Genomic DNA, 144,179 nt, shown 5'->3' with positions numbered 1-144,179 from the left:
TTCTTCACAGAGTCTTTAGAAAATTCTTCGCTTTTTTATACAGCCCTTTCAGAAGGGGTGGACGGCAGGGTCTGGATAGAAACAGGTTTGTAACTGGCCAGGATTTGTCAGGACATGCCCCGGGCATGCCCGTTCAAGGAGAGGGGCTGCTCTTAACAGTTTGTTTAATTAAGCAGGTGGCTGTGGGATGAGTTCAAACAGGGGTCAGACATCCATCAAAAGGCCCTTGACAGTTTCCTGAACCAATCAGGTGCCAGAGGGCGGGGCTAGGTCATGTGGGGGGACTGGCGCGATGTCAGCAGGGACGGGACTTCTGGTATTGCGTCATATGGGTGGGACTTCCGGTCTTGCGTCATAGGGGTGGGGCTTCAGGGTCATAAATCATTTTGACATAAACCCCATGTATAACTACTCAATACTGTTCAGATCTGGCTCCTGCCTTGCACAAAGCAATGTCAAAATATATGTTGGCGCCTCATAATCCTCTAAAGGAAAATAATTGTTCATAAAACGTATGCTATGTTTTAAAATATTCAGGTTTTTAAATCCTCATTATTTAATTTTTTTTACATTTTTTAGATTTATTAAAAGCAAGTAACATTCCATACAAGCAAATCAAACTTGAAAAAACTAAGTTCAAATCAACCCCCACCCATTTGAAAGACAGCAAGGCCAACAACCAGAGTAAAGCTTTAAGAGTAGAAAAAAGAGTCAGAAAATCCTTTTCCTAAATATAAATGCTAATTCTAAAATGTTATGGGTGGCGCAGTGGTAGCGCTGCTGCCTCACAGTAAGGAAAACTGGGTTCGCTTCCCGGGTCCTCCCTGCGTGGAGTTTGCATGTTCTCCCTGTGTCTGCATGGGTGTTCCGGTTTCCTCCCACAGTCCAAAGACATGCAGGTTAGGTGGACTGGCGATTCTAAATTGGCCCTAGTCTGAGCTTGGTTTGTGGGTGTGTGTGTCCTGAAGTGGGATGGTGCCCTGCCCAGGATTGGTTTCTACCTTGTGCCCTGGGATTGGCTCCAGGTGACCCCCGTAACCCTGTGTTAGGATTCAGCAGGTTGGAAAATGGATGGATAAAATGTTATTGATTAGATCCTGCCATGTTCTGAACAGATCCAGTAAGTATTTTTTTCCAATTTCAAATAGTATATAATATCAGTTTCCCACTAACTTTTAATAGGTGGGTTAGGATTCTTCCAGTTGAGCAAGATAATTATATGTGCCAATAGTAAAGTAAAGGCAAGTACAGTTTGTTTGTCATTTTTCCCTTTAAGCCCATCTGAGAGTACACCAAACAATGATGTTAATGGATTAGGAGAGACTAACTCCAGAGATGTCTGAAAGACATTTAAAGATTTTGGTCCAGAATTAGATTAATTTGGTACACGCCCAAAACATATGCCCAAATGAGGCTGGAGTTCGATTGAAACATTCATAGTTTTGATCTTGCCATGGAAACATTGTGGACAATTTTAAACAAGACCGATGTGCTCAATAAAAGAGTTTAAGTTGAATAATTGTATGCTTTGCACATATGGAACTAGAGTGAATTCTGTGAATGGCTGCCTTCGACTCCTTTTCTCAAATGTTGAGTGAGAGATCCTTTTCACGCTGTACTCTGGGATCTTTGAAAGTAAGTGACTTTAAAATGTTTTTGTAAATTACAGAAATGCTATTTGAGTCCTCAAGACTGATCAATATTTGTACCGGAATGGAAGTAGGTAGGTGGTGAGGAAAACTGGGCAGATATTGTTTAGAAAAGTTTCTAATTTGGAGGTAGTAGAAAAATTGTGTTGATGGAAAGTTAAATTTGGAGTTTAATTGTTTGTAGGATGCAAAGACATTATCTATGTACAGATCTCTAACTGATTTAATCCTGTATGTTTTCTAAACATTAAAAAGCCAGGGACAATAAAATTCTATCCCAATTTTTTTGCCAAGCATTAATTAACATCTTTCCTAATAATAAGGAATTAATACAATATGCATTATACAGACCAATGTCACTTCTGAATAATGATAAGATACTCTCCAAAGTTCTAGCTTGAAGAATTGAGAATGTGCTTCCTTTCGGTAATACCACAATTCCAAACTGGATTTATTAAAGTGAGACACTTAGCTTCCAATCTTCGATACCTGTTTAATGTAATGTATTCACTCATAAAGTCTAACACCCCAGAGATATTATTATCGTTGGATGCAGAAAAAGCATTTGATATGGTTGAATGGAACTACCTTTTCACTACATTGAAGAAATTTGGGATTGGTCTGATCTGTGCATGAATCAGACTACTGTATACCAGTCCAGAAGCTTCAGTTTGTATTAATAACATTATTTCAGACTACTTCAAACTAGAACATGGTACTAGACAAGGATGCCCCCGGTCACCACTGATATTTGCAATCATCATTGAGCCACTGGCAGTTCAAGGGGATTATCAGAGAAGGACTTGAACAGAACATATGCAGATGATATGGTACTATATATATCAGATCCACAAAATAATATGTCTGCAGTCCTAACAGCACTAGCAGAATTTTATAAGATTTCTGGACTCAAGATTAATTTGAATAAAAGTGTACTGTTTCCCGTTGTTGTGCTATGCAAAAATTGTACATTTTGGTCTATATTCTCATAATATTTTGCTCAAGACAAAACAACTTAAATACAGGTCACTTGCATGAATAGTTAACATCAAAAGCAATCTGTTTTTCCTGAATCTTCATTTATACCATTTGTTTGATCTGGGCAGGAATTCAGGAGATGCCTCAAGCTGTATTGATGATTTTATCACCTGTGAATGGAAGGGCACCAGAACTAAACTGGTCTACAGCTTGAGACAGGAGATTGTTAAAACATAAAAAACTCAATTGTTTGGGAAAACAGAGTCTGAGAAAATTCATTATTTATATTAACAGTCAGCCTATCAGGTAAATGTAGAAATCACATGTAGCATTTTAAAATAAATATGACGGACTAAAGGAATAGAACAGAGCAACATCGGAGGAGGGTGAGAGCAATGTCAGAAAAGGGTGCTAGCAACATGCAGGCATTTCTATCTGATCGTCAGCAAAGCATCTCATGGACAACTTTGAGTGCTAGATCAATGCTGCCCTGTGACATTCATCCTTGACATCTTCATTTTTTATAAGCTTTTTCTAAAGACTATATATTGTCAATAAACTGACACTTGAGGGTGCTGTTGCCCCGTGAAACCCAACAGACAGATGCAGTCACAGGTTTAAAAACACACAGAGGTATTTTAATTTTCTTCCTTAAAGTGTCCCAAAACATCTCCACCACCTTATACACAATCAATGAACACAATAGCCAATACAATTATTTCTTCACTCCTCCCAGCAGCTCCATCACATTCCCTCCCAACTCCGGCTCAACTTGCTGGGTCTCTACCAGTCCTTTATATAGTCCTTGACCCGGAAGTGCTCCTGTCCTTCTGTCCATGTGATTCATTAGCACTTCTGGGTCAGATGGAGACTTGTATTTTTCTTCAGCCCAGAAGTACTTCTGTTCTTCCGTTCCTGTGACTTGGGAGTACTTCCGAGCTATGTGGAAACAAAAATCCCCTTGTTTACCTGCAACATCATACGGTGGCACCCACGGTACCCAGCAGGGTTGTGAAGCCAAACTATATCTTCTATGATGCCCTGCGGGAATCTGGGGCACCTCTAGGCTGCAGGGAAGACACCATCTAGCGTCCTGGGTGTGTCAGCCGGGATGAGCTGCCAGCCATCCATCACAATATATATCCAGACTTTACTATCAGTCCTATTTTCTATTATTCTTTGTTCTATTTGTTATTATTATTCATGTAATAAATACCACTGTGTTTTTAACTGTCTATGCTTTGTCTTCATATCTACTGTAGAGTGATAGAAGTAATAAGGTAGATTTCTTTGAGCACCTGGAGGTTTGCTATACACTCCATGCTGCAAGGTTTATTAAGGGCTGAGGGTGTGAGCTCCACCCAATAGCAGGGAACAGTACGTAAAACAAGGCATTCTTGGTTAATAAATGGCCTATAGCCAAAGATGTTGAGCCTTTGAATGTTTGAATATATTCCTGGAGACTAAAGTAATATTTACATCTGAGATATATTTAAAACATCATTTGTTGTTAATGCCGACAATAAGTATGTCTCTTGAAGTGCCAGAATAATGGCAAGTTGCATTATTCATAAGGCACTTGTGTGATTTAAAGTGCTAGAGATTAACCAGCTGTGTGTGTTATTCATAGGGCGCTGTTGAGTTTCTGTGTGTATGCGTATATCTATATATGCGTTTTGTTAATCTTAAGGTGCGACAGTAGATCAAACCTGATAACGAACCTCATGAGTAAACTTATCCCTAGGTAAAGGATAAGTAGAAGTAAATAACACAATAATACACCAGTGAACTCGCTAGCACACGGTATTAGATTGGATACCTTCCCTTTTATAATCGCAGATCAGTTTAAATACCTAGGAGTAAACATCAAAAGTAAACATAAAGCTCTTTATTAACAACATTGTGCTGTCTGCATGGAAAAACTTAAGCAAGACTTGAATAGATTTTCTACCCTCCATCTCACTTTAGCTGGAAGAATTAACATTGTCAAGATGAAAATCCTTCCTGAGCTTCTTTTTCTATTTTGAAGAATCCCCATATGCACTAACAAATATTTTTTTTAAGAAGTTAGATTCAATCATAACCTCATTTATTTGGAACATCTACGCATTCCAAAGGGAAACCCTATAAAGACTGAAGGCAGAAGGTAGCATGGCTCTACATAACTTTCAATTATTTAATATTTTCATATGTTTCTATATTTATCAAAATAATATGTTTATGTTGTTTCTCTATCCACATATTCTGTGAATTTATTGTGCATGTATTTTTTCAAATGTAGCAGAGGTGCATGAAAATAAATATCATTGTGTTAATTATCCCATGCAGCATATATTAAAGTTGTCAAGAATAAATTGTCTAAAGAATACTAATTCTAAAAAGAAGACACTTCACTGGTTTATAAAAGATATTGTTCTAGTGACAATTTATTATTTCAGTTAATGCTGCTATACTAGGCAATGGACATATACCAGCTTGCTGCAAGAGCTTGTCCATCATTACGAAATGCGACCTGTGGCAAAATCTACAGTTCAGTCGTTCTTAATGTAGCACTTTATATTATCTTTGCCATAGCCGTGTTCTTGTCAGTGTTTGGCAATTTGCATCTGATCACCTCCATCTGTCATTTCAAGCAGCTTCTTTCAGTAACAAACCTTCTTATCGCTTCCATGGCTATGTCAGACTTCTTGATTGGAATATTTACCATGCCACTTGGTGCAATAAAAACAGTGGAAATATGTTGGTATTCTGACAGTATGCTCTGTTTATTTGAAATGGTTATTTCTGCAATCCTGACCGCTGTTTTTGAAGTTCATCTCTTGTTTCTTGCAGTTGATCGTTATTGTGCTATTTGTTTTCCTTTGCTTTATTCCATAAAGGTTATGTTAAAAGTAGGTTGGATATTTGTTAAAATAAGCTGGGTGTCCTCCATATTATATTATTTTTTAGTTATTCATTTTCACTTGTTTAAAAAACAATTGTACTGGCTACTGTGTCATATTAAATCTATTTATTGTCATAGTTTTTGATTATCTATTATCATGTATCTTTCCTTTTTCAGTTATGATTGGCCTGTATACTACAATTTTATTGGTTGCAAAAATACACAGAAACAAAATTAATTTTGGAGAACAAAATGATTTGTCCTTAAAACAGAAGGCAGATAAATCATCATTTAAAAGGCAATGTAAAGCTATGAAAACTGTAGGTATTGTGATTTTAGTATTCTTGGTATGTTGGACACCTTATTACCTGTTTCATTTTGCCGTAAATTTTATTGATTTTTCCCAGGGACTATTGTATGTAGTACAATGGACAGCTTTGTTTTAACTCTTCATTCAATGTACTAATTTATGGCTTTTTTAGAAAAGCTTTTAAAATTTTTATGGCATGCAAACTATTTAAGAAAGATTCCTCGTTAATAAATTTATATTCCAAATCTTGATTTGCCATAATATTGTTTACCTTCATGTTTTAATTGTACATAAAAGACTTTGATTAACAATTACTGTAAATGAAATCTGTTTCTGATTATGTGAAAATACATTTTAAGCCTTTGTTTTTGTGCAAAAAAAAATGCAGATTCTATGAATTTTGTTTAAAAATTTGATTAACAGAAAAGTCGTTGTTTGGTTGTGTTTGCAAATTTTTGCTAATGTTTAACTTTCATAAATAAATGTTAAAATAAGAAGACTAGTGTGGTATAGCGGGTCCACGGCTTCTGAAAAAAGTCAGGTTTTTTAAATCCGTATAGCCGTGTCGTTCTCCGTGGGCGTGATTGCACAACCGCGGGGAGTTAATGGGGTGATTAGAGCGAGTCGCACCTGCACGTGAGGGTGCGGTCACTCTTGTTTGCCTCATTGGCTTCCTGCGGTGTTTAATTAAGACGCTGTGCCCACGGAGGTAGAGAGAGAGGATATAAATCAGGAATCGTGGAAAAAAAAGGGATAAATCGGGGAAAGAAATGGAAGGAGGTAGAACGATGTGAGAAGGAGGTTAAAGTACGGCAATGGCAGTCTAGGCTGGATAATCTGGCCACCTTGAGAGAGAGAACGAGCGGGGGCCCCGCGAAGGAGCGTTAGATGGAGACGCTCTAGGGGGCTAGTTCGCCCCACTGACAACTAGCGAGTGGGGTGAGCAGGAGAGGTGTCATCTCGCTGGATCTGAGGAGCGACTACGGGTGCGCGAAAGATCACGGGAGGAGAGCCAGCCTCGTCGATCTGGCAGTGACGTCCGTTTGGAGGCCAAGACGGAGGTTGACAGAAGGAGCGCATGACTGTTGGGTCTCCGCGGCTTCAAGTAATGGTGAGCCGGGGAGAGAGTGATGGAGGTGGGCCAGAGAACAAGAAGGGTGTGAGAGACTGCGTTTTTAACTTCTACATTTTTACCTCCGATTTTAAAGGATTTGTTTATTGTTGATAGTTTTAACCCCACCGGACAAACGATTTTTATGGATTTATTTATTGAACTTTGACGCTGCACTTTTTGTTTTTGAATAAAGCACTTTATGGAATATCCCCTGGCCTTGAGAGATTTGTCCCTATGTGTCAGCTCATCTCGGTGACATTATCGACGGTGTTGGGGTTCAAGGGCTCCTGAACAGCTATAGGGGGATGGTGTCGAACCCGCATCGTCACAACTAGTATCTGTTTAATGTTAGTTAAGACCCTTTCATTTTGTTGAGGCACACGTTTAAAAGACATTTCACATCAGTAAACAGATGTTTGTTTTTACAGACGAGTTATGCATGTGAATTGTCTATTCATACTTTGTTTATATTTAGTAGAATTTTGGTTGAATAAGTGATATAAAATTAGCATAGCGTCATGTTGGTATTATGATTGTCGGTGTGCAGTCAGAATTGAATGATGCTATCCAGGTTTTTCAAATTTTTCCATTACATCAAGAGCAGGAACATTACAGCTAAATGCATGTTCAGTGTAAGGTAAGACTAGGAGATTTTGTTTAACTGTAAATTTAAAAGGTATGTTTCACTGGGTGGCATGGTGGTGCAGTGGTAGTGCTGCTAACATTGTGGTTCTTGTCTCGGGTGCTCTGTACATGGAGTTTACATGTTATCCCTGTGCCAAAGTGTGGGTTTCCTTTGGTTGCTCTGGTTCCAAACCCCCCAAGGTTAGGTGACTTGCTGTGGCTAAAGTGGCACGTGTGTGTGTGTGTGTGTGTGTGTGTGTGTGTGTGTGTTGAGCCTGCCACCCTGTCCAGGGATTGTTCCTACCTTGTGCCCTGTGCTTGCTGGGATAGGCTCCAGCTCTTTTGTGACCCTACTCAGGGTGAATTGTATTTACAATATAAATGAAATTGATGGATGGATGGATGTTGCAGTTCATATATTACTAGGTAATTTTTTTGTTTTAACAGAACAAAATGTTTACTAAAGGTTAATGTAGCAGCAGTTTTGAGATGTAACTTTCAATCTTAAATTAACACTTTGCTGAGTGGAACATTTGCAGGGAAGAACTATTACATTATCCACAAAAAGACTTCAAGATGTAATAAGTTAGAGGTACTCATTCTTTGTAACCATGCAACATACAGTCATTGTACCTACAAATATCCAAGCTTGTTTCTTTTTATTACAAATTAAGCTTGAAAAAGGTGAATAGATTAAATCGGCTGAAATCAAATAAATCACCAGGACCAGATAACATTTATCCTTGAGTTCTTGAGGTTAGTGAGTACAGCACATCTATTAATCGTTGATGCATATTTGTAGGAAGTCGCTGCGCAGTGGGGAAATTCCAAAAGACTTATATTAAAAATATAATCCATAAATTTCTAAAAAAGGAATTTGGGCAGATCCAAGCATAGGCCAGTAAGTTTAACATACATTACCAGAAAATTAATGCAAGGAATTTTTAAGGGAATGATTTAGCAGCACAGGACAAGAACAGGAGTTTTACTGAACAGTCAGCATGGGTTCAGATGAGGGAGGTTGTGTTTTACTAACATGCTGGATTTCTATGAGGAAGCAACAAAAGTGTATGATCAAAGTAGTGCATTTAATATTTGTCTTTCAGAAAGCTTTTGATAAGGTACCATATGAGAGTATGGAGATCAGTTGGAGTTCAGGATGTATTATGTAGATGGGTGCAAAATTGGCTCAGACATAGGACGCAGAAGGTGATGGTGCAAAGATCTTTATCAGAATTGGCTGATGTTCACAATGGTGTTTCTCAGGGGTCAGTGCCATGGCCACTACTATTTTTAATATATATATATATATATATATGAGATTTGGATAGGATAAAGCTGGTTAAGTCTGCAAATGATACCAAGCTATGTGGATTGGAAAATAATCTTGAATCTGCTAAATCGTTACATAAGGGCTTGGACAGCATGGAGGCTTGGACAGATTTGTTTCTCATGAAATTTAATGTCAGTAAATGTAAAGTATTACATATAGTAAGTAAAAATATTAGGTTTGAAGACACAATGGAAGGTCTAAAAATCTAAAGTATGCCATGAAGAAAGCTCACAGAATATTAGGTTATATATCGCATGATGTGTGGAGTACAAGTCCAAGGAGGTTATGCTCAACCTTTATAATGCACTGGTTGAGGCCTCATCTGTAATGTGCAGTTTTGGTCTCCAGTCTACAAAAAGGACATAGCAGCACTAGAAGAAGTCCAGGGAAGAGCGAGTGAACTTATTCCAGGGATACAGGGGATGAATTATGAGGAAAGATTAAAAAAGTTGAGCCTTTTCAGTTTAAGTAAAGGAAGATTAAAAGTAGATATATGAGTTTAAAATTATGAAGGGAATTAGTACAGTGGATTGAGACTGAAATGTTAACATTATTTCATGAAGAACATTGAGACATACCACAGACATATATAATAAGCTACCAGGTAGTATGGTAGATAGTAGGACCTTATGGACTTTTAAAATAGACTTGATGTTATTTTAGAAGATGTCAGTGGATAGAACTGATCAGCTTTTTTGAGTTGAATAACCTGTTCTTAACTATTTTTTTCTAATGTTGTAATGTTCTAAAGTTTTACCTGGTGAAAGATTATTGTAGAAATAAGTCTGTTTACCAGCTGAGCATGGGTCTATGGCTTACTTTCTCCTGGATTCCTGTACCCATAGGCAAGATAGCTGCCACTCATCGAATGGCAAGAATGACACCCGCTTCAGAGATGTCCCCTTGGTTAAAGCCAGTTACAGGGAAGAAATATGAGGCCCCATGGAAAAGCAAAATGGCAACTCAGAATTGGAATCACAAATCCCAAAGCATCATCCATGGAAACGGAAGCCAGAGAAGACTCAGTGAATGATTCAGCTCCTTTTCTGTCCCTTAATCGATCAAAGTTTGGATTTGTGTTTGGAATCTGGCACCAAACTTTTGCTGTCGCAACTGACTGGTCATCATAGAAAGAGATGAACTATACCTCCCACCTCGGTACATGACGGAGCATGCACAGAAAGAGAGTGTGCCCTCCAAGTTCGTGAGAGCTGCCAAAGAGCCCCAAAGTCCTCGTCAGTACCAGAAGGGAAAGTACAAATGGCAAATTCATTTAGAGAAGGTCATATTTTGAAAGTAATAGGAACCCTTTATACATAGGTGAAGGGTTAGAAGATACTGCAAAGACACCCATCATAATGCTTGATAATTATTTAAGCACACTGGGAATCAGACTGCTGCAGACAATAGATTCAGCTGTACAGGTGAGTGTACCCTGTATAATACAGCATAGTGGAACATAGAGCGAAGGGGGTCCCAGTTGTGTATAAAATAAACTGAGTAGACAGAGGTGCTATAGTTACAAATGGTGAGCTGATTACCTGTCCGATGCTCTGGCCAGGTAGAGGTATCTAAGTAGCACTGACTCCTACAAAAAAGATGACACAGCAGCAGTATTACTCCAAGGCTATTCAGACAGTAAGGGGCTCCTTTTCAATCAACAAAGTTATGCAGGAGAACCTTAAGGGTAACATGCCCAAGGAAATTTCTCCATTTCAACCCTTATGGCAAACTGTAGAGAAACAGAGGACATCGATGCAAAATGTTTAAAGCCTGTCTGCAGGACTCCTACCAAATTCCCACCTGCTTTGGGAGACACAGGATGAAAGATTTGGCAGAGGACCGAAGGGGTTTCAAATGTCAGGAATGAGGAAGCATTGCCCTTATCAGCTGCAATAGAGTACCTGGGGCCAACAGTGGAATATGCAGTGTGCATTAAATTATAACAGTGGTATTTCTGTTTTGAACAGGAATCATGAACATGGTGACTCCCAGAGATGCACTGAATCCACTTACCCCTTCACTGGACTGGATGATGCAGCCCTCAAGACTCAGCTGAGGAAGGGGCCATTTAAGTGCCCTAAGGGATAGACTGGCACCCCATCTGGGATGAAATGTGATTCCAGGCCCATATGGGAGACCAGTATACACTGTGTGCACAATTATTAGGCAAGTGAGTATTTTGACCATATCATTTTTAATGCGTATATTCCAACTCCAAGCTGTATTAACTTGAATGCTTATTGGATTTAAGCACGTGGCCTAAGGAGATCAACACCTTATATCAAGGTGTGCAGAATTATTAGGCAGTTAGTTTTCCTCAGGCAAAATGGGCCAAAAAAGAGATTTAACTGACTCTGAAAAGTCAAAAATTGTAAAAAGTCTTTCAGAGGGATGCAGCACTTTTGGAATTGCTAAGATATTGGTGTGTGATCACAGAACCATCAAACATTTTGTTGCAAATAGTCAACAGGGTCGCAAGAAACGTGTTGAGAACAAAAGACGCAAATTAGCTGCCAAAGATTTGAGAAGAATCAAATGTGAAGCTACCAGGAACCCATTATCCTCCAGTACTTTCATATTCCAGAGCTGCAACCTACCTGGAGTGCCCAGAAGTGCAAGGTGTTCAGTGCTCAAAGACATGGCCAAGGTAAGGAGGGCTGAAACCCAACCACCACTGAACAAGAAACATAAGTTGAAACGTCAAAACTGGGCCAAGAAATATCCGAAGACAGATTTTTTCAAAGGTTTTATGGACCGATGAGATGAGAGTGACTCTTGATGGACCAGATGGATGGACCTGTGGATCAGTAATGGGCACAGAGCTCCACTCCAACGTGGAGGTGGGGTACTGGTATGAGCTGGTATTTTTAAAGATGAGCTAGTTGGACCTTTTGCATTGAAGATGAACTCAAAATCAACTCCCAAACCTACTGCCAGTTTTTCGAAGACACTTTCTTCAAACAGTGATACAGGAAAAAGACCATGATTTTTATGCAGGCCAATGCTCCATCATTGCATCGAAGTTCTCCACTGCGTGGCCAGCCAGTAAAGGCCTTAAAGATGAAGGAATAATGACATGGCCCCCCTTCCTCATCTGACCTAAACCCTATCGAGAACTTGTGGGCACTTCTTAAACGCTAGATTTACGGGGGAGAAAAACAATACACCTCTCTGAAGAGTGTCTGGAAGGCTGTCGTCACTGCTCCACAAAAAGCTGATCGTCAACAGATCAAGAAACTGAGACTCCATGAATGGAAAGGCTTATGACTGTTATTGGAAAGAAGGGTGGCTATATTGGTCATTGATTGATTGATTTATTTTTTTTTTGAAATGTCAGATGTTTGTTTGCAAATTTTGAGGTGTTTGTTTATTCTCACTATAACAGATGAAAATAAACAAGTGAGATGGGAAAATTTTCATTTTTCCTTTAGTTGCATAATAAATCTGCACGCTAATAGTTGCCTAATAATTGTGCGCACATATGTATTCCCCTGATGATGTTCACACTCACATTTCCGTTGTGAAACATTCAGGTTTCAGGTTTATTAACATTTTTGGATTGACTGATAGCACTGTGTTTGTTCCATATTAAAATTAATCCTCAAAAAAACAACTTGCCTAATTGTGCACACAGTGTAGTGGAAGGACAGGAGGAAAAAACATGGCCAGAGTACATGCTACCCCTGACTCCCACAAGGCACACTGGAAATTGTAGTCTCATTGGAGCCTTGTTGAGTTCCAGGGGTACTGCAGAGACCCATCATCCCCACTTTGTAGGACATAAATTTGACCTAGAAGTACTTTCTTGTGCAACATAAAAAAGCCGCACAATCTTGTCCAGGCAAGGTGGTATGGTAAAGCCACCTGATGAGTTGGAGGAGAGAGAAAAAGAGGAGGAGAATTGCCTTGCATTGTATTTGTGTTTATTTAAAAAAGCTTTTTTGCAAGATATTTGTAAAAATAAGCTTTTTATTGTACAGGTGCTTGTCGTGGTGGTTGTGTCTTAGGTTTGGGGTGCTGCAATACACAGTGCTGGAAAAAATCCAGAGAAGAGCGACTAAGCTAATTTCAGGGATACCGGGGATGAGTTATGTGGAAAGATTACAGAGGTGAGCCTTTTCAGTTTAAACAAAAAGATTAAGAGGAGACAAGTCTGAAGTGTTTAAAATGATGAAAGGAATTAATACAGTGGATTTAGACTTTTCACCTAAAAATAAGTTCATCAAGAACATGGGGACACATTTGGGAACTTGTTAAGGGGAAATTTAGCAAAAATGTTAGAAAGTCATTCATTATACTGAGAACCACTTAACATATGATGGCTCACAATGGGCATTGATAAAGATGGAAAGGAGGGGGTATGTGCCCCCTCCGGTAAATCAATTTATATTTTTTTCAGTATTACTGATGGATTTGAACTTAAATTACCATGAAAGATTTATTACTAATATCACATTTTCAACTTTCCTGCTATTTTAACATTTTGATCTCTATGTATTTACAGTATACACCAGTTGTATTGTTGGCTTTTACGAAATAATGAAATAACATTACAAAATAATATTACACAAGTCCTTCACTGTCACATCAATGTCCAAAATTTCACTATTACAGCTTTTGAAAAAGTGTTTATTCAAAATTAATTATCCACTTTGAAAATCCTATACTCTAAACCTGCATCTGGAAAAAATGCAAATGTGCACCAGAAAAGCCGTAAAAGTTGCCCATCTGTCTAGGGATAGGATGAAAATTATGACACAGTCATGTCTGAGCTGTTCACAGGATTGCATTTCATGTTCTCGCTGTTTAAACATATTGAACATTTGCAGTTTTGTTATAATTTTTGCCTCATTGTTAAATGAAAATGTCTACAAAGCTGTGGAGAAGAACACTGCAAAAGTCTTTCTACCATCCTCTCCTTTTGCTGCCCAAGCACAGTTCAACTTTTCGGTCAAAGTAACCATTCTTGTAGCCCTGTCTTGTTTGTTTTATTTATCTAAATGTTTTATGCATTCATTGTGTTTTGAGTTTCAATATAGTAGGACTGTGACAGTTACTAATCAACACAAAAATTGGTCTAGTCACATTTTTTAATCAACTAAAATGCCACAATGCTCTGAACAGTAATTGAGTAGCTAATCATTGTGGCAACTGCAGCACATTCTCCTCTCTGCGTGCAAGTGTTATTTCTAGCAACTGAAAAATTGTTTGTTTTTTCATTATGTCCAACATACATGTATTTTACAGCAGTAGTTCCAGACGTGAACACCTGAATAGAAAATGTCCTGCCAATGTAGCACAGGGCAAGACAAAAGTACTGCATGTGACTCACTTACCTTCAGTTTCCAATGTGGCAGTTCTTCTTTAAATGATATAAAGCCGATTAACTTGAGAAAGGAATGCTAGTGACTAATGTAGAGACAAACTGAGCTACAGGTATTTAGTTTTCTGTATGAGGGATTGGGAAAGCCGGTTCTCATCGCAATTCATCTCTTGAATGATTTTGTATTGATGCACAAAACTCCAGAATTGGACTTATATATTGGCTTATGAATGAACTGAAAAATATTCACAGTACAAAATATTTCAGATAAAAAATATGTGACATGACTAAAATGATAAGTTAAACAAATAATACAGTGCATTTTCAGTGTAACGGACTTTAGGAACAATGGACAAAACTAAACAAGACTATTTTTCTACATGCGACTCTACATATATAACTTGATACTAGTTCGTGGACCATTACCATCTCTGAACTGGTTTACCCACTTTACCTTGCAGTGACAGGTTGCCAGAGACTGTGACAAACAAATGGTTTATTGTGACTTTCCCAACACTGCTTAGCATTGTGCCTCATTTCATCAACTATTTTCTTCGCCAGACTATCATTGATAAATAGTCCACATAATCATGATAAAAAGTCATCTTTAGACCCGTACATTGTCAGTGAGGGGTTGCAGGATTGTCAGCTGTAGTATGAAGCCAACATCAAACACAAACATCATGGAAACTTGCCAGGTCAGAATCAACTGAACAGGTAGACTGGCCATGTCGATGCCTGATGACCAGTTCACATCATTATCACTACCACTTGATTCAAGAAAAAAGAATGCTATGGTTTGGATTCAGTTAGTTCTAAAACTGGATTTATGAACTTGAGCCAAATACTATGGAGTTCTGTCTCGCAGTTGATATCCGTCCAAATTGATTACACCCTCCTGGCAATCTTCCTTATTATGTACATCAACTCACAGAAGTGGTGAGGTTTCTTTCAGGAGCCAGGGTGAGATAGACATGTTCAGGGGAGTGTGTCTCACAGCTAAGGGTGAAAAAGAAGAAACTATTAGCAGTTTGGTCTTTTTGTGGGTAGAAAGCCATTACAGAAGGGTGTGGTTGATCACCTGGGTAAGCTCCCATCCGCAAAAGTAATACTGGAGTTGGGTGATTGCCAACTTAATGGTAAGAGTCTCTTGCTCAATTGCTACTTATCGCGTCTCCCAGTTAAACAGTTTACAGATGAGGTACATAAGGGGCTCTGTCGATGACTTGACACAACACAGCAGCAAGTTGCAAGAGGCATCAGTTTAGTGGAGGAAAGGTAAAAGAAGCTAAAACTAATCAACCAAAATAAGGAACATTTTCAGGACCCTAAATTTTCTTTTTGCTTTATGATCCCACACCACAGTGTTGAGGCATGCTTCATAGTCAAGTCAGTCAAAGGCATCACCCTTTCTGGGAATTAGGATACAAGCAGTCAATAATAACCCATGATTCCCAGAAAAACCTGAACATTCCTTTGGTTTGTGGCTGGGGCCAGTCCTGAATGGCTGCAGTCGTTGAGTACTGTGGTCTGATGTCTTTCTGTCCCACCACACAGCATAGATATTTTACTTTTGTCAGTCCAAAGCAATATTTCTTCAGGTTGATCCATAGCCACTCTGCGTGGATGGAATGTTGGATGGCCAGAACACGGCGTATATTCTTCAGCCAGGTGCTGAAGCAGATGAATATGTCATTAATTTAGACAGAACTATAGGCATTGTGGGAGTGCAATAATCTGCCCAACAGACATTGAAATATCATTGGAGAATCATGCAGCACAATGGGTAGGATTTAGCACTGCCAGTGCCCATTAGCAGTGCTAAACATAGTCTTTTATCTCACTTAGTCGATCAGGAAAATCTGCCTAATAGGTTAAAAGGTCGTAGGAAAAGTTATTAAAATACAGAGGTCAATCTAAGAAATGGTTTCATACTGTACATAAAGCGTCTGTTGTTCACAATCAGCCCCTTATCTGCTGAAGCTTGTACCTGACATTCTCTTCGATCTCTCTGTCAAACAAAGAAAGTCAAAATAAAACGAGGACTTTATCCTACTGACAAATCGACCCCCACCCTGAAAGAGATCACTGTTCAGACTGCCTAGATTTTAAACCCAGCCACAGGGAACACACAAACCAGTGTGTTTCTTCATGCCGGTCCCAAGCCCGGATAAATGGGGAGGGTTACGTCAGGAAGGGCATCCAGTGTAAAATTTTGCCAAATCAACATGATGACATCAATACAAATTTCCACAATGGATCGGTCGAGCCCCGGGTTAACAATGACAGCAACCAGTACTGTTAGCCAACAGGGTGCTGGCAGAAATTGGGCTACTGTTGGCCAAAGAAGAAGAAGTAGAAGAAGAAGGGGGAGACGTGTCTGGAGATAGGAAGAGAGGAGGAAGGTAAAAAGAGTGGAACTGAGGGTAGGAACTTTGAAAGTTGGCAGCAAGACTGTTAAGGGGAGAGAGTTAGCATATATGATGGAGAGAAGGAAGGTTGATATATTGTGCATGCAAGAGACTAAATGGAAGGGGAGTAAGGCCAGGTGGATCAGAGGTGGATTCAAATTGTTCTATCACGGTGTGGATGGGAGGAGAAATGGGGTAGGGGTTATTCTGAAGGAACAGTATGTCAAGAGTGTTTTGGAGGTGAAAAGAGTGTCAGACAGAGTGATGATTATGAAGCTGGAAATTGGAGGTGTGATGATGAATGTTATTAGTGTATATGCCCTGCAAGTTGGGTGTGCGATGGAGGAGAAAGAAGATTTTTGGAGTGAGTTGGATGAAGAGATAAACAGTGTACCCAAGGGACAGAAAGTGGTGATTGAAGTGGACTTCAATGGACATGTTGGTGAAGGGAACAGAGGAGACAAGGAGGTGATGGGTAGGTATGGTGTCAAGGAGAGGAATGAAGAAGGTCAGATGATATGGATTTTGCTGAAAGGATGGACATGGCTGTGGTAATTACACATTTTAAGAAGAGAGAGGAACATAGGGTTTCATACAAGAATGTATGAAGATGCACACAGGTAGATAACATCCTATGCAGAAGAGTCAATCTGAAGGTGACTGAAGACTGCAAAATGGTGGCAAGGGAAAGGGTAGTTAAGCATCATAGGATGGAGGTCTATAGGATGATGTTGGAGATCAAGAAGAGGAAGAGAGTGAGGACAGAGCCAAGGATCAAATGGTGGAATTTGAAAAAGGAAGACTGCAAGGTTGAGTTTAGGGAGAAGGTGAGACAGGCACTGGGTGGTAATGAACAGTTACCAGACAGTTGGGAAACTACAGCAGAAGTAGTAAGGAGTGACAGCAAGAAGCGTGCTTGGTGTGACATCTTGACAGAGGAAGGAGGAACAGGAAACCTGGTGGTGGATAGGGAAAGTACAGGAGTGTATACAGAAGAAGAAGATGGCAAAGAAGAAGTGGGATAGTCAGAGAGATGCAGAAAGTAGACAAGAGTACAAGGAGATAAGGCACAAGGTGAAGAGAGAGGTGGCAAAGGCTAAAGAAAAGGTGTATGATGAGTTGTATGAAAGGTTGGACACTAAGGAGGGAGAAAAGAACCTGTACTGATTGATTAGACAGAGAGAACAAGGTAGGAAAGATGTGCAGCAGGTTAGGGTGATAAAGGATAAAGATGGAAATATACACACAAGTAAGGAGAGTGTGTTGAGCAGATGGAAAGAGTACTTTGAGAGGCTGATGAATGAAGAGAACGAGAGAGAGAAGTGGTTGGATGATGTGGAGATAGTGAATCAGGAAGTGCAACGGATTAGCAAGGAGGACGTAAGGACAGCTATGAAGAGGATAAAAAATGGAAAGGCCGTTGGTCCAGATGACATACCTATGGAAGCATGAAGGTGTTTAGGAGAGATGACAGTGAAGTTTTTAACCAGATTGTTTAATGGAATCTTGGAAAGTGAGAGGATGCCTGAGGAGTGGAAAAGAAGTGTAGTGGTGCCGATATTTAATAACAAGGGGGATGTGCAGGACAGTAATAACTACAGGAGGATAAAATGAATGAGTCACAGCATGAGGTTATAGGAAAGAGTACAGGGAAATCAGTATGGTTTCATGCCAAGAAAGAGCACCACAGATGCGATGTTTGCTCTGAGGATATTGATGGAGAAGTATAGGGAAGGCCAGAAGGTGTTGCATTGCGTCTTTGTGGACCTAGAGAAAGGATATGACAGGGTGCCTCGAGAGGAGCTGTTGTATTGTATGAGGAAGTCGGGAGTGGCAGAGAAGTATGTAAGAGTTATACAGAATATGTACATAGGAAGCTTGACAGTGGTGAGGACTGCAGTAGGAGTGACGGGTGCATTCAACGTAGAGGTGGGATTACATCATGGATCGGCTCTGAGCCCTATCTTATTTGCAATGGTGATGGAGATGTTGACAGACGAGATTAGACAGGAGTCCCCGTGGACTATGATGTTTGCTGATGCAATTTTGATCTGTAGCGATAGTAGACAGCAGGTTGAGGGGACCCTGGAAAGGTGGAAATATGCTCTAGGGAGGAAAGAAATGAAGGTCAGTAGGAACAAGACAGAATACAGTGATCCCTCACTATATCGTGCTTCAACTTTCGCGGCTTCACTCTATCGCGGATTTTAAATGTAAGCATATCTAAATATATATCACAGATTTTTCGCTGGTTCGCGGATTTCTGCGGACAATGGGTCTTTTAAATTATGGTACATGCTTCCTCAGTTTGTTTGCCCAGTTGATTTCATACAAGGGATGCTATTGGCGGATGGCTTAGAAGCTACCCAATCAGAGCATGTGTTACATATTTAATAAAACTCCTCAATGATATGCGATGTGCTTCCCGAGCGGTGCTTGATTGTTTGCTTTTCTCGGTCTCTCTCACTCTCTCTGACATTCTCTGCTCCTGATGGAGGGGGTGTGAGCAGAGGGGCTGTTTGCACAGAGGCTGTTTGCCTAGAAGATATGGACGCTACTCTAAAAAATGCTGAAAGACTACCTTCACATTGCTCCCTTCTGTTGCGGCTGCTTTATCGCGGTGCGCATACTTAAAAGCCCAACAGCACGTATTGATTTTTTGATTGTTTGCTTTTCTGTCACGCTTTCTCTCTCTCTCTCTCTGACATTCTCTGCTCCTGACGGCGCTCCTTTGAAGAGAAGATATGTTTGCATTCTTTTAATTGTGAGAAAGAACTGTCATCTCTGTCTTGTCATGGAGCACAGTTTAAACTTTTGACTAAAGGGTGTTATTTCATGTCTAGAAGGCTCTAATAATGTTAACAGTGTGGGAGAGTTTATAAGGGCTTAAAATATATAAAAATAACCATACAAACATATGGTTTCTACTTCGCAGATTTTCACCTATCGCGGGGGGTTCTGGAACGCAATCCCAGCGATCGAGGAGGGATTACTGTACATGTGTGTAAATGAAAGGGAGGTCAGTGGAATGGTGAGGATGCAAGGAGTAGAGTTGGCGAAGATGGATGAGTTTAAAAACCTAAAATGAACAGTACAGAGTAATGGGTATTGCGAAAGAGAGGTGAAAAGAGTGCAGGCAAGGTGGAATTGGTGGAGAAGAGTATTAGGAGTAATTTATGACACACGGGTATCAGCAAGAGTGAATTGAAGATCTCCAGTATGGTAGTGAGACCAGCTATGTTATATGGGTTGGAGACGGTGGCACTGACCAGAAAGCAGGAGACAGAGCTGGAGGTAGCAGAGTTAAAGATGTTAAGGTTTGCACTGGGTGTGACGAGGATGGATATGATTAGAAATGAGTACATTAAAGGGTCAGCCCACATTCTTCCACTACATAAATCCCGGTCAGCGTGAAAATTAACGCACGTGCATGTGCCTGTTGCCCTACCCCAACTCCTCCCAGAATTACGCCTCATTGAATATGCAAATCAATATAAATAGCCCTTAAGCTCAGCATTCTGTGAAAAGGCATTGGCAAAAGCATGAGGGAAAATAGAATTTCAGTGAATACCAAGTGGAGGCAAGGAAAAACGTACTATTTGTTGGTATAAACAATAAAAGGAAGCTGATCGAGTGACATGTGTCGGAGAAACTCGAAAGCTCAAGTTCACAAAGTCACAAAGCGCCCGAAATAAAAAAGAAGTTGTCACATATCAAAGTCACCGTGAAAAGGCGAGTCGTAGCCCAGCGTCTGAGTGTCATATGAAAGCTTATTAGGGTACAGAGTACAAAAAAAGGCACACAGCGGGAAAAAGCACGAAATGTCAACTTTAATCTCAAAATTTCCACTTTAATCACATAGTTTATTTTGTCATTAAAGTAGAACTTCATAAACTTCATGTTAAAATTGTTTAATTTACTAGTTTCTCAAATCCCATTGTAGCTAAAGTAGCACGTTAAATGTTTTGTATTTGATCTTCTATGAGCTCTACGTGTGTGCATGACTAAGTGCTTCCGGTCTTTCTCTTCCTCCGACAGGACACAGAATCCATTACATTCGTGATATTAATTCTTTGAATAATTTAAATACTGAGATGTATATGTGATATGATTTTCATGATGATAGGAGTTAAAGCATGTTTTTAAACATGGGAACACGGTGGCACAGTGATTGTTCATGTCTCACGCAAGATGCTTGCTGTGCCATGCGCGACCTTCGATGAAATACTTTATTGTAGCAGTACTGTCTCTTTCAAACGTACTAACCTCCAATTCCTGTCCTTACTTTTCTTTCTCCAAATACTCAATCGCCATACAATCAGCTCTGTAATAGGCGTTAAGCCTCTGTAAGCTTAGAACGCCGATTCTTCAAAATGTTTAAGGAACATTGAAATATCGTCTTAGTACGTGTTTAGTTATTCTATCCATCTATCCTTCCAGTGTCGCATCAGCACCTGCAAGAATACAGCGCGAGGCAGGAACAATCTGTGAATGGGAGCGCTAGTGGCTCGCTAGCGCTACGGCACCGTGTCCTCATATGTTTAATTATTAACAACTAGCAAAATACCTGCACTTCACAGCAGCGAAGTACTGCCTTAAAATTTTCATTAAGAAGAAAAGTAAACCTTTTTAAACTGAGGGAAAATATACCAATAATTATTTGTTAAGGATCTCTTTGTATACCACGTTGTCAGTTCGGCCCTCCGGTTGTAATATGACCAAGCTGTGCGCTGAGCTTACTCTTGAGTATGCAACGTACAGTTGGCCATGTGAACAGTAATCTTGTTTCAGATCTCACAGCTTGGATTGCTGCTGTCATAATAGGTTTGAGTTTCATGGTTTGTTTCAATTACGACAGTATTTGCAGGACTTGTGTTGAAGTGACATTCGGCATCTGTCAAGCGTTGTAAGCATACAAACGGTTTCATTGATAACTTCGCATCCAGCTTTTGAGAGTTTAAACATTTATAAACATCAAAGTGTCCACTACTGATATCGTCACCTGTGAATCTAAGATGTTTAAGAGGCATTGGCGGTTGTCCAAAGCTGTAAAATATTTGGCCATTTCGGTACACTTGAAAGCGACAACCGAAGAATTCAGTGGCAGCCATCAACTCACATGCAGAACCATAGGTGAAGGGCTTAAGCATTTCACTCTTATAGTGCTCCTGTGTAGCATAATTATCTCCTGTACCATCATCAGTCCACACCTTGAACCTGTGCCAGTCATTCAATACATAAGACACAATGTTCCTCCGGATATCAAGAGTGAGCCTGATATGGCCATGCAATATGTAACACAGAGAATGGAAAAGGCAGGTGCCATCTCTGGGCATGGAAAACACTCGGTAAGTGACAGTTCTTTGATCGATGGTGATCACCTCGATAGACATGTTAATGGGGGTACGGTTGGAACGATAAAGGAAATGGGTACCTGAACAATGTAAAGTAAGTCTAAAATACCTACACAATAACTATAATCATAATAAACGAACAATAAAACAGCGGAGAAGCTGTGGATTAAATAAAAAGGCTGCAGTTATCAGCAGGGAGACGTGAATCCCGTGGTGAAGCAAGGAAGGGAATGAAGAGACCAGAGCGACTAAAGGCTTTATATAGGCAGGCAGCCAACAACGTGGGAAGCGTGGGGATGGGGGACCCAACACCGCCTCACATGGCGACCGAGCAGCAGGCAATTGACGTATATATGTACGTAAGTAGGATTCAGTTAGCGTTGGGAACCCGCGTACCAAATTTCTTGCAGATGGGCCCATAAGTAACAAAGACTGTTGTGAAGTTCAATATGGCGGCCGACAGTGGTGTCATACCACCGAAATAAGTATGTACATCAGTTTCGGTTAGCGCAGGGAAGCCGCCTACCAAATTTCGTGAAGATGGGGCCATAAATAAGAAAGTTCAACATGGCAGATGTTGTCAACCGTTATGACCGTTACTCGTAGAATTTCCAAATGGAACCTGCTTAACTTTTGTAAGTAAGCTGTAAAGAATGAACCTGCCAAATTTCAGCCTTCTACCTACATGGGAAGTTGGAGAATTAGTGATGAGTGAGTGAGTGAGTGAGTGAGTCAGTGAGGGCTTTGCCTTTTATTAGTTGTCACACACGTGCGACTAGGAGCAAGCTGAAGGGACCAAGTGAAGGTAATTACCCACCAGGCCAGGGGGTGGCGGGGTGCTCTAAACCTTTGTCTGTTATTTCTGCAGATCAAATATGAGAAAACCTACCTGACCTGACGTCACTTCCTGTACCGGCACCTAGACGGACGTCACTTCCTGTTCCTGTACCCAGACTGACGTCACTCCCTGTCCCAGTACCCAGACTGACATCACTTCCGGGTTACAAGACATAAAACCTCTATCTTGGCTAACTCAAACAGTTCAGTGTGGAACTCGAATAAGCAACATCGCTGTACCCAAGATAATCCTTTCCAGCTAGGAACAATATACGGGTGGCTGCCCCAAACATTTTTGAAAGTGTTGAGACTCGTTCTTTTACATAGTATAGATAGATTATTTAAATGAAGTTAATGTTTTATCTGTATAATATAATAAACATCTTTTGCTGTATTTCATCTTAAAAATTATATCGTCATCATATATAAATATGCGCTTTATATAGTGGCTCAGGTTGTGCAATATTATAACTGTATTGCAAGTTTACAGTGAGGTAATTGTACTTAAAAGTACAAACAGTTCTACAAGGTGCACTTGTTTGACTGATTGTGTTTATAGAGTTCTTGGGATGAAACTGTTTTTGAACCGTGAGGTAAGGCTCTGAAGCGTTTGCCTTATGAGAGCAGTTCAATAGACAGCATTGTTGAGGTAGCGTGTGCTTGATGCTGTATACCGATAATTCTCTTTCTGATCAGCTGCTGTACAGCTGTGATTCACATTCAGATACAGTGATATATATACTCTAAATGGTGCAGTGAGAGTAATATAGAAAAAGATGATCTGATGTGGCAACCTCTAACGGGATCAGCTGAAAGAAGAAGAATGTGAAGTGAGTGTAACAACACTAAAGCAGTTATGGTATTTGGAGTAGTTTGACCATTCTGTGGATCATTATATTGTTACAGGTTAATTACAATCAGATAGATTAAACTAATAAATAATATGCTATTAATTTCAGTGTATTTATAAAGCCACGTTAGGGATGTGAATCTAAAAAAGAAATGGTAACCACACTGGAACAGTAGCACTGCTTTGACGCTGGGTGCCGCGAGTCTGCAAAACCGAGTGCAGAACTTGCGTACGACAGGGTATGAGCTACTGTGGAAATGTGCGTGGCTTTACGCCAAGTTTAGGTTTTATACATCGAGATTTGAACGTGGAAACGCTCTTACGCAACATTTTTGTGCGTACACACCGTTTATACATGAGGCCCCTGCTGTTTTGGAAGTGCTCTGACCTAATTGTCTAGTAATAACAGTTTGGCCCTTGTCAGACTTGATCAGATCCTTGCGCTTGCCCATTTTTCCTTTTCCAAAACATCACCATTAAGAAGTGACTGTTCAATTGCTGCCTAATATATTGCACCCCTTGACAGGTCCCAGTGGAACGAGACAATTAATGTTATTCACTTTTCCTGTCTGTGTTTTGTTTTTTGGCTGATCGGTGTATATAAGAAAAATAAATAGAAAAAAATCCTCACAGGTTCATCTGTGCTTTGAATTCCCTTCACTTAAACAAATTCTAAATACTTGTGTCCACCCATGTCTCTTAAATGTATCACTGTATCATGTTCCATGTACTGTGGAATTTTCATAGGAATGCAGATCACAGTTAGAAGACCCGGGTTCGCTTCCCAGGTCCTCCTTGCGTGGAGTTTGCATGTTTTCATCATGTCTGCGTGGGTTTCCTCAGGGTACTCCGGTTTCCTCCCACAGTCCAAAGACATGCAGGTTAGGTGCATTGGCGATTCTAAATTGTCCCTAGTGTGTGCTAGGTGTGTGGATGTGTGTGTGCGCGTCTTGCCCAGGGTTTGTTTCCTGCCTTGCGCCTTGTGTTGGCTGGGATTGGCTCCAGCAGACGCCCGTGCCCCTGTAGTTAGGATATAGCGGGTTGGATAATGGATGCAGATAACAGCTAGGTATATTACTTATATATTATTTATATATTACCATGTGTATTTCTGGTTGTTGGTGTTACTTAAGTTGAAAATGATTCCCCCTTGTGTCAAATAAATCTCTTCTCTATAGTTTTTTTCTATCCAAAGTTAATAAAAAAACTGAACTTGTGAGAGCAATAACATGTTGTATTTGAACTTGCAACTGCCAGCATCAAGCTGCAAAACAGTTTTGAATTGTATGTGAGGCACACAAAAACACGCTCATACACTTCCTCACAGATCAGCCGTAGAAGAAAGAAGAACTACCAGCTGCATTCATAGTACACAGATACTGAGAATCTTCTAAACCAAAGATGTGTCCATTTGGCCATTAAATACGCCAGACATCTTCCAAAAGCTTTTGAAAGCCAGTGCCTGAAATTTTCCTTTAGAAATGCTTTGAATGTGAATATAAGAAATATTCATAAGGTGAAATCCTATTTATAAGAGAAACAGAGAAAAAACAAGTCAGTTTAGATTCATATTTTGTGTTTTTATTGTTCTGCATCTGTCTGCACATGGAAATGTCAGTCTTCTATAATTGTTGTTATGAATAAATTGTATGATTTTCTTTGTTAATGTGCCCACGTTTGGGTTATTTTTTGAAAAACAGTCATTTTCGTAAAGTGAAAAAATTATGGTGTTTATGTTCAGCTATGTTTCCGATTGACAGGGTGCATTTTATGTTGGAGGAGTGGAGAGAGAGTCCTGACTCCTGGTCCTGGCAACAGCTAACTCCCAAAGTTGAAGCGGCTCTGTTTCACCGTCATGCATTTGACACACAGGTAGTGAGGATGTCTCACGAGGCGCTTGGCACGTTGCCTGCACTAGCATATGCAACAGCACACAGATTGCGCAGTGCATAGTTCAGACAGTGCAGTCTGGTCTGGACACATTTTTCTGAACAAAATAAAGATAGGAATCTCTACAGTGGGCTACAGTAGTGTGCCCTTACTACTAGAGGGCATACTAGGCCCATGCCTGGACAGCCTATGCCCAGAAATGACACTTAGATTAGATCCTTTATTTGCCATATGCATGCATTCAAGATCATTGGAACTTGTATATGGTTCTCTCCATTAAAAAAAAAAAAAAAAAACTTAAAAAGAGCAATTAACACGAGTCAAATCAAGTTGGGGAGCATGCACTGGTACAGTGTGTTGCTGCACCCACTACATGAAGAAACAACTCCGGATCCCAGTTGGCAACCACCCAGGCAGACACGTGGAGCAGTCCCTTCAGGAAATGACCCTCTATCTACCACAGGCAGGTGTTATGTGGACGACACCTTGGCCTGGTCCCTATTATTTAGGGAGAAAAAAAATCCAAACCTACATGGCACTGTGTGAAAAAGTAATTGCCCCCTTGTTAAAAAAATAACCTAACTGTGGTATATCACACCTGAGTTCAATTTCCGTAGCCACCCCATGGCCTGATTACTGCCACACCTGTTTCAATCAAGAAATCACTTAAATAGGAGCTGCCTGACACAGAGAAGTAGACCAAAAGCACCTCAAAAGCTTGACATCATGCCAAAATCCAAAGAAATTCAGGAACAAATGAGAACAGAAGTAATTGAGATCTATCAGTCTGGTAAAGGTTATAAAGCCATTTCTAAAGCTGTGGGACTCCAGCGAACCACAGTGAGAGCCATTATCCACAAATGGCAAAAACATGAACAGTGGTGAACCTTCCCAGGAGTGGCCGGCCGACCAAAATTACACCAAGAGCGCAGAGACGACTCATCCGAGAGGTCACAAAAGACCCCAGGACAACGTCTAAAGAACTGCAGGCCTCACTTGCCTCAATTAAGGTCAGTGTTCACGACTCCACCATAAGAAAGAGACTGGGCAAAAACGGTCTGCATGGCAGATTTCCAAGACGCAAACCACTGTTAAGCAAAAAGAACATTAGGGCTCATCTCAATTTTGCTAAGAAACATCTCAATGATTGCCAAGACTTTTGGGAAAATACCTTGTGGACTGATGAGACAAAAGTTGAACTTTTGGAAGGCAAATGTCCCGTTACATCTGGCGTAAAAGGAACAAAGCATTTCAGAAAAAGAACATCATACCAACAGTAAAATATGGTGGTGGTAGTGTGATGGTCTGGGGTTGTTTTGCTGCTTCAGGACCTGGAAGGCTTGCTGTGATAGATGGAACCATGAATTCTACTGTCTACCAAAAAATCCTGAAGGAGAATGTCCGGCCATCTGTTCGTCACTCAAGCTGAAGCGATCTTGGGTGCTGCAACAGGACAATGACCCAAAACACACCAGCAAATCCACCTCTGAATGGCTGAAGAAAAACAAAATGAAGACTTTGGAGTGGCCTAGTCAAAGTCCTGACCTGAATCCAATTGAGATGCTATGGCATGACCTTAAAAAGGCGGTTCATGCTAGAAAACCCTCAAATAAAGCTGAATTACAACAATTTTGCAAAGATGAGTGGGCCAAAATTCCTCCAGAGCGCTGTAAAAGACTCATTGCAAGTTATCGCAAACGCTTGATTGCAGTTATTGCTGCTAAGGGTGGCCCAACCAGTTATTAGGTTCAGGGGGCAATTACTTTTTCACACAGGGCCATGTAGGTTTGGATTATTTTTCTCCCTAAATAATAAAAACCATCATTTAAAAACTGCATTTTGTGTTTACTTGTGTTATATTTGACTAATGGTTAAATGTGTTTGATGATCAGAAACATTTTGTGTGACAAACATGCAAAAGAATAAGAAATCAGGAAGGGGGCAAATAGTTTTTCACACCACTGTATATATATACACACACACACACACAAAAAAGAAATTGGACTTAGAACTTGAGCTTGTAAATAACTGAAGAAATATGATGGTGGAATGAATATCTTTCTAAACCCTGTAGTACTAAGGTGTTGTACCATGTTAGCCATTATGAACGTAGAGAAAAGCCAAGAAAAATGACACCTTTTATTGGCTAACTAAAAAGATTACAATATGCAAGATTTCGAGGCACCTCAGGCCCCTTCTTCAGGTCTTGAAAGGAGCCAACCAGCACTGTCAAAAGGACACAGTACGAAGATCATTTAAACAGGTTACCTCTGGGTTTTTACAATGGCTGAATACTTAAAATACATGTGGAACAAAAGCCTGGGCCAGAGATATGTTATAGATAAGATATCCATATAAACACCTGCCAAAGAAGACTAAACTTTCAATGTTCTTAGTGACAAAAACCTGTGTATGCATTACATGGAGGGTCCAATCCATTACATCGTATGGTGATCTAGGAGCAAAATATTTAGTCAGGTCATCAAAGTGAGCATAAAAAATATTAAGTATGTTCGAAAGAGCATTATCCATATATACACAGTACCCTCCACTATTATTGGCACCCTTGTAAAAATTAGTAAGAAGGGTTAGAAAAAAAATCACTCCTGAAGAACCATTATTTTGCACTGAAAAAAATAAACATCTGACTTTTAATTGAAACAAGTTCTTTCCAAGAAAAACAAAGCTCTCATCAAGAAACAAATATTTTAAGAAAGACACACGTGTAACAATTGCTGGCACCTTTTGAAATCAATGTGAAACTATGTAACTGAAGCATCACGCTTTTTGATAGTAGTCTCCTTCAAATATTGTAAAATTGTGAGTGCCCAGCCGATACTAAAAGAACCTAAGTATATTATTTCTTTATAACTTAAAATGGTGAAATGTTTAGGTTAGCAGAATCTGGAAAAAAAGCAAATTTAGGCATATTACAAATGTACTTTTTCAGGGGAAAACTAATAGGTTACATCCTACAGATGTTCAGCAGCAATTTAAGTAATGTGAGCCTTGCAAGTTGAATTAAACAATTTGTACAGGTTTCCCAACTTATGCCGATTACTTTAAAAACTCTCTCTCTCTCTCTCTGTCTTAAACAGATGGAATGGACACGGTTGCTACACACAATCCTTGCAATACCCTGTCAGACACCATCTCCAATATCCCACACAAACAGATTACCCATTCTTTGCATATTGAAATGAGTGCAATTCTTTTCCAATTTTCTGAAATCTACCCTTCACACACCATTATGATGCACATGACAGTCAACAATCAAAATCCAGAACTTTCTCACACCATTCCACTTCAGTCTCCTGCTTTATCTGTACATGTTTTCTAGCAGGAAACAGTTATGATAGGGCTGGGATTGGTATACAGGCAGTCCCCAGGTTACGTACAAGATAGGGACTGTAGGTTTTTACTTAAGTTGAATTTGTATGTAAGTCGGAACAGGTACATACATTTAATAAATGCTATTGTTGACCGACTGTAACCAAGGGCTCTGCCAGTGAATGATGGAGTTTCACCTCTCTCTGACCTTTTTATTATTTCTACTTTATTTTCAATTGTGATGGTTTTTCTCTTGTTTACTGTATCACGAGCACTTGCATCAGATTTGTGTTTCAGAGACATTGTTGAAGGGTGAAGATAAAAAATTAAGATGAGCTCTTCTACACAGCACTGTACACATTATCACAGCAGGAGGGCACCCGTCATCAGCACATCTGATGTACTGAACGATAGATAACTTCCTGCTATGTACGTAACAGTACAAACAGGCTTGCTATTGAGAATGAATGGGGGCATCAACAAGCAGTTCATCACCAGCCCAACTCACAGTCACCTCCACTACAGTATGCTGCCTGCAGCATTTGCCCACCGAGAACGAACACGGTGCGGCCAAAAGCGGATAGTGAATCACCCCCATTCAGTAGACAGCCACCCGATGCACACTACAATGCTACCCCTCTGCTTCCCCGTTCACCCACAACCGGGTCACCGCTTGCAGCATTACCAGCTGTCCACCAAGAACGAACAAGGCAGCTGTGTGTGGTCTGCGGGCAGTAAAACCGCTTTCCGCCGGGAGCCCCCTGAGGGACACTACACTGCGTGGGCAACAAAACTGCCCCATCCAGCCACCGCTTTCAGCGTCTCCAGGCCGAAGATGATGGAGCGGCAGTTACTGAGGCACATGCGTCGCAGCTGCAGCCCCGTTCGTAAGTCGGATGTCTGTAACCTGGGGACTACCTGCATTTGATTCAACGAAATGGGCAGACAAAGTGGTAAAGGTAAAGAGTACAATTGAGCATGTTGTAATTGTTAAGATGATGTTGATAAGTAATAGATGACTATAGTGTTGGCAAAAAAAAAAAAACACAGGTTGGGATAAATAAAGAAAGAAAAATCTCTGGAAAGACTGATGGAGGTGTTGTCTGGGTTGCCTCAGGAGTAGGTGATCATACTGGATATCCTAAATGAGTATGCTCGAATCAGTACATAATCTATTAAAAGCTTTAGCTTAGAAAACTGAGAGCAAGAGCATTCTGATGCAAAGTCGCTGTTTAAAAAGGGCGGGGGTGGGGGGAGACAAAGTTAGTGACATTTAACTACTGTTGTGTAAGGAGATGGTTATACTGCTAATTGGTGAGAAAAGACATAGAGTAAAGATACAAAGTGATACCTTGAGATTTTTTTTGTCACAACATTGCTTTGTTGTGGGAAATCTTTCTATGAAACCTATAAAGAAAATTCAGAGGAAGTACCAAATGTACTAAAGCTGAAGGATGATTACAGTGACAGCTGAGTTTTTAGCAAGAGTAACTGAGATATGAAGAAGGAAATCTGTTTAAAAACAACGGTACAACAAAGAGACTGTAAATAAATATGTGGAAGTAGACAGGGCAAATAAGGAAAAGAGGAGATAATATAAGATGCAGCATAAAACAAATCTGACACAGTTATCAATACAGAAACAAAAGCAAAATGCCACAAAAACAGTTATGAAAATGGAAGACACCAAGAGGTGAGTTTGAGAGCGATCTGCAGGAAAGAAAAAAAAAAGCTGAAGGGAACATAATGATAAAAAAATGAGATTAAGAATACCTGCAAAAAGCTGAAAAAAAAGTTTATGAATCTATACTAATAAAAAGCAAAGCCCTCACTCACTCACTGACTGACTGACTCACTCATGACTAATTCTCCAACTTCCCGTGTAGGTAGAAGGCTGAAATTTGGCAGGCTCATTCCTTACAGCTTACTTACAAAAGCTGGGCAGGTTTCATTTTGAAATTCTACGCGTAATGGTTATAACTGGAATCTATTTTTCTCCATATACTGTAATGGAGTTGAGCTCGCTGGCCGTGGGGGGGCGGAGTTTCGTGTGACATCATCACGCCTCCCACGTAATCACATGAACTGACTGTCAACGCAGTACGTAGAAAACAAGGAAGAGCTCCAAAAAGCGCTGAAGAAAACATGCATTATATAATTGAGAAGGCAGCGAAACAATAAGAAGCGAGCGAGTGACACATACGAGCATATTCATGAGTGCAGCTACTTCGGAAACAAAGCATGGTGTAAACCTAAAGTTTAAATTAAGTTCATAGACAGGCTGCCGCTGGCGTTTGTCATGCCCACAGCTAATGCGGGATACAAGTTTAATGAGAGGACGCAGGGTATAAACGAGAGTTTTGATTGCTTTGTAACTAAGTTAAAATTGCTGGTGAAGGGCTGTGCTTATGCAAATTCTGAGAGACTGTGTTTATGGGGGGATTGACAGTTAAGGCGGGTGGGGGAGTGACGTCATCATCTCCCCTCCCATTCACCTCATTTCGCTCTGAGCTTTACGCATTACACAATTGACAAGGTGATGGCTTTATATGACGTTCGTTTATAAAAGAGCGGAGAAGCTGTGTAAAGGCTGTTTCACAAAAAACCTGCGGAGCGTCTTATATGAGCAGGCAGTCAGCTAAAGAAGGGAATCAATAAATATCTATATAATCGTAATAAACGAGCAAAAAATAACGTACAAGCCGTGGATTAAATAAAGGAAATGGGTACCTGAACAGTAAAGGAAGTCTCGAATAGCTGCACAATAACTATAAGAATCATAATAAACGAACAATAAAACAGTACAGAACCGCGAAGCAAGGAGAAACGATGGCCTTATATGGCGTTTGTTTATAAAGCAGCGGAGAAGCTGTGTGAAGGCAGCTACACAAAAGAACAGCAGAGCGCCACACTCTGAATGTATTCCTGGCATCACCATTATACCATCTGATCTCCCATTGCAATTGAAATGCCTCAAATATCCAGTAAGGCTGGAACACACCCCGATCTACATACTGTCAAATAAACGAACCACACATCCTGGCGCTGACGTCCGAGGTTCGATTCCCGAGAGGAGGTGCAGTGAGTGTGTACAGCCTGATGAGCCCAGAATTAGGGCGAAACACGTGCCACGTACTGTTTGCATTATTTGACAATAAAACTATTTCAATATATCAGCACTTCCTGATTCATTTTACCCTCGCACCCCCTTGGTTTGAGAAGAAGTATGAAAAAATCTGAGGTTAACGCAGAAAAACAGATCACCAATTGAAGCTTTATGAATAATGGATACTTTATTCGCCATCAATAATTGTTTTGGTAAAGCCATACTCCGTGTAATCCTCCTTCCATGTTATAATTTTTCCGTGACTAGCCATGATTAAATGAACGGTAAAAAAGTAAGAGCGAAGCGAGGGTGACTTATTCAGGCAGGCAGGCGACAGCTTAATAGCTCGAATTTGGATATAAGTAGGTTCTATTTAGTCACCAGAAATATCTTTGGTAGGAATGAAAGTTGAATTTAGTCTTTAAATTTCTATGATGAGGAAAAATTTATGCAATGATGACTAAATTTAACTTACATTTCTACTAAACATATTTCTGTCGACCAAATAAAAATTACTTATATTTAAAATTTAAATAGAACTTGAACAGATACGATAGTTCATAATACCCACGCAGCACTAAGTGCATGTAAGAGCAGGAGTCATCCGTTTTAACAAGCAGCGAATTGCACTGATACGAAATAGCCTGCCCATTTAATTATTTAGGAATGGATAGATAAATTAAGATTTTGTACAAATAATGTTTTTAATTTTTCTTCCTTGATGGATTCTGGCACCCCCAGCAACAGCTGCTCACACCCCAAAGTATGTATGTATGTGTATATAGATATAGATATAGATATTATATATATATATATATATATATACACACAGAGAGAGAGAGAGAGAGAGAGAGATAGATACATATATTAATAGACTGATATATGTAGATATGTATGTATATACAGTAATCCCTCGCTATATCACGCTTCGACTTTCGCGGCCTTACTCTATCACGGATTTTATATGAAAGCATAACTAAATATATAGCGGATTTCTGCGGACAATGTGTCTTTTTACTTCCTGTACATGCTTCCTCAGTTGGTTTGCCCAGTTGATTTCATACAAGGGACGCTATTGGAGGATGACTGAGAAGCTAACCAATCAGAGCACGCAGTTAAGTTCTCCTGACTGAGAAGCTAACCAATCAGAGCACGCATTTAAGTTCCTGCCTGCTGAATGCAGTGTTAACCAGGAATTCTCGTCTCGTTCATTCAGCATCAATGTGTTTCACTGTGTAAAGAGTTGTGCTCTTTTGTTTTTATCTTTGTGCATAGTCAAGCCCTTCATTATGGCTCCAAAACGATCTGCTACTGCTTCAGGGGCCGTGCCCAAGTGCAAACGGAAGATGTTAACGATTGCCGAAAAGGTAAACGTTTTGGATTTGTTGAAGGCTACGATTCTTTTCATTTAAAAAGCAGGAAAGGAATATAAGATCTATGGCTGCAGTGTCCTTTTAACCAGGGAGCAAAACAAGTTGTAAGTGGATGTAATAAGGCAGTAGTCTGGATGAAATCTGCTTTAGGGATTTGGATTGAAGACTGCCAGAAGAACAACGGCAGTGCTACACAATTGCCTGAAGTGGCTCCTTTGGAAGAACTGTAACGCTCTCCTTTGTTGTGCAGTAAAATTAAACTCATTGTTATCGGACAAGTCATCGTGTCAATGTTGGTGAGTAACCATAATTAATTTTCTACTTATAGTACTCAGTACACTACGTATGTTTAGTGTCACTGTACACACATTTACTGTATACTATTTTTCTTGCATTGCACGTATTTATTGCTGGTGACCTGCCTATCGTAATGGCTGTAACATATGTGATATCGGAGACACTCAATATCTTTAAAATAATATTTAGGTTTTACTGTATATAAACAGTGTGTTTATATACATAATTTCAATGAATCTTACCTAATATCTAAGAGAATACAAAGGGATTATGCTGTATAACTCTGGGAATATTTATAAACAGTGTGGGAGAGTTTATAAGGGCTTAAAATATATAAAAATAACCATACAAACATATGGTTTCTACTTCGCGGATTTTCACTTATCGCGGGGGGGGGTCTGGAACCCACTACTTCTCCGCTGCAAAACACGGGTATTTTTCTATACAGTAATCCCTCGCTATATCGCGCTTCGACTTTCGCGGTTTCACTCTATCGCGGATTTTAAATGTAAGCACATCTAAATATATATCACAGATTTTTCGCTGGTTCGCGGATTTCTGCAGACAATGGGTCTTTTAATTTATGCTACACGCTTCCTCAGTTTGTTTGCCCTGTTGATTTCATACAAGGGACGCTATTAGCGGATGGCTTAGAAGCTACCCAATCAGAGCATGTATTACATATTAACTAAAACTCCTCAATGCTATAAGATATGCATCCCGCGCGGAGCTTGATTGTTTGCTTGTCTCTGCCTCTCTCTCACCCTTCTCTGACATTCTCTGCGCCTGACGGAGGGGCTGTTTGCACAGAGGCTGTTTGCTTAAAAGATACTGACGCTCCTCAAAAAAAATGCCGCTTTATTGCGGTGCTCGGCATATTTAAAAGCACAAAAGCACACGTATTGATTTTTTGATTGTTGCTTTAATCTCGCTCTCTCTCTGATGTTCTCTGCGCCTGACGGAGAAGATGTGAGCAGAGGGGCTGTTTGCACAGAGGCTGTTTGCTTAGAAGATACGAACGCTCCTCTAAAAAATGCCGCGGCAAACTTAAAAGCACAAGTATTGATTTTTTGATTGTTTGCTTTTCTTTGCGAGCGCGATCTCTCTCTCCCTCTGAAATTCTCTGCTCCTGAAGAGAAGAAGATGTATTTGCATTCTTTTAATTGTGAGAATGAACTGTCCTCTATGTCTTGTCATGGAGGACAGTTTAAACTTTTGACTAAAGGGTGTTATTTCATGTCTAGAGGGCTCTAATAATGTTAACAGTGTGGAGAGTTTATAAGGGCTTAAAATATATAAAAATAACCATACAAACATATAGTTTCTACTTCGCGGGTTTTAGTCTATCGCGGGGGGTTCTGGAACGCAACCCCCGCGATCGAGGAGGGATTACTGTATACAGTGATCCCTCGCTATATCACGCTTCGACTTTCGCGGCTTCACTCTATCACGATTTTTTTCTCATACACACTTACATCACTACGCATGCACTTTCTGAGAACTTTTATCTAAGCCCTACGATGGCTCCTAAACGTGCTGCTTTTTCTAAGCCTTCTGACAATAAAAGTAAGCGCCGGAGGAAGATGCTTACTATCCAGGAGAAGGTGAAACTCTGGGATATGATTAAAGATGGCAATACCCTACAAAAGCCTCCTCACGCATATGAAAAGACAGTGCCAGCAACTGCCTATCAAGAAGTTCTTCAGCCTCGCACCCAGACACCCACTGCCTAGTACTTCTTCACTGAAGACAACAACGCACCTGCTGAAGATACTGCACCACCTCTGAAGACTCTCCTACTGAGGTCGTACCTTCATAGGTTAGTGGTTGTGTGCAATTAAATGTACAGTACAATAATCTACTATAAAAAAGCGTTTGGGATTGTCCTTCCATCCCGTGAGTGCAAAGTGTAGCGGTATTCCGCTTATTACAGACTTACTACTTGCGGCTTGAGGTACGAAGCGACGCGATGTGAGCAGAGTTCTGGTGCTGTCATCATTCCCTTGCTTTTGTGCGCGATGCGCTGGAAAAATAGACAAAATTATGTCTCTGGAAATAATTAATGTTGATGGAGTACAAATGCCTCACCACGTAGTAAATATCAGGGGAGATGGTACTTGCTTATTCTCATCTATAGCTTATTTTGTGCATGAAACTCCGTCTTTGGCGGTACAGATTCGGGCTGACATTGTACGACTTTGGACAGGCACTTGAGGGGATAAAAAAAAAAACTTAGGTTTTCGGGAGATGTTATGAATGGGCACTTTGATGTTCTCATTCCCTACACTTACATGCCTGATGTACACATGGAGCTCTCAAAAATTGAGGATAAAAGTCGGTCGCCTTAAAAGGCGAGTGCGCCTAGTAATATGATATTTGTAACGTCTTATTTTTTCTTATTTTGTCTAATATATTGGGTAATACAAGTGTAATGGTGACTAAAGGGTGTTATTTCATGTCTAGAGGGCTCTAATAATGCTAAAAAACATATTTAGAAGGTCGTAAACAGGTTTTCTATACTCTAACTGCGATATATATATATATGACAGCAACACTCATAACAGTGACAAAACAATTACATTGACAATCATGTTACGTAATTTTCAAAATGTTTCCTTTTCTTTTTTGTTACTTCTTTAACACACTACATCTCCACTGCGAAGCGTGGGTATTTTGCTAGTAATGAGATAAAGTAGTTTCTTTTTAAATTAATATTAAATACCTTATAAGCATGCTGACTTTGGAAAAGACTGTACAGTTGAAGCAATTACAACATTAGTGAAACAAAAATAAAATATAGGATCAAACCATTCATTGTGTATAGCAGTTATATCCAACACAAGTAACAACACATACTATGTGGGAAAAAAATATTTTAATACAAAAACAAAAATAGTACTAACGTTGAAATTTTGACAGTACATTCTGAATATCAAAAGAGCGCTGAGCAATGAATTATGTAAGCATACTTCAGTAACATTCTATTAAGCCCATTTCAAATGCATTACATCACTTAAAATATAGTTTAAATATAAAACAAGAATGTGCATTATTTACTTTTAAAGTCCCAGGTGCCTAGTGACATATATGGCTTCCCCATCAGTACCACAAACAAGGCACTTGCCTAGAACATCCAGGCTGTTCACAGACATATTCTGACCAGAAAGTAAATTAGTGGTCTCTAGGCGTCCCTTAGCTGAATGTGTGTTTAACCAGGAACTAATGTGGGGCTGGTTGATGCTCGAAGTGGCAGGTATGTTCCTTGACATAAAAGATGCATTTCTACCACCTTAAAAATATTAAGATACAACAGTGTTAACAGATGTACAAGCAAGGTAAAAAGAGCAATACATTCAATTAAAAATCCATGTTTTATATGGTAAAATATCAAGAAATATTATCAGCATTTTAATTTAGGCCATGGGTTCTCTTCCATATTTTCACTTACAAATTAACACATCCACTGATTAGGGAGAATTGCAAACATATTTAAAAATACAAAAAGAGACAGAGAGACCAATGTGGGAAAAAATATAAAAGTAAAAAAGAAGCAACTCTCTTTAACATTTGGCAAACAGAGGTGAGCAATCCTGAAGAAAAAAAAAATCAGTATGAACCATGCATTTTAAAATAACAATTATCATCAGCATAGCAGCTTTTGGGGTTTTTCTGTGTCTCAGGTTCACACTCATAATTCTACAAAACCAATATTAAAATCAAGCAGGCAAGCTAAAATCAAAAGAAATCACCATGTTCATAGTGGTAGAATATAAAAACATCTCATTTTTTTATTAATGCATACATGGGTTTGTTGTACTCCAGCACTATAAAATGTTCATTACTGACTTCAATCGAAGAAGGGGTACAAAGACATTAGTGTCTTTTACTTCAGTTTGAATGTTTTAACTTACATTTTTAAAACTGTTTCTGGCGATATGCTTGATGTGAACCCTAATGTTTTAGAACTGCAGCATTAACTCTTTTAAGGTTGATTTTTTAGGACAATTTGTTTTTTTTAATCCATGAACACTCAATTTTATGAAAAAAGTTAGGACTCTTTTATTACATCCATAGCAGAATATATTGTTTTAACTTACTCTGGAGAAGAGATAGGTTATCAGAACCAGAATTATCCCAATGCCAGAGAGAGCCATCTTCTGAGCAGGTAAATAAATGGTCTGGATTTGATGGATGAAAATGGACCTCCCACACTGAAAGAGACAAATCACTGATGTAGAACTGAAAACTAGGTTATATAAGAGGGTGAGTCAAGCTAAAATTAAAAAATGGGATTTATTATAAAATGGAACAAACCTTAACAAAACTGATAATGTCATTTCTCAATGGAGTCTCCACCCTTCTCTAAGCACTTGCGCCACCTGCCTGGAAGTGCGTGTGTTCTAGCAGAATAAAAGGCCTTGTTGTGTCCTTGCAACCACTCATTCATCCGAGTTATTGTCGAACACTACATGCCGAGGGGTGCTACAGTCACTACTGCAAGTTACTGTGACTTGCTGGAGACCAATGTGAAGCCTGCTATTCAATCCAAGTGGCGGGGGCTGCTGTTTCAAGGAGTCTTTTTGCTGCAAGACAATGCCCGCCCACACACTGCTAAGAACACTGCTAAGAACACCAAGGCTTGTCTGAAGAAACTGGAGTTTGAGGTATTGCCATATCCTCTTTATTTGCCAGATTTGGCACCATGTGATTTCCACCTTTTTCGACCGCTAAAAAAAAAAAGCATCTGGGTGGTCGTGTGAAGATGACGATGTGAAGAAAGTGGTGCACGAGTGGTTGTGAGGACAAGACAAAACCTTTTATTCTGCTGGAATCCAGGCACTTCCAGGCAGGCGACGCAAGTGCATTGAGAAGGGTGGAGACTACATTGACAAATGACATTATCAGTTTTGTTAAGGTTTGTTCGATTTTATAATAAATCCCATTTCCTAACTTTAGCTTGACTCCCCCTCGTAAAAGTGAAAGTCTGTCTTTCACATCTTAGGTGAGCAGAGATGGCTATAACATTATGTAAACAATAAAATCAAGAATCCAACAAAAATACTTAATTGAAATGTAAAAATGTATAAATGAGTCTACTTTGGTCTGCATTAAATACAACAATTTGTCTGCAAATAGTATTTGAGGTTCTTTCGCAGAACGAGAAAAAAAAAAGCCTTTAGTAAATGACTGGAACAAACCTTTAACTCTAGATAATGATAAAGAAACAGTCTGCTTTGCATTGCAACATAATTTTAAACTGTTTTAAGTTGCTAAATAACTTCTAAAGTGATTCTTTTCACTGTATTAATTTGTGTGAATAAATCGATATGTAACAAGGTCATCCTCTGGTACTCAATTTTTAGACTGTCTTGACTGTATACTCGCTTAAGAAAACCTATGAAGGTGCACCTACAATCAAAGTAATAGCAAATCATATGGAAAACAAAGTAAGTTGTTCTATTAATGTAAGACTGAATCCATTCACGCACACTGGGTCTAATTTGGAATCATCAGTTAACCTACCCTGCATATCTTGAAGCAGGGTGCTAACTACTATGCTACTTGTAGTTCTAAAACAGGTGCCTTTTTGGTTGTTTGACGATTAGTGATCCATAATTAATATGTATAAGTGAATTAGAAATGTTCCTGCATTTTAGAATGTAGCCAAGTAAGGTTCTGCAAATTGGGGATGACTTTTGTGAAGAGTGACCAGCTTCAGTCTTTGTGTGGCATCCAAAACAAGTGCCTGCCAAAAAACCTACCATACCAGTTTTGTCACTGATGACAATTATAATTCCATAATGTTTAGGAGACCTTAGGATCTTAAACACATTTTGAATAAACAAGAATAAAATGTTAAGCTAACAATCAAAATTTAGGACAAAGCCTACCTATCTAAAATAATAAATGATGTCAGTATGTTAAAACCTTATTTTAAGTCTTTTTTTCATTATAATAAAAGTTATATTAAAATAATCATACGATTTTGTAATTAAATGTAAATAAAATTATTCAAAGCTTACAAAGGTTACAGCATATTCCTTTTTTGAAGTGATAGGCTACAGGGAGCCAGACAACACCCAATGGATACAACTGAATGATTGTTTTATTAATATATTTAATATCAGATACTATAATTTGTATTCTGTTTTTATTTTGTTGTAGAACAAAATCAATAATGACCATTCTGCTAGGCTTTTTTAGTGACACACAATGCCTGTCAAGGGAGCAGATTTAACAGAGATGCAGAAATCCAGCTGCATCTTCAACGACCTACATTCCAAAAAGTGGCTGAACTGCAATTCATAACAGACTTAACTCTGCCAAGCCAAGCTGTGCCAGTAACCAAGTCCAGTCTGAGAAGACTGAGAAGCAGCCATTACTTTAAGAGAACTTTAGCATCTAAACTCTTGTGCCAGAAAGAGTAATGCTCTTCCCAATGACGCTGCAGAGGACACAGGAGAAAATTTAACAGCAAGCTAAGCAAAGCACAGCAAACAAACAAACAAAAAAAAAAAAACACACTAAGGGAAAGAGTGCACTCCAACACAAGAAGAATCCTCCAACCTGGAATAACAACAGCAACCACAACTCCACACAGCATTGGACTACTACTTCTTCTTTCGGCTGCTCCAGATAGGGGTCGCCACAACAGATCATTATGTTCTATATCTTCCTGTCCACTACATCTTGCTCTCTCACACCCACCACCTGCATGTCCTCTCTCACCACATCCATAAACTTTCTCTTAGGCCTTCCTCTTTTCCTCTTTCCTTGCAGCTCTATCTTTAAAACCTTGGTATCAGTAAAACTGTTTATCTGTGCCAAGTTAAACTACACTCTAAATAACTAGTAAACAAACAGACTCTTCTGTGTTTTATATTTGTCTGTGTAGTCTGTCTTGTGTCCTGTCTGCTATGGCAATATATATGCAGTTATATTTCTTTAAGTCTGGTGTTTATCAATAAGTTGTATTATGCGATTCTCGTCTCGTCTGTTACGGGAGATGGACGTCTGAAGTGGAACTCCGTTAGCAGTAGTGTTGTTTTTTCTCTTATTTTTAGTTATCCCGAGGTATCCTGTATTTACCCAACCCGAGGAGGTTCTATTACAGTATATGCAAACATATATAAACATTAGTGGCAAGAAAGGGGCTCAGAAAGAAATGGAAAAGAAAGCTAAAGCTTCATCCAAGCCTAGACAAGCATCACGTCCAAGCTCAAGGTACGGTCTTTCAGAGACTGACCTGGAACAGAAACGCGAAAGCACAGATTTCCCGGGACCTGGCACAGCTGCATCGTCTCTAGCCAAGAGTGAAAGTGGGAGTGAATGTGCAAGTGATTCAGGTCACGATAGCTCGTTGTTTCCAGAAGATTCATTGAAACTGAAAATGGCCTTGCCTTCCACGTTGTCATCTACTCCTCACGAGCCGGGAACATCGACTTTAACTGGGCTTGCCACTTCACCCATGGAGCAAAAAGACTGAAATGATCTGTCCAAACTGAAGGTAATGATCATCGCAATGGCCACTGCTCAAGACATAAAGGAGCTCAAGAAAGATATAAAGAAACAAATAAATGATATAAATATAAGGAAGGGTGATATAAATTATATAAGGAAAGAAATAAAAGGAAATACATAAGACAAACAAGAAGCTGCTGCAGGATATTAAAGACCAGGAGAAATGTGTAAATAATCACTTTAAGGTAGCCTTTAAAGGTATGCTAAAAAAAACGGAGTTACAAATTCAGGAAAATGGGTCTAGGTTTGAGATTAAACTGACAGCACTTGGCACTCAGCTGGAAGATGTTAAGCAAATGTTCACGACTCGAATTGAAATAGCCAAACAACTGGAATCTACCACTGATGGAAAAGCAACAGCTGCAAATTCTGAATGGAAAATACTTGGGAGACAGACTTGCTGCACTGGAGGATGAATGCAGAAGGAATAATATTAACTTTTAGGGCGGATGTCGACTTTTGTCGACAGGAGGGGTTGAGGGCGAATGTCGACTAAAGTCGACATCCAGGGATAGAGGGCGATAATCAGCTGTTAATGGCGACAAATCTTACTGTCACGTCAGAGCCATTCCCTCTGTGCTTGGAGGAATGCTAGACTCGTTGACTCTGCAACTAATCCTAGCGTGTGTGTGAGTTGCGAAATGTAAACAATGGCAAGATGGCATCGACATGTGACAAGGGAGTGCAGAGTGCAGAAAAGAAAACACTCGGCAGACAATGTTGTAACGGCCGACCCCTTATTCCCAGCCGGCAGCTACACCTCCAAGACCTGTGGCCTGGATAATTGACTGAGAAACCTTTCCTGTCAAGCCGTACTCCTACACAGATAAACTTTCCCCACAATCGACGGTTTGAAATGCAAAGACAATAAGCAGAATGTAAAATTAAACAGGAATAAATGTATTAAATGAGACAAGACACGCCACAAGACAAATGTACACTCAAATATTCCTCCACCCCAACAATCCCCAAAGCAAAACTGACAATATATATATACAAATCCCCTCCCTTGTCCACGTAACATATAACACACACCACACAAACGACAAATGACTGGCAAACAGAATGATTATGAACTTGAGTCCGATACGTGAATAAATGTCCTGAATATGGGTACTGATTAATGGCGATTGTAATGTTTGTATTTCCCGGCGTTTGGAACAACCTCACCGTGATTCCTCGGCGTGCGGCGAATGATGATTCGACCCCGGGGTCTTCAGCGGCAAGCAGGTTGAAAGGCAGTTCGGATGAATGAAAACAAACTGGATGAAAGCGCAATGGAATGGAACGGCAGGCAGGTTGTAATCGTGAATGCGATATTGGTTGTTCTCCTTCTCTCTCCTCGTGCTGGTCTCCCTTTTCGTCTCCTCCTCTTCTCCTTAAATAGTCCGTGACGGCAGTAATTGATTAATTGATATACAGGTGTTTTCCAGATTAGTGATTGTGAACTCCTCCCATCATCCGTCCTCCTTTACGGGGACAACATTAACTGATACACATACACGCAGTCAATGGGACAATGAAACGAGACACACACAGCACTGACATTTAAACACTATGTGGCACCGCTAAATTCCCCCAACCTTGGACAAGGGAGGGCGAGCACGGCTTGAGGTTGGCCACATGGATGGTGTCTAACTTGGAGGCAGCGCCGATACCCCTTTGGATCTGGAAATTGACTGGACCTGTTTGATGAATGATTTTAGCTGGACCTAACCATTTAGGGCTAGCTTGGCGGAGAATTTTCTGCTGGCATCTGAGAGATGGTGAGCTCTAATCCAGACCAAATCACCCGGCTGGAAGTGCGCTTCCCTCCGCCGGGCATTATACAGTTTGGCGTGTCTGGATGTCGAACTCACCAACCTCCCTTGGATTCTCCGCCGTAAACCCTCTACCTTAACCAAATTATTGTAACTGGTGGTTTCTGGACTAGGGGTGCTGGGAAGGAGTCGGTCGAGTGGGCCCTTAAGCTGTCTGCCCAGCGCAACCAAAGCAGGCGTCTCACCTGTGGCTTCATGCACCGCGGTGTTCAGGGCAAACCGGAGCTCGGGAGCCATTTATCCCAGTCCTGATGGCGTTCACCCACATAGGAGGCGATCATGTTCTTCAGGGTCCGGTTCACTCGCTCCGTCATGTTGGCCTGGGGATGGTAAGCGGTGGTGAGGTTTTTCTTCACTCCCCAGGCTGCATAAAGTTCATCCAATATGGAGCTTGTGAACTGCGGACCCGATCCGAGATGATGTTTCTTGGCACCCCAGCGGGTGAAGATTTCGTTCTTCAGGATGGAGCATATTTTGTTAGCCCTTGCATCGGCTAACGCAAACAGCTCCACCCACTTGAAAAATAGTCTACTACTACCATCAGGACGGTCTTCCTCGAGCTGGTGATAGGAAATGGCCCCATTAGGTCGACTCCCAAAGTCTCTCCTGGTCCATCTGCGATTGTCGATTGAAGTAATCCCGCCGGTTTACCAGGTGGGTTTTTTAGTTGTTGGCAGGTGGCACACGCGTCTTCACGTGGTGGCACACGGCTTTCGGACAGGCGGCCACCACGCAACCCCAGAATCTTTAATAAAGTTTTTGTCCTTCCAAGGTGACCACCTAAAGGACTGTCATGGTAGTGCTTCAAAAAGTCGGGGACGAGCTCTTCCGGGACCACCAGTTGATGTTGCAGACCCCCAAGGGTAGATGGAATAGTCCTGTACAAGACCCCTGGAGGTCCACAAAGTGTACCCGGTCAGTCGCTGTTGCTCCAGCCCTTCCCTGATGTTCTGGCAGAATGGACTGGTAGCTTGTGCTTGGGCCAGGTCTTCAAGGCTCCTTGGCAGAGGGAGGATCATCTTTTCGCCTCTGCCAAACACACCATCCCGGCGGCTCCGATACCCTAGACAGTGCATCCGCGCGATGTTACCACAGCCCTTCCGGTAAGTCACCCTGAGCGTAAAATTCTGGAGGCGGAGGACCCACCTGGTCAGGCGGGAGGAGGTCTTGGTGATTGAACACCCAGGTCAGAGCGTGATGGTCGGTGTACACTTCGAATTCAACCCCCTCCAAATAATGTCTCCATTTCTCCACAGCCCACACGACAGCCAAGCACTCCTTCTCAGCTGTCGAGTAGTTCAGCTCAGCGCCGCGCAAAACTCGTGAGGCATACGCGATGACATGTTCAGCCTGGTTAATTCTTTGAGTGAGCACGGCGCCGAGCCCCAGGTTGCTGGCATCAGTTTGTACCTGGAAGGTGAGCTGTGGATCTGGTTGGGCCAGAGCGGGTGGCTCTTGTAGGTGGCTCTTTAGTCGCCGACCGCGTCCTGGCATTCTGTGGTCCACTCCCACGGGACATCTTTTTTCTAAGCTGGTTCAAGGGAGCCGCTATATCTGCCATCCGGGAATAAACTTATGGTACCACCCCACTAACCCAAGAAAGCGTTGCAGCGACTTCAAATCTGTGGGTGGGGTACTCCCGGATGGCCAAGGTCTTTTCGGGGTCTACAGCGACCCCCTCCGATGAAAGAATGTGCCCGAGGAAGCGTATGTGGGGTTGAATGAAGGTACACTTCTTCGTGTTCAGCGTAAGGTGCGCTTGATGAAACCGCTGGAAGATGGTGTCTAAATCCGGAGATGTTGATTTATAGAAGGGGAGTAAACAATGGCGTCATCGATGTATACGAAGCAGATCTTGCCTATCAACCCCTCAGAACCTGCTCCATGAGCCGCTGGAAAGTGGCCCCAGCATTTTAAGCCCAAAAGGCATGACATTGAACTGGAACAGGCCTTCAGGGGTGATGACTGCCGTCTTCTTTTTACTCCCCTCGTCCATCGGCACCTGCCAATAGCCACTGCGGAGATCTAAGGTGCTAAATACTGCAGCTCCATGCAGTGACTCCAGGATTTCATGAACCAGGGGCATGGGATATGCGTCCAGGCTCGTCTTCTCGTTAACCCCCCTGTAGTCCACACAGAAACGATAGGAATTATCCGCTTCTTCACGAGGACCACAGGGGCGCAGGAGGAGGAAGATGGTTCTATTATTCCCTCGGCGAGCATCCGATCGAGGTGTTCTTTAATGGCGCCCTCTTCAGTGGAGAAACCGGTAAGCTCGGTGCCTTATAGGGACTTCGTCCAAGGTGTGGACCATGTGGGTCACCCCACGGGCAACTCCTAACTTCTCCGTCCACACCTCGGCCCACTTCTTCAGCACCGGCCTCACCTCTTCAGGTTGTCCCTCCACTGGGGCTGCCGCCGAGGTGCTTGCGCTCCTCACTGCTGCGTAAACCCAGAAATTCAGAGCCCAGATCTTCTTTGGATTTGTAAATGAATTCGCATATCCCTTCCCCCGGTACCGTATACCCCCTGGGACTGAGATGGATGGTCATCCTCATGGTGGCTAAGAATCCAGCCCAAGGAGTAACGGAACTGACAGGTGCTGGTCCTCCAGGACATACGTATCCATATCCCAGGTGGTGGCGAGTACACTGTACCTCAAGGGGACTCTGCCCAGGGCCTTGTGTTCACTCCCATCCGCCAATACAAATCGGACGGACGGGGCAGATGTTAATTTGTCTGTCGGTCGGCTAATCTTTTCCCACATGCTTGAGCGGATTAAAGTATGGTGGCTCCCGGTATCCACCACCGCATCCATCTGCCACCCCGCAGCCTCACTGGGACGATCAGAAGGGGCGTGCTCGCTTGCATAATGGCGAGATCGGCTTCCGACCGGCAAGGTTTGGCTCGTTGTGGTTTTAGGGGCTGGGTTTCTCGTGTACTGGCCTGAACTTTGTGCCAGTACGTCTTGAGTTTCCCCAGTCCCGTTCCACTTGGGAGCCTACCCTCACCAAGTCCTCCACCGATCCCACCACCCCCCTGAGACTCCCAGCTAACCGCGGGTTACAGGCATTAAGGACGGCGGACCACCTCTTCTTCAGCCATAGCGGCCGCCACTTCAAACACAAAGCCCGGTATTCATAGGCGAAGTCCCGGATGGTTTGTGAAGGTAGTTGCACCATGGACCGCAGCTTGTCCTCCAGTTCGGTCTCGTAGTCTTCGGAAGAAAAGCGCGAGGAAAGATCGACAAAGGATCCCCAGTCGAAAATAGTCTTCTTGGCCGTCAGCCACCAGCTCCGCACGGTCCGAGAGGGATGTCCCTATCACCCCAATTAGCTCTTCCGGGGTTAGAGGGTTAACGGCCAGGTACGCCTCCCCTCCTCCACAAAGTTCAGGACATCATCGACATTATAGGAGCCCCTAACTTGGGAAAAGACAGGCACCCAGGAACAAATGGCCGATTGAGGTATGCGCTCCTCCCGAGATACGTGCACGGCGTTGAATGATGGGGCGGCGGTCTTATCTTCTGGAGACACCTTTGGACTTCCCCTGAAGAGAATCTTGCCAGCGTCGATCCCGCCTCTGGAGGCACAACACATTTCCGCCCAGGAGTTGAACTTGCTCGTTGATGTATTCTTTCATTTCCTCCTGGGAGCTGCTGATGCGAGCCCGCAAGGCTGCTTCGCGCTCCAGCGTACTTTCGGCAACCTCGCGGATCTTCTCCTCCAGCCGGGTCATTTGTTGCGCCAGATCCTCCCACAGAGGCGAGACGTCCTCCAGGCCTTCCTCTTCAGGTCCACGGTGATCTTGAGGTACAGCGACTGCAAAGAATCCACCACCTCTCGCACCGCTGAACACGCTCTGACCGTGGCGTGCGCGCCCGGCTACTCCATCATCACACCGGCGAAGCAATGGTGTCGTCCTGCTCGCACGCCCTAAAGACATGATATTTTGGGGAAAATTTAAAGGCAGACAGTGATCGAATTAAATAAAGATTCCTCAGAGAGGGCACCACTTATGTAACGGCCGACCCCTTATTCCCAGCCGGCAGCTACACCTCCAAGACCTGTGGCCTGGATAATTGACTGAGAAACCTTTCCTGTCAAGCCGTACTCCTACACAGATAAACTTTCCCCACAATCGACGGTTTGAAATGCAAAGACAATAAGCAGAATGTAAAATTAAACAGGAATAAATGTATTAAATGAGACAAGACACGCCACAAGACAAATGTACACTCAAATATTCCTCCACCCCAACAATCCCAAAGCAAAACTGACAATATATATATACAAATCCCCTCCCTTGTCCACGTAACATATAACACACACCACACAAACGACAAATGACTGGCAAACAGAATGATCATGAACTTGAGTCCGATACGTGAATAAATGTCCTGAATACGGGTACTGATTAATGGCGATTGTAATGTTTGTATTTCCCGGCGTTTGGAACAACCTCACCGTGATTCCTTGGCGTGCGGCGAATGATGATTCGACCCCGGGGTCTTCAGCGGCAAGCAGGTTGAAAGGCAGTCGGATGAATGAAAACAAACTGGATGAAAGCGCAATGGAATGAACGGCAGGCAGGTTGTAATCGTGAATGCGTATTGGTTGTTCTCCTTCTCTCTCCTCGTGCTGGTCTCTTTTCGTCTCCTCCTCTTCTCCTTAAATAGTCCGTGACGGCAGTAATTGATTAATTGATCTACAGGTGTTTTCCAGATTAGTGATTGTGAACTCCTCCCATCATCCGTCCTCCTTTACGGGGACAACATTAACTGATACACATACACGTAGTCAATGGGACAATGAAACGAGACACACACAGCACTGACATTTAAACACTATGTGGCACCGCTACAATGTTTTGCGCATTATCGCGGAGTCGGACTCTGATTTTTAAGAATCGGATTTTATTGACAGTGATCAGGAGATCAAGAAAGAGAGTGAGAAGCCGGCATCAGCTGATCAAACACCAGCCGATGCGCGCCAGTGGATCTGCTGCCAGTTGAGCGCTTCGCGCTCTACGGCAAGGTTCGCGTGGGATAAATACACAGACATTGATCCGTTGAGAGCCGATCTGGCTGCTGGACTTCACAAGACGGCATGGCTTGCTGTTGGACACGACAGATCACCAGCTGCTGTACTTCAGGCTGCTCTCTCCTGATGCTGCTTTTCAGCTACTGTCAGACGAGATAAACTGGTAGGCAGAGAAATTTTTTGAATCGCGGGCTGCGTTTGCATCGCATTCTCGTTTTTCAAAGGGTAAACCCACAACAAAAGACGAGATGAAGCGTGCTGTGGTATTACAAATAGAGATGGGACAGAACCGGTGATATAACTTCAGGGAGCATTGGTCCAAACGTGCTTTGTCCCCTGGTGGCTTTGGACAGGTTATGCAGCATGGTGATAGGTACGTGCTGCTGCAAAGTTTTATTCACTTCTGTAATAAACAGAAGCAAATCCCATGGGGTGAGCCAGGCTATAATGCCATGCATAAAGTTCATAAAGTTTCAGAAGATGAAAAGAGGTGACAATACGGTTTTCATGCGGGCAGAAAACTTGGTGGCAGTGGAATGGCACGATGGCAAAAGGGTGACTTGTCTCTCTACAGTACACACTAACAATATATGTGAGAAAGTGCAGCAACAGACAATTGAAAAGTAGGCACCAAAGCAAAACGTATTGTAAGCAGTGCAATGTGGCAATGACTGAAATTGGCTGCTTTGAGCGAGATCAGACTTTGCAGGACTTTACTGTGTAAAATGTATGTGATATGTATGTGAAATCATAGAGTATTCAGGCTCATACAACATGCAAGACAGTAACATTTGTCAAAAGTAAATATTTTTGTTGATTTGATATGTTAAACAATTGCTTTGTGCTCTTTTTTAAAAAATATTAGTTTTTGGAAAAATATTCAGCCCTGGGAGATAAGAAACAAAAAAAAAATTAGCCCTAAAAGAGTTAACATCGAAGGTCTCCCTGAGAATCGTGAAAGTCAAAACCCATTGAAATTCATAGCTGAACTATTCTCTAAAATAATTGGAGAGTACTTCAAATCAGACACTGAGATAGCAGCAACTTACCGCATACAGGGATCAAATAGCTCTAAACCTTGGACTCTTATTGTGCTTTTCGAAAAATTACAAACTAAATTACAAATAAAGGTATTTCTCAGACAAAAACAAGAGATATTTGAAAATAACCACATTCGTATTTTCCCTGATTTCTCACCCTCAACAGCTGCTAAACGTTCCACTTTTTACAACATTAAACAGTGCTTACGGAAAGCTGAGATCAGATACAGCCTCTTGTATCCTGCCAAACTGCAAGTGGACATTCAAGGCAAGCTCTACATTTTTACCCCTATGAAGAAAGCAGAAAAAGAGCTAAGAAAACTGATCCCGACACTTTTTTGAAATACGATTGTGAGTCACATCCTGTCACGGCAAAGAAGATTTTACCGGATATTTGATCCGGTAGCAATGATACTGGTACCGTAATTATACATCCTTTTCCCTTCTCGGCCACTTTTTATGGTTTAATTATAACTATGTGTGTATATGAATGTATGTGTAAAATTTTTTTTTTTTAATTAAATTCATTTTTTTAAGGAGACCGTTTAACATCATACCCTTGGTTTATTGTATTAGGACTTTACTATCTCAAGATTAATATATATATATATATATATATATATATATATATATATATATATATATATATATATATATAAATATAAATAAAATATATATATATATAAATACATACATACATACATACATACATACATACTGGGGCAAAAAAGTATTTATTCAGCCACCAATTGTGCAAGTTCTCCCACTTAAAAAGATGAGAGAGGCCTGTAATTTTCATCATAGGTATACCTCAACTCTGAGAGACAAAATGAGAAAAAAAAAAATCGAGAAAATCACATTGTCTGATTTTTGAAGAACTTATTTGCAAATTATGGTGAAAAAAAAGTATTTGGTCAATAACAAAAGCTCATCTCAATACTTTGTTATATACCCTTTTTTGGCAATGACAGAGGTCAAACATTTTCTCTAAGTCTTCACAAGGTTTTCATACACTGTTGTTGGTATTTTGGCCCATTCCTCCATGCAGATCTCCTCTAGAGCAGTGATGTTTTGGGGCTGTCGCTGGGCAACATGGACTTTCAACTCCCTCTAAAGATTTTCTATGGGGTTGAGATCTGGAGACTGGCTAGGCCACTCCAGGACCTTGAAATGTTTCTTACGAAGCCACTCCTTTGTTACCCGGGTGGTGTGTTTGGATCATTGTCATGCTGAAAGACCCAGCCACGTTTCATCTTCAATGCCCTTGCTGATGGAAGGAGGTTTTCACTCAAAATTTGACGATACATGGCCCCATTCATTCTTTCCTTTACACGGATCAGTTGTCCTGGTCCCTTTGTAGAAAAACAGCCCCAAAGCATGATGTTTCTACCCCCATGCTTTACAGTAGGTATTGTGTTCTTTGGATGCAACTCAGCATTCTTTCTCCTCCAAACACGACGAGTAGAGTTTTTACCAAAAAGTTCTATTTTGATTTCATCTGACCATATGACATTCTCCAAATCATCTTCTGGATCATCCAAATGCTTTCTAGCAAACTTCAGACGGGCCTGCACATGTACGGTCTTAAGCAGGGGGACACTGCAGGATTTGAGTCCCTGACGGCATAGTGTGTTACTGATTGTAGCCTTTGTTACTTTGGTCCCAGCTCTCTGCAGGTCATTCACTAGGTCCCCCCATGTGGTTCTGGGATTTTTGCTCACCGTTCTTGTGATCATTTTGACCCCATGGGGTGAGATCTTGTGTGGAGCCCCAGATCGAGGGAGATTATCAGTGGTCTTATATGTCTTCCATTTTCTAATAATTGCTCCCACAGTTAATATCTTCACACCAAGCTGCTTACCTATTGCAGATTCAGTCTTCCCAGTCTGGTGCAGGTCTACAATTTTGTTTCTGGTGTCCTTTGTGAAAGCTCTTTGGTCTTGACCATAGTGGAGTTTGGAGTGTGACTGTTTGAGGTTGTGGACAGGTGTCTTTTATATTGATAATGAGCTCAAACAGGTGCCATTAATACAGGTAACGAGTGGAGGACAGAGGAGCCTCTAACAGAAGAAGTTACAGGTCTGTGAGAGCCAGAAATCTTGCTTGTTTGTAGGTGACCAAATACTTTTTTTCCACCATAATTTGCAAATAAATTCTTTTCTGGATTTTGGTTTCTCATTTTGTCACTCATAGTTGTGGTATACCTTTGATGAAAATTACAGGCCTCTGTCATCTTTTTACGTGGGGGAACTTGCACAATTAGTGGCTGACTAAATACTTTTTTGCCCCACTGTATATATGTGGCGAGCGGCTGGGGGTGGTACCCAGCTGGGATGCCCAGAAGGACTGGAGGAGGGATTACGCCTCCTCCAGAACACGAGGGTGCGACTACCCTGGAGGCTTTGGGGACCACGGGAAAGGAGCATGGAAGCTCAACCCTATAGGGGTCCGTTGTCACCACCAGGGAGTGCCCAGATGCCTCAGGAGCCCTGGCCCTCGGCACTTCTGCCACACCCGGAAGTGCTGGGGGGAAGAAGACCAGGGACACCTGGAGTGCTTCCGCGTACACAGCCGGCACTTCCGCCACACCAGGGCGTGCCAGCAGGAGCTCTTCGGAAGGCACCTGGAGCACATTTGGGTGGGTTTAAAAGGGGCCACTTCCCTCCATTCGATGGCTGGAGCCAGGAGGAAGAAAGAGAGCACGGGAGGAGAGGAGTGGAGGCAGACCTGAAGGGAGACATTATTGAAAGGCCTGGACTTTGGTGGTGTTTGGTACGGGGTACTGGGTTGTGTGCTGTGTGTTTCACTGTAAATATGATTAATTGTGTGTTGGTGCTTGAACCTCGGTGTCCAACTGTTTGTGTCTGGGCCGGCTTCCGCAATATACAGTGTGTATATATATATATATATATATATATATATATATTAACCCTGATCCACTAAGTTAACTTCTTATTTGTCATAGGATGCTAAAATGTAATTAAAACACTTGAATGAAAGACTTTCTTCAAAAAATGAAGTGTATTTACTTTCAGCAGAATGTGCTTCCAAAAGTGAACAAGGCACTGTTCCTTGCCTAACATCCCATATGCACAGCATTCCTTCCTGGCCACCAGTTGCTACAATGTGCTGCTGATTTGGGTGTCTGTCAACACAATGTAGAGGCACTCTGTCTCCAGTTCTAAAATACAAATAAATAAATACATTAAAAATATTTAGGGTCACAGAGAAATAACCTTAATGAAAAGAGAGTTTTAAAGCAGAATATCACAACTTATACCCATTTCCAAAATAATACACTTACATGGACAAAATCTGTGAAGGTTTGTTTCCTTGCCTGATATCCCACATTTTTAGCTGACCAATTGAATTGACTGTAAGGACCTCATCTGTTCTTAAAAAGGTCACAGCATGTATTGTACTGCTATCAGCATTATCTTAGAAGGAAAAAGGCAGATAATTAAAATGACATTATATGATTAATTCACATTTTTACATTATAACACGAACCACAAACCATGAAATTTAGTTATATTTAGTGATATTTTTGCATGTGAAAACTAGTATCGCAAATTTATAAGCTAAATGACAACATGTTATTTTGGAAAAGCTAAACTAAATATTATGTGGCAATGATTAAAATATCCTAGCCTTTACAGTCATGTTAGATAACAAAACACTAAGTGATGGTAAACAAAACCGTGCAAGAATGTAGTTTACTTAAATGAAGTAACTGCAGTGTAAGATATACTAAATGCATTGAATTCTCAACATGTTTACAAAAGATGTTACACATTTTCAAATGACCATCATTATTTCTTCCTTAAAATTTAATGAAGTTCAGATTATGTAAATACAAAATAGTATTAAGAAATATTTTGTCAAATACAGTGTGTGACTGCATCTTACTCCATTAACACCGATATACATAACATTTAGGCCTGTTCATGCAATTGTGCTCAAAAAGGAGCTATTAAGATTGGGTCAGGAAAAGCAATTGTTCCCTAAAACTAGTAATACACTCAATGCACTGTGATGTAACTCCAAAAACACTGAGTATAGGGGCCAATAAATTATGTGATTCACAGAAAATAAATGGAATTGTGAAAAGTGACACAAAAAAATAATTTCAGAAATAACCTTAGAAATACATGGAATTTGGAGGCTTGGCAGAGAGCATTATAAATTTTCTGATCATATTTTACAATACGAGTTATTTTGCCCTTGGATTGGATAACATGTTCATATTTGTTAATACTTTAAGGAATGTTTTTCTACACAGAAATTATGCCATGCTTCCATGTTTTTTTGCAAAGGCTTAGCTATTAGCATGGGGCTACAAAGGAAAATGTCGAGGCAAATAGCAATAGGTACCCCCATCAATGTCAAAACAACTAAGAAAATTGCAGATTTCAGGGTACAGTAATATTATATTTATGAATTGAGGCAACAGCTTTCTGAAGCACTTCTACACTGTGCCTCAAACAATAGCCTCTATCTCTCTCTCTCTTTCTGTGGATCTCCCCAAACACTAGAACGATACAAGACAGCATGTACCTCCCAGTCAGAGCAGCTGTCCATATCAGAACGTTCAACGTTAACAAGTCACTAATTACAGACAAGAGAGAGTAACTCAGTGAGCAAAACAGCAAGAAACTAATAGTCACGTGCTTAAATGGAATGTGTGTATGAGAAGGAAATAAGTCAAATGAGTAAAGCACCAAGTTAAACCAAAAACCATGACAAAGGGCTTTAAAATGGAAGGACTTTTAGTTTGGCAAATTAAAATGCTTTACGTTGCCAATTTTATTTATACTTACATTTACTTTCAACTATGTACTAAACTATAATTAATATACAGGTATTCATGTAGGGATTCCATTTACACCTTTATCTTCTTCTTGTTAATGAAAAGTATGTATATGCAATTTGTGCAATTTCAATAAATTTCAATAAAAAGAAAAACAAAACACTATTATTTGTGTTATTGTAGCTGATTACACATAATTTCACACTGAAAACAAAAACAGTAAAAATCCAAAAATCTTAAAAAACACAAAAAAAAAAAAAAAAAAAACAACAAGAATATAATTCGGAAAAAAATAAATCCCTCCAACATGTTTCTAATGTTTACATTCTTTATTCATGTTTATTAAACTACTTTATATTAAAAAGAATGACTGTGTTGGATTTAATCATTCAAATTTGTGATAATTTTTATCACCATAAACATGAGAGCAAATACTGTTTGTATCACATTGTTTAAATGCCTGCTGTATTTTTTATTCAGTTCTTTTTGCCTATATACCTGTACAGAAATGGAAAGAATAGCAAATAAATTACACTTGTTGCGCTAAATTCTTACCACACGTTGAAAGAAATTGTTACTACAATTTTCATTGCCACCATTTCCTTTATGTGCACTTATGCAGCAGATGCATACACATGGATAATGTTCTGAATTAAGATATGAAATGCTGACTGAAAGAGGCTTATTGCCTCTCCATATGTTTGGCTAACGTGTAGTCTTATGATATTGCTTTCTCAAGTAAAAGCAAACAAGTGAAGGCTTCTTAAAAACATTCAGTAAACTCGGTATGTACAAATATTTGAGTATAATCCATTTAGCCTTGGATAAAATATATAAGAGTGCAGATTAAAACACCTGACTAGAGGGTTTTTTTCTACTGGCATAACACTCTGCAATTACCCTCTTTTCAGAACCCTATTTCGGAGGTCTCTTGCTTCAACAAAATATTCCCATTATCAGGAAAGATTTACCCTGGCTGCGCCTAGAAATTCTGTCCATAAAAGTTATGAACAGAATCGGTGACAAAGGGCAGCCCTGGCGGAGTCCAACTCTCACTGGAAACGGGCTCGACTTACTGCCGGCAATGCGGACCAAGCTCTGACACCGGTTGTACAGAGACCGAACAGCTCTTATCAGGGGGTCCGGTACCCCATACTCCCGGAGCACCCCCCACAGGATTCCCCGAGGGACACGGTCGAATGCCTTTTCCAAGTCCACAAAACACATGTAGACCGGTCGGGCAAACTCCCATGCACCCTCCAGGACTCTGCTAAGGGTGAAGAGCTGGTCCACTGTTCCGCGACCAGGACGAAAACCACACTGTTCCTCCTGAATCCGAGGTTGACTATCCGACGGACCCTCCTCTCCAGAACCCCCGAATAGACTTTTCCAGGGAGGCTGAGGAGTGTGATCCCTCTATAGTTGGAACACACCCTCCGGTCCCCCTTTTTAAAGAGGGGGACCACCACCCCGGTCTGCCAATCCAGAGGCACTGTCCCCGATGTCCATGCGATGTTGCAGAGACGTGTCAACCAAGACAGTCCTATAACATCCAGAGCCTTAAGGAACTCCGGGCGTATCTCATTCACCCCCGGGGCCCTGCCACCAAGGAGTTTTTTGACCACTTCGGTGACTTCAGTCCCAGAGATGGGAGAGCCCACCTCAGAGTCCCCAGGCTCTGCTTCCTCGTGGAAGGCATGTTAGTGGGATTGAGGAGGTCTTGAAGTACTCCTCCCACCGACCACAGCGTCGAGTCGAGGTCAGCAGCGCACCATCCCCACTATATACGGTGTTGACACTGCACTGCTTCCCCTCCTGAGGCGCCGGACGGTGGACCAGAATCTCCTCGAAGCCGTCCGAGTCGTTCTCCATGGCCTCTCCAAACTCCTCCCATGCCCGAGTTTTGCCTCAGCAACAACCGAAGCAGCGTTCGCTTGGCCTGCGGTACCTATCAGCTGCCTCCAGAGACCCACAGGACAAAAAGTCCTATAGGACTCCTTCTTCAGCTTGACGGCATCCCTCACGCCGGTGTCCACCAGCGGGTTGGGGATTGCCGCCACGACAGGCACCGACCACCTTGCGGCCACAGCTCCGGTCAGCCGCCTCAACAATAGAGGCACGGAACATGGCCCATTGGACTCAATGTCCCCACCTCCCTCGGGGCGTGGTTGAAGTTCTGCGGAGGTGGGAGTTGAAGCTACTTCTGACAGGGGACTCTGCCAGCCGTTCCCAGCAGACCCTCACAACACGTTTGGGCCTACCAGGTCTGACCGGCATCTTCCCCACCATGAAGCCAACTCACCACCAGGTGGTGATCAGTTGACAGCTCCGCCCCTCTCTTCACCCGAAAGTGTCCAAGACATATGGCGCAAGTCCGGCGACACGACCACAAAGTCGATCATCGACCTGAGGCCTAGGGTGTCCTGGTGCCAAGTGCACATATGAACACCCTTATGCTTGAACATGGTGTTCGTTATGGACAATCAGTGGCGAGCACAGAAGTCCAATAACAAAACACCGCTCGGGTTCAGATCGGGGGGGCCATTCCTCCCAATCACGCCCTTCCAGGTCTCACTGTCATTGCCCACGTGAGCATTGAAGTCTCCCAGCAAAACGAGGGAATCCCAGAAGGTATGCCCTCTAGCAACCCCTCCAGAGACTCCAAAAGGGTGGATACTCCAAACTGCTGTTGGCATACGCACAAACAACAGTCAGGACCCTTCCCCCCACCCGAAGGCGGAGGGAGGCCACCCTCTCGTCCACCGGGGTAAACCCCAATGCACAGGCTCCGAGTCGGGGGGGCAATAAGTATGCTCGGCGCCTCTCACCGGGGGCAACTCCAGAGTGGTAGAGAGTCCAGCCCCTCTCAAGGAGATTGGTTCCAGAGTCCAAGCTGTGTGTCGAGGTGAGTCCGACTATATCTAGCCGGAACCTCTCGACCTCACGCACTAGCTCAGGCTCCTTCCCTTCAGAGAGGTGACATTCCACGTCCCAAGAGCCAGTTTCTGTAGCCGAGGATCAGACCGCCAAGGTCCCAGTCTTCGGCCACCACCCAACTCACACTGCACCCAACCTCCTTGACCCCTCCCATAGGTGGTGAGCCCATGGGGAGGAGGACCCACGTTACCTCTTCGGGCTGTGCCCGGCCGAGCCCCATGGGTGCAGGCCCGCCACCAGGCGCCGCCATCGAGCCCCACCTCCAGGCCTGGCTCCAGAGGGGGCCCGGTGACCAGCGTCGGGCAAGGGAAAGCGTCGTCCACAGTTTTATTTTCATTGGAGGTTTATTGAACCGCTCTTTGTCTCATCCCTCACCTAGGACCAGTTTGCCTTGGGTGGCCCTACCAGGGGCATAAAGCCCCGGACAACATAGCTCCTAGGATCATTGGGACACGCAAACCCCTCCACCACGATAAGGTGACGGTTCAAGGAGGAGTTCTGTAACTCCTATGGACTTTTATGGACAGAATTTCTAGGCGCAGCCAGGGTGTTGAAGAGGTCTGGTTTGGTGGACTCAGGATTGGGTCACTGCTTTTTGCAGATGATGTTGTCCTGTTTGCTTCATCAGGCCGTGATCTTCAGCTCTCTCTGGATCGGTTCGCAGCTGAGTGTGAAGCGGTTGGGATGAGAATCAGCACCTCCAAATCCAAGACCATGGTCCTCAGCCGGAAAAGGGTGGAGTGCCCTCTCAGGGTTGGGGGAGAGATCCTGCCCCAAGTGGAGGAGTTTAAGTATCTCGGGGTCTTGTTCCCAAGTGAGGGAAGAATGAAGCGTGAGATCGACAGGCGGATTGGTGCGGCATCCGCAGTGATGCGGGCTCTGCATCGGTCTGTCGTGGTGAAAAAGGAGCTGAGCCGTAAGGCAAAGCTCTCAATTTACCAGTCGATCTACGCTCCTACCCTCACCTATGGTCATGAGCTATGGGTAGTGACTGAAAGAACGAGATCGCGAATACAAGCGGCTGAAATGAGTTTCCTCCGCAGGGTGTCTGGGCTTTCCCTTAAGGATAGGGTGAGGAGCTCAGTCATCCGGGAGGGGCTCAGAGTAGAGCCGCTGCTCCTCCGCATCGAGAGGAGTCAGATGAGGTGGCTCGGGCATCTGATCAGGATGCCTCCTGGACGCCTCCCTGGTGAGGTGTTCGGCACGCCCAACCGGGAGGAGGCCCCGGGGAAGACCCAGGACACGCTGGAGGGACTATGTCTCCCGGCTGGCCTGGGAACGCCTTTGGGATTCTCCTGGAAGAGCTGGAAGAAGTGGCGGGAGAGGGAAGTCTGGGCCTCTCTGCTTAAGCTGCTGCCCCCGCGACCCGACCAGGATGGATGGATGAAAGATTTACAAATGGCCACACTGGCAGACTAGGAACCTGATGCAACCATAAATGTGTACTAAATATGTATATGCTCCGGAAAAAATATTTTGGACCATTTTATAACTACAAATGTTTGCATTTTAACAAATGTTATTAAAACTTAAAATTCACCATTAAGTACAGTGTGAGACACACACTTTTTGAACGTTTTAATTAAAAAATAGGTTTAGCAAGTACAGTAATACATTTTTCATATGAGAGGAAAATCATCATATTAATATACTAAACTGTTATGTTGGTTACATTTGGAGTTTTTTTAAATAATTTTTTATTTACAACAAACAGTTTTAATTTACTGTGCAAGTTTGTTTAACATCGTAACAACTGTATACTGCATAGATTCAGCAGAAGTAGAATAATTCCTATTCTATACCTGGACTCAATCCAATCAAATGATGCAGTTTATCATTTACTTTTTAAACTGACTAAAGTTAAAGATATGATACTGCTAAAGGTAAAAATATGTTAACTTATTTAATCTACTAAAAAAATAACTGAATTTATACTTGTGTGATGAATTCAGTTAAGTATACAATCCACACATTGGTACATTGTTTAAATTTAGTTCTGGGGAATTTTAGTGAGATAAGCCCTATGTTTACAGCATGGCAGTTAAATACTTCAGATTAAATTGTTTAAACCTTTTTTAATATATAAAGTATTAAAGTGTGTTTAAAATTACTGGGGCTACATTACACCTACACCATTAACATGTCGTTCTCGCAATAAATTATTAAACTTGAGCAAGCAAAATATCTTGAACACTATCCATTTCTCATGGGGGAAGGGACTAACAAATCAACTTGTGATGCCTTGCATTTACTTAAATATGACAACATTGGCAATCCATTTAATCCATTGCATAGATATAGAGCAGGAAGCAGCTCTGGACAGGGCATAAATCCATTGCAGGAAATGCCACGAATATTAGCCAAGGTATTTTTGCTTCTCTGGGAATCTACACAGCAGTGGTAATATTTATGATGAAGCACCTAAGAGATTTCAGAAAAAAAAATGCATTTTTGTCATGCAAGTAACAAAATGTACGAATGTCCTTTATCTATCACAGGCAGAAAAAAAGGAGTAATATCATGATCCATGTTCTTGGTGCATTGATAACTCATCACAACAAAAATATTGCAAAGCCTACACAAATGTAGTGCAAGTAAGCATATACCTCAAAATCTTCAAATACATTGTTTTTTTATTCAGATTTAAAATGGACAGTTTTAAAATATCAAGGATCTAGAAAGTTTACATGCAAAAGGCATTTTTCCACGTCATGAACTGTCTTTTCAGGAACTAATGAGTTCCTTTACGATGTAAGCCCTAGGCTACTTTTGTGCACTCTGTCCCCAATGCACAACAGGAACTATAATTTTTAGGCCAAATATGTGACGTGTAAAGAAGAGTGATGCAGTGTCATATGTTATTCCATGGGTGATTCCCCCAAAATTTATTGGTTCAATGCAGTGTAGGGTGTGATGCACCAGGAAGGCATCTATGAAGAGTGACATGGTGCAAAGTTAGGTCCTCCAACTTCAATGATAACTCCCCAAAGTTAACCAATCAGCACAATACATCACCCAAGCCCAACCCACTACAGTTCCTGGTTGAACGAAAAGTACATACCCTGAAGAAGGAACTAAAAAAGTGCCAGGAATTACCTACTAGGAACTATAAATGGGCTGAATTCCTGTGGTGGTGGGAATGTTACAAAAGTTCCTGAGTTTCTAAAGTGTTTGGTTTATGAAAAATGTTCCTGTGGTGGTAAAGTACCTAAAGTAATAATTGAAGAACCCTCCCAATTATGTAAACATGAACATGGTAACAAGTACTAAACAATGACAATCTAATTTTTCCACTAGTGTTATTGAAGGGGATAGTTTAGAAAAGGTTCTATTCATTACCTCTTTTAGGGCGGATGTCGACTTTTGTCGACAGGAGGTGTTGAGGGCGCATGTCGACTAAAGTCGACATCCAGGGATAGAGGGCGATAATCAGTTGTTAATGGCGACAAATCTCACTGTCACGTCACAGGCATTCCCTCTGTGCTTGGAGGAATGCTAGACTCGTTGACTCAGCAACTAATCCTAGCGTGTGCGTGAGTTGCGAAATGTAAACAATGGCAAGATGGCATCGACATGTGACAAGGGAGCGAAGTGAGTGCAGAAAAGAAAACACTCGGCAGACAATGTATTGCGCATTATCGCAGAGTTGGACTCTGATTTTTCAGAATCGGATTTTATTGGCAGTGATCAGGAGATCAAGCAAAAGAGTGAGAAGACGGCATCAGCTGATCAAACACCAGCTGATGCCGTGCCAGTGGATCTGCTGCCAGTTGAGCACCTTCGCGCAACTGATGCATCTACGGCAAGGTTTGCGTGGGATAAATACACAGACATTGATCCGTTGAGAGCCGATCTGGCTACTGGACTTCACAAGACGACATGGCTTGCTGTTGGACACGACAGATCACCAGCTGCTGTACTTCAGGCTGCTCTCTCTCCTGATGCTGCTTTTCAGCTACCGTCAGACGAGATAAACAGGTAGGCAGAGAAATTTTTTGAATCGCGGGCTGCGTTTGCATCGCATTCTCGGTTTTCAAAGTGTAAACCCACAACAAAAGACGAGATGAAGCATGCTGTGGTAGTACAAATAGAGATGGGACAGAACTGGTGATATAACTTCAGGGAGCATTGGTCCAAACGTGCTTTGTCCCCTGGTGGCTTTGGACAGGTTATGCAGCATGGTGATAGTTACATGCTGCTGCAAAGTTTTATTCACTTCTGTAATAAACAGAAGCAAATCCCATGGGGTGAGCCAGGCTATAATGCCATGCATAAAGTTCATAAAGTTTCAGAAGATGAAAAGAGGTGACAATTCGGTTTTCATGCGGGCAGAAAACTTGGTGGCAGTGGAATGGCACGATGGCAAAAGGATGACTTGTCTCTCTACAGTACACACTAACAATATATGTGAGAAAGTGCAGCAACAGACAATTGAAAAGTAGGCACCAAAGCAAAACGTATTGTAAGCAGTGCAATGTGGCTATGACTGAAATTGGCTGCTTTGAGCGAGATCAGACTTTGCAGGACTTTGCTGTGTAAAATGTATGTGATATGTACAGTGGTGTGAAAAACTATTTGCCCCCTTCCTGATTTCTTATTCTTTTGCATGTTTGTCACACAAAATGTTTCTGATCATCAAACACATTTAACCATTAGTCAAATATAACACAAGTAAACACAGAATGCATTTTTAAATGATGGTTTTTATTATTTAGGGAGAAAAAAAATCCAAACCTACATGGCCCTGTGTGAAAAAGTAATTGCCCCTTGTTAAAAATAACCTAACTGTGGTGTATCACACCTGAGTTCAATTTCCGTAGCCACCCCCAGGCCTGATTACTGCCACACCTGTTTCAATCAAGAAATCACTTAAATAGGAGCTGCCTGACACAGACAAGTAGACCAAAAGCACCTCAAAAGCTAGACATCATGCCAAGATCCAAAGAAATTCAGGAACAAATGAGAACAGAAGTAATTGAGATCTATCAGTCTGGTAAAGGTTATAAAGCCATTTCTAAAGCTTTGGGACTCCAGCGAACCACAGTGAGAGCCATTATCCACAAATGGCAAAAACATGGAACAGTGGTGAACCTTCCTAGGAGTGGCCGGCCGACCAAAATTACCCCAAGAGCACAGAGACGACTCATCCGAGAGGTCACAAAAGACCCCAGGACAACGTCTAAAGAACTGCAGGCCTCACTTGCCTCAATTGAGGTCAGTGTTCACGACTCCACCACAAGAAAGAGACTGGGCAAAAACGGCCTGCATGGCAGATTTCCAAGACAGAAACCAATGTTAAGCAAAAAGAACATTAGGGCTCGTCTCAATTTTGCTAAGAAACATCTCAATGATTGCCAAGACTTTTAGGAAAATACCTTGTGGACTGATGAGACAAAAGTTGAACTTTTTGGAAGGCAAATGTCCCGTTACATCTGGCGTAAAAGGAACAAAGCATTTCAGAAAAAGAACATCATACCAACAGTAAAATATGGTGGTGGTAGTGTGATGGTCTGGGGTTGTTTTGCTGCTTCAGGACCTGGAAGGCTTGCTGTGATAGATGGAACCATGAATTCTACTGTCTACCAAAAAATCCTGAAGGAGAATGTCTGGCCATCTGTTTGTCAACTCAAGCTGAAGCGATCTTGGGTGCTGCAACAGGACAATGACCCAAAACACACCAGCAAATCCACCTTTGAATGGCTGAAGAAAAACAAAATGAAGACTTTGGAGTGGCCTAGTCAAAGTCCTGACCTGAATCCAATTGAGATGCTATGGCATGACCTTAAAAAGGCGGTTCATTCTAGAAAACCCTCAAATAAAGCCGAATTACAATAATTCTGCAAAGATGAGTGGGCCAAAATTCCTCCAGAGCGCTGTAAAAGACTCATTGCAAGTTATCACAAACGCTTGATTGCAGTTATTGCTGCTAAGGGTGGCCCAACCAGTTATTAGGTTCAGGGGGCAATTACTTTTTCACACAGGGCCATGTAGGTTTGGATTTTTTTTCTCCCTAAATAATAAAACCATAATTTAAAAACTGCATTTTGTGTTTACTTGTGTTATATTTGACTAATGGTTAAATGTGTTTGATGATCATAAACATTTTGTGTGACAAACATGCAAAAGAATAAGAAATCAGGAAGGGGGCAAATAGTTTTTCACACCACTGTATGTGAAATCATAGAGTATTCAGGCTCATACAACATGCAAGACAGTAACATTTGTCAAAAGTAAATATTTTTTGTTGATTTGATATGTTAAACAATTGCTTTGTGTTCTTTTTTAAAAAAAATGTTAGTTTTTGGAAAAATATTCAACCCTGGGAGATAAGAAACAAAAAAAAAAAAAAAATTTGCCCTAAAAGAGTTAAAACCAATATGATGTAAATAATGTATTATGGGCGGCAAGGTGGCGCAGTGGGTGGCGCTGCTGCCTCGCAGTTAGGACACCCGGGTTCACTTCCCGGGTCCTCCCTGCGTGGAGTTTGCACGTTCTTGCCGTGTCTGCGTGGGTTTCCTTCGGGTACTCCGGTTTCTTTACACAGTCCAAAGACATGCAGGTTAGATGCATTGGCGATTCTAAATTGTCCCTAGTGTGTGGGTGTATGTGTGTATAAGCACTCTGCGTGTTGGCTGGAATTGGCTCCAACAGACCCCTGTGACCCTGTAGTTAGGATATAGCGGGTTGGATAATGGATGGATAGATGGATAATGTATTATATTAAAACAACAGTGTGTCCTTTTCCCACTTTAAACATGAAACATAGCTCCCAGCCTTTTTGTTTGTTTAACATTTATAAAAGTGCTAATAATAAGTTCAAAATAAAATACTAGCACAAAAAAGCAACAGTCACAAAACAGAGCCATATCAACTAGAAACTTTTTACCTATGGTGTATTCAATGCCTTTATGGTCCATTCTAAAGAGGTTGATTCGTCCATCTTCACCCACTGTTACGATTTCTGGAGTACGGCAGGCAACACTAGTGCATGGTGCGTTGCCATAGGAATAGTAATGTGCACGGTCCCATTGATGGATTACAGTAATCTTCTGTAAGTTAAAAAGAAAAAAAGATTTGAAATGTTACTCATTTAGGACTTCCAGCATAGCCTAATAAGATTAATATTTTTCTTTCTTACCCTTTACATTTGTTTTATATTTAAAACAGTAAACTATTGTATTGCTAAAACCATTTTAACAGTCTTACCAAAAAAAAACACAGTATTTTTAAGTAACTACTGAATACAGACAATCAGTTGTAATAAAAATCTGTACACAAAATTCCCCTTGATAGTTAAGGCTTAACAATTGGCCTTGGTACCCATAGAGAATACTTTTTTTACCACACATGAAAACTATGCCTTGCACACTTTCTTTTTACATTAGTTTCACAAGACCATATCTCAACAACTAAACCACCTAGTAGGCTCAAATTTTGCACAGTGGTACCTTTAAAGGTATTGTATGTAATAAAATCAAAATTTTAGACCAGATGATACCTCTTGGTAAGAGTAGACCTTCAACAATGGAAAAGAAAAAAAAATTGCATCTTTGCCACCTTTAGACTTTCAGAAAGCATACTTCTAACTGATACAGCCTGCTGAAATTTTCTTCATGTTTAGATACTTACAAAAGGTTATAAACAAACAAGAAACCCTATCAGGGTTTGACCAGGAAACCTCACAAATGTGAAAAAATCAATTTGGGACTAATTTTCATACCAGCTTAATGAACTGTGGAAATTTCCAGACATTTTTTAAATTGTTATAATATAATAATATCCTGCATGGTCCTTTTTTTCCTCAAAAAACAAGTCTTACTTTTCTTATGTGAATCTTTCATTTTTATTTTTCCATTATAAACATGGGTTAAATTCAGCATTTGTCAGTAAGGATAATCATCAAGTTCTTCATCACTAACTTTGGTGATTTTTTTTTTTCCATTAATCCTAAACGTAAGAACATTAAGCACAACATGTGAACAGCAGCTGTTTGAGTTATCATTAATATAAAACTAGTTATAGTGAAATATTAACATCTTGGTATTGCAGTAGCAGGAATGTGACCCATTTTATTTCTATTTCAATCGAAAGTGCAGAGTGTAGGGCATCTTTGTCTTTGAGATTAAAATGGTACTGCCTCCCACTAACTGTTGTAGGTGCAATGTAATGGCACCCAACAAATATCATCTCTAGGTGGCCAATGGAAAGACTATGCAGGATAGTTCAGATGCATGAAACATATCTGATCTATGTCTGATTCTGCCTCACTCTTGTCACGAATCACACCAATCCAACATTTTTCATCATACATGCACCCAACATATCCTCCAATAGGACACTGGTCTAATGTCAGGGATGCATCTATTCCATCGGGAGTGTGATCGTGAAAGGACAGGAACTTCACTAGGCACCCGGCTGACTCTGAGTCTGCCATCTTCTATGAGGATGTAATAGTGGCCATGGAGAATTGCATTCTTTGTTCAGCAACATGAGATAGGACATCGTCATTTGATATGAAAAAAGTTTGACATTTTTGACTGACTGAAAACTCAATGATTACCATTATTGACACATGGTGAATTCAGCCTATGTTTAGGATGGAAAATAAACATGAAAGATTTTTTATAAGAAAAGTAAGGTCTGTGTTTTGAGAAAGAAGGGACAATGTAGAATAAATGAAAAATATTTTAAAAATGAATTCCCACATGCTGCTACGGTGCTCTAAAAATGGAATCCAAAATTATTTTTTGGATTTGAGAGGTCTGCTGTTCAAAATCCAAATCCGCTACTTTTCTGTTTATTGCTTTTTCAATATAGCTTATATAGTTATCTGAATAAGGGGAAAAAAAGTCTGTGTTGGTTAAAAATATTTGTTTCTGGGGCTTAAACATAGCTAAGCCAAAAACTCAAATTAAACTTTGGTCAATTTCAAGGGGCTGCCTTAACCATGCAGGGTCATCTGGACCAAAATGTTTTCATTTCACATACTATACCAATAAATGTACCAGCCGGCCAAGACTGAGCCAGCTCAGTGGTTTTGCTCTTGAGTTATGGACTTGTAAAATATGATGAAAAATGAGGCTGGAAAAAATTGACACCTCCTTCAACAGTACACCGGATGTATCTTGGAAAGTATTGATCGTGCATCAAAAAAATTTTACAGGGCATCTCCTGTCTAACATGGGTACATCTGGTATTTTTTCCAGAATTTTTTAGTTCGAAGTGCGTGGGCCATTGGTTGAGTCTGTATGGAATGAGCCAGATATGAGTAACACTGTACATCTCCGACTATAAATATAACTCCAGATCATGTCACTTGCAGAAATTCGCAGATGATTCTGCACTTATGAGATGTACTGACAAAGAGGATAAGAGAGTATAGGAGTCAGATGAAGGACTTTGTTCCTTGGTACAAATAAAATTGTTTACACCTTAGTGGATGTAGAGGTGGTGAACTTCGGGGATCTACATCAATAACAGGTAGGACTGGTCTCAGAACACAAAGTAACTACTGTATATAAGAATGGGCAGAGCTTCTTCCTTAAGAGACTGCATTCTTTTGATATGTGTAGTGATGTTCTTCACAACTTCTACACCTCTGTGATGGCCAGTTAAATATTCTATGCTGTGATGTGCTTCAAGAGAGACTCTCTGAATGAATAAGATAATTAAAAGACAGGCTCAGGTATAGGACACACACTGGACCCTCTCGAGGTAGTAGCAAAGGAGAGAATTAAAACCAAACTGAGTACCATTATGAACAATGTTGCATATCTTCTCCACAACACACTGATACTGAGTACTTTCAGCCAATGAAGTATCCAGCAAAAGAATGTCAAGAAACACTACTTTGGTGCCAACAGCAATTTGCCATCATAATGCCTCACTGTGGCTATGACTGCCAATTCAGTAGTCTTCTTTCATTTTACATTTTTCTTCCTTTTTAGTAACGCTGGTGTGTATTCAGACCACATAACTACATGTGTATAAATATTTATCTATCTACTTATGTATGTATTTAAAGACCTTCAATAAATTGTCAATTTCTTTCTTTCTTTCTTACTGCAAGCTTGAAGGGGAAAAATAAAAAAATGTTCAATTGAATGTCATTATTTGATTTTGAATAAGAATATTTGTATAAAGATGTGAATTATATTAAAATTGTGATGTCTATTCTGACAGCCCTACAACAAACTTTGCACACTTAAATTTGGTTTTCCAATTCTTCTTGGCAGATCTCCTGGGGCTCCGTTAGACTGGAGGGTTAGCATCTATAAATTGGCAACTTTGGGTTTCTCAGTTCTAAGTGGTGTAAGTCTAGTCTTTGGCTAGATCATTCAAGGACAGACTGCCACTTGTCCCAAAGCTACTTCGGCTTTGTTGCTGCAGTTTTAGGCTGCATAAATTCTAGAGCAAGTTTTCTTTAAGGACCTTATAGTATTAGGCTGCATTAAATCCTCCCTCAATGATGACCAGTCTCCCTGTCCCTGCTGCTTGAGAAGCACTCTATAGCATGATGCTCCCATCCACGTATTTCCCTGTAGAGTTGGTATAAGGCAGGTGATGAGAAGTGCTTGTCTCTGTCAGACATACTGCTTGGATTTCTGGCCATTCTCCATTCTATCTCATTAGACCATATAATTTTTTTTCTCATGCTCTCAAAGTCCTTTAATCTGTCATATGCCTTTTATTCAAGATTGGCTTCCATCTAGCAACTCTACTATAAATTAATGGGTGCAGCTGAGATTGTCTCTCATCCCACAGGTTTCCCCATTTCAGCAGGAAATTTCTGAAGCCTTGTTAAAGTGACCTTTGAAATCTTGGTTACTTTCTGGGCCAAAACCCTTCTTGCCCAGCTACTCAGTTTGGTTGGATGGGCAACTCTATGAACAGTCCTAGTGATTCAAAACTTCTTATATTTCACAATTTTTAGGCCACTGTGCCCTGGGAACACTTATGGTTCAGAAATGTCTTTATATCAATGTATATTACTCATTGCAGTTTTATTGTAGGAGGTCTGTAGAGAGTTCCTTAGACTTCAAGGCTTGGAATGTAACCTGGCATGCACTGTGTATTATGAAAACCTTATATACAGAGGTGTGTACCCTTTTCTAAATTATATTCAATCAATTAAATTTGCCACAGATGCACTCCAATCAAGTTCTAGATGTATCTCAAGGATAATTAAAGCAAATAAGAAGCACTTGACCACAATCTGGTGTGCCTTAGCAATAGGTGGGAATACTTATGTGAACGAGAGATTTTAATTTTAATTTTTAATAAATGAAAAGCAGAGTCAGGGAACTTGGAGGAGAACTCACCCATTGTTGGAATTGAATATTTAAAGTTCATTACAATGCAACATTTAATATATTCAGATATTTCATTTATAAAACAGTCAGTGTATGTAAAAAGACAGATGATTAGGGATATTACACAGTCTGGCCTCCAGAAGCAAAAATAACACTGGGATATAAAAATGATGTACTTAACAATCACAAGCAATTCTGTCCTGGATTCCTATGTGTTGCTTTGTGCGGGCTTTTAAGTTGCACAAAAGACAGGAAGGAGGGAACAGGGAAGAAGGACCTCTGTTTTCATACTTGGAGGAACAGTATTCAGGTTTTATTCTCTATTGGTGCTTTTATTTGAACACAAGGAAAACAAGACAACTTCCTAGTTATCGGTCTTCCTCCAGCCTTAATATTTGAATTAAAGAACTCAAAGTTGTCTTCCTTGGCAGGACACAGCTGTAGAAGAACAGATGCACTGGCTTGAACAAAAGCCAGGTGCAGTCTGCACAGGATAGAGAATGAACACAATAGCAGTTGAGTAACCTGGCTTTAAAGCCTCAAAGCAATGCGTAATAAGTGCCTTACACTGTAGAGCAAATAGCTGATCATGCAGAGGAAGCTCTTTAGCAAATACAGTGTGTTTCCTCTGCTTTTAAAAGCAGATTTAAAAGATTTTTCCCCACCGAAGAATAAGCCCTGGAGAAAATGGTACAGCGCAAATATTCAGGCCCCCAAACCATTGTGCAAATCCCATAATCCTCCAACCCCCATCAAAACAATGTTCACATCCTTGTCAACAAAGCGATAGTTCAAAGTGGGCTCAGCATGACAGGAGAGGATGTCGGCATAAATGTGTTGACCATCAGCATGGTAACAATCTGTGAAATTAAAGAAATATAAATGAAGGGACCATCTACTGAGGCGGGAGTTTGTGTCTTTCTACCTGTAGAGACACTTCAGGGGAGCATGGTCGGTCACCAAGGTACATTTCCAACCCCATAAGTAATGAAGCGCCTCAACAGTGCACCTAATTGCCAGACATTCCTTTCCAATACTTGAATAAATCATGTTTCCTTAGAAGCAAAATCCTACTGAAAAACATAATTGGATGATTCTCGTTACAAAAACTTGGGTCAGGACAGCTCCTAAACCAAATCTGCTACTGTCTGCTGAATGAAACCTTTGGTAAAGTCCAGATTTCTCAGAACAATGTAAGAACAACAGGCAGTTTTCAAATCAAAAAAAGAATTCTCACAATTATCCTAACACACAATACTATGATTTTTATAGTCCTTTGACAAATCAGTTAAGGGTGCTAGCAAAATTGGAGAAGAAAATAGCTATAATAACTGGCCATCCCTAAGAAAGCATGGATCTGTTTCTGCATCTACAGAACTCCCTCATCTTTCTCATTTGTGACTTAATCAAACCCTTACCCACAGCAAAGCCCAAGTACTGAGTCTCTGACATACCCAATTTACATTTTCTTGGATTTGCCATTAAACTAGCCTTTCTCAAGCTACTGAATACTGCCTGTAAACATGTCAGGCAGGGAAGGGGAAAAAAATAATACTATTGTTTCTTAATTAACTTCTCTGTGTGTCAATCAAATCAACAATAATAACCTCATTCTGAGAAGCAGCAGTGGCTTTCACTAATGCTTAGTTCATAAGAATTTCTACCATTCTGTTTCCCCACTAACCATTAGCCGGGGCAAGTGTCCAAAAACGCTGTACAAACTTTGTACACCCTGCTCTCATATTTCATTGGAAGTAGCAGTCTCATATTGCTTAGCATCCCAATGAATACAACAAATGTACACTTGCGCAAAGCTTTTTCAACATAACTGCAGAAGCAATCTCTCGTGATGTGCTCAGGCTGAAGGCTACAGAAGCATCTGCGCTCAGTCTTAGCAACAATGTTCCCACAACTGTGTCTTCTGCTGGGGATGCTGGCCTGCCCAGCCTCTCCTGCTGCCGGAGATCTGGGAGCTATTGCATGAACTAGAACTTGACTGATGGGGGCAGAACTCTGTGCAGGAGGTTGTTCCAGAACAAGGAGTTGTCAAACCAAGGCCTGGATGCTTTATAGGGGAGTGTATGGGGAAGAAAACCTTGAATGTTGAATAACATTTTGAATACAAGGCTCTAAGAAGTTTTTTACAGGTTTGGGAGTCAGACAATGTTGAAACAACAGCTCTAGGAGCCAGGGTCATGCTGGGTTAGACCATCTCTCTCTCTCTCTCTCTCTCTCTCCAGGTGGCTTGTGTGCTTTCAAGACTCCTGATCAGATCCATCGAGCATGTTAAAGACAGCAAGCTTTTCTAAAACGTGTTCCATGGAGTTATCAAAGAACAAGCATTGAATCAGATTCACAAAGTAATGGACCCTCCTGTCAGACATGAAATTTAGACCCTTTGGCGAGAAAACTCAGGGTCTGTGTGATAAAAAATTTGCGGCTTCACAAGGTCATAACCATCAAGCCTATCGAGGGGGATATTTCACATAGCTTTCTGAGCAACACTGGTCAAAAGTAGAGCGACAATGACAGCACAGTTTCTTCTGTCCAAGCGCATCATTGTAGCTGTGTGCTCAAAGCAAAACAGGGTGCAGACAGGGTCATTTGAAGGTACCATCTTCAGAAGCATAGGAACAGGTGCCCTATCCTCTGTTAGGAGGGAGGGGAACACCTTGTGGCTGCTGGCCTGTGCGGTCTGCTTGGTGGGCGGCTGATTGCTAATAAGGATCCATTTTTGCAACACCCCATGTGGTAGCACTTGTCTTGTGTTCGTCCCATGGCTGAACTGGCCCTAGGAATGTGACGCAGTGCAAATGGTCAGCGTATTACAGGTAGAAAAAGGCCATATGATGGGCCTTTCATTTCCCTTTCATATTATGTCACAGTTTTCACAGATGCCTTTTAAGCAACCATGCACAAGTCATAAGTACGCAATAAAGATAGATCACGAGCAAAAAGCATTAAAACATTAGTAATAATAAAATATAAAACAACAGCATATCCATACCCACTGCACCAAGAATTTTTAACCTTAAAGAATATGGCTGAATGTTCACCTGCTTTGATAAGAATATTTGAATCATAAATTTTGGCTAAATTGATAGCCCTAGTGTATTTGAAGCAGATTCAATGTACCGGGTGTATACAGTAAAGTTCATCTGAAATCCCTGTTAAAAAATGTGTAAAACATTGTTAACCATCACTAACATTACAATTCATTTCACTCATAGTAACAAAATTAATGATGCTCCGTTCAATTGGCCGGCAACCATAATCTGCCGATTTTCACTCTAAATGACTCAATAATTGATTGATTGATTGATAAATTGAACTATTTTTCAGAAGCTGCTTTTCTAAACTTTATAGTAAGTTAGTTGTAATGATCCTTTATGCAAAGTATTATGGTAACTGAGGAAGTGGAAATGTAGTTTTGCTCCCAAAACCTCCTGTAGATAGAGAGCTGGCAAGCATACATTACATGAAAGACCAAAATATTGGCTTTTACATTAAAAAAATGGAGCAACAAATGGAGAATTGTTAATCTGATAAGTCGTCCTGTGTATGGAGAGGAACAACAGATGTACATGTTGTTTATTTGAATCTGCAGTGGAAGTGAAGAGGCACAACTGACAGAAATGAAGAGTGAAGTTGCTTTAAGAGAATTTGACCTTTTCATTTTGTCCTTTTAAAGCCATTTCTTGTCTTGAGTATGCATGATGAGCAAGCTTCTTTTAAGTATAGCAGCTCACATTTTTAAATTAGAAAAAGAACAGATTAAAAAGAACTTGCCTGAGCATCAGAATAGGGAAGAAAGGTGATTTAAATGACTGTGAATGTGGCATGGTTGTTGGTGCCAGACGGGCTGGTCTGAGTATTGGGCTACAGCAGCAGGAGACCACACTGTATGCCACTCCTGTCAGCTAAGAACAAACAAATGAGGCTACAAGTCACACAGGCTCACCACAATTGGATGACAGAAGACTGGAAAAACATTGCCTAGTCTGATAAGTCGCAATTTCTGCTGTGATATTCGGATGGCTGGGTCCTGCCTTGTATCCTACCTGCAATGGATCCATCCTGCCTTATACCAGTGGTTCAGGCTGGTGTTGGTGATGTAATGGTGTGGGAGATATTTTCTTGGCACACTTTGGGTCCTTAAGTACCAATTGAGTATCGTTTAAATCCCACAAGCTACCCGAGTATTGTTGCTGACCATGTCCACGCTTTTATGATTGCAGTGTACCCAGATCACTTCAAACTGGTTTCTTTAACATGACAATGGGTTCACTATACTGTATTCAAATGACCTCCACAGTCACCAGATATCGGTCATACAGAGCACCTTTAGGATGTGTTGGAACAGGAAAGATACATCATAGATAAGCAGCTGACAAATTTGCAGCAGCTAGGTGATACTATCATGTCAATATGGACCAAAATCCCTGAGGAATGTTTCCAGCATTTTGTTGAACCTATGCCACAAAGAATAACAGCAGTTCTGAAGGCAAAAAGGGATCCAACCCAATACTAGCAAAGTGTACCTAATAAAGCAGACAGTTACAGTGTGTGTGTATATATATATATATATATATATATATATAGTAATAAGATGTCCGTCCGCCCAATGTCTGTTCCCCTGCCCGGGTGTAATGTCGGCCGATGTCCACAAGAAGGTAGGAATGTAGGATGAACAAAGACAAGCAGCCGACGCAGGACTGTAAACTGTGAGGTATATAGCTGTGCATCGTATCATCCACAACAGGATTGAAACGGTCAAAAATAAAAGACAACAAGACACTATTACACTATCGAAACCGACAGACTTAGTATTGTATCATTATGCTTGTTTTAATAAATGGGTGTTTCACTATGCTAGTAGAGGTTGTAATTTTGGATGTGGGTGTTTTTCCCCCATTACCACACCGGTTCCATGGTGCTCAGCCAGAATAATCATTGGGTTCTTGGTTACCTCTCTTACCCTTCACCATCATTTGCTTAGCTTGGTTGAGTGGGAAAGAAAAAATGCTATACTGACATCTTGTGTTTGAAGGCTGTTGCTCTGGTTCATATGAAATGGATTAAAACTTTATAAACGATCCAAGCACTTAAAAAGACCAAAGATTTAAGCGTACCATGACTCGTACCAAAAGAAAAGGTCTTTTGAGATTGCCCTACTGTAATTAGCAGAGCAAACACATAATTACAGATGGGTATAAGTAAACAGACTTAGCAGTTAACATACAGTATATAGTCTCTTTATTATGTTGGTGATTTCAAATGTATGGATCACCCCATGAAAAACAATGACCCTTGCCTTTGAAGAACAGCTGAATAGCAGTGATGAATGCTATTTACCTGACTGCTTGGCTGAAAACGATAGATGGTCAACGACCCAGTAGATGAAGCCACAGCAAATTTTTCTTGATCTAGAAACTTGAAAAACAAAGCATTAATTAATTATACTGAAAAATTTAACAATAGCATATTTAATCCTTACGTGATGAAAAATGAAAAAAGTCTTAATCTCACAAAAGCACTATTCATATAAAATCAAGTAAATATTGCAGAATAGCATAGGATATTGTATTAAAATCGCTCAATGTACTTTTTCTTTTTCTGAAACAACTTCATGCACACATTTTTCAATTCATTTTAATATATGTTAAAATGTAACTTTATCCTTATCAAATAGATGGTCATCCACATACTGAGTTTCAACCACTAGGTCTAATGCCTAGTCCACTTAACAATTTACTGTATTTCAAGTTTTTATTATGCATTCTGATCAGATGTAATACAGTAAGTAATTTAGTGCAAACAATAAATCTACATTTACCTTAAAAAGTACCATTATATTATCTCACTCTCTCTCACACACACTTAAGATATTACACACAGTAGCTTTCCGAACATCATGCCTACATGAATGTTATGGTATGAAATTATGAGTATGGGGCTTATTAAGAGAACAATAAACTTTTTAGTTCCACTGTGAAAAACGTAAGCAGGCATGTCTAGGGGATTGTTGCCAATTACTTCACACTTGTAAAGCTTAATTTAGAAACGGCAACATGCTATTTCTATGCAAGTATTTCCTTGTCCTTTTCTTACTACATTACCAATAAAGAAAATGGCAAGTTACTAATGAAATAAAAATTTAAAACTTAATGTGCAGTGTTCAGGTTACTACAGAGATGTACTCCTTGTAAACACACCAGCCAATCAATCAAAAGTTACTACCAGCAAGTTGACGAAATACCTGTTGACAACAATTAGTAAGTCTTCATTGTGCTAACATGAATCAACTGATTTTACTTGTGGAGATACATCATATTTAAATATAGTATTCAAGACTTGTTTAAGAAAACGTCTGCTTAGACCAATAAGGGGTTTGAAGAAAAAAGTAAATAACTTGTGTTTTAAGTGTAAGTGTGAATGAGTCTTTTGTGTGCAACCAATAGATTACCAAATACGTGTTTATTGTAATCTACATTTTTGTGCTACTCTTGCATTTTGTTTCTACACACAGGCGTAACAGCACAAAGTAGAAACATCTATCATCAGATGTTAAAGTGTGGGAATTCAAACACAAGCTCTTCAACCCTGCAACTGTTTTTCTTAATATCATAAATACATAATGAGATACTGACATAAAAAGGTTCAAAAACTGTGTTCACCTGAACAGCTACTAAGGCAGAAGATGCAGTACCACTTATTGATATTTGCTGAACTGTAAAGCACAAAGATGTTCCAACTGTAATAATTTACTTAGTTATTAGTCCAGAACATGGATTAACTGGAAACCTAACTCTAGTAACAATGAAAAAATATTACCTGAAGATCCATAACATCTCCATCGTGTTTGTATTCACAAAGCAATTGAGGATCACCTTCAAAATGATCATCTCCTACATTCGTTTTAATCGACCAAATAGAAATTTTATTGTGCTGATGAAGAAGATAAAACGTTTGTGTTATAAGAACAGATAACATTCAACATATTGCAATTTATTCAAGTTCAAGTTGAGTACTATCATGAGTACAAGTTATGGTAAGATTCTTAATTGCATTCCTCCTTCTACAAAGACATGAAATAATACCAGCAGACGGCAACATTAAACACAACATAAAATTCACTTCTATATCATTCATCTATCTTCCAATCCCGCTTTACCCAGAGCAGTGTTGTGGGGCGGCTGTAACCTATCCCAGCAATTACTGGACAATCCCTGGACAAGGCGCCGTTTCATCTCAGAGTGAACACACAGACTAGTATATAAATATTAAACTGATTTTCCTTTTTTTTTTTCTTTTCATGTAAATACAAGTTATTCTATTACAAAAAATACGGCTTAATTTACCTTAATTTCAATTCAAAGGGTTGCATAATTGTATCGGCAGTCCATAAAACTCCAGTTTACTGAATGACACCTGGCAAACTTGCAACGTAATGTGCTCTATTCTTAAAATAAACTGAATAGGTAATGTGGCTGGGGAGGTTTTACAGTAAAGGGCAATAACAAATAAAAAAAATCTGACTTATTTAATTTATAGTTCAAATGACATCACAAGTTACGCATGCAAAACAAAAATTGCGATAAATTACAAAAGGATCATATGTATGTGGAGTAACGGACAGCGGAGCATATTTTATATATATATACACACACGTTACTCCACAACTACAACCATAACAGTGTAAAGTTCTGCAGAGAAACACTGAGAAAACATCATAAAGGATTAATTATGAAAACAACCTATCAAACACACATTCCGGCATTCTGCACACACTATAATACCTCGTTATCCCACGATCCAGTAGCGAATATCTCGGGTGACTGTAGGGATGTGGAGGATACCGGACTCCATCGTGTCCGGCTAATTTTATGGGACACAAACTTTGCATTAAAAAGCTCCATCAAACAGGCAGCAACGACCGTCTTTTCTCTCACGTTACCAAAAAACCTACACACTTTTTTCCATATGCCGCCGAGAATGCCCCTTCCGCTTTTTTCAAAACAGTTACCTGATTGGCTACTGATAAAGCAACGGATAGCTAAAGAGGACAAGCTGCATTTTTTCACCATGAGAAAGTTGAAATACTGTCCCCTTGAGGTTTGAATGGTTATAGATTATCTCGAAATAAAGTGACTTTGTCTTCTATTGCGCTTTTTTATTTTAAATTATGCATTAAAAACTCTTTTCGGAAACAAGGAAAGCAGCATGCTTTTAATGCTCCATGCACAGATGTAATCACAAAGTCTTGAATCTTACGATCGTACAAAGAAAAAAACACAAAAGGAGGGAAAGTACCCGGTAATTAATTACATCGCAAAAAGCCTGTATTTTGTGACTGATACTGTATATTTGAATTTGACAAAGAGGACACATCAGCCTAGAATTAGACTTGAAAGTCAAATAATAAGACAGAAGTAATGGTGCTGTAATGAAAAGCATTTATAGTATTGTCTCAGAGCAGATCGATAACACTCAGTTCTTCATTTTCTTCCCTTCCCTTTCTGTACAGATAATTTATTAAAACGGCTATTGCTTTATAGATACAGAGGTGTCAACAGAACCAAAGTAGATGGTGAGCTGCTGGGTGCTTTGTCATTTGCATCTCATTGCTAATTGGCAGATGGTTAGCATTGGAAGAAGCATATGAAAGCAATGAAAGCAGCTGTTTAATACTACGAGGCAATTCAAGGTTTGGAATATTAACAAGCTAAGTAACTTAAATGAAGCACAAAAATATTGCTTGAGCAATAACAGCTTCCGCTGCAGTTATTGTCTTTATATTAAGAAACTGGGTTGAAACAAAAGTCCTGCAGTCACTGTGGTCCTCCATGACTGAACCTGAGAACTTCCTTAAAAGGCAATGTATTGCTTGCTCCTTTTGGGCTGATTCTTACTTTTAATGTTTTGACATTGCCCTCCTCTCCTTGAATAAGAGCATCTTTTGACTATATATTGAAAACTACTTATGGAAACTTTTGAGCCATGGGCAAGGAATTTGATCCTGGGACCTAAAACCAGATGACTTGCGTTTCATTACTAGTGGATGCCCTTATCTGACTTGAAGACCACACCATTACACAGACATTGTGTGCATTTTTCTACCAGCCTATTTATTTCACTTTCATGGACAAACTAAATTTGGTGCTTCATCATATGTAATGGTTAGACTTGTAAAACTACAAACCGGATTCCAAAAAAGTTGGGACACTAAACAAATTGTGAATAAAAACTGAATGCAATGATGTGGAGATGGCAAATGTCAATATTTTATTTGTAATAGAACGTAGATGACAGATCAAACGTTTAATCCGAGTAAATGTATCATTTTAAAGGAAAAATATGTTGATTCAAAATTTCACGGTGTCAACAAATCCCAAAAAAGTTGGGACAAGTAGCAATAAGAGGCTGGAAAAAGTCAATTTGAGCATAACGAAGAGCTGGAAGACCAATAAACACTAATTAGGTCAATTGGCAACATGATTGGGTATAAAAAGAGCTTCTCAGAGTGGCAGTGTCTCTCAGAAGCCAAGATGGGTAGAGGATCACCAATTCCCACAATGTTGTGCAGAAAGATAGTGGAGCAATATCAGAAAGGTGTTACCCAGCGAAAAACTGCAAAGACTTTGCATCTATCATCATCAACTGTGCACAATATCATCCGAAGATTCAGAGAATCTGGAACAATCTCTGTGCGTAAGGGTCAAGGCCGTAAAACCATACTGGATGCCCGTGATCTCCGGGCCCTTAAATGACACTGCACCACAAACAGGAATGCTACTGTAAAGGAAATCACAGAATGGGCTCAGGAATACTTCCAGAAACCATTGTCAGTGAACACAATCCACCGTGCCATCCGCCATTGCCAGCTGAAACTCTACAGTGCAAAGAAGAAGCCATTTCTAAGCAAGATCCACAAGCTCAGGCGTTTTCACTGGGCCTGGAATCATTTAAAATGGAGTGTGGCAAAATGGAAGACTGTTCTGTGGTCAGACGAGTCACGATTCTAAGTTCTTTTTGGAAATCTGGGACGCCATGTCATCCGGACCAAAGAGGACAAGGACAACCCAAGTTGTTATCAACGCTCAGTTCTGAAGCCTGCATCTCTGATGGTATGGGGTTGCATGAGTGCGTGTGGCATGGGCAGCTTGCATGTCTGGAAAGGCACCATCAATGCAGAAAAATATATTCAGGTTCTAGAACAACATATGCTCCCATCCAGACGTCATCTCTTTCAGGGAAGACCCTGCATTTTTCAACAAGATAATGCCAGACTACATTCTGCATCAATCACAACATCATGGCTGCATAGGAGAAGGATCCGGGTACTGAAATAGCCAGTCTGCAGTCCAGATCTTTCACCTATAGAGAACATTTGGCGCATCATAAAGAGGAAGGTGTGACAAAGAAGGCCCAAGATGATTGAACAGTTAGAGGCCTGTATTAGACAAGAATGGGAGAGCATTCCTATTTCTAAACTTGAGAAACTAGTCTCCTCGGTCCCCAGATGTCTGTTGAGTGTTGTAAGAAGAAGGGGAGATGCCACACAGTGGTGAAAATGGCCTTGTCCCAACTTTTTTGGGATTTGTTGACACCATGAAATTCTGAATCAACATATTTTTCCCTTAAAATGATACATTTTCTCAGTTTAAACTTTTATTCCGTGATTTATGTTCTATTCTGAATAAAATATTAGAAGTTGGCACCTCCACATCATTGCATTCAGTTTTTACTCACGATTTGAATAGTGTCCAAACTTTTTTGGAATCCGGTTTGTATTATTATATTTTAATTACCCAAGTGTTAACAGTTTTTCCATTGTCTGTAGTATCATTTGAATTTTTTTTTTCTTCTAAGTGTATTTTTATTTTGGCAATTAATTAACATTCAGTATTTGAAAATTAAAAATGAAAGTTTTGTTGTTTAATGGAGAAAAATGAACTGATCACCTTATGTCAGAGATCACACACACAAGTTAATCTTTACAGTACAATAGTTTATCCAGTGGGTCACCCTAGCTCTGATTAATTTTTATCATGGAGTCTTGTCTGTGGTAATAAAATTATTCTTTTTTACAAAATGTATTCATTTGACTGTTACATTTGCACAATCTGTTAAGTTTACAAACATCTAGGCATCAAAATGCTTTCTTATCTTTAGAACACTTAAACATATTGCACATGCCTTGATTATTCCTTTTCTCTTAATAGAAAGGCATCAGTAAACACTGATTACATGAGGGGGAATCCAGCTAAAGTTAGAAAATGGGATTTATTAGAAAATGGAATGAACCTTAACAAACTGATAATGTCATTTCTCAATGTGTTCTCCACCCTTCTCAATGCACTTGCAGCACTGCCCAGAAGTGCCTGAATTCTAGCAGAATAAAAGTTTTTGTCTTGTTCTCGCAACCTACTTAAGGACATTCTGCCAGTTCTGCAATCCAAATTTGAAGTGTTAGGTGCCAGGAAGAGGATCAGAACCGACAAGGTAGTCTTCTCTGAAGTACTACCTGTGCCATACTCCAGTCCAGGTAAGACTGAGCAGATTAGAAGGCTTAATGTGTGGCTGAAATCCTGGTCCAGTATAGAAGGGTTCAGGTTTATGGGGCATTGGGACACCTTTTGGATAAGATCGGACCTGTTCTGTCACAACAGATTACTTTTGAACTGGAGGGGCTCCAATGTGTTGGAGAGGCATACGAGTAGGATAGTTGAGGATTATTTGTACTAAGGAATTGGAACTGTCAAGGACAGTATGACATGTCAGGCTTAGAACTGTAAATGAGGGGACAAACAATAGTAAAAAAAACCTAATATGTATAGTAATGTAAATTTTAACCCAATGTTTAAGTGAAAAAGTAAAATAAGTTACGCATTAAAAATAGCTTGCCTTAATACTGGAAACATCCAAAATAAGACAAGCTTGCAGGGGGATATTATAGTCATGGGTTGCTTTAACTACCTAAATATTAACTGGGCTAACCTTGCAAACAGTGCAGTAGAACAGCAAGAGTGACCTGTGACTATATTTTAATACATTATATTAAAGCACCAACATGGTGCATATCGAGGTTTAGTATTTTCTAATAATCAAGATAGAATTGAGAGTGTAGATGTGACTGAATCACTACTGTCAAATGGTCATCATATAATACAATTCTCATTATATTTGTGGAATGCAAATGCAAAGGGGCGGCATGGTGGCACAGTGGGTGGCGCTTCTGCCTCGCAGTTAGGAGACCTGGGTTCGCTTCCCAGGTCCTCCCACTGTGGAGTTTGCATGTTCTCCCCGTGCCTGCGTGGGTTTCCTCCGGGTACTCCAGTTTCCTCCCACAGTCCAAAAATATGCAGGTTAGGTGCTAAATTGTCCCTAGTGTGTGTGTATGCGCCCTGCCTGGGGTTTGTTTCCTGCCTCGCACCCTGTGTTGGCTGGGATTGGCTCCAGCAGACCCCTGTGACCCCGTAAGTTAGGATGTAGCGGTTTGGATAATGGATGGATGCAAATGCAAAGGCTAAAACTGTTAAATTTAACTTTGTTAGGGCAAATGTTTAACAGATGCAGTGTGGAGACAGCTAAGGAGCTGTGGAACAGGTTTAAAAATGTTTTATATATAATGCAGGACAGGTATATCCCAAACTTTGGAATTAGTTGGAAGTTAAAAAAAAAACTCTGAAGTGGTAAAATAAAGAGATAAAAAATAAGCTACAAAGGAAAAAAGTCTGTATATGGAATATAAGAATAATAACTCCAGTGTGAATTGTAGGGCATATTAGAGCACGAAGGCAAACATTAAGAAGGATATTTGGAAAGTTAAAAGACAGCTTGAGATGAATATTGCATATAAGGCAAAAGATGATCTAAAGAGATTCTTCAGTATTTTAGTAGTAAAAAGAACAGTTAAAAAAGAGGTCAAGTGTATCAGGAAGAGTAAAGAGGTATACAAACAGTGAGTCCACTCCTCTATTCCCTCTTCACCGATGACTGTGTCTCTTTATATGGCTCCAACTCCACATTAAATTTCTCAGATGCCACCACAGTACTAGGACTGATCAGTGACAACAATAAGTCATCCTACAGACAGAAGGTTCAACACCTAGCAACATGGTGTGCTGACAATAACCTCTCCTTAACACCAAGAAGTCCAAGGAGCTCATTGTGGATTACCGGAAAACTATAGGCAGCAGACACACTCAAATGGGACTGAGGTGGACTGTGTTTCCAGCTTTAAATTTCTGGGAATCCACATCTCTGAGGACTTTTCCTGGAAACAATAAACACTTCCAGTATGGTTAAAAAACGCAAAAGTGAATTTACTTTCGGCTGAGGGAGTGAATTTACTTTCTGCTGAGGCTAAAGAAGGCCTGCCTGTCTCCTCAGATTCTGTTGAACTTTTACTGGTGCACTGTCGAGAGCATATTGACTAATTGCATTACGGTGTGGTATGGCAACTGATCCATAGCTGACTGAATGGCCTTGCAACAGGTGATGAAAACTGCCCAGCACATCATCAGCATCCTGCTGCCGACTATCACTGTCCTGAAGCACACATGGTGTTTGTGATGGTCTTGCAACATCATCAAGGATGCCTCTCACCTCAACCATGGACTGTTTACCCTCCTTCCATCATGGAGGTGCTACAGGAGCCTTCGGTCCTGCTCTAGCAGGGTCAGAACCAGTTTCTTTCATAACACCATTACCATTCTGAAGTTTCAATCATCACTGCTCAATAGCTGACCTTTCTAAATATCAATAACATTTGACAGTACTCTATATATATTTTTACCTGTTTACATATATTTATTCTGTACATATTTCATATATCTATATTTATTCATATCATATATCTATACTTACTGATCAGTTTTTATACCTATATACTATCCCTTGTATATACTACTATATGTAAATTCAAATATTATGTGTGTATAATATACTGCATATATAAATAATATATATATATATATATACAGTGGTACCTCGGTATACATCCTTAATCTGTTCCAGATCCTTGGACTTACAACAAACAGGACGTATACCAAACAAATTTTTCCCATAAGAAATAAAGGGAAAATGATTAATCCGTTCCCATGAACAAAAATCCTATTGTTATTGGCATATTATACATTGATGGGGTTGTATATAATAGTTTAAACACTGCTTAATACTAAAATTCATAAATACAAAAGCAATTAGATGAAATAAATGAAAATTTAACCTCACTTTACTTTTTAATAATGTCTTTCTTTTTCACAATCGTAGATACCGTCGTTCTCAGCATACAGTATGCAGCAGCCAAGTCCCGGATACACATGCCACCTTCATACTTTTCAACAATCAATTCAAATTTACGTGAAAAAACACAAAATCCAGTGAAAATTCACAGAGTTATAGCACAGGTTGTTCACTGAATGTCAGCAACTGGCGTACTGATGCTTGTGGGCAGTCGTGGCTTTGTCTCAAGAGAGGTAAACAAGGGTAGTGTGCGGGTTGTTCACTGAATGCTAGCAACTGGCGTTAAAATTTGTCCATGGACAGAATATATATAAGATATGGATTTTAATCCAATCGTGTTTACAGTACTGATGAAATATGCCCTGACTCCACTCATTGGACTTTGGATGTTTACAATAGGTAAATAACTAAAAAATAATGATGTTCACATGGACAATCTTTAATGGAAAAGAGGCTTCAGAAACTGGATGGATGGGTAAATGATTAAATTAAATTCTTTACTTTTGCAGGATTTGCATTAAGAACTAAACTGATCCTTTACAGATCATGCCAAGGTTTTATTCATAACTATAGTAGTTAGAACCATACGTCAGCATATTTATACAACCTTGCGAACAGAGCAAACGAAACAACGTTTGTACTATTTGTGTACGACCTATTTTATTTTATTTAATTCTTTAAATGATTTAACATTTAAACTGTAATATATTTGTTTACAATTTAGTATAATCTCTGCGAATCAAGAAGCGCTCAACCTCTAAAATCCACCCCTACATTTCAGTCACATGCCCAAAAAATTCGGCAGACGCTGTCACTCCGCCTACTGGTCGTCCTTTGGCAGCACTGGGACTCTTCGCAGTATGGCAGTCATCGTTCTTCGGATTGATACTACAAGCGTGTTTTATTCTATTCTTGCCTTTTCAATTGGCAACGATTAATCTTGGAAGCCTTAAGTTCATGGTGTTTTTTTTTTCTTCTTCTGCTTTTAACGCACAAGTATTTACGAGCACTTCAGCTATCTGTATTGATGTTTATGCCACTACACGCGGGATTGGAGTGTAGCCACGTAGCTTTATAGCATAGGCGAGGGAGGGGCATGTCGGGTGATACCAATGATGTCAGCTCAACTGTCCTGGAAGTAGTCAGCGTTATGGGTAAAGCGATATGCGCAGGCGCTGCACTGACGGGCGCTCTCTACCTGATCCGCAGTGTCTGTTCAATGATGGCCTGGAAATCAGGAGGAGCCAGCCATGCCGAGCTCGTCAACAATCTCCGCAGTAAGTTCAGCTCTCCATTGCGAAGGGCCAGGAGAAGGAGGGGGAGGGCTCGTAACAAGAAGGCCCAGGTCTAAAGCATAAATATGGCGAACGTCATACAAGACTATTTATTTAAGGGAAAAACTTTAGGAAAGCGGGTGAGACATGGATAAGGAAATAATTAATTGCAGATAACACCCATACCAAAGGAAAGAGAGGGGTGTGTCAGATCTTGAATAATGCGAAGATGCATTTATTTTTATTTTTCGTGTTAAAAAGAGTAACGTTGTCAGTTTAATTCCAGCAGGTAATGGCATACATGTCAGTCATGGCGATGTAGTGCAGTAGAGGGGTGGAAGCCGTAAATCGTGCTTTGGGAAATGTAGCAAAATCGATGTGAGGTGATATGCATTAATTTTTCTTGCCGCACAAATTACGCATTCGGCCTGCAAGAAAGGCTACTTGTTTGGTCTTTACTTATAAGTTTAATTTAGTAGGGACTTGCTCTGGCAGTCACACCAGTGTGCATGGAGACACATACCGTAACTGGCTAAAACAGAAAGGTGCCTCGCAGCTGTCTGTTATGGCACATGAATTGATGCGATCCGTGGTCCGTTTGTGAAGTACAAGCGCACTACAGTACTACTAAAAATATACCTTGACGCCTCAAGTTTGGAGCGCTTGGAAATGGGCGGTACGTCTGCGAGTTTTCACGGAGCGCGAGTATGTTGTGTGTGTGTGCGCGCGCGCGCGCGGCCTGTCATATGTATCCTGTTGATAACGTTTCACTTCGTACGGATCATTCAAGCATTGGGCGTTTAACTTGTTTTATCACAGTTAAGCAACACTTTAAATTACACTTTTTCCGTTTTGTATGCTTATTACTATGCCACTAAGATCTGGAATATCTTTTGACCCATAGGTGAATTGTATATTTCCATTTTGCAGTGAGTTAAAAAGTAGTGCAGACTAGTCAAATGTAACACTTGTTAATGAAGAGTATAAAAGTAGACCCTGAATACATTTTATAAAACCTCTGAATTAGCGTAAACCACCCTAATTCGGGGTGTAGAATTTGAATGATAATATGATACATAACAAACTAATAATTATATACATAACAGTACTTCACGAGGCACATAATAAATACAGTAGTTGCATCAGATATTTTAATTTTAAAATGTACCTGTATGCCTCAGTGAAAGTGTTCAAAGACTAAATATTTTCAAATGCAACAGAAATTTCTAATTTTTCACAGACTTGATAGAAATCTTAAGAGGGCTAAATCCCTACTTAAGAATCAACAATACCATCATATTAATAATCACTGACCTTGAAATATTTTAAAATGTTGCACCACATACTTATGTTTAAAATGTTTCAATTTTAAAATTCTGAGAGTTGCAGTTAGAGGGCTAGAGCTACTGGTAATGGATAAAATATCAAATATATTATATTCAAGATCAGCATCCTCAAAATGTATAAAATGAAACTTTCCCTGTCTGTATTACAGTCCCCCCTTTTTTTTTTTTCCAGAGTAATTTGTGAAAAAGAGCAAGTTTCATCCCTCATCCCATTGGGGTTGATTGTTGTTGCACGCACAGCTTCAAGTTCTTGACTATTCTTCTTTACTGAAGTCACCTATTGGTTTACACTTTATCATAAGGGTGTAATTTCCTGCACAAAATTTGGCATAAAATCAGGGTTTTGGTTTTAGAGCACAGAGAATTGGCAAAAAATCAATGTTTTGTATTACTAGACATCAAGACAAATTGAATGTTATATGTGGTATCAGTAAATCAGAAGGTGGCAGATATAAAATGTGATTTTAGCGCATTCAAAAATAATTTTTATGAACACAATTTGTTAAGAAAGAAAGGAAGTCAAACAAAATGCTGAGATGTCTTTACCATCCAACAACAATAAAAACATTTATTTCTACAGCACATTTTCTTACACAGAATGTAGCTTAAATTGCTTTATAAGATGTCAGAAAATAGCTACAAGAAAAGAAAAACAAAATTATGTAGCAATAATAATGAATAAATAACGTACAAAAAATAAATCTGAGTGAAAGCCAAGTGTTTTAGTATTTAAAATGTGAAATTTCAGTAATTAAAGACAAACAAACTTTACTTATTATTGCTGTTACAGTGGCTTATCTTGCCACTTATCTTTAAACTTGAATATAGTTATTGTTTTTGTGCAGGTTCAGCTACCTTGAAATTTTAAAAGCATGCTGTCTCAAGTGTCTACGGTATAAGTTGTGTCCATGTTGTTTGCTTTTGTAATAATCATTATTTTTGCAATATATAATATCTTGAAGAGGAGAATGATTAGTATTCTTATTTTTCGTAATCATTAATTACTTCTACTCAAATCAGTTACTTTGTTGAATCGCTGTATTGAATTTATCCATTTTATCAGTGACTGTCAGTGGGTTAAGTGTGGCCTTCATTTTCTAAGATTGCATGGTATTGTTGACCTCAGTTTTGTTGTTTGTATTTTAATGTAATTTTGTGTTTCATTTTAACATAAAAATGTACATCATTTTACTATTTAGGTTGGGTTTAAAAACGTTCTAAATAGTTACTCTTGTTAAATTCATTTATGTACATATTTCTGTGCTTGTACTCATTCTATAATGTTGTAACTTTGCTTTCCTTATGTGTTTTATTTTAGTTCATTATTTTCTCATTGATTAATGACTTATCCCACATTTAAAATGTCAATATTAAACATTTTGAAGTACTTGGGGGCTTTAACCCCTGCTCGCTTCCGTCGCCAACCCCCATTTTGGTTTTCCAGATACACACTTTTAAGATTTTTTTTTTCTTTGAATTGTTGCTATTTCATTAGTTTCACTTTTATCTCAGAACTTCTTTAAAAACATTTGGAATGTTTCAAGTCCCAAAATACTGAATCTTTTAAATGAGGTCTGTGAGACATGTGTTTAATGACTTTGTACCATAAATCAGGATAGGTTTCTCTGTTTGGAACTTCAGCACAGACGAAACAATCTACCTCATCAGCAGTTAATAATTTTTTTTTGCAAAGTAACCAATAAATTCTTTGACTTAAACTTTAAAGCCTTAACAATATTTACATGCTTCACCTTTGTCCATATATTCGATCTCTATTCGTCTTTTTGTTATTTCTCCAAGTAATACTTTCTTTGTTTTGACATTTGTTTTTTTTTCTGCTTTCATAATCTCTAACCTGCTCTGCATGTGTATAGCACCAACGTTTTTGAACGTTTTTATGAAGTTCTACTTTGTCTTTTAATTCTGAGCCCGATTGGATGTGCTTTTCTTTCAATTCCACTTGTTCCGGACTGATTATTACTTTCCTTATTTTCTGAATTTGCACCTGGATTATTTTTTTGCATTTTTTTCTCTGCGCTGCTCTTTGTTCTTCGCTTCGTCATCGACGTTTTTTCTATAACGTATTGTCCTTATACGCTTTATATGCGCTGAGAGCCCTGGATCTGTGTGTGCTCAAAGCCTTGACACGACTAGGTATTTTGCTGCCTGTGGTCTTATTTGATATTGGTTGTAAGTAGAGTGTATCTTGCAAGACCGCAAGATGGTCCTGGCCTTTGCACAAGTCTCATGTTTAAGGTCCCCGCGAGACGCTCCATGGCCAATCTCTTTTGTCTCACGGGTCTTTTAAGTGTCTTCCGTGATCTTCACGTGAAGATCTCGTCTATCTAGTCTTTCTCTCCCAGGATTTTTTTAATAATAGAAAAGTGTTTTATTGTGTGGTACGTTAAAACCATTTCAACTTTTAGAAAAATGAAATAGGTTAAAATCTTTAAAGTCTACTTCCATAACTGGCATTTTTGAAGTTGCTTATTCCGATATGGTACATGTAAATACATACTGTCTCCAGTATAGAAAAATGATGCATTGGTAGAGTTGGATCCATATTTTTTTTATAAAAATAATAATTTTACATTTACGACCCGACCTCGGATAAGCGGAAGAGGATGGATGGATTTTACATTATTTTTTTAAATTCTCAAGATTAACAGAATAGTTTAATTCTTTAGGTACCTTGAATAACATTAATTTGTTTTTCTGATATTGTGAAATAGACAGCTGTCTCTTGCAGTAATTTAACAGCCATTATTTCCAATTAAGCATTAAGTGGAGTACCTCCTTATGTGATTATGCCAACTGTATTCATTACAGTTTGTTGAATTAAGGATTTTAGCATTAACAACTACTATTGGCTGGAATAAAGTGGATTCTAACTTCTCTCAAAGGAAAGGAGACATGACTAGTGTGAGTGATGGACAAATTCCAAACAGGTCTGGTTTGATCAATTTTTACACATAACAATGCCTCAGGAGCAATACTACACAACAAAGGCTGGTTTATCTTTTGTACTGCATTTGGCTGTGGGGGTATTCTCAAGTCCCTGACAGGAAAACTGTTTGTGTCCTTTCACCTAATATTATTTATGGTATTTCACCTCTTTTTAGAAATGCTAAAGTTGTTGCTTGAAAAGTAACCCTTTACATATTCTGCAGCCCTACTGGAAAACTTCATTGCTGAAGTAGTTAGGCATATTGTCACCTTATCAGGTGCCAGTCTTGGAAAAAGACTGAATGGAGCATCCATAATTTTTTACATAAGTTTGGCATATTGACGTGATAGTAAAACTACTTGTTAATATGAAGGATTTACAGATCTTATACTAAAATATGTAATATTAAGAGAAATGTGCCTCGTTTAAGCCACCTCAAACCAATCCAAATTGTAGTCCTTTTAGTAGGTCACATTGCAGAGATGAATAAGTACTTTCCTGATGCTTTGTAATTGTTATGAAGACTGAAAGAAGTGTTTGTTAAAGTCTTGTTGCATAATAGTAAATGACTAATAGATTAATTTTTGCAGTACCTAAACTTAGTGTTACCCAGGTTATGGACATTTGTCTTGTTACTTCCGGCATAAGCAATAACAACATCTGATTACTTATATTAAGCACCTAGATTGATCTTTAAGTAACACATCTACATTTACAAACAGCCTTAAAATTGAGACAAATATAAAAAGAGAGGAATTGATTTAGGAAAATAAAGCATCAGTAGTTGGTGACATCTGAAATTTGATTTTGACTTTTTAGTTGAGTCTTACCAGCTAATGTTTACTCCATATACTGATGCAAAAAATAATCTCACATAGCATTTGCTGACTTGTTAACAGATATGTAAAGTATGTTGTTACAAAAACAGTTTTAAAATGAAATTATCACATATAATCTTAATATTTATGTGACACTGTTATTTTTTTTATTTTTTATATTTTAGCATTGATTTTAAGTAGTATTTACTTTTTCAGTCACTGAACAGAAAATATTAGTGAATAAACTTAGTAGGTGTAAGTTATACTGTAGTCCATGATTATCATTTTTCTTTATAAACTCTTACAATGGTTTAAGTCCCTGATGCCTTTAAAAATTTCAAGCCCTAATTTATATTATTAATTGTGCTTCAATTCTTTGATTTTATCAGTTGTGCAACTCTGTGATTAATGACAGTCACTAAGCACCAGTAATAAACACACTTAATGTAAGGCTTGTTTCAACACATAATGATTTAAAATCATTTGGTCTTTTTCAAAATTAAATTTGTCTGAGGTGTCGTTTACAGTTAGGTATGATTTCTCCCACCTACATTAGTAATAGGTTAATGTGACAGACATGCTGAAAAATACTTCTCACGAGTCAACTCTTGGCAAAAAAAGCTGTTTTGACTTGTGAAGTGCTGTTTTTGTTTTGGTACTGCATGAAAACAAATCATAGTTGTCAGTTGCATGCAAGATCCTTGGTAACACGTGGAGAAAACTATGAGATGCCAAGAGGTTTATGGAAATTAACTAAGATGCCTACAGTCTTTTTTTTTTTTTATGCCTCACACTTTCAGCTGTGTCCTAATATGCTAAAATATACAGTTATTTGCTCCAAATAACATATATAGTTAAAAATGTGCTGTTTGAGAAAAGCAGTAAGTGAAAGATTAAGTTAATATAAAGGACCACATGTTTAAGGGGGACTTTAAATACATTTCTGACGCTGCTGCTGATAAAGATTCCCACACATTTCTAGGTCTCTCTCAGTGGCAGGAGTGCAACAGAAGAATACTGAAAAGAAAAAGAGAATGAAAAGGAGATAGTAGCAGCTGATAATTGAGATTAAAATTTAATTTCAGGCAGCACTCACTCAAGCCATGTGCAATCATTCTGATCCTATTTAGTGTCACAAATTAACCTAATGTCATGAAGCATTTAGTACAAAATCACAAATGGCCAAAGGAGATCAATGAAAACACCACACATCCTGTGGCTGGGATTTGAATCTGTTGCCTGATGCTCTGGAGCAGTGACAACTTCTTAGCATAATCATTATTTTTAAACTTGGAAAAGCCTTTGTTTACGTTAAGGTGTGGTGTTTTTCTAAATCATCAACAACAATAATCATTATATATTGTTCTTGTGCTGCAAGATTTATGATATTTTTAAAAAGTACATACATGAAAAATAAATACAGAGATTTCTTTTGGTAACAATGTTATCCTGAGCATGGTGTTTTGGAGTTTTGAGGGGCTTGTCAATGTGGTATTTATTTTTTGGTATTTTGGTACTTGTATTTTTTTTTTTATTATAATCCAATGGATGTTCTAGCTTTCAACTACGTTTGATTTGATAAATTGCCATTTTTGTCCGTTAATGTTCATGGTTACACATTAGATTTGATCTGGTCTTTTTCATGATTCTCTAGTTGGCATCACTGAACACAGAGTCGTTAAACATCATTTTTACAGCCTCTTTCCTAATCCTAATGTAAAATATTGTTTTGTACTGTATCATTACATTTGTTTATCCTTTTTTTTTTGCATTCTTTACAGGCTATGCCAATCTTGGGCATATCAATGCTTTTCTGCCCTGATGATCCAGTTTCTTATTATGATTACGTTATTTCTAAGACTCTCACTAGTTTGGGTCTTACACTTTTTCATGGTTTTCTTTAAAACTCCAGGGAAAATGAAAGTAATTGGTTGTCTTTTACAATAAAAGTGGTCTTAACTGTCTACTCTTTAGCCTACACTGAGAATATGTCCAAGTACAGTACAGGCCAAAAGTTTGGACACACCTCCTCATTCAATGTGTTTTCTTTATTTTCATGACCATTTACATTGGTAGATTCTCACTGAAGGCATCAGAACTATGAATGAACACATGTGGAGTTATGTACTTAACAAAAAAAGGTGAAATAACTGAAAACATGTTTTATATTCTAGTTTCTTCAAAATAGCCACCCTTTGCTCTGATTACTGCTTTGCACACTCTTGGCATTCTTGCAATGGGCCAACAAGTGCTAAACACCTCTGGGAACTCCTTCAAGACTATTGGAAAACCATTTCAGGTGACTACCTGTTGAAGCTCATCGAGAGTAGAAAACAAAGTAAAACGTCAAAAAGAGGTTAAAAAACAAGGGGGCCAAACACATGCAGAGAGCAGATTAGTGATAATGAAAACTAGAATTCAAAAGACTCAAAAAAAAAAAAAAGTAGACGTGAAACGCATGCAGAGCAAGATACAGAATATGAAAGCAGAAAAAAAACTAATGTCAAAACAAAGAAAGTAAAAATCGCATTAGCGCAAAAAAGGAGAAATTTTTACTTGGAGAAATAACAAAAAGGTGAATAGAGATCGAATATATGGACATGGGTGATATGTCAGAAGTATGTAAATATTGTAAGGCTTTGAAGTTTAAGTCAGACAATTTCAGAAACGTGGTTTGCCTTACATGCATTTATTGGTTACTTTGCAAAAAAAAATTATTAACTGCTGATGATGTACAGTAGATCGTTTTGTCTGTGCTAAAATTCCAAACTGAGAAACCTATCCTGAATTATGGTAAAAAGACTTAATTTAAAAGATTCAGCATGTTGGGACTCCAAAGATTCCAAACATTGTTTTTACAGAAGTTCTGAAATAAAAGTGAAGCTAATGAAATAGCAACAATTCAAAGAAAAAAAAATCTTAAGTGTGTTTCTGGAAAACCAAACATGGGGGTTGGCGAAGCCCCCTAGTTTTTTTAAAGAAAAAATAAATACAATATTACAGCAGTTCTTTCCATTTACTCTATTTTCTTTTTCATGAAATCCTCCAAAAAACTTCACAGCAGTTACTGTTGACATTCATCCTACAGATTTATTTTTCAGTTTCTGAATTAATTACAAAATCCAACTTTTCTTCCTCTAACATTGATCCTGCCCCTACCTCTCCTTTTAATACCCATTTATTAGTCATGTCTCCGACCTCATCAATAAATTGTTACAATCTGGCAATGTTCTACTGCCCCAGTGGCTAATGCGGAGTGAACAATACAGACGCTGTAGATATGGTTGTTGTCATGGCCAGAAAAGAGAATAGTCTTGCTGTCACTGACACACTTCCCATTGTTGGTCCATTGAACTTCGCTAATGCAGAGAATATCAAGGTAGTAGTAATCAAATTTCTGAAATAATTGTGCTAGATTCCCAGTCTGAAACAGTGTTCAAACATCCCAGGTGCCGAATTTGGTGATCGGTTTCATCTGGAAAGCCAGGTCAGACATTGAGTGATGGACAGCCATAAAATGTCTTTGCTCCATTGCTGTCATAGATTGATGGCCAATCCCACCACGCTGTTGACTGACTACGCATTGACTTCCTGCCATTTCTAAAGCAAAAACAGTTATTGGGTGGGAGAGGTTGCCCCACGCCCAACCCTTCTCCTTTCTCTGGGCTTGGAACCTTGTCTAGTGTTAGAGTTAGAAGAAGAGTTACAAGAGAAAAACCAACTAATTAGAAATAGTTACATATGACTAAATAAATAGTATACAAAATCAATTGATAAAGAATACACAGTTGCAAAATAGAGATATACAAGCAGTAGATTCCTAATTTGAAGGTAATTTTTTTTAAAGTCTATTAAGATAAGTCCGCTCCTATGGTCACATGGCCAGGGATGGCAGAAAAAACAAAAAAACTTAAGGAGCGAGATGCCTGGGGGAAACTATTTGCAGGAGATCTAGCCTAAAAGACCTCCCGACCCCCATTGGGCATGATGAAAATCTTTTTCCAGTGTGGATTTAATAAAAACCAGTAGGATAAAAATTAGCACAAAACTTGCAAACACATTCAAAGACGAAATACGCATGTAGAAGCAAATGGAAAATATTTTATGTTGGTATGGCTTTTTATTAAAACTAATTTATTTTTGTATGGACTTGTATGTTGTTTGTGTGTAATAAGTGAGCCAGCCACTTTAATAGGATTAACTGGAATTCTGTACAGTTGATGCAGACAGGAATGTGGGACATAAACAGTATGTTGTAGTGCTGTTTTTGCTTGTGAAAAGGGGCATGAGAGAGTGAATGAGAGGGGGAGGCTGTACTTTTACCCACTATTAAATCTGCTTGTGTAGCAGAGACAAGTGTTTTGATGGTATTGGTTGCACCAATGTTCATAATTAGTCAGTAGTGCATTTGGTAAAAAATCTATTTTTCAGTTGGAAAAGTACATACAGATACAATAAACTGCTTATCTAACTTAACCTTGAAAGTGTTTAATTATGCTCTGATATGGAGATTTATCTATAGAGCCCACTCCCACATATCACCTACTCCTACAAAGTCTGCTGTTTTGAGAATTGTAAATTACCTCTGCGCTTAACATTCTCCTTCTACTTACCCTTACAGCTTGTTTTGATACGGTCAATCAATAAATTCTTATCAAATTAAATTCTGATATATATAGTTATGTTACTTGCCCCAAAATCAATGGTTTCCAAGATTTCAAATCTTTGTATTAATATTGATGGTATAATTGTCATTCCTTTACAGACCGTCAGTAATCTTGGCATATTACTGAACTGATCACTTACCTTTGAGCCTCATATAATCTTACTAAAATTACATTTTTCCATCTCTGCAACATTGCTTGCCTTTGCCCTTAACAAAGAGGATGCTGAAACACTGGCTCATGCTTTTTTACTTCCTGACTTGATTAATATGTTTACAGTCACTGGTCTTCAGCTAGTGTCTTCAGTTGGCTACAGTCCATGCAAAATTCAGCCACAAGAGCTTTTACTTATGCTAAGCATACCAAACACATCACTGTTGTTCATTATCAGTTAGGTTGGTTACCAATTTCTTTGCATGTACGACAGAAACTTTTGCTTACCACCTTCAGAGTTTGTGAGCTAGCCAATTATACAAAACTGTCTGCCTGGGGTTCCAGGTCTTTTAGTGCCATGACCCCAAACTTCAGAATTTTTTTTAGCTCAGTCTATCTGAGACAGCTCGTCCTTCAAAACTCTAAATCTTCTTCCAATATCTTTCTTAACATTTAGTTCCTATAGGGTTTGTTTTTTGTTTTCTACATTGTGGGTATTGGGTTGTTTTTTATTTGCTTTATTATCCTGTTTTTTTTTTTCTTTTTTTAATTCCGTTATTTTATTGTTGGTTCTGTTTTATTGCCTTCTGAATAAATTGCTCCTTTGAGAAAGGAGTTATATAAACTAAAATAAATGTATTATTTCTTTAATATTTGTGCTGGTACTTTATTGTTATTTGTGAGGAAGAAGTCTGGAGTATGTCTTGGTTTGTCTCATTTGATGTTTTGGACCTTTTCATTGTGGAACTTGATGATACATAACATCATCAGCACATGTCAAAAAGAAAAACATAAGTCATGTCTAGACAGTAGATTTTCAGCACGTGACTGCAAGAATTGTACTCATTATTTGAAAAGGAAAACCCAAAAGACAAACACTGGCTTTCTTTTATACTACTTTTTTCCATTATGGAGTCAGTCCATAAATAACTTCATCAATAACATTTATGTATATAGCATATTTTTATACAAACGATGCAACTCAAAATGATTTACAAGATGAAGATAGAAAAGTTTATAAAAAATATAAAAGTATAATTAGGCAATAATAAATAATAAAGAATAAAGTAAGCTCCAGAGGGCAGGAGGAAAAAAAAAATCTGCACAGGTTCCAAGGCCATGAGACTCCCCAGCCCCCACTGGGTATTCTACCTAACATAAATGATCTAAATCAGTCCTCCTCATGGTTTTCAGGCTTCACATGAAAGAATTTGATGATGATGATCATATGGACATCTGGCCCTTCAGTCCATCAACTGGAAAAAGAATAGCAGGGAAAGCAGAGATTAGTACGGTTTGCGAAGCAATGATAAAAACGATAATTCAATACATATACAGTATATCAGGGTTACAGAAAAATATAGCTATAAGAAAGCCATGTTAAAATAATAGGTTTTCAGCATTTTTTTTTTTTAAAAGTGCTCCACCATCTATCGGTAAGCTATTCCAATTTTAGGAAGCAGAAGGCTGCCTCACCACTTCTTTGAAGTTTATCTTTTGGAATTATCAGCAGACACTCATTTGAAGTTCAAAGGTTATGATTTGGAGTGTAAGGTGACAGGCATTCTGAAATGTTGGATGGATCGAAATTATTTAAGGCTGTAAGCAGTATTTTAAAGTCAATTCTAAATGGCACAGGAAACCAATGTAATGACATCAAAACTGGAGAGATGTGCTTGGATCTTCTTTTCCTAGTTAAGATTCTGGCAGCTGCAATCAGCACTAGTTGCAACCAATTAATGTCTTTTGTGCGTAGTTCTGAAAAGAGTACATTGCAGTAATCTAGTCTAAAAACAAAAGCATTGAGTAATTTTTCAAGATCTTGCAAAATTTTATAAGGGATCTAACTTTTTCTATATTTGTTAAGTAAAAAAAAACGCTGTCCTAGTCTGATAAAATGTGATTTATTTATTTGTTTAAAATTGTCAGAGTCAACAATTACCACTAAATTCTTTACCTCTGTCTTGACTTTTACTCCTAATGGATCAAGTTTATTTCTAATACCCTCACTATATTTATTTTTACCAATAACTAAGGCTTCTGTTTTCTCCTTATTTAATTTGAGAAAATGAATGCTGCTCATCCACTCAGAAACACAAGAAAGACATTAGGTCAGTGAAGCAGGAGAGTTGGGGGTCATCAGGCACTATTGATAAATATAGTTGTGTGTCATCAGCATAGCTGTGGTAGCTCATGTTATGCTTTGAGATAATCTGACCTAATGGAATTATGTAGATTGAAAAGAGCAGTGGACCCAGGATAGATCCTTGTGGAACATCTTATAGAATCCTATCTCTCATTGAAGTATAATTACCACAACTAACAAAGGACTTTCTACCTGTTAAGTAAGATTCAAACCAATTTAAGACACTGCCAGAGGGGCTTACCCACTGACTAAGGCGATTTATAAGAATATTCAGATCAATGGTATCAAATGTGGCACTCGGATCTTAAAGGATGAGAACAGATAAATGACCTCTGTCAGCATTAACCCACAAGTCATTTACTACTTTAACCAGTGCAGTTTCTGCACTGTGATTTGTTCTAAAACCTGGCTGAAACTTATCAAGAATAGCATGTTTATTCAAGTGATCATTTAGCAGTATAAGGACTCCCTTTTCTAGAATTTAATTTAAGAAAGGCAGGTTAAAAAATAGGGCTAAAATTGTCAAAAACAGACGAGTCGCCGTTACTTTTCCTGAGCAGAGGTTTAACAACAGCAGTCTTAAGATAGTCTGGGAAGACCCCTGTATTTAGTAATGAATTTACTATGTCAAGCACACTATCAATTAGTATATTGAATACTTCTTTGAAAAAGTTTGTTGGTATTGGGTCAAGGATGCAAGCGAGGGTTTCAGTTGAGAAATGACTCTATATAGATTGTGTAAATCTATCCTGGTGAAAGAATTTTAATTTGCTTAAAATGGAATACTGGAGTTTAATAGGATCAGTATTGGGGGGGATGTACTATATTATTTCCAATCATTAATTTTGTGATTAAAAAATATAGCAATATCTTTACACTTTTCACTTGAAGTTTTGTGGAGGCATTCCATTGATTGATCTAGGTTTAGGAAACAATCAATAGTAGAGAATAAAATTCTTGGATTACCAGCTTTATTTATAATTTTAGAGAAATAACACCACCTCTCAAGATGGACTACGGTTTTATATTCTGTTAATTTCTGTTATTTACAACTTCTGTTATTACCGGCTTCAAGCATTCTTTGTTAGTGCAGTAATGTGACTGGTCAGATGTGAGTTTAATTGTTCAACTTGTAGTACACAATGTTGTAAGAGGCGACAAAATGATGGTGTGATGAATTGCTTTTTAATACCATGTCCTACACAGACAATAGAAAGCAATGAGGCTTCACATTTACTCTTTGTTTGTGTCGAACGTGCTTTTAGGTATCAGTCTATTTCCTATTCAGTTTATACAGCTTATGATGCGTAAGACCTTGCGCTATTATGCACATAGGACTGTATGCGCTAGCAGTATGAACAACTGTAGCAAGTTAAAAGTCGAGGCAAGACTCAAACAAAGTAGGTATTTAGCTTGCCTACACTGGAGATTAAATGAGCTGCTCAACTTCTTAATAACAGAATAAAAATTATTTAGTACATCAAAGCACTGTGACTGTGCCAGTTAGCAGGGTGTGCCATTGCTAAATACAGATATCCAAGTACCAAATTTGTGTCATTTGTTTAGTTTTTGAAGTCAAACTGATGTCCATTCATGTAATTCCCAAAATGTGACAAACATAATGAAAGTGTCATAAATTTGAAATGTACATTGGTCAGTGTGGAAGACTACCAGTTAAACTGCAGGTCCAGTTAATATTTTACTGTTGGACTAGTATGCAGGCTAAGCAGTAACAAAGTCTGATCGGTCATATAAGATGCTTTGAAAAGAAAATAAAAGCACAACAAAAAGTATTTTACAAGAGTTCTGAAATAATGCAAATATGTAAAGCAGACAAGTATGATTTCATGCAGGAAATTTAAGTTTGTACAAATGTTGAATATGTAATTAAAGAGAGGGACAGATTTTGAAAAGTAAACTTCTAGCATTTTTTCAATAAAAAGGTGGAATAAGTTCTGACAGAATTTATGTTGTTTTCATTTTTTATTACACAATATCTGTGAATTTGGCAATGGTGTGCAGACTTCTTATATTAGTGCAGCTTTGTAGTTTCATAACTCTTGTGGAGAGAATGTAAGAGATTTGTAAAATGGATAGAAGGACAGAGGAGTTATGATAAAGCAGAGGTCTCTGGCTTTTTTATGTTTGTAGTGAAATTTAAAGTTTAAACTGTGAAGTGTTTTAGGAATATTCTTTCTTTGAACTAGATTTATTTTTTATTTTTAAATGTTCCACATTTCCAGCATATATTACTTAAATACATAAAAGCATAATTTTTATTTTATTCCATTTGTTACTCTGTTTCTTTGAATTATACTTTTATAATACTGTACTTTCTGAAAGATCTATGGGTTTTTTCAGTACCCCTTCACAGATATAAAAAAATACTATCAATATGAAGTATATTTAGATTGGTATTAAAGTCAAATGCAGTTCCATTGCTTTTTGGTATGGTATTTATGGGGAGACTACATCACCAAATGTTTAATTTGCAACTGTGGTGGTGGATTTAAAGCTTTGATTCTGGTATTTATTTAACTGAAGCCTGCTGTTCTGTCGTGAAATTGCAGTCTTTTAGTCATTAAAGCAAATTACATTTTTCGGGATATAATTATCTCATTTCTGTCACTTTCTATGTAAAGTATGTGTACTGCTGCCAGTTTATATCACCAGAAAGAATATTGAAAAGCAAAGTTCACTCTTAATTCTTGGTGTTCACCAAAACAATCATTTATGCAGGGTTTTGCCTGCTGAAGACTGTTTATAATCTTCTTTACCATATTGAGGATTCTTCTGTCATTAGCAGTGGTGGTCTTTCTTGGCCTCCCAGTCCCTTTACAATTACTAAGCTTACCAGTACATTCTTTTTCCATAATGATTTAGGTAAATCTAAGGTTTTACCAATGTCTCAAATGGATTATTTGACTTTCAACTGCACAGCTCTTGTCCTCATTTTGAGCAAGGGCAGCTATAAGCACCAAAGGGTAGAAGCAAGATTAGGTAACTTATGCCTACACTAATGAAGCAAAGAAACACACCTGAGCAATCACAAATACTTGTGATGCCAACTGTCCCAAACATTGTGGTGTCCTGAAATGGGGGTGAACATGTAGAACAAATGTTGTAATTTCTACATGGTGAGACTGAAATGTATGCAAATAATAAATTAAAGTCTGTAATGTGCACTTCATTTGTAATTTTAAATTGTGGATCAGAGGGTTAAATCAAGGAAAAATGTTTCTTTGGACCCAAACATTATGGAGGTCACTGTACTGTTTACAGTATAACATTTGTGTATTAAAAGTATGGACATTTTGGCCATTCAATTTTCATTCCTTATCAAACCACCTATTGTTGTTAAATAGAAAAATAATAATTTATTAAAAAAGCATTTGCCTTTCATAATAAAAAACTAAAGAAACGTTCATCCCCCAAAAAACTATCTGAAATCCATCTATTTTCTAACCCGCTGAATCCAAATACAGGGTCACGGGGGTCTGCTGGAGACAATCCCAGCCAACACAGGGCACAAGGCAGGAACCAATCCTGGGCAGGGTGCCAACCCACCGCCTGTCTGAAATCACTTGTTAAAATCCCAGAATAAAACATTAGGATTGGGAGAAACATCACCATTAGTTATTTGTACCTAATGAGGGTTCAGTACTTAACAATTTAAAACCAAACAAATTTGTGTTTTTTTTTTTGAATATGCTAAGAAAAACGGTTGAGAAACCGATTGGCGAATTTTGCCAAAAGTGTTATTCACAGGGAATTTCCTGCATTTGTGTTTAACCTTGTTCGTCAAATTATTTACTGATAATTTGGCTGGTTTAGGAATTTTTTTTTTTTTAGCCAAAGGGTCAAGTCGATTTCAACTTCCACGTTGTAACAAACCTTGAAGGAGCCTGATGCCCCCCACCCCAAAAAGAGGAGACTCATGAAAGATTTATTACTATTTATAATATTTTTCTGTCTTTTTGATAGAATAAACAGTGCCAAGCATCACCACAGTTTAGAGAGCCTTCAATTTGACTTCAAAAAATAGAACAAGGCAGGGATTTCAATCATGATACACCACTTTGAATTTTCTGCCTTCACAAGACCTACATATTTTTTCTGGCTTTTGCCTACTATTTTAGCATTTCTGTTTTGTTTTGATGAAATATATGATTGGTTGTTTTTGATTACATGGGGGCATGGTGGTGCAGTGGTTGGCACTGCTGCCGCACAGGTCATGTCACCTTTTTAGCCACAGTAATGACACATAAACAACATAAATACTGAGTTATCTCTGTTTGTGTAGTTGTAATGTATCATAATAAACAGCTATGATTTTAAAGTGTTATTTGTGCCAATTGCAAGTAGTCAAAAGTGCTTGGCTAGACCGCTGCACAGGGTATGTCCATCTACTTTTTTAGTTGCAGCTGATGTCTTTGAATTGCCAGCTGTCAACAGGGTTTGTGAGCAGCTGTGAAGATGGTTTTAAATGGACGTGACATTATCAAATATTAGCATTAAGCATATACAACTTGTTACCATAACCAAGATGCTAAAACCATAACTCAAAAAGATAAATGGACTGCTATGAGTCATTAACCAGAAAGTTTGTTCAAGGTTTTTCGCCAATGTGCAGATTGATCTTTGAGTGCCATGTCAGTATAATCAAAGGAGCGCGTGCCCAATGCATGCATAATAATTAGCCACGTGCTGATAAAAATCAAACTTTGAAGGAGCCTTACAGCCCCCAAAAACACAGAAAACACTATGAAATAATAATAATAATAATAATGAATGGTTTATTAGTATTTACAACACGTTTCTATCTTTTTGATAGAAGAAAAAGTGCAAAGCAACAGTTTGGAGAGCCTTTAGTTCGACTTCAAAAAATAGAATTAGCCAGCTGCTTCAATCGTGACACGCCACTTTGAATTTAATTTTCTGTCTTTAAAAGACGTATATTTTTTTCTGACTTTTGACTATGATTTTGGCATTTTTGCTTTGTTTTGCCAAAGTCTATGATTGCACATCTCTGACTGCGTTGTTTCTTCTTTGATATCATTGAGACACGGTGGTGCAGTCGTTGGCAGTGCTGTGGTACAGCTCAGGTCACATTTTTGGCCACAATAATTGCTCCAGTGTTGTTGGCAGATGTTTCCTTAGCCCTCTGACGCTTGTAATTTCTGTACAAGGCATTAACAACTATTCCGAGTGTAAGAGTTCAAGTACCTATTACATGACTGAGGGTAGAAATGATTGTAAGATTAACTAATGAATCAGTGCAACTTTGTTGGTTTTGCACCTTTTGTAATGCTGGCCTATGGTACTGAAGAAGTACAAGTGAAGTCCTTGGGTGATGCTTTTGTTTCTGTCATACAGTAAGTCTCCGTTCCTGATCATAAGCTATGGGTAGATACAGCAAAAATGAGACCCTGCATGCAGGTGGCTAAATTTAAGTTTCTGCAAAGAATGTTAGGGTTCACTTTCCAGTTGAGGATTAGGAACCTGGCAATAATTAACCTCCTTGGAGTAAAACTGTTGCTTCTCAAGAGTGAGTGGAGCAAGTTGAGATTAATTTTGGGCTAGTTGTAAAGATACCTTCAGCAATGGGTGGACAAGCCATAGCCATTTGGAAGAGATTCAGGAACAGAACTAGATAATCAGGCACTGGAAGCATTTGGAAAGTCTAAGCTGGCATGTTGCTACTGTGACCCTTGTCAAGGAAAGTGGTTTGGAAGTGGATTGTGAAGGTAATTTTATAGTGTAACCACATTACCTTCCTTACTAGGAAAATGAGAATTAAAGTTTGAAAAAAAAATCACTGGTTGCATTTGCAAGTTAGCAAATCAGACAAGACATTACTGTTTTCAGTAACACTCACTAGTGATTGTCCTTTGGAATTCCCAGATAAACAAGTATGTCCTTGGTCTCCTGCCAGTAAATGTTTGGTAAAAACGCCTCTCATATTTCTGACAATTACAAAACATTAGATAAGCAAGATCATACAGTATAATAATTTTGTAAGCTATATTACTAACCAGGTCTTTCAGATGCTTACTGACTATGTGAATGCTTTGACTTGTTTTAAAATAAATGTTTCCATCTACTTTAACTCTTAAAATAATGCTACTGAATAGATAGATCAAGAGCAAAAAATAAAATGATTGCTTACAGTATATAATGTTTGTTGTTTATTATATGAGCATACACTAGCAACATGTCTAAAAAGAAAACTCTTGCCACTGTAGGTTATGGAAAGACGCATTTAATTAAAATGGTTCATTTCATGTTATGCTATTTTAAAAGTATCAAAAAGATTTGTTATAACAGAAGTACATTTTTTGGAAATGCAAGATAGTTGTGCAGTTTGTGTTTGTGAAGCCAAAACTTGTGAGTTGTCTTATTTAAGTTACCACATAACCTTGTCGAAAGTTATATCAGTTCCTAATTTTGGTTCATTGTTAGTTATAGTAATTTCTAGGCAATTAAAAAAGTTATGATTATGTTGCAAATTGAACATTTCAATTTAAACATTAACTTATTAATTTTTGTCTTATTTTTTTGTGTTAGAAAATGGGATTATTAAATCAGAAAAAGTATATGAAGTCATGTTGGCTACAGACCGTGCACATTATGCAAAATGTAATCCCTATATGGATTCTCCTCAGTCAATAGGTAAGTATTTAAACTCTATTTTCTAGGTAATTAGGGCAAACTTAAACTAGTACATTTATCCTGGGAATTTAATTTAACTCCTCTCCAATATCAAGCTCAAAGCATGTCATCTTAGAGCAGTTTTAAAAACTGAATTTTGTTTTCCTTTTTTATTTACTCTAATTTTACATTTTAAGTGATGGTAAGCATTCTGGTTATGAAGAAGAACAATATTATCTTTTCTGTCATTTTGCAGGATACCAAGCAACCATCAGTGCTCCACACATGGTAAGTATATACAGTGCATAAAAATTGGTAATTTATTTTTCTTGTTTGTTGTTTAAACAATTTTAATGTAAACTATATTCAGGGCTCTTACATGCAATGTACTTGAAACTTTATTGCCACAATACATTTCTTCTAAACCCTAAAATATTTACAAAACCCAGTTTCAAAAAAGTTGAGACACTTTCTAAAAATGCAGTAAAAACAAAAATCTGTAATTTGGTAATTCTCTTGATTTAATTATTTAACAGGCAAAAGGACAAAGAAAAGATTTTCAGTGTTTTCACCTACAAACTTAATTCTATTGGCTAAACATAAACAAGTTGAGAAATTGATACCTGCAAAACACTCCAAAAAAGTTGGGACAGAGGCAAGTTTACCACTGGGTCACGTCTTCTTTTCTTTTAATTACACTTAGTTTCTTCTGTTCCTAAACAATTAATTGTTACAGTTTTTCAAGTGGAAGTTTTGGCCATTCCTGCTGTATACAAGACATGAGGTGCTCAAAAGTCCTTAGTCGCATTTGTCTGATTCTCCTCTTCATGATGCGCCAGACATTTTCAATAGGAGATAGATCTGGACAGCAGTTAGGCCACTCAAGCACATGGACTCTACATCTACGAAGCTATGCTTTTGTAATTTGTGCTGAATGAGGCCTGAAATTGTCCTGCTGAAATATGCATTGAGTTTCTGGTAAAAGATGTCATCTTGACGGGAGCATACGGCTCTCTAAAATTCCAATGTAAGCCTCTGCATCAATGCTGCCTTCACATATAGGGAATCCATTCCCAGATGGGTTTATCCATTCTCGGGAATTCAGGAATCCTGCATGTCATTCCTGGGAATCCTGGGCTCCCGGAAATGACACAGTGCACAGGCATCTCACATGTTAACAGTTTTAGAACCAGCAACAATTATTTTTAATAAAACTACTGCAATATGTTGACACCAATGAAAGACTAACCTTAACTACAAGCTTTTCATGTTGTCGTGTAAGTATATGTATCTAGTTAGTTGCGGTAATCAGACTGTAGAAAGCACAACGTGCCGCGCATGCGGTCATCCAGGCGGAAGCGCACCTTCGTGCAGAGTCTGGCAGCCACAGAGAAAGCACGCTCTGCCTCCAAGTAGTCGCACAAAAAATGCTGCCAAACTCTGTCGTTTTTAAACTCGAAAAACTCGGCCATTTGTGCAAGGCTTTCAACACAAACAACTGATGTTCCAAATGCCAACTGGACCAGAGCTCTGCTCTAGTTGGAAACTTGACACTCGCCTGTACTGTCAACAGCACGTGCCACAGACGTCAATGAAGTCTGCCCTGTCCTGGCATTCGTAAGCTGCAGAGTGCAGACTCCTCACAGTCCACTGTGCTCATTCTTACTGGGAGCCGGGAAACTGGCTGCTGCTGGTCTGTTGTTGACTGAATGAATCGGCAACACACTACACCGTGGGCCAAAAAACCGTGCCACTTAATTATTTTCAACTATAACTCTGTTATTTCTTGATCGATTTTTACACTTTTTCACGCTTTATATGCGAGTTTGGCCGTTCCCGTTCACCCGGGAATTACAGCAGTTTAATTCCCGGGAATGTAGAAATGACAAATGTCCGGGAATCCCTATTCACATATATACAGATTCCCCATGCCATAGGCACTGATGCTGTTTTTTGCAACTTTCGTTTATAATATTCTTTGGGAGAATCCAATGTCCGTTATTCCCGTCTGACCACAGAACATGTTTCCATTGTCTTTCTGTCCATCTTAGATGAGCTTGAGCCCAGAGAACTTGCCATAGTTTCTGCACAAAACTGATGTATGGCTTCCTCTTTGCACAGGGAGCATTTCCTGATACAGCAGTGGAATGTGTTAAGCGTCAAGGATTTACCAAAGTACTCCAGAGCCTATGTGGTTAAGAGGTCTGTCACGGTAGCATGACAGTTTCTAATGCAATACTGCCTAAGGGCTTGAAGGTGATGCACATTCAGCAGGGGTTTCCTCCCTTGGCCTTTACACACAGAGATTTCTCATTATTCCCTGAATCTTCACAGTGTTATTAACTGTTGATGGTGGCAGAGCTACATTCTTTGCTATTCTGCTCTGAGAAACATTGTTTTTACATTTACAGATAATTCTCTCACGAAGTTCAACACAAAGTAGTGAGCCACAACCCATCTTTGCTTGCAGAGACTGAGCCTTTGGTGGATGCTCCATTTATACCTAATCTTGATACCCACCCCTGGTACCAGTTAACCTGCTAATTGAGGAACTTTACAGAATGTCACTTATATAACCTTTTACAGTCTTCCTTTGCTTCTGTCCCAACTTTTTGGAGGGTGTTGCAGGCATCAATTTCTAAATGTGTTTATGTTTAACAAATAGAATTACATTTATTGGTGAAAATACAGAAAATCTTTTCTTTGTCCTTCTGACATTTAAGTAAAGGTTCAAATGAATTACAAAATTACAGATTTTAGTTTTTATTGCATTATTTAAACGTGTCCCAACTTTGTATATAGTGATCACAGCAGCACTCTTTGCAGAAGAATATCTGGATTGATAAGGGTTAGAGTAAACATTTTGAACACTTCCTAAAATTTCTAGAAAATGTACATAACCCCCCGGCAATTCAATTGCATGCTTTTGCAAAGTTCTTCATTGCAAAACTGCATCTCTCCCTCACTTTTACACTGAATTTCTTACTATGCAGCACTATGTTCTTGCACCCAAGGTTATAAAAGTCACTCTGTGTAAGCTTTCCTCATCTGTTAAGCAGAGCACCGTGCCAGTTTTCCTTGGGATTTGTTGATGCATTTTGTTAAGGAAGAGTTAGATTCTGCCTTTAAACTTTACTGCACAGTATGCTAGGACTAAATAATACATGCTGATATTATGAATCAGTAGGTTGCTCAGTCTGGATTATGAAGGTAATTATCTGAATAATATGATACTTTGAATATCTTTTATATAATAGGGAAAATTTATACATCTGCAAATTCCATTTGTTGTAAAAGAATACATTCAGGCATAACTGATGTTGCAAATGGCGTATAAGGTACAAAAAATTCTGTCACTTTATAATGAAGTAAATAACTCATTTTCAATCATTATGTGGTGTTATCCTGCAATACTGCAATATCTGGTATATGTCAAAGAGGAATGTAGTTGCAGGTGCAAAACTAATAAGTAACCTGCCATAATTCAGTAGGCAGATTTTATATCATTTTTTTAATCGGGTGAGAGCAGGAAATACTTTATACTTGTTGACAAGTTTGTATTTTTGGCATAAAATATTATAATGATAAAGTGTATATACATAAGTTAACTTGCCTGTAGCACAGAACACCTTTTTCCTTCAGATTACTTAGGTAAATCCTTGTTTTTGTGAGTTATCCAGTTTTGGTGGGTTATTTTTGAATACATGGGTTAGTATGCACAGATTGTCTGATATAGGTCAATTGCACCTTGATAGCAAATTTGGTATGTGGGCTTTAATTTTAAAACATACCATTACTGGATAAAAAGCAGCCTTTTAATGCAGTCAAACAATGCTTTTATAAATGTATACACTCTTCCTGTGTAAGAGATGGTTGATAACAGAGAGGTTTGTTAGAATTCAAATCACTAGCTAAACTTTGTTTGGAGTTAAAACAATGCCATTTACAAACCACTACAGTGGTACCTTGGTATACGTCTGCTTTGGAATAAGTCCAACTTGATATACGTCCTGTTTGGACACAAAAAATTTTGCCTGGTATACGACCTTTGTTTGGAATACGACTCGCGTGCTATCCTTGTTTACCTCTCTTGAGACAAAGCCACGACTGCCCACGAGCGTTAGTGCGACAGTTGCTAGCATTCAGTCAGCAACCCGCGCTATAACTCTCTGTGCACTTTCACGTGTGTGATATAGCGGGTCCACAGCTCCTGTCAAAGTCCAGCTTTAAAATAAATAATCACCGCTCGCAGCTTGGTGAGGGGCGTGGTGGTTATGTGGCTGAAGGTTGTCAGGGCGATTAGCGATGTGGGCGTTTCTCACCAAAGTGCACTTGTGAGGGACCGTCCGCATTCATGATTGTTCCTGGGGCTGCTTATCTTGATAAACAGAAGCGTGAGTCAGCTAGAAGGGGAGTAAAAAGAAAAAAAAGACAGGAGGTTGAGTGAGTGAGAGAGAGGGCTGCTTATCTTGATAAACAGAAGCACGAGTTGGCTTGAAGGGGAGTAAAAAGAAAGAACGGACGCGAGAGAGAGCGAGTGAGCGAGAGCTTGCATGGATGAAGTGGCTGAAGCAGGCAATGCGAAGGTCAGCTGCAAGTAGGGCGACTCCCCAGTTGGGAAGCAGGCACCGGGCTTCTTTTCTTTTTTTTTTTTAAAGAATGCTTCCTGCTTTTAACTTCGCTTGTTTTAAGAAGACTTTTTTCTATTGTTTTTAACTTCCACGTTTCACTTCTGATTTTGTGGATTATTTATTGGAACTTTGGAGACTGCACTTTAATTTGAACACCTTGTTTTGTTAATTGTTTTAATAAAAGCACTTTTTCACCATCCCCTTGCTTTGTTGTTACCGATGAGGTTAACAGCGAGGCACATTACCGATGGTGTAGGATTCAAGGGCTCTCCGGCAGCAGATGGGAGCATACAGCAAACCTGCATCGTCACAACGTGATTTTGTGTTTTTTTCATGTAAATTTGAATTTGTTGAAAAGTATGAAGGTGGCATGCGTATATGGGACATGGCTGTTGCATACCGTTTGCCGAGAACGACAGTATCTATGATTGTGAAAAACAAAGATGTTATTAAAAAGTAAAGTGAGGTAAAATTTTCATTTATTTCATCTAATTGCTTTTGTATTAATGTATTTTAGTATTAAGCAGTGTTTAAATTATTTTATACAACCCCATCAATGTATAATATGCCAATAGCAATAGGATTTTTTTTTTCATGGGAATGGATTAATCATTTTCCCATTATTTCTTATGGGAAAAATTTGTTTGGTATACGTCCTGTTTGGTATAAGTCAAAGGGTCTGGAACGGATTAAGGACGTATACCGAGGTTCCACTGTATTCAGTGTTAGTCTTTGAGACTTACTCATTTGATTACATAAGCAAATTAACTACATAATTAAAAACACCTGGTTAGGTAAGGGTGTGATTGAAATGAATGAATGCCCTTCCATCCATTTTCTAAATTTTCCATTATGAGGTGACAGGCAGTGAGGAGGAACCATCCATACAACTTTGGAAATGCATATAAATTTATACTGTGCCAGATTAGAGACTCTTATTGACTTTTCAGAAATGTCACTTTCAATATGGGAGGCAACTAGAGTACTGGCGGAAAATCCAAGGAAATACATAGGAATGTGCAAATTCTGGGCACAATGAACTTGTCAGGAGTGGAAATCAGGTTTCAGCAGTGGTAAGGCAGCAGCACTAGCCAGTGCATCATTCTGCCAGCCTAAGAAAATCTTTAATCTGATGTTACCAGAAAGAAGTGATAGTCTGCAGGCAATTAGTATAACTTTCTACTTACAATTTCAAATTCTTTTGGTAGTTTCAGATGTAAATGAGGAGGGCAATTCCTAGACTCCCCTGAAATATTCAAAAGGGTACTTGAATAGCCCAAAATCAAAGTGTCCATTGTTTTAATAAACACGGCAGCACATATTAGAAAAAGCAAAATGTTATTGGTGCATTGGACTCTAAAGCATGCTGCCTTTCTGTTTTTTGGTCTTTCAAAAAAATATATATCTATTTCTCTCTCTCTGTTCTGGCCTATCTTCAGCACATCCTACACACCAACTCTAAACTTAATTTATAATTTTTTTGATGGGAGCAGCTAAACTCCTCCTACTTCTGAGTAAAACTTGGAAAGTAAGTTCTTATACATAGGATGGAAATACAGCTTTACTAGTGGCCTTGATAACCTTGCGTCTCACATTCTTTTGTAGCCCCTAAGGAGTTAGACCTTTAACTTATCCTACTGGCTATATACTTTTGAGACCTCTGTGTCTTCTGTCCTCTACCCAGAAAGAGGTCACTAAATTTGCAAGAAAATAACAATTCCAAAATTAAAACCGTTTAATTCATTGCATTAACTGTGTAAATGTGTAGCCTGTAAACATCATTGATGTTTGTAATAATTTATAGTAAGACACAATTTAGTGTTGAAACTTTGTCTGGCTGTGGCTTTTAATGGCTTAAATCCATATTAATACATTTTTGAAAAACAAGTAAATAAAATAGATTCTTGAATATACAAGTTATGAAAAATGTAAAGAAATGAAAATCATTAACTTCACATAATTATAAAAATATATCTAAAATTCATATTATTCCTACTGATTGCTCATTTGATTTTAAAAGAATACAATTTCTAGAAAAATTCAGTTTTATATTGACCATCATCAAAAGCAAGGTCAGTTGGGAGGAAAAGCATAAATGAATCTATGACAGGAATGTTTTCCTCATGGGCAATTGTATATAACATGTTCAAGAGTAAGCAGCGCCAGCAACCTAATAATATTAGTCCTTGGGTTTTTTTGGTTTTTTTTTTAATAAAAACTACAAATATTGTTTACATAAATGTACTTAGTTACATAGCACTCTAGATGCAAAATCCATTGCTGAGTTATTTTTGGGACTCCAGACTTCAAAACTACAAGTACTGTATTTCATGATTATTTGAAATTCTATGCCTTAAAATATATAGTTAGTTGCAGTTTTGACAGCTTCTTTACATATGTCACTAGTAAACTATTTAATAGTATTATTTTTTGGTTAACGAACGTATTTATGTGATAATTACAGCAGCAGTCTCTTTCATTTGTGATAATACTGTATAGATGCATGTATACTCAGTTTGAAAAGAAAATACCAGATTTGGTAATGGTTAGTCACTTAACATTGTTTCAGTGATTGCTGCTAAATCACCAGTTCCTGTAGCCACTCATGATGTTCAGTTATGGTGAAGGGACCAAAATGCAATGGCATGATAGTAGAGGCAGCAATAATTTATGAACAGGTGTTTTTTTTTCCCTTGATGATTTAAGGTATTTGAAATTATTTGCTATGGATACTATATTCTATAACTCTTTATAATTCAGTAAACTGCACTGTTTTACGGAATGAAAATGTTGCAGCTGATGGTTTATATATTTCATAATTCGGCCTTTTTCCATTGCCATCAATAATTCAGTGCTTCTTCAGAGTGCAAAATCTATTAAAATTTTAGTTGTTCTATTTAGATGAACATTTTTATATTATTAAAACAAATAAAGGTTTTCTGCATGTTTGTATTTTTAATGATGAATTATTTATCTTACTACTATTGTCTGTTGGATCAGTTACGTTTTGTGACATAAATTACATATACATGTGCACAGCTTATTTGCAAATGTGTATTTATGTGTGTATGTATATATTTGTACATTTGCACATTTACAAGGCATTTTATGTTTATGATACAATTGGTTTCATTTCTTTTGGTTTTACAATTGATTAGAGGCAGGTCAAGTGACTTGCTCATGGTCACACAGTGTCAGCTGGATTTGAATCCACAACCTCAAGGTCCAAATATACTATAATGCAATACATGTACAGTATTTGGGGAAAAATGATGGGATTCTATTAACTTTTTTTTTTTTTTTTATAGCATGCATATGCTTTGGAACTCCTCCATGATCAGCTATACGAAGGGGCAAAGGCTCTCGATGTTGGATCTGGAAGCGGAATTCTATCAGCTTGCTTTTCAAGGATGGTTAGTTTGCATTTAGTATTTTGTAAGCTTTAGTTTGCTGTTGTGTTTTTTTTTGTTTTTTTTTAATGTGATGTGTAGTCTATAACTATTCTTACCATGTTGTAATGGGGAAAAAAAAAAAAAACTTGCATTAGCCATGAAGGCTGCCATATATCCAACATTAGTCTGATTAAATGGATAGTTAATACAACTTTTTGTAGAACTTTTAATAAGAAAAAAAATCTGCTGCTGTGATGCATTTCCTTCAGTTGAATTTAAAAGCAAGTTCAAAAGAATAGGTTGTAAAATATGTTTAAAAGAATTTGTTAAGTCAGCGGACCTCATCTATGCAGAAAGAGCATTCCAAAGGCAAATGCTATAGACAAAAGTGCCTTGCCACCTATGAAGCACAGGGATATAAATGGAACTGCAAGCCTACTGAAATCTGAAGATCTTAAATGCTTGTCCGATCTGAAGGAATGGAGATGCTGAAATATATACTGAGATATAGAAATATGTAAGGCTTTGTGTGAAGTTATATTTTAAAGTCAATATAATATTTAGTAGAAAGCTATTAAAGATTTTGTAGTATATGTGTAAAGTTGTCATATCATGTTACAAATCCAGGTAAATTAATTCTGGTTAATGTAAAACATTTTTTAAGGAGACTGGATAAAATCTTTGCTAATTAAACATTATAATAGTCAGTATTTTTTTTTTTTTTGCTCCTGCAGTGGAAGAATTGTTTATTAATATACAGTTTTTCTTGAGTGTGAAAGTGACTGTTGTTTTACTTTTAGTAACTGGAGTAAAAAAAAAAAAACAAGATAAAATAATAAACAAAATTCCTGGAATGAGAGGAGAGACCGTTGACATCACTATTCAGTGTGAGGTTCATTTTCAAGAATTTTTTTCACTAGATCTTTAGAACAGATCAATACAGAGATATGTTTTGCTGCAGTTTAACATATGAAATTCTTCCTGTGTTGCATTCAGACACTAATGGAATTTAAGCTGTTTTACTTGTGAATCAGGCATTGTATAGCATTAATTTTAGCTTTTACTAACTGTTAATTTATTATGATTTTCCAAAGCAAAGCTAACTGTTAATTTATTATGATTTTCCAAAGCAAAGCTATAAATAATCAGTCTAAGTGTTAGAAGATAAATTAGGAATGTAACAATGCATAAATCTGGGTTGATGGTACAATATATTTTTTATACTGTAGATTTTTGTCCATAGTTGATATAATTAACAAGGAAATGAAAGTGTTTCCAATAAAGCAGATTATGTGGGTTGTTCTAGCTTCGATTTGATCTCTGTACTTCCCATTTCTGCCTGTTTTGCCAGCCAGTGTAACCTGTTGTTTATTTAAAGAAAAAAGTAAACAAACACTGGGCTGCACATAAAATATGACAGAACAGCTTTAACATTGTTGGGTTAAGGTAGAAGTGTAGAAGGTGCTATGCAATAAGTATGGGGTTTCAGCAAATCAGTGTAGAAGGATTCAGAACTACACTACACAGAAGTACTATATAAAAAGAATGTTAGTGACTCCTGATTGATATTTACAAATATAAGGGCATTGCGAGATTAAAAAAATAAATAAATAAAAAAAATTTTGCCTGTATTTTTATTTTATTGTATTGACATTTGTTTTATAAATGTTTATAAAATTGCAAACGGAATTAACGTTTAAGAATTTTTTGGCAAATTGTTTTTTTTTCCTGCTGCAACATGTAGACTGGTGGGCTACCATTGTAATAGTGCATATGTGCATATACCCTATGAATTCTGAATTCATATATATATATATATCTCCATCCATCCATCCATTATCCAACCCGCTGAATCCAAACACAGGGTCACGAGGGGTCTGCTGGAGCAAATCCCAGCCAACACAGGGCACAAGGCAGGAACTAATCCTGGGCAGGGTGCCAACCCACCGCAGGACACACACAAACACGCCCACACACCAAGCACACACTAGGGCCAATTTAGAGTCGCCAGTCCACCTAACCTGCATGTCTTTGGACTGTGGGAGGAAACCGCAGCGCCCGGAGGAAACCCATGCAGACACGGGGAGAACATGCAAACTTCACGCAGGGAGGACCCGGGAAGCGAACCTGGGTCTCCTAACTGCGAGGCAGCAGCACTACCCACTGTGCCACCGTGCTGCCCTATATATAAAATTTATTGCACCAGTACTGTCTCTTTCAGACGTACTAACCCCCAATTCCTGTCATTCCTTTTCTTTCTCCAAGTAACCAATCGCCACACAATTAGCTGTTTAATAAATGTCAAGCCATTTGTAAGCTTAGAACTCCAATTCTTTAAAACGTTTAAGGAACATTGGAATATCTTTGTAGTACATGTTTAATAATTCCATCCATCTATCCATCCAGGGTCGCGCCAGTACCAGCAAGCATACAGTGCGAGGCAGGAATAATCCTTGAACGGGTGCCAGCTCATTGCTACCACAATGAAGTTAAAAATGTATCTGTATAATGTAATATAGATACTTTACTATATTTCTTCTTAAAAATGATATCAAGAGCTCCAAGAAGATAGTGCTTGGAAATCTAAATCGATTTAGAAGCCAGTCATTATCATTTGTAAATACGCAATCTCTTCTATTGAATTGAATTCCTTTATTATTATCGTATGGTACAATGAGATTCAATATGCAAATTCTCCATAAACTTATTTTGCTATAAATTGATAACGGCAACAACAATAATAATAAATAATATAATAAAAAAATGAAAAATATGCAATATGTAAGCATAGGTGGCTCAGGTTGTGCAATATTACAACTGCAGTGCAAGTTTAAAGCGAGGTAATTGTACTTACACGTACAAACCATTCCACTGGAAGCACTTTATGGTCTGATTGAGTGCATTCAGAGCTCGATGAAACTACTTCTGAACTGCCAGATCCAGACAGGAAAGGCTCTGAAGCGTTTGACGTATGGGTGCCACCAGTTTGCAAAACCAAGCCAAAAACTTGTGTACCCACAGGTTAAGGCTGGTGTGAGAATGTGCTTGGCTCTACGGCAAGTTTAGTTTTTATATATTGCGATGTAAGTAAGGAAACAGGCATATGCAACATTGTTGTACGTACGCATTGTTTATACATGAGGCACTTGGTTTTCTTTCTTCTAACATCTGTCTGACTGGTCTCTGATACTGATTAGATATTTATTTTGCATATATTGTAAAATAGAATTTTATTGCATAGCTGCAACCACACACTAGTCATCTAGGTTTTAATGTTATATGGTAGGTATGCTTAAGCAGGGTATAGTCTTTTGTTTTGTTTTATTTCTTTTACATCGTTCACTGTACTTCTGTGAAAATCAAATATGACTTGTACATTCCTATTTGATTTATTGAACAAGTCATTCTCTGATTTGTATAATTGTTTAATTTTTCCTCTTATCAGACTTGTGCAATTTGGCTATTTTGTGTGTCCTTTCCTAAGGAGAAGCACTTGTTTAATACAGCAGTTCATTTAATATACAGTATATTTATGATCTAAATATTTTTTTTCTATTTTTAAATGCATTTCTCTGTGCAAGTAATGAAAAGTACTACTTCAAGAAATAAAATAATTATGTTTCTCCCATGGGTGAAAAATTGGAGCATTAGAATTTAGCTTTTTGGTGCTGAAAAACTGTTTGTCTTTCCAGTTTCATGCTGCATACAAAAAGTAGGTTTTAATATTTGGATCCTGCAAGCCAATCCATTAAACAGTCTAGCTTATAATTGCAGTATATTATTTTTTGTCGTCTTAAATAAATTTAGATTTTGGGGTATTCACAGTGTACTCAAAGTTAGTTTGTAGGACATTATTTTTACATTGCATAACACTGTTGATAGGCTGAATAAAGTCCCCCCTAGGTATCTGCCAATTTGTATTTTTTTGTAAAATTAAGAGTATGGATTGGCTCCAGTAGACCCCCGTGACCCTGTAGTTACAGTATTGCTGGTTGGATAATGGATGGATGGATGGATTATACCCTGTTCAGTGTATGTGCCCATGGAATGGTTCTGTCTTTTGCACATTTGTCCTAGTCTTTGGATTCTGGTGATACAGATTATGGAAAAGCAGGAGTATAAACTTGATTTACATATTTATTTGCAAGAAATGGTAAAAAAAAAAAGCCATGTACATTTTACTTTGTATATTACAGGTTGGTCCCAGGGGTAAAGTCATAGGAATTGATCACATTAAAGAATTAGTAGATGATTCTATAAACAATGTCAAAAAGGATGACCCCAGTTTAATTTCAACAGGAAGACTAAAACTGATCGGTAAGTTAACATGTCTTTTATTATGTAGTACTGAAAACTCACTTTGTGTATTTTTTGTTAGCTGTTAATTATGTCTGTTTAATTCTTTAAAGGGTAAACACACTATTTTGGCGTATGTAATTAAAATAATTCTGTAATATTTGCTAATTTAGTAAGATTATTGTGGTGTATTCTTAAGTATTATGTACAGGCAGTCCCCAGGTTACGTACGAGATAGACTGTAGGTTTGTACTTAAGTTGAATTTGTATGTAAGTCGGAACAGGTACATTATTTTAATAAATGCTATTGTTGACCGACTGTAACCAAGTGCTCTGCCAATGAATGATGGAGTTTCACCTCTCTGACCTTTTTATTTCTACTTTATTTTCTATGGTGATGGTTTTTCTCTTCTTTACTGTATCACCAGCACTTGCATCAGATTTGTGTTTCAGAGACATTGTTGAAGGGTGAAGACAAAAAGTGAAGATGAGCTCTTCTGCACAGCACTGTACACACTATCACAGCAGGAAGGCACCCGTCTGATGTACTGACAAGAGACAACTTCCTGCTATGTACGTAACTGTACAAGCAGGGTTGCTATTGAGAATGAATGGGGCAGCGAGGAGCGGTTTATCACCAGCCCACCTCACAGTCACGTCCACTACAGTATGCTGCCTGCAGCGTCCGCCCACCGAGAACGAACACGGTGCAGCCAAAGGTGGGTAGTGAATCACCCACCACCGCCCCAATTCAACAGGCAGCCATCCGAGGCACACTACAATGCTACCCCCCACCGCCATGTTCACCCTCAGTGGCCACTGTTCAGCCACAACCGGGTCACTGCTTGCAGCATTACCAGCCGCCCACCGAAAACAACGGAGCAGCCATGTGTGTGGGGCGGGCAGTGAAACCACTTGCTGCCGGGAGCCGCCCGTGGGACACTACACTGCGCAAGCAGCGAAATTGCCCCCTCCAGCCACCGCTTGCAGTGTCCCCAGGCCGAAAATGACAGAGCGGCAGTTACTGAGGCGCATGCATCACAGCTGTGGCCTCGCTCGTAAGTCAAAGGTCGGATGACCGTAACCTGGGGACTACCTGTACTTTCTAAACATGGCCTTTGCAAAAGTTGTAATCATTATTAATGCAAAGAAAAAAGTGAAATTTCCTGTTTTGCAGATGATTTTGTAAACAAATGATTATATTGTCCAATACCATTAATAATAAATATATACAGTGATCCCTCACTATATCGCGCTTCGATTTTCGCGGCTTCACTCCATCGTGGATTTTAAATGTAAGCATATCTAAATATATCACATGGATTTTTCGCTGGTTCACAGATTTGTGCGGACAATGGCTCTTTTAATTTATGGTACATGCTTCCTCAGTTTGTTTGCCCAGTTGATTTCATACAAGGGACGCTATTGGTGGATGGCTGAGAAGCTACCCAATCAGAGCACATATTACATATTAAATAAAACTCCTCAATGATATACGATATGCTTCCCATGTGGTGCTTCGCACACTTAAAAGCTCTAGCAGCACATATTGATTTTTGATTGTTTACTTTTCTCTGTCTCTCTCACTCTCTCTCACATTCTCTGCTCCTGACGGAGGGGGTGTGAGCAGAGGGGCTGTTTGCACAGAGGCTGTTTGCCTAGAGGATACGGACGCTCCTCTCAAAAATGCTGAAAGACTACCTTCACATTGCTCCCTTTTTCTTGTAGCCACTTTATCGCAGTGCTTCTCATACTTAAAAGCCCAACAGCTCGTATTGATTTTTGATTGTTTGCTTTTCTCTCTCTCTCTCTGACATTCTCTGCTCCTGACACACACTCCTTTGAAGAGGAAGATATGTTTGCATTCTTTTAATTGTGAGAAAGAACTGTCATCTCTGTCTTGTCATGGAGCACAGTTTAAACTTTTGACTAAAGGGTGTTCTTTCATGTCTAGAGGGCTCTAATAATGTTAAAAAACGTATTTAGAAGGTAAACAGGTTTTCTATGCTCTAACTGCAAAAACATTAGATTTATAAATAAAGAATCCTACTTCGTGGAAATTCATTTATCGCGGTAGAGTCTGGAACGGATTAACCGCGATAAACGAGGGTTTACTGTATAACTGTGCGGAGAATATTTATAAACAGTGTGGGAGAGTTTATAAGGGCTTGAAATATATAAAAATAACCATGCAAACATATGGTTTCTACTTCGTGGATTTTCACCTATCGCGGGGGGTTCTGGAATGCAACCCCGAGATCGAGGAGAGATTACTGCATACACACACACAGTTACGTATGTGTAAAATGTATGCATTTTGGGGTGGTGTAGTTGGTGGTGTTGTGATCTTACAGCTCCAGAATCCTGTTCAGAATTTGCATGTTTTTTCCCATGTTTGTGTGGGTTTTCCACAGGACTGTTCAGTTTTCCTCCCATATCCGTCTGTTTTTTTTTTTTTTTTTTTGCAACTTCACATCAGCAACATAATGTATAGCGCTGTATTTGAGCCACTGAGAAAAAAATAAAAGACACGGTGAAAACATGTATTTTGTGATTAAAGTGGAAATTTCGGCTTTAATCTCGAAATGTCCACTTTAACCTCGTAGTTTACTTTATTATTAATCAGACCATCATAAATGTCATCCCAGTTTTTAATTGCTATGAGCTTCTTGGACCTGACAGCAGGTAAAGTAAAAAAATAAAAAATAGATGGCACAAATGGTATGTGAGACTTTTAAAATGTATTGTGTCATTACAATCGGGAATATGCGACGCTTGAATATAAAAGCACCACGAATGCATCTGTATGTCGGCATTTTGCTTCACCACTTTGAACCATTCATCAAACAGTAAAGTGCTCACATCAATCCCCGAAGGATCTCCATAGAGGCTTGCTGTCACATTTAGATAGTAAACAGAGACTCTGACGTCACGTTCCGACTTTTAGCACACTGCACCCCCTGACTTTTTGCTGGTACTGCAACTCGCGCACGCCGCCGCTAATTTCTGAGGACCTGCTCAGAGGACGCGTGAAATGAACACTGGGAACGCGTGGCAGCCATGATGCGGGCGCGTACACGTTCTGAGCATGAAGTATAAATCGGCCCTAAAGACGAATCAATATTATATGTTAAATTTGTATTACATTTGTATTAAATCTTATTTACCATTTTGTCGCTCTGATTTTTTTTTTTTTTTGGTGATGTAATAAATATACCTGAGGAAAGCAGTTCCCATAGAGAACCACTTTGCAAAATGTTTGCAATAATTTAACAATAAATGAAATAAGTTGATTTTTTTTTTTAATTTAACACACTGCTGATGATGCTGACCAATATACACTAGACACAAATATGAAAAAAGAAATGTAACATACATACAAGGCATAAGGAGAGAGACATCATGCAGTATAAACAAAATATACATATATGCAGATTGGTTTTAAGTCCACATTCCAATTGTCCTAAATGAGGCACATTGTGAAGAACAACATTCCTTAGGCAAAAAAGCTAGGTAAATCTGGATAGAAGATGCCTAATAAAGGTTGATCAATAAGTGATGACACATTTTGTCACGTTTTCATGGACCAAGTGCCACCACAAACACTTAATTGAGAAATATAATGGAAAAGACATACTGTAGAACTGGCAAATCAAAACATATTTGATATAGTTCATTAAAAAGCAGTAGAAGGAAAAAAAAAAGAAATTGCCTAAATAGTGGCTCTATTGAGTAGGCTATGCTAATAGTGTTCAGCCTTGAATTAAATTCTGAGACCAATGGGGCTTCTGTAATATTAGTATTTGTCCTTCTAATTTTATGCAGGCTGGTATCTTCAGATGGCATACACTTGAATATAGACACTAAAAAGTTCAATGTAATAAGTGGGAACTAAACCATATATGATTTTACTAGCCAATCTACCTGGCACTTATTGGATATATTTGTATAATTAGATAAGAAAATGAAGCATATTTATTTATTAGGGATCAGGTAAACAGTATGAATATCTTTTAGGGTTGATACCGATCACCAATTTCTTGTTACTAGAATTGGCTGATTCTGGCACTGATTTATTTTTCCGTTATTTTTGAAACATTTTTTTTACGATAGGCTCCTGCATAACCACAAGATCACTCATCGTCCACATTCAGGTGAGGAGTGTCTGTTTTAGTTGAAGGACCAAATGAAAATGCCTGCAAGCAGCTCCTCTTTTCATTTCTGCCCAAGTTGTGCCTCTTTTTCCTTCCACTTAGTTTATTTTGAAAACCTACAAGTATGCAGTTCTAGCCCATGCACAGGATGATTCTGTTAGAATGTTTTTTCACATTTAACTACTCCACAATTTTTTATGTAAAAGAAATATTCTGGTCATCTCTCTCTTCTAACATCTGCCTGGCTAATCTCTGTTTATAGGGACATTCTGACTGCATTAAACATGCTCTGTCTGAGATACTACAATAACACGGAGTAAAGGAGCACTACAACTCAATTATTACAAAGCTTGGAAAAGCAGATACTGAAAAAAAAAATCTTTTTTTTTGGGTTGGCTAATTTATCGAGCAGCTGTCAGGTCATTTGAATTGAATATTGGCAGAATAACTATGGTAACGCTTCCCTGGGATAGAACCATGAATGTTACATCTTTGTATTTCCTGGCTTACTGTGGTTTCACAAATTGACATTTGATCCCACATTAATAAATTGGTTGGCTGGGTGAAAATCTGAATAATTGATATGACATATAAACTTTGAAAACTAATAATTTTTATATTTATAATTTACTCATCTTATCATTTATGCATGCAAAATATCATGAACATCCATTCAGCTGTTTTGGAATAATCTTTATTTTGCGACTCCCCGTTGATATTCTTGAAAATCCATGAAGCCTATATTTTTAAGTTGCATCAGAATTTGGTGCAAAGCAGGAAGCATTCCCAAATGGATTATCATTCCCCCCAAGGCACAGTTTAGAATCGGCAGAAGAAAAAAAATATGCATTTAATTTTTGTGACAGTGCAGAGAAATAAATGTACCTTTTTTCCCCCTCCATAAACAAAAGTATTTTTTTTACAAGAAATGACCTTTTGTTTTGGCCTCTTTGACAGCAAAAAGTGAGCAGCTTGGAACACCCAGAGCAAAGTCACAACAATAAATTACCAGTCTTTTTTTTCAGGATATTTTTTATTTGGGAAATTAAATTCAAAAAGCATGATCTTGCATAACTGCCATGTCTACGAGAAACTATAAACTTGATTAAGTCCTTAGAGATGGCTCTGAATATGACTGGGGATTGCATACATTGAAACAAATTGATTTTAATGTAAGGAAATGTAACATTTTGCATATTAATAGCAATGTTACATAGTCAGAATTTTGTTGCTGTAAGTACATCTTATTGTTGAGAATCCTAGTGTTCTCTTTAGTTCTGTCCAAGCCAGAGAGTATACAAAAACAGTTTGAGGTTGCTGAATTCTATAAGTCGTAAAATTGCATATTTTTTAACTAATAAAACCTGTAAACAAAATATACATATAGCATTAAAGAAAATAAAATGCTATGTGATAATTAGAAGCAACAATAAATGTTACCACCAGAGCGGTGCAATAAGACAATTTCTCCTAGAGAATTATTAAAGTATAGCAAAATTAAAAGAAAATATAAAAAATTAGATAAAAGGTACAAGGCTAATATATTTCAAATGTTTACACATAAAATAGATAAATTTGGACATAAAATAGATAAATTTGGCCTTTAAGCTTATTGCTTACTAAGAAAAGAGGGTATATTCTTTTTGTCTGTTCCCCAAACCCAACTGAATCAAAAGTGTGGGCTGTTGTACTAAACACAAGCTCACTCATCCTCCACTTACAACTCATAAAATTGCATCTTGAATGTTTCGGCAGTTTTAATCTCCTAATTGATAATACATACAACAGCAACAGAAAAAGTCTGAAAAAAAATGTTAAATACTGCAGTATTTAAAAATTAGGAAGGGATTCACTGAGGTGGATGGTAGCTGTGTACATTGAAGTGGAGACACAAATTGAAAGGTCAGGTCGGAGCACCCGCTATAATATTGTTATAACTATGGTAAACCATTAACTAGTAATGCACTTGATAGTAGTATCTTGAAACCATTCACATCTGGATATCATGTTAAGGGCATTTTAAGTGCATAGTGATTGATGAACTGTGTCATGCCGAATACCCGTATTTGCCTCTTTTCCTTATGATGCTGATGTTCTCATTTGTGATTATCATTAATACAACTGTTTTGTGTAAGAAAAGGATACTATTTCTTATTATTTTTACAAACAGGAAACACTTTTTCACTTTTACAATTTTACCCATATTTTGCACTTCATCCATTGAATCCTTTGTTTTTATTCTCAGACTAGCAAAATACCCGCGCTTCGCAGCGGAGAAGTAGTGTGTTAAAGAAGTCATGATAAAGAAAAGGAAACATTTTAAAAATAATGTAACATGATTGTCAATGTAGTTGTTTTGTGACTGTTATGAGTGTTGCTGTCATCAAGGATTTGATTATCATTATTTCTTTTTAATCAGGTTCGTATTTGGATGTGTTGTGTTCAAGTTACAAAAAGAACTATAACAATCGTAATAAACGAATAATAAAACAGCATAGAACCCGTTGGATTAAATAAAAAGGCAGCTTCCTTGGCGAAGCAAGGAAAAAGGATGGCCTTATATGTTGTTCGTTTATAAAACAGCGGAGAAGCTGTGTAAAGGCTGCGTCACAAAAAAACAGCGGAGCGCCTTATATGAGCAGGCAGTCAGCTACAGAAGGGAATCAATAAATATCTATAATCGTAATAAACGAACAAAAACTAGCGTAGAAGCCGCGGATTAAATAAAGGAAATGGATACCTGAACAGTAAAGTAAGTCTCAAATAGCTGCACAATAACTATAACAATTGTAATAAACGAACAATAACACAGTACAGAACCGCGAAGCAAGGAGAAGCTGTGTGAAGGCAGCTACACAAAAAATACAACACTCTGAATGTATTCCTCGCATCACCGTTATACCCTCTGATCTCCCATTTCAATTCAAATGCCTCCAATTTCCAGTAAGGCTCTGCTTCACGATGACAATTAATAAGGCTCAGGGACAGACCCTACAAAAGATTGCCATTGATTTGAGGCAACATTGCTTTTCTCCTGGACAACTATACGTTGCATTCTCAAGAGTAAGCTCGCAGAGCTTGGTCATATTACAACCGGAGTGCTGAACTGACAACGTGGTATACAAAGAGATCCTTAACAGATAGTTATTGGTATATTTTCCCTCAGTTTAAAAAGGTTTTCTTTTCTTCTTAATAAAAATGTAAAAGCAGTACTTTGTCACTGCGAAGCGCGGGAATTTTGCTATATATATATATATAAATATATAAATATATATATATATATATATATATATATATAAATATATAAATATATATATATATAAATATATATATATATATATATATATATATAAATATATATAATATATATATAATATATATATATATATAATATATATATATATTATATATATATATATATATACATATATATATATATATATATATACTGCTCAAAAGAATTAAAGGAACACTTTTAATCAGAGTATAGCATAAAGTCAATAAGACTTATGGGATATTAATCTGGTCAGTTAAGTAGCAGAGGGGGTTGTTAATCAGTTTCAGCTGCTGTGGTGTTAATGAAATTAACAACAGATGCACTAGAGGGGCAACAATGAGATGACCCCCAAAACAGGAATGGTTTAACAGGTGGAGGCCACTGACATTTTTCCCTCCTCATCTTTTCTGACTGTTTCTTCACTAGTTTTGCATTTGGCTACAGTCAGTGTCACTACTGGTAGCATGAGGCGATATCTGGACCCTACAGAGGTTGCACAGGTAGTCCAACTTCTCCAGGATGGCACATCAATACGTGTCATTGCCAGAAGGTTTGCTGTGTCTTCCTGCACAGTCTCAAGGGCATGGAGGAGATTCTAGGAGACAAGCAGTTACTCTAGGAGAGCTGGAGAGGGCCATAGAAGGTCCATAACCCATCAGCAGGACCAATATCTGCTTCTTTGGGCAAAGAGGAACAGGATGAGCACTTCCAGAGCCCTACGAAAAGACCTCCAGCAGGCCACTGGTGTGAATGTCTCTGACCAAACAACTAGAAACACTTCATGAGGGTGACCCAAGGGCCCCATGTCCTCTAATGGGCCCTGAGCTCACTGCCCAGCAGCATGCAGCTCGATTGGCATTCGCCATAGAATACCTGAATTGGCAGATGCACCACTGGTGCCCTGTGCTTTTTACAGATGAGAGCAGGTACACCCTGAGTACGTGACAGAAGTGAAAGGGTCTGGAGAAGCCATGGAGAACATTATGCTGCCTGTAACATCATTCAGCATGGGCAGTTTGGTGGTGGGTTAATGATCGTCTGGGGAGGCATATCCATGGAGGGTCACACAGACCGCTACAGGCTTGACAAAGGCACCTTGGCTGCCATTAGGTATCAGGATGAAATCCTTGGACCCATTGTCAGACCCTATGCTGGTACAGTGGCTCCTGGTGCACCCACAATTCCTGGCCTTATGTGGTGAGAGTATGCAGGCAGTTCCTGGAGGATGAAGGAATTGATACCATTGACTGGCCACCACACTTTCCTGACCTAAATCCAATAGAACACCTCTGGGACATTATGTTTTGGTACATCCAATGCCACCAGGTTGCACCTCAGACTGTCCAGGAGCTCAGTGATGCCCTGGTCCAGATCTGGGAGGAGATCCCCCACAACACCATCTGTCATCTCATTAGAAGCATGCACCGATGTTGTCAGGCATGTATACAAGAACACAGGGCCATACAAAGTGCTGCATACAATTTTGAGTTGCTGCAATTAAATTTTGGCAAAATGGACTAGCCTGCCACATAATTTTTCACTCTGATTTTGGGGCGCCTTTGAATTCAGGGCTCTGTAGGTTGATCATTTTCATTTCCATCAAACGATGTGGCATCCTTTCGCTCCTAACACATTACCCAGTCTATATCATTATAGATATCCAGGAGGATTTCTTTTTCCCATTGAGATCTGATGTGTTTTCAAAGTGTTCCTTTAATTTTTTTGAGCAGTATATATATATACAAATTCTTCCGGGGCCACATCCGAGTGGCAGCCTTTCCAGCAGCTCCATATATGACTTTATCTTTTTAACTTTTTATCTCTATTTTTCTCTATTTCACTGATCACTTCTACCACTTTCTTTTATGTGGAATTGCTCCCTGGACACTTTTACTATTTTACTATTTGACATGGATTTTACACTCCGAGAATCGCCTATTCAAGTAGTCAGCTTAAAGCACTGAGAAGAAATGCTTATGCGGTGTGGTTCCTTATTTACCTGACGAGGTAAGAAGACGATATCGGGCAGCCGAGCCGCGAAAGATAAAAGATAAGATTAAATCAAGACAACTTGAAGAAAATGGCGTTATAAACCGTCAGTGCCTTCTGTGATCCTAGGAAATGTAAACTCACTATCAAATAAGATCGACGAACTGGCAGTGCTGGTGAAAATGTCAGAACCTACAGAGAATGCAGCTTGCTGTGTTTTAGTGAAACGTGGCTAACGCCTATCATCCCAGATGCTAACGTGGAGCTACCCGGTTTAGCACAGTTAGAGCGGACAGAGACGCAAGTACCTGTGGAAAGAAGAAAGGAGGAGGACTCGCTCTCTATGTCAATACAAAGTGGTGCAACTCAGGACATGTAAACGTTAAAATCTCCACTTGCTGCAGGGACATCGAACTGTTGGCCGTAAGTCTGCGCCCCTATTACTTGCCCAGAGAGTTTGGACACGTGATTGCTGTTATTGTTTACATCCCCTCAAGCGAACGCGAGATGGCGAGAGACATCATCCATTCCGCAGTTGCTAAGTTACAAACGCAGCACCCTGAGGCACTTGTGCTAATCGCTGGAGACTTTAACCATGTAACGCTGGACAAAACATTACCTGCCTTCTCCCAGTATGTGGATTGTAACACTCGGGGAAACAGGACTATTGACCTACTATATGCAAGCGTTAAAGACGCATACAGGCCACCCCACTGCCTGCGCTTGGGAAAGCAGATCATAACCTGGTTCTGCTTCAGCCTCAATACAAACCAAGAGTGAGGGCGCTACCTACAACACACGCTCATTCAGGAAGTGGTCCCTGAGGCAGAGCAGGCTCTGAGAGACTGCTTTGGAACTACAGACTGGGATATATTGCTTGGGTCACATAGTGAGAACATTGAAGAGGCTGTTGAATGCACAACTGATTACATCAACTTCTGTATGGACATTGTAGTTCCAGTAAGAACAGTATGCTGCTATGCTAACAACAAGCCATGGATTACAAGTGACATCAAGGGCCTTTTGAACCAGAAGAAAAGGGCTTTTAAAGGTGGTGATAAGCATGAGCTCAAGTGCGTGCAGAAGGAACTCCGAGTCCAGCTCAGGGCGGCGAAAGAGCAGTACAGGAGAAAGCTGGAGCAGAAGTTGCAGAACAACAGCATGAAGGAAGTGTGGGATGGGATGAAGATTATCACTGGCTGCAGCTCAAGCGGGTGCCGCCATCGAGACAGACGTGGAGAGAGCAAACCAAATGAACAACTTCTTTAATAGGTTTGATCACAGTAACCCACTCTCACCTCGAGTACTGCATCCTCCAACCATCCTTCTGCTGATACCAGCATAGGTGAGACATCCCCACCCACAATTACAGCAGCCCAGGTGAGCAGAGAGCTGAAAAGACTTTGTGCCAGCAAAGCAGCGGGTCCAGATGGTGTATCGCCACGATTGCTGAAGGCCTGTGCGTTGGAACTGGGGAGTCCTCTACAGCGCATCTTCAACCTGAGCCTGGAACAGGGGAGAGTCCCAAGGCTTTGGAAAACATCTTGTATCACTCCTGTCCCAAAGGTATCACGTCCTAGTGAGCTGAATGACTTCCGGCCTGTTGCTCTGACGTCACATCTGATGAAGACCATGGAGCGGCTGCTGCTTCACCACCTGAGGCCACAGGTCCGCCACGCCTCGACCCTCTGCAGTTCGCATACCAGGAGAAGGTGGGAGCGGAGGATGCCATCATCTATATGCTTCATCGATCCCTCTCCCACCTGGACAGAGGCAGTGGTGCTGTAAGAATTATGTTTTGGACTTCTCTAGCGCCTTCAACACCATCCAACCTCTGCTCCTTAGAGACAAGCTGACTGAGATGGGAGTAGATTCACACCTGGTGGCATGGATTGTGGACTATCTTACAGACAGACCTCAATATGTGCGTCTTGGGAACTGCAGGTCTGACATTGTGTGCAGCAATACAGGGCGCCAGGGGACTGTACTTTCTCCGGTCCTGTTCAATCTATATACATCAGACTTCCAATATGACTCGAGTCCTGCCACGTGCAAAGTTCGCTGATGACACTGCTATTGTGGGCTGCATCAGGTGTGGGCAGGAGGAGGAGTACAGAAAGTTAATCAAAGACTTTGTTAAATGGTGCGACTCAAACCACTTACACCTTAACACCAGCAAGACCAAGGAGCTGGTGGTGGATTTTAGGAGGCCCAGGCCCCTCATGGACCCTGTGATCATCAGAGGTGACTGTGTGCAGAGGGTGCAGACCTTAAATATCTGGGAGTGCAGCTGGATGACAAATTGGACTGGACTGCCAATACTGATGCTCTATGTAAGAAAGGTCAGAGCAGACTATACTTTCTGAGAAGGTTGGCATCCTTCAACATCTGCAGTAAGATGCTGCAGATGTTCTACCAGACGGTTGTGGCGAGTGCCCTCTTCTACGCGGTGGTGTGCTGGGGTGGCAGCATAAAGATGAAAGACGCCTCACGCCTGGACAAACTTGTTAAGAAGGCAGGCTCCATTGTAGGATTAAAGTTGGACAGTTTAACATCTGTGGCAGAGCGACGGGCACTAAGCAAACTCCTGTCAATCATGAATAATCCACTGCATCCACTTAACAGTGTCATCTCCAGACAGAGGAGTAGCTTCAGTGACAGACTTTTGTCACTGTCCTGCTCCACTGACAGACTGAGGAGATCGTTCCTCCCCACACTATCGACTCTTCAATTCCACCCGGGGGAGTAAATGCTAACATTAATTTTATTTTAATTTTTTTCATTTTTATTACTATTTAATTTAATATTGTTTCTTTGTATCAGTATACTGCTGCTGGATTATGTGAATTTCCCTTGGGATTAATAAAGTATCTATCTATCTATCTATCTATCTATCTATCTATCTATCTATCTATCTATCTCTATATATATATATATATATATATATATATATATATATATATATATATATATATAATGTGTGTATATATATATATATATATATATATATATGTATATATATATATATATATATATATATATATATATATATATATATATATATATATATATATATATATATATATATATATATATATATATATATATATATATATATATATATATATATATATATATATATATATATATATATATATATATATATATATATATATATATATATATATATATATATATATATATATATATATCATATATATATATACATATATATATATATATATATATATATATACCTATCTGTACTAATAAAAGGCAAAGCCCTCACTCACTCACTGACTCATCACTAATTCTCCAACTTCCCGTGTGGGTGGAAGGCTGAAATTTGGCAGGTTCATTCCTTACAGCTTCCTTACAAAAGTTCGGCAGGTTTTATATCGAAATTCTACGCGTAATGGTCATAACTGGAAGCAGTTTTTCCATTTACTGTAATGGAGATGAGCTTCAACGTGGGGCGGAGTTTCGTGTGACATCATCACGCCTCCCACGTAATCACGCAGTACATAGAAAACCAGGAAGACCTCAAAAGCGCTGAAGAAAACATGCATTATATAATTGAGAAGGCAGCTAAACAATAAGAAGCGAAGCGAAAGTGACATATACAACCATATTCATGAGTTCTGCTACTGAAACAAAGCACGATGTAAACCTACACTTTAAATTAAGTTCATAGACAGGCTGCGCTGGCGCTTGTAATTTAGTGCCTGCCCATATAAGGCCGTCCGTCAGCGGCAATCCAATAGCAAACTGCCACGGGTAAATATTCACGGGTGAAGGACTGTGCTTATGGAGAGGAAGATGAGATGGTCAGGGTGGTGTTTGACACAAACTCAGCTTAAACTGCGAGAGAAAGTTTTAAGTGCCAGGACTAAGGTAACATTAAATACAGCCATGGAAATAGCACGAGATGGCATCAGCACAGCTGGGAACCTTCGATGCATGTACACGTGCACAGTGCACAGATAAAAAGCAACAGTTCCAAAGAGCGCTGAACAAAACCGAATTACACAATTGAAAAGGCAGCAAAAATATGAAGCGCCTCATACATACAAGCATATTCATAAATCCAACTACTGCGGAAACAAAGCACACGTTGGAAAAGTCAATGTCCCGCTAAAGGAAGACAGTGTAAAAACCCGTGCATGCAGTGTGTCAGGTCTCAGATAAAGAAGAAGACGAGCTGTTTATTGATGCAGTAAGAAACGAATCGATGAATGAAACCTGTCATCTTTACAACGATTGACAAACACGGAATGTAACTTGAACACAACACATCCTACAAATATAACCTGATTGAAAGAAATAATGATAATCAAATCCTTGATGACAGCAACACTCAGTAACACTCACAAAACAAATACTGTATATTGACAGTCATGTTACGCTATTTTTAAAATGTTCCCTTTTCTTTTCTAGCTTTTTAACACACTACTTCTCCTGATACGCTGGTATATATATATGTATATATATATATAACCCGATCTACATACGAATAATGGATACTTTATTCGCCATCAATGATTGTTTTGGTAAAGCCATACTCAGTGTATTCATTAGATGAACGGTAAAAAAGTAAGGGCAAGGGGAGGATGACTTATTGAGGCATGCAGGCTGTAGGCCAACTCTATCTGAATTGCGCATCACATTTGAAAAATATATCTTTTCAAGTTCTATTTAGTCCATATGTGTCAAACTCAAGGGTCAGGGCCACATCCGCCCGGCGTAATTATATCCGCCCGCGAGATCATTTTATATACTGTATTATTGTTATTAAAGCCCGGTATATGAAGCGCTGGTAACACAATAAACTACAGATCCCATAATGCAGCGCTTCAGCTGCCTTGCCAACAGTTACCGCGTTAATCAAGTCTACCTTAAGATGCTGCAAGTTATTGCGAAGCTAGCTCACACGATGCTGAAGAGAAAAGTTGATTCTGAAAATAGAGCCTTTAAAACCGATGGGAGGCTGAGTATATGTTTACTGAACCCGTGTGTCTCATTTGTGGAGCTAATGTGGCTGTAATTACAGAATTTAATCTAAGACGGCACTATAAAACAAAACATCAGGGTAACCTGAAAGACCTGAATGCAATGCAGAAGATACAGAAAGCAGAAGAATTAAATAAGAATCTGACGTTTTACCGTGCACAATCACAAAGTGATTTCAATTGAGCTGCTTTTATGGGAGACACAACCACTTGCCCCACTTTCCCTGTTACCAAGTAATGTTAAACCAAGTCGTCACTACGGTGTTCCCAAACACGCACTTTGCTGATAAACTGAGCGCACTGAGTTTGCACGGCGCTTTGGTGACTTTGAAGAACAAAAAGTCCGCCTACATGCGGCTCGAACCTTGTGCATGTTTGGTAGCACATATCTGTGTGAGAAGCTCTTCTCAGTGATAAAGACTAACAAAACAGCACACAGGAGTCGCCTCACTGATGAGCACCTGCAATCCATCCTGAGAATCTCCACAACACAGAACCTCACACCAAACAGAAACGAACCTGTGCCAAAAAGATGCCAGGCGTCCAGCTCTAAAATGACATATGAGCAAAGACAACTGAATGATTTGATTTGTTATTGCTGAAAGGAACACATTTTATTTATATTTCCAGGTTTTGTTATGCAGCATGTTCATATTTGAATTTGTATAATTTTGACAGGATATATTTTTATGGAGAGCAAAATCTTTTGGGATATTTAAAATCTAAGTTTATTTTTATAAAATATAAAATTACATAAGAGTAAAGAAATTTGAATGTTTGTTCTTTTAATGTTTACTTTATTTCTAACTTGTATAATTTAGACAGGATATATTTTATGGAGAGCAAAATATTATAAGTTGTTTAAGGTTTGAGTTGATTTATTCAGGAATAATATTCCTGTCTGTTTTTACCATTCCTACCAAAGATATTTCTGTCGACTAAATAAAAATTCCTTCTATTTAAAATTTAAATAGAACTTGAACAAATACGATAGTTCATAATATCCACGCAGACTTGCACGTAAGAACGGGTGTCATCCGTTTTAACAAACAGCGTATTGCACTGATACGAAATAGCTGTGTGTTTATATATATATATATATATATGTGTGTGTGTATGTATGTATATATTTATGTATTTGTGTGTATATATGTGTGTGTATGTATGTGTGTATGTATATGTATGTGTATATGTATAGATATGTATATATATATATGTTTGTGTGTGTAAATATATATATATATATATATATATATATATATATATATATATATGACAACAACACTCATCACTCACAACAGTGACAAAACAATAACATTGACAATCATGTTACGTTATTTTCAAAATGTTTCCTTTTCTTTTCATTGCTTCTTTAACACACTACTCTCCGCAATGGGCTGGTATTTTGCTAGTGTATGTATATATATATATATATATATATATATATATATATATATATATATATATATATATATATATATATAATATATAATACATGTATAATACATATACATAATATATAATATATATTATTTGTATATATTTTTTCTGATATATGTGACTCTATCTAGTCTGTAGGGATAGTTGAGAAAATTTCCTTGCACTCATTTGTGAAGAATCCTATTCATCTGTTCAAAACCTCAGTCCAATGTAAATTGAATTTTCTGCTCTTAATAAGCACAAATTTTTCCGATATTATCTATTTAACACTATTTTAGGAAAAAATACATGTGTTTTGCATATTTTAAGTATACAACTGGGTAACTGGCTTGTGGATTATGCAACATGAGTAATGGGAGATTTGTTTTGCCATGGAAAAGTTTCACATTGTTTGCAGTTGTACAGCATTGGTCACCATTGGCTTGTATTATATCTTAAACATTCTTATTTCTATTCTACATAATGTGAGATACATTTTTTTCTTGGTCATCAGTACAATTTACATGGGGTAAGTAAATAACACTTGCCTTATTTAATTTTTTAGCAAACTTTTTGTGACACAGTTGATATTACTCGAGTATTTGATTGATATTGAATGCTGCCTATTGATTCTGAGGAGTCTTTGTCCTTCCCTTTAAATTCAATTTCTATTGTTTTTTATTTTCTTACAGTGGGAGATGGTAGAATGGGACATACAGAAGAAGCACCCTATGATGCTATTCATGTAGGTGCTGCTGCACCAGTTGTGCCACAAGCTGTAAGTTATTACAGATATTTTGGGATTGGTTTAATGGGAAGACAATACATATCAATCTAATATATAGACTACGGTATTTAAAAAACATTTTAGATTAATTTAAAACTATTCAATCAGTCTCGAAAATGTTTCCAGGGCACGATCCAACCTGTGAACGTTGCAACCAAGTCCCAGCCTCACTGGGTCACATGTTCTGGGCCTGCACCAAATTAACATTACAGTGGAACCTCGGTTCACGACCATAATTCGTTCCAGAACTTTGGTCGTAAACCGAGTTGGTCGTGAACCGAAGCAGTTTCCCCCATAGGATTGTATGTAAATACAATTAATCCGTTCCAGCGCTTGCAAAAACCAACTCACAAGCAAACAAGAAAGCGAGATTGCAGGAGGTCACGCTATTAAACCTAAAGCCTGATCGCTGTAAACAATGTTTTTAAAATGAGTTTTAAGCACAGCAGAAAAAAACATCGCACAGATCCGAACTTCATTTAAAAACCAACTCGCAAGCAACCAAAAAAGTAACATTGCAACAAATCACACGATGAAGTCCTCCATGTAAACAATTTTAATGAGTTTTAAGCACAAGGAAAAAGTTTAACATTTGAAAAAGAGAAATGTAACATTGCACCTAATCGCGCTTATGAAAACTCCATCTGTAAACCTTTCATGAGTTTTAAGCACAAGGAAAAAGCAAACATTTGAAAAAGAGAAAATAACATTGCAACAAATCGTGATTATGAACTAAAAAATTACTTTGAAAATCCGAATACAAAACCACCAAGAAAACTAACCTTGCATGAAACGAGTTCTGGCATGAAGTGTTTTCCTCCAGGTGTTTTCTCTCTTGTGATTTCTTGGGTTTCTGGTGCTTTTAGCTGTTTAGCTGGTGGGAGGAAAGCCTCATGCAGCCATTCCAAAAGAACGCTCTTGTGACCTCCACATTACTGGCAGTCTGGCTTTGTTTACATTATGCTGCTTGAAAGCACGAGGGTTCTCCGATTGGTAAATGAGTAAACTGGTAAACATTTTTTCCACCTTTTGTAATTTCTTTCTTTACTTCGATTTCAATTTTCTTCAAAACTTTCTTCTGACAACTCTCCACTTGCTTAGAAGACATAGTTAACTGCAAAAGCACACGAAATACTGTAGAGCACAAAGAGAGTGCACGTCTTATTGAAAACAATGAACAAGGAGCGGCTTTGCTTAAATGAAAAAGCATGGCAGCTCTCTTTCTCTCTCAGGCTGCCTGTGGTGGGGATGGTTTCGCTTGCACTACAGCCTACAGATAGGCAGGCAAACACGTGCAGCAATCTCCTCCTCCCCTTCCCAGCAGGCACGCTAGCTCGCCTTTCTCTCTCTCTCTCTCTCAACTGAGGACGCAAGGGAAACTGGCTTGTTCAGCAAACACGCAGCAATCTCCTCCTCCACCTCCCTAGCAGGCAAGTGCTCGCCGCCTCTCTCTCTCTCTCTCTCTCTTTCAGCTCAGCTTGCAGGCAGGCAAGGAACCTGGCTTGTTCAGATACCGAGTGTGTGGTTGTGAACCGAGGCAAAAGTTTGGCGATCTTTTTGGTCGTGAACCGGGACGTTCGTGAACCGAGGTTCCACTGTATTCTGAAGAAAAAAATTTAATTACCTCTCAGACAGCCTTGGACTCACTATCCCTCCTAACCCATTAACAGCTGTGTTTGGGGTTCTTCCAGAGGGGCTTAAAGTGGAGAAGGACAAACAAATTGTGATTGCATTCACTACACTTTTGGCACGCAGACTTATTCTGATAAACTGGAAGAACCCAAACTCTCCTCTTTTAAGTCAGTGGGAAACCGATGTGTTATATTATTTGAAATTGAAAAAAATGAAATATTCAGAGAATCTGTACAGACTTTTTTCAAAACATGGCAGGATCTAATCCGTAATATTTTAAAATAAGTTCATGAAGCACAGAGAACTTATTTATTTAGGTATGTTTACAAGCCTTAAATCTTACGCCATTTGGCTTGCTCTCTGTTCTTAACTCAACTTTTCTTTTTGTAAAAACTTGATTGCTTTGTATGGATTGCAATAAAATTAACAAAATAAAAAAACTATTGAATCAGTTGTAGTTTTACAGCAACTAAATTTCCAGATTATCTGTTTCAGCTCATGAAAATTTGTATTTATTCTGCATTTCTTACGATGGGTTACAACTGAAACTGTATGTGTAGGTAGATAGATAGATACTTTATTATACTGTCTGTGTGTGTTTTTTTAGATGTGTTTTCATATAATGTGTGAAGCATCTATTGCGCTAGCCATGCCTGTCTGTCCGTCTGGTTGTCTATCTGCTTGAAACAACGCAGCCCCCCCATGGACCATTTTTATTGAAATGTGTCACATTTATTCTTCAAGGAAAATTGAATTTATGTTGCGATATCTTGAAAAGATTGCGCCATGCACGGTTTTAAAATTTCAAAATCAGCTTATCTATCTTTAAACAGAGAAATGTTCTGTGCAACTTCAACTACAAATTAGTTCACTGTTTCAGTTTTACCTTCAGAGCAGTTACACCAACATGTATATTTTCCTCTTTTTACACCTCCGATAGACGCTACTGACAGGAAGTAGGTCCGCAACACAAGTTAATGAAAAACCAGCAGAATGCTTTTGCGGGGTAGGAAGTCACTTTCACTGCCGGCAACTTAAGCGTGCATGGGGTGGCAATTCTCTAACCGCAAGTCCAGTGAAGCACGTGCAGAAACCTCTGCATGCATCTTCCTTCCCCCCAGTGCTTTAATTAGTAACAGGTAAGTTATATTATCGTACTAACTGTAAAAGTACAAAATGCCAGCAAGTAAAACAAAGGGTTATGAACATAAGAATGATGTAACCTGTGGCGTGTAAGCCGTACACAGTGAAAATAAACATTTACTCAGTACTATTTACACTAAACAAACCTCATAGCTCCATTATCTGTATATTATAGTGAGTCACTATTTCACTGTTTCTATAATTTACTAGGGTGGCCAGACGTCCAGGTGACCGGGACAGTCATTATTTTCAGGCAATGCGTTGAAATTAATAACTGAAGAAAAGCAAATGCCGCACTCTTAACAGGCTGTCCATCTAATAAAATAAACAAACATCCTCACAATATATTCTCAAAGTATATCCTCGCAGTACGATATACAGTATGTATAATAGCATGGATGGGCGGCACGGTGGCACAGTGGTAGCGCTGCTGCCTCGCAGTTAGGAGACCTGGGTTCGCTTCCTGGGTCCTCCCTGCGTGGAGTTTGCATGCTCTCCCCGTGTCTGCGTGGGTTTTCTCCGGGCGGTCTGGTTTCCTCCCACAGTTGGGTGGATTGGCGATTCTAAATTGGCCCTAGTGTGTGTTTGTGTGTGTCCTGCGGTAGGTTGACACCCTGCCCAGGATTGGTTCCTGCCTTGTGCCCTGTGTTGGCTGGGATTGGCTCCAGAAGACCCCTGTGAACCTGTGTTCGGAATCAGCGGGCTAGATAATGGATGGATGGATGGATAATAGCATGGAAAACTTAATTAATAACTTGAAGAATTTGAACAAGCAAGAAGCAGACAAAAAAAGGCTGAGCTGTCATTTGTTTATTTCCACATCAAGAACCTACCTACTGAGCTCAGTCCATTGAAGGCTATGGTTGTCTGAACATCCCTCAAACACACCTGAATATTACTTCATGCATACATTTTCCTATTTGTTTTTTTAAATTTTATGCTTAAAATTTATCTCATTACACACTCATTCAAACCTGCTGTAAATAATATTGCAATAGTTTTTAAATTTTAGATAAACAAAAGAGTTTTTTAAAGGTGGGAAAAATAATTGAAAAGTGCCGTTTAACACTATACACAACAGCATAACAATACTTATGTAGAATTCAGATGGTTTTGGTAGTTTTTTAAAATCTTGCTTGTATTGTTTATTTGGAAGTAAGTAATAATAGCAGAGTTCATTATTTGGCTGAATCCAATGCATTTACAATGATACAATTGATAACTGTTTTTTTTCATAACCTCTACACCGCACTGTCAAATATTGTCAAAGTAATTCAGAAGACATTAAATAACCATCTCAGGACCATTTTATTTACTAAAATCAGTCACTTCCCTACCCAGACTAGTACAATGTATATAATTCTTAAGGTCTATATGGTGCTAATAAATAATTCTCGACTATGTAACATCTAGGTACTGGAACAACAGATAGTTTTGATATTGTATGTTTACCAGAAATTATCACACATAATGCTGCTCCAGTAAACCCCTGGCTTTAGTGTAGTGGCAAATGATGTTATGTCAACTAGCTTACCAGTCAGCGACATTAATCTGAAAATTCATGAAACAGCAGTAACCCCAGTCGAGTCAAGCCATGGACCTCCTAAACTCCGCTCCATTGAGGAGTTTGTCATTTTACGTTATGCTTGAGTAATGTTGCGTGATACGACCGGTTACACTATAGTTATGATTAGGGTTGTGGGAGGAGTTATCTGACTCAAGTCAAGTAAACCATGTGACACAAACATACAGTCCTATTGGATGTTCAGCGTAACTCATGAATCACAGAGGTCAGCAAACAACCCCCAATGGGCCCCCACACATTGGTCCTCTGATCACAGGCCTTACACACAGTGCAAGATCTACATATACACAAATTTCCCTTCAGGCATTAATAAAGCGTTATCTTATAGGAAGGGGCAGCTTCATGCACAGAATACACTCCAGCTCCATATGTGCAAATCATTCAACGTAAAATCTTTTATTGAGCATTTGTCTGGTTTAAAATTGTCAAAAATATATTCAGGGCATGATTCATCCTATGAACATTGCAGTCAAGCTCTAGCCTCACTGAGCCATATGTTTTGGTTGTGCACCAAATGAACTCCATTTTGGACAACATTTTTGAATGCCTTTCAGACAGACTTGTTGTCACAATCACTCCTAATCCATTGACAGCTGTGTTTGGTGTACTCCAAGATGGGCTTAAAGTGGAGAAAGATAAACAAACTGTAATTGTCTTTGCTACACTATTGACACATAGACTTATCTTGCTCAGTTGGAAGAATCCTAATTCACCAATTCTAAGTCAGTGGGGTAACTGATGTTGTATACTATTTGAAATTGGGGAAAAAAATCAAATCCTCTCAGAGGATCTGTTCAAAACTTTTTAAAAATATGGCAGGAACCTAATCAATAACATTATAGAATAACTATCAATATCGGGGAAATGATACTCTTCCTTCTTTGCTGATTTTAAAGATATACTCTGGGTGTTGACGCTCCTCTCTTTTTCTTGGGTGGGCATTCAGTTTTGGTTTGTTGTTTGACCTGATCGTATGGAATGTTGTTTGCTTCAAATAAAATCAATAAAAATACAAAAAAAGGAAGGGGCAGATTTGATTGAATTAATCAAAAGTGATGCTGAGTAGTTTGAGAGGGACAGAGAGGCCCACATTCACATTTTTCCCAGTGCTAAACCAATAGTCGACATTTAAGGAATTGGATTGTTTTAAGGAGAGTATTATAGCTAGTAAAATATGCTTGCCTTGTAGCCCTAGCTACCCTCCTTCATTTGCAATGATTAACATGATGAAAGGGGGAAAAAACGTTAATCTGAATGAAAGCAGATACTTTTAAAATGTTCAAAAGCACAGTTAAAAGTTGTTAAGGGACACATTTTCACACATTTTGCCAAATATCTTTTGATACAGGGATTACCAATACAAGAAAAGTGTAGGTGAAATTACTACCTTAATGTACTGATGCTGTATAAAGGGTCGAATGAGCAAATCCATCTACGCATTCCATTGACCTTGTTGCCTACCAGCTTTAAAAATGAAAGTCCATTAAGTTTTTCTTTCAAGTATTATGCTATAGAACTCTGTCATTATTTCTTGTGTGATTCAAAATCAGCTAAAAAAAAGGGTATAAGTGGGCAGCTATCTTTCACTTTGTTCTCTAATACAGTATTTGATCCTAATTTTACTTATTTCTTTCCCCTTTCTTCATAGCTTCTTGACCAGCTGAAGCCTGGGGGTCGATTGATTCTTCCTGTAGGTCCAGCTGGTGGAAATCAGATGCTGGAACAATATGACAAGCTAGAAGATGGCAGCATCAAAATGAAGGCTCTTATGGGGGTGATCTATGTGCCTTTAACAGACAAAGAAAAGCAATGGTCCAGGTGGAAGTGAATTTCTACACATCTTTCCCCTCCCCCTGCCAAGAGTGACACAAGGTGAAATGGTGTGGACTGGAGCAGATAGATTACAAGGGCTGCATTTGCTGCTTGTTATCATTTTTTGCTACTCCATACCATGACAACTGGCTGCACTTTTGAGTTTAAACCACAACAAATAACAATAATTTCTTTTGAATTATATGTTTGCTTAATTATACTTACATTGTTTTAAGTTTTAAATTAATTCATTATTGACTTGCTGGAAATGAGCATGCTGCAACTCTTCTGTTAAATGCAAGTATCTTCTCTGTATTAAACTCTGGGAGGAAAAAATCCAAACTGACCACTTTGGTATAATACTAAAATAATTCCTTCTTAATATTCCAATACAATACATAATTTTTATTCTTGTCTTGTATATTAACTTTTATTTAATATTTCAGGATGGATGAGCACTCCTACCACCCAGCCCTGACATAGACAGACTTGGACACAAGTCTTTTCACACAGAACACCTTTATACTATAGTGGGGAAGCCCTTTTCTTTCACTTTCCACAGCAGCTCAGTTTCCAAGTACCAAAGCAGAATGCAACATAGTCTTTTTTTTCTTTTCTCTTCCTTGTTCTGCCACTCCTCTGGCAAACTTTGTCCTCTTCCTCCTGACTCTGGCCCTTTGAGGTGGCTCCTTTTATGCTGTTCCAATTTAATAGGGCTCTGTAACCTCCACAGTTCCTACAGGCAGAATCCATGGAACGCAACAGGGCTGCAGCAAACTCCCATGAAGTCCCACGGGAGTCCGAGGTGCTGCTGCTGCAACCCAGAGTGGCTGCCATGCAGCACTTCGGGGGAGGCAGTGTCTTGTGCACGTCTGCTCCCCTGGACCATCCAATATATTGGCTTCCCAGCCGGGAAAGGGCCACGACCATTCGTTACACCAAAAAGCAAAACTGAACATTAATGAAAACCAAAATGTGCTATGAAGGGTTTAAAAATAAATGACCAATGGGTCAATTAAAATTAAAAAAGCAACTAAATGGCAATTGTTCTTTGTATACATCAGAGTAGAAGATGCATTGTACTGCAAAGTACAATAAAGAATACCATTTACAATGAAAATTGTGCCCTCTAATCAGTTGTCTTTTGACAATGTTTTTAAAATGCATATTCAAAATAGTTTTATTTTATACACCACTTATCTTGCCATATATTACAAAAATTACTTATATTCTGTTCAATGCATTAAAAAATACATTAAAATGCTTCACAAAAAATCATTAATTATATACTTGGCAAACTAAAAATTAACATTAAAAAATGTTTCATTTACTCTGAAATTGGTATTTATTTATTTCTGAATTTTTCATTATTCTTACTTGGCATCACGAGTTTCTTTAAATGTCAGATAGTCATCATCTAGTTTTAATTCTTAAACCAGCATAAACAAAAATTAGAAATTTCAATTTACGTAAAAATACAAATGCTGAATTCTGACATAGCACATGATAAATTGTGCACAGTAATTCTGTAAATATTGAAATAAATCATCTATTTATCACAGATAATTGGGCCTTACTTTTTTTTCTTGAGTTATTGGCAATTTGAGGAATTGTGAACCTTAAGGGCCGATTTATACTTCACGCTCAGAACGCGTATGTGCCCGTATCATGGCTGCCACGTGTTCCCAGCGTTCATTTCACGCGTCCTCTGAGCAGGTCCTCAGAAATTAACGCGACACATGCACGAGTTGCAGTACCAGCAAAAAGTCGGGGGGTGCAGTGTGCTAAAAGTCAGAACGTGACGTCAGTGTCTCTGTTTACTATCTACATGTGACAGAAAGCCTCTATGCAGATCCTACAGGATGAATGCTTCGATGTGGTGAAGCAAAATGCCGACATACAGATGCATTCGTGGTGCTTTTATATTCAGGCGTCGCATGTTCCCGAACGTAATGATAACGATACATTTTAAAAGTCTCATATACCATCTTTTGTGCCGTCTTTTTTATTTTTTTAATTTTTGCAACTTAACAATAGAAACATAATGTATATATAGCGTTATATTTGAGTCACTGAGAAAAAAATAAAGGACACAGTGAAAACGTGTATTTTGTGATTAAAGTGGAAATTTCGGCTTTAATCTAGAAATGTCCACTTTAACCTCATAGTTTACTTTATCATTAATGCAGACCATCGTAAACGTCATCCCAGTTTTTAATCGCTACGAGCTTCCTGGACCTGACAGCAGCAGAAAGCAGCAATAGATCGCCACACAGAACAAATTAAATGTATGATATTCCAACTCTCTGCACATTTAGAATCTTTAGATTTGTACTTAATATCACTTTCATGATGACATGCATTAAAGTGTGTATGTTACATTTTACATATAATTTCGTGTAAATAATGAATACTGTTAATAATTACACACATGGGGGTGTCACGGTGGTGGAGCGATAGCACTGCTGTCTCACAAGGAGTTACGTTGCTGGTATTTCCTGCTTGTATTCCACACTGTGCTCCGGTTTCCTTCCAAAGATATGCAGATTTGGGGATTTGGTGCCGCCAAAATGATGCTAGTGTATGCAAGTGCTTGTATTCACCTTGCGATGAGCTGAGGCCTCGTCATGGGACTGTTTCTCACTCATGCCCAATGCTTGCTAGAATGGACACATCCCTGGATTGATGGATTTAATCAATAAACATCCTTTTCAGAGAGATTGCGGTAAGGTGTCATTGGAATTTAATAGGTGTTCTAGGCAGTTCACAACACAGAGAAGCCAAACATGTTCTTACCGTGATAGTATCTCGCACTGCCACCTGGTGGATTCCTCCAGATTTACGTAAAGTACGCGTGCAAGTATAAACACTACAACGCTTGCGTAGCAGGAGCGTCCGCTGCAGCATGCGTCGTGTGAAGTATAACTCCGGCCTAAGTGATTTTTATTTACCACGTTTTGCTTTCTTCTAGTCAGAATAGTTCAATAGTTCCTGAAGTGTGCTTAACCTTTTGATTAGGGTGTTAATATGAATGTTGGTTGATTTTTGGATTGTGAATTTGCATGCATGTTTTTAACTTTTGTATATGAAATATTTTTCAGTAATGCATTTATATAAACATAAAATACAGTGTTTCTGAGATCATGACTGAGTTTCATACATACCTGCCATATATAATTAGTAAGTAACTTTTCACATAACAATTTTTTAGGTTTAATCAAAGAAATTAGATAAGTAATTTAATTTGTTTATTTAGATTTGCCAGTGGAATTGTTAATCAAGGTAATTAGTAAAACAATTGCTGTAAGAATGTGTTAAACTTTCTCATTATCCTAATATTGAACTGAGAAAACAAAATCTTCAGCATCAGCATTTACTTGTCAGTGTGTTATTCACTGTTCTAAAGAAATCCCTCTTCCAAAGGCACTACAGTATCTCAAATCTGCCTAATTATAGACGATAATGTGTACTGCTCTATAATACAGCGCTCTGTTTAATATGAATGTCTAAAGTCCATTATGTGAGACTGCCGTAGTTGAACATACAGCAGATGACAGATTAGGAATTAAGATTTTTAATATAAATATCTGCAGCATATATCATAATTTCATTAAATTGATATTTATATTTGAAGAGCTTCTACAAAATCTGTATTTCCATTTGGGGACGAATGAAATAGATTAGATCAGAATATAGATTTAACTGTAGTTAGGCAATGTGTATTGCATAAACTATGAATGCCAATCTATGATTCATTTGCAAGTGCTTTTAGTCTTTGTTATTTAAAGTTTCTAGTTGAAGTAATTTCATATCTGCTTCACTGAAGTTCAATTTTTCAGAATCATGCTGTGACACCAAAATAGAAAGTTTTAAATTCTGTATATTTAAAGTAGAATCAACTCAAGTCAGATTTTGTCACATACAAGTTATACATACGGCACTATACGTAGTGAAATGCTTGGTTCCTGGAATTCATGGCTATGCAGTAAAGGATATTATTAAAGGACAATAAAATGTGCCTGGATTTATAGAATCTGAAGTAAACTAGGCTTTTAGATATGAAGCACTAAAATTACTTTAATAACGTTTATAAAGTGGTGATTATGCATGATCATGTATCAGTTCATTAGATTTAAGGGTGTTTACAGTTACCAAAAATGAAGTTAAGATTAAGTTCATTTCATTAACCATTTTCTTTTCTAATACAGTACATACATTAATCCATATATAATGACACCTACACTTCACCTTGTTATTGTCTTGTGTGTATACATTTCTTTTTGTGTTATTGACATTATCAATTATCTAAATTTCCTTTGATTTTTTTTTTTCTCTTTTCCAGAGATGAACTGTGAAACACGATCAGCCTGCCCTGGTCCTATTTAACAAGAAAGGATCGCTCCACTTGTAAACAAACACAAAATATCATCAGAGCTTATTTCATCTTTCATTTTTTCTTTTTTTTTTCTTTTTTTTTTATTAACATTTAAAAGGAAAAAAGGTTGAAACAGTTCAGCTTATTGTGAACTCCTTAAAGTTAAGTAATAAAATTTGAAGTCTGTATTTTACTTAAGATGCCAGAACTAGAAGGTGAGGTTATTTGTGGGCTTTTTGTGTATTTTTTGTTAATAATTTTAATGAGTGGATTTTGTCAAATTGTTAATTATAATAAATATTAAAAAAAAAAAAGCAGAAACGTGGACTTCTTGGTCAACATCAGCAGATGGAGAGGCAAAATGCTTTTAGTATTCATTCTTAACAGTCCTGGTGCAGTGTGTAAAGCCTTTTCTTTTTAACTTAATGCGAGTTAATTTAAAAGTAATTATACAACACTTCTCTGGTATGCATCTTTTAAGATTTACATATTTGGGCATGTATTTTTTTTTATGCTAGTTAAATATATATTTATTTTTTCTGCATTCATCCAGCTTTGAAATGTTTCCAAGAAGAGCAGAGTGCTGATTTAATTTAATGTAAAACTGATATGTGTATAGAGCACACATAGCACAAGGCAGCATATATGGTATGTATAATTGTTGCTATTTGTAATATCTTATGTAGGGGTCGGACATACTGATGCATTCTTTATTTATACACTGCATCAACTGTTTCTCGCAGTTCCGTGCTTTCTATCTGTATTTAATTGGCTGCAGAATATGATGTACATGATTACAATGTAACCTACGCAAACTGTGTGGTTATCAGCAGTGTAACTAAGTGCTGCTTTGCCAAATAAATTTGAAAGCAAAGCAAATGAACTATTGTGTAGTGTATATTATTCCTGCTGAGCCACTTTTGTATTAGGATTCATGCTGAAAATGATTTTTTTTTGAAACCCCACTCAGCCTTCACCATCATCTTTATTTAATTGAAAATGTGTACAACCCTCCTCCACTATATGCACATATTTACAGATGCTGTGCTAAACAGTGCAGTGTTAGTTCTCTTGTACTGTTTTTGTTTGCGTGTTTCCATAACATTGTAGCCTGCACTGTGTGATCCAACTGCTGTAACTGAACCTCCTTCTGAGAATAAGAAGAATAACCTTTTCACAACTTTAGGACATATGGGGAGGGGGATATATTGAGTATAATGGCAGCTCACTTGGCAAATGGTCAGCCTGCATCTTTTTTTTTTATTAGCTTTTTTATCTTTAATATTTTCTCCAAGCATTTTCACATAGCATCATTGCACATACAAAACATTCTTGGCTATCGAAAAAGGCTGCCACCTTCAGTATCCTAATAAATTATTTTGTTGAATTTGTTTTCTCTAGATTAGATCTTATATACAGGGTGGGCCATTTATATGGATACACCTTAATAAAATAGGAATGGTTGGTGATATTAACTTCCTGTTTGTGGCACATTAGTATATGTGAGGGGGAAAACTTTTCAAGATGGGTGGTGACCATGGTGGCCATTTTGGATTTTTTCAATAGGAAGAGGGTCATGTGACACATCAAACTTATTGGGAATTTCACAAGAAAAACAATGGTGTGCTTGGTTTTAACGTAACTTTATTCTTTCATGAGTTATTTACAAGTTTCACTTTGTCACCGTGAGGTAAAACACTTAATAAATCCTGAAGCATCGATGTTAACCTTTAAAAGGGAACCTGTTAATGACTAGTGCTGTTCACTAACAACATTTTTCTAAGGGAGAGACTGTTAATACCGGTTAAATAGCTGTATAATTTAATCAGTTAAGTGATTCACAGTAAATACATCACGCACAATTACAACTGCCTACATAAAAGAATTACGATACAGCCAAATGTTTACTCACCTGTCACTGTGATGTGAACTATGTGGTCTTGGTCATCTGTTGTTTCATCATCTACTGCATGTGTTTTCAAGCCACAAATCTTTCGAAGAATGGCGACCGTATGTTGTTTAAGACACGGGGCAAATGAGTTTGATGAAGACTGCTCTCCTTTTCTGGCAGCACGCCTCCTTGTTTACAATGCCTAATAACGAAAGGACGCACCTTCATTTTTTCACATGGACACAAACTAGCGTCTTGCATCTGACAATTTAGTTGTTTCCTCTGTTGTTACCTGAAGGGGAACACTTTTTGATCTTAATTTCTCCTTGTGTCTGAGATGGGTTTTAGATTTGATGTTGTCATTGCAAGTATCTTTACACGTCTATGGTA

At 38.8% G+C, this 144,179-nt stretch overlaps 2 protein-coding genes across 3 annotated transcripts; one reads left to right on the top strand and one right to left on the bottom strand.

Annotated features, from left to right (window-relative positions):
- Positions 1-36,522: 36,522 nt before the first annotated feature.
- On the bottom strand, positions 36,523-76,184 carry nup43 (nucleoporin 43). The gene is made up of 8 exons (XM_039747506.1): positions 75,948-76,184; positions 74,983-75,096; positions 73,504-73,581; positions 63,723-63,885; positions 52,394-52,526; positions 52,119-52,270; positions 37,764-37,877; positions 36,523-36,955 (listed from the first exon to the last, which is right to left on the bottom strand). The coding sequence occupies exons 1-8, from the start codon at positions 76,065-76,067 to the stop codon at positions 36,726-36,728; spliced, it is 1,104 nt and encodes a 367-aa protein (XP_039603440.1). The 5' UTR covers positions 76,068-76,184; the 3' UTR covers positions 36,523-36,725.
- Positions 76,185-83,376: 7,192 nt separating this feature from the next.
- Positions 83,377-142,781, top strand: pcmt (protein-L-isoaspartate (D-aspartate) O-methyltransferase). 2 transcript variants are annotated; one of them, XM_039747505.1, is made up of 8 exons: positions 83,377-83,675; positions 102,314-102,418; positions 102,654-102,685; positions 110,337-110,441; positions 114,617-114,737; positions 131,257-131,342; positions 137,360-137,583; positions 141,866-142,781. In XM_039747505.1, the coding sequence occupies exons 1-7, from the start codon at positions 83,495-83,497 to the stop codon at positions 137,537-137,539; spliced, it is 810 nt and encodes a 269-aa protein (XP_039603439.1). In that variant the 5' UTR covers positions 83,377-83,494; the 3' UTR covers positions 137,540-137,583; positions 141,866-142,781. The 2 variants fall into 2 exon arrangements, with proteins under 2 accessions (XP_039603439.1, XP_039603438.1); XM_039747504.1 differs by having other exon boundaries at positions 83,378-83,675; positions 137,360-137,529.
- Positions 142,782-144,179: the final 1,398 nt, after the last annotated feature.

This window comes from Polypterus senegalus, chromosome 3 (assembly GCF_016835505.1).
Source record: "Polypterus senegalus isolate Bchr_013 chromosome 3, ASM1683550v1, whole genome shotgun sequence".
Taxonomy (NCBI): Eukaryota; Metazoa; Chordata; class Cladistia; order Polypteriformes; family Polypteridae; genus Polypterus; species Polypterus senegalus.
The sequence above is the reverse complement of the archived record's forward strand: the minus strand, read 5'-3'. Positions and strand labels throughout refer to the sequence as shown.

What these genes read in the sequence shown, in the direction of transcription:
- nup43 (XM_039747506.1), bottom strand. Translation starts at nt 76,067, where the DNA reads ATGGAGCTTTTTAATGCAAAGTTTGTGTCCCATAAAATTAGCCGGACA. An exon ending in CTGGATCGTGGGATAACGAG is followed by an intron (nt 75,097 to 75,947) that starts GTATTATAGTGT and finishes CTTCTTCATCAG; the next exon opens with CACAATAAAATTTCTATTTG. An exon ending in TAACCTATCTCTTCTCCAGA is followed by an intron (nt 36,956 to 37,763) that starts GTAAGTTAAAAC and finishes AATATTTTTAAG; the next exon opens with GTGGTAGAAATGCATCTTTT.
- pcmt (XM_039747504.1), top strand. Translation starts at nt 83,495, where the DNA reads ATGTCGGGTGATACCAATGATGTCAGCTCAACTGTCCTGGAAGTAGTC. An exon ending in CCATCAGTGCTCCACACATG is followed by an intron (nt 102,686 to 110,336) that starts GTAAGTATATAC and finishes TTTTTTTTATAG; the next exon opens with CATGCATATGCTTTGGAACT. An exon ending in CAGCTTGCTTTTCAAGGATG is followed by an intron (nt 110,442 to 114,616) that starts GTTAGTTTGCAT and finishes TGTATATTACAG; the next exon opens with GTTGGTCCCAGGGGTAAAGT.